We start from the raw sequence: 124,329 nt of genomic DNA, 5'->3' as shown, positions 1-124,329 counted from the left end.
GGATAATATATGGTTGGATCTTGTTCATTCTGAAGGTCATAAAATGATTGAAACACTGTCATGATTGGAATTCATATGTACATAATCAAAATGGCATTTGTATGAATGCCATTAGTTTCTATAGGGGTATTCAGCTACACTTTTAAGTGGGACAGATTCAAGGACCAGGACAATTAAGCAGACAGAAATTTCCAGCAACATTCAAAAAAATCATTGCCACTTTTGCTAAAGGACAACTTCAAATAAAAGCAAACAAATAAATAAAATTAAGGCATTAAATGAATTGTAGCACATCAGTTTATATTTCAGTGTCAGATGGTGCATTTTTAATAGCAGATGCCACACTAACTTAAATTTTGCCATCACTACACTTGATCCACATCAGCCAGAACACACTCTCTGTCGTCTGTGAACGGCCACTTTGTCTCAAGTAAAACGGTAAAATGTGGTAGGAACTGCTGTCTTTCTGTTTAACTGTTTAGGATCCCACCAAGGACGTATGTCTCTGTCTGTAAGCATCAGACAAAACCTGTGCTCCAACCTCCCTGTCCTGTGATCCTCAGGGAAGCTGGTTGAGGAACACTGGGTTGTCTATAAAGTGATGGCTTCTGTTCGCTTTGGTATGGTCAACATTTTATAAATATAACAATACATGGTCCTAATGTTTCAAACACAACTACTGTTTTTATTAGTAGTGCATTGTGCAGACCCAAGCCCAAAGAGAAGAGAATCCCATTTATTTAGTCTTACTTTATATATTTGAACTTCATCTCCTAGCATAGCAACCTGCTCCCTATACATTTACCTTGACATCTTTTGGTACAGTACAAAAAGAAAGGGATATTTTTCTGGTGTGTGTCACTGTTAGCCTGCCAATGGTGATGTTCGCTGGGGGTAGAATTTACCAGTAAATTATTGTTTTATCTGAATAACGCTCTTATCATCAAGAAATCAGGGTTGTACTAGAAGCAGTTTGTCTCGAAAGGGCTTTTGGAGAGAAAATGCTGAAATGTCCTCCTGCGTGAAGACCTCAATTGCATTCAGCAAGGTCCACAATTTGTAGTTTCTGTGTACCATGGAACGCTCCCTGACAGAGCGCCAGCTAGGTGGCTGTCACGTTTGCTGAGACTTGTGCCACATACCTTTGCTAATCTCTTGTATTAGGTTCTTTTAAACCAAACTAGCATTTCATCAGCGATAGGAAGGCGGATGAGACTTTTTAAATGCACCTGGCAACCAGGGCAGTTTCTTTTGCATCTTAAGCATATTGTATAGGAGTATAATAAAAAATAAACAGCATTGATTTTTTCTTTTAACTTCTAATTGATGATATTTGAATTACTTTAAAGTTTTATTAGATATTGTCTCTTAGTGTATAGCTCTTCTGTTTCATGTTTTAAACTAATGCAGCACAGCAGCAACATAAAGATGAAAAACTTCAAGATTGAAATCTTTATAGACTTCAACAAAGTACTCTGTCCAAAGCTAAAGTTTAACAGAACACAACTCATATCCTTAATATAGATTTCAACGGAAGCCTCATTTATAATGAGGCAATCATAGATTGATGTTTTGGGCTGTCCTGCTTCCTACGTCTTGATGCACGACTGTGTCTGCTCCAGTGATGTGCACAGAGGGGGTGGTTGCCCCCTCTCGAGGCCCAGTTGTTGAAAAACGTGTGCTGAAGTGCCCTCTAGGGAGCCAAAATGTGTGTGTTAAAGTGCCCTCCTGGTTGGCAAAACACACTAAACTGTCCTTTTGGGAGAAAAAACCCATGAAACTGCCCCTTTGAGTGGTAAGACCATGATAAACTGCCCTCAGTGGGAAAAACGCACACTGTATGTGCCATACCCTTGAAAAAGTCTGTGCACACTTCAGGTCTGCTCATTTTAAAATAATCATTTACGGGACACCCAAGTGACACAACTCATGCTGTGAATGCTTTGTTACCACAACATGTGAGCCATATATGGGTGAGGCTTGGTCATGACAATCCAAAACTAAGAGTACAGCATGCAGCTTCAGAGCAGTTTGTTAAATTTCATACTGAATATAAGATATGTTATGGTCTATGAGTGGAAACCCTACTACAGATATGCTCACCACAGCGTTGCCTGTGAATGTGCTGCTGGTGCATCAAGTTTAGGTTGATAATTTCTGAGGAGAATAACATCCAGCTCATTTGTGAGTAAGTTAGTCTCTTCGTGAAGTTCTCATTAATGCCGAGTCCAGTTTGTTAAATAAATTAACTATGCTGCTGGTGTCTTTGAATTCATTAATACAGAGTCAGTCCTGGCTAGTTTTGCACCCTGGACAACCCCCCTGCCCTAATTTAAAAAAAAAAAAGAAAGAAAGAAAAAATTGAGAGTATCAAAGGATCAAGGTAGAAGTTCATTAGTAAATTCATTACTTTCAGTAGAAGTAAACACGTCTTTTATGTCTAGAAGTGATGTGGACCATCTGACGTTAGTGTTGTTGTATTGTAGTTATTATGCCAACTGATTCCTGGATCAGTTGGACATCCAGGTGAATTTTGGCATACTGTAGATTTTGCAAGTTTTTGCATACTACCTACTGCATACTGAATTTTTGGCCAACCAGCCTACTAGTGTAGTAGTAGGTTTGGACAACAGCCTACAACAAAAATCTGGTGTGTTTTTTTGTTTGTTTTGTTTTGAAGGGCATTTGTGCGCCCTCGTATACATTGCGCCCTTGGTGGTCACCCACATTGCCCATAGCAAAAAAACTGTCACTACATAAATCTGATGTAACCAAGGAGAAAATCTTTTTCACAGGGGTGTGGGGAGACTGGCGTGTTATACTTTGTATTCAGTGTACTCTGTGAAGTAATGAAGCCGCCTACCTTTTCAAGAGCCATCTTTTGTGGAAATTGCTGAACACAATAAAACTTCTCTCTCCCTTTTAATGATACACTGGTGTAATGGTTGCATCTGTCTGCGGGATGTGGCTCTTTTTTTGTTGACAAAAAACGAATGTTCAACGTGTACACCAAATTTTACAGTAGCTGTTAATCGTTGAATATAGGGCAGGCTACTATTCATAAGAATAGGCTACTATTCATAAGAATAGGAAGTTCCTCATCATGGCCCCATTCCTATTCACACTTTATACTGCAGACTTCAAATACAACTCTGAGTCCTGTCACATCCAAAAATACTCCGATGACACTGCTATTGTGGCGTGTATCCAAAATGGACAGGAATCTGAATACAGGGATCTGATAAAGGCTTTCTGTGACTGGAGTCATAGCAATTGTCTCCTACTGAACACCTCAAAAACAAAGGAAATGATTGTGGATTTCCGAAAGTCTGGGCTCTGCCATCAGCCAGTTAACATCCATGGGGTGGACGTGGAGGTGGTGCCATCCTACAAATATCTTGGTGTTCATCTAGACAACAAGTTGGACTGGTCCCTTAATACAGATGCACTCTTTAAGAAGGGGCAGAGCCGTCTCTTTTTCTTAAGGAAGCTCAGATCAATTGATGTCTGTGGAAAGCTGCTGCAGATGTTTTATCAGTCCGTGGTAGCCAGTGCTTTGTTTTATGGTGCAGTCTGCAGGGGAAATAGTTTAAAGCAGAAGGACAAGAGGCGACTGGAAAAACTGGTGAAGAGAGCTACTTCTGTGGTTGGATCCAGTTTGGACTCACTGGAGGCTGTGGTGGAAAGGTATACACAGAAGAAAGTGAAGGCCATCATTCGTCACACTAATCACCCACTCCACACCATCCTGGACCAGAGAAAAAGCAGCAGTGGACGACTCACGTCTGTGCGCTGTAGGACGCAGAGATATAGAAGATCATTCCTCCCTGCAGCCACCAGAGTCTTCAACTCTTTAATATTTGAAAGATGAGCTACAAACCAAATGAATTTCCCTTCTGGGATTAATAAAGTATTTTTTATCTTTATCTTTATCTTTATCTATAAAGGAGCTTTAATCAAGTTTACTGAGTCTCTTTATTTAAATGTTTTTTATGTTCCCGACTCCAACACACCTGATTCAAATGATCAGCTCGTCATCAAGCTCTGCTCGAGCCTGATGACGAGCGATTCATGAATCAGGTGTGCTGGAGTGGGGTAACGTCCAAAACATGCAGGGCAGGGGGTCCCCAGGACCAGGATTGAGAAACACTGATTTAAATGATTGTGTTTGGGGTTTAATAGAACACAGGAGTAAAAAAACAGTGAAAAGACTTGCAATTTTTCATCTTCTTGTCCGGTAAATGGCCTTAAAAAAACACACTTGCTGGTGCACCTAAGAGGAACACAGCTCATCATGAGTGTTATGTCTTTACACCTGTGTCTGAAAAGTGAAAATGTCTGCTGGGAACACTGTGAGCAGATTACTTTATCTTATTTTCTCAACCCTCTGCCTTCAAAGTGTAGTTTCCCAGCTGGATCCACTCAGACACTGTCCTGCATCACAGTGACAAGACATCCAGGTTTCTGCTGCTCTCCATCTCCCCACCCTCCTCCCATTGCTGCTCCTTTTCTCCTCTCACCGCTTTAATAAATCATCAGGACAATTTCTCTAGAGGTGCGTGTGTGTACATTTGCTGTGTGTGTATTTATGTGCAACAAAGAAGGTAGCACTATGTGACCTGTATGTGGATGTGTCCCTGTGAAATACATACTGTATATAGTATGGGCCTAAATATGTGTCCTTTGGGTGCACACTTCCCTGCCCTTTCTCCCTAACCAATCTGGCTGAGAGTAATTACAGCTCTGTGTGTCTCAGTGGAAGCACTCCTAGTCGTGCCATTAAACAGGGGGAAAGCAGTCACAATGGAGGTAGGAGCTAGCCATTAAACTGCAGAGGTGGACACTATACTTGTTGAGCACTAAGTAGCGCACCCCCATAGAGGCACAAGGTGGGATCTTACAGTCATTAGACACGTCGAGGGATTGCTGCAGCGACCTCTGCAATGGTGTTGCAGGGACAGCAGTGCTGCCATTTCTGCCCTGATGGATGAGCTGTTGAACTGAACCATGACACTGAGCAGCCAACCGTTAGCGTGTAGTTGGTGCAAACAATGCCGTAATTGCTTCTGCTGGTTGACATTTTTATAGCAAACACACATGATGACAAGGGAGGAGTAAATATAATTTATTTCCTTCTGCGATACAGACATCTGGGTGTAGTTTTCAGTCGACTGCACAGTTTCATTTTGCAGCTTTTGATTAAAAGGAAGTGCCCATATCTGGAATCTGGTCACCACATCGATCAATGGCAAGTATATCTTTTTGATTTGACAAATCATTACATTTGGAATCTCACAACCTTCTCTTTTCTATAAAATGCTTAATCTCCCCTCTCATACAGAAAATATGTTCTGTTTGCTCGAGAGCCCAGGGGCTGCTGAATTACTTGTGTTGTCTTTAAGTACTTTGCATGAAGCTTTACTTAATAAATCCCTGCTTTTGTTTTCCCTTTCCTTTCAATTCATCATCCCAGCCTGAAGAATAATAACAAGAGTTGGATTGGGACATGTTTCTGCCTCTGGACCACTGAAACACAGCAAAACACAACAAGGGCATTATTTGTATTCCTCGCTCATAAATCACCTGCATGATTTCAAAGAGAGGACAAAGGACATGGCTAGCACAGCAAGCTTCTATCCTACCTCATCTTTATCTCATGGGAATCCACTGAAGAACTCTTAAAACTGCCAAAGACATTGAACTATAAAGCGTACTTTTGTGCAGCTGCAGCCAGTGAATGTAGCACTCATTATTCACCAGAAGAACCAACAATTCCCATGTTATGAGCAATTGGTGATTGTCTCCAGCGGCCAGAAGTGAGAAGCATGGAGTGCTGCTCTGGGACTCACATTGTCTCATATACGCTGCACATAGGGGGCGTAATGGTGCTGCTTAAACAAACATCCCTGTGACTGTAAAGCAGAGCTGTGAGTCCCCACATTCAGAGAGGGAGTAGTAATCTATGTGCAACAATGCTTTTAGGACAGCTTTAGAGCTGGGTGCACTGCAGGTAGCAGGTCTGAGAGAGGGAGGAAAAGAGGGAGGAGAGTCCTCCAGCAAGGCCATCTGTTCATGTGTAATTACAGCTCTGGGCCTCAGTTGGCTCAGTCTGAATCTGGGGCCCCCTGACCAACCTATAGCCTGGCTGAGAGGTAAATGCCGGCTCTGCCTCCTGCATGGCAGCTTACGTGGCTTTAAGTAGGAAGTGATCTGTTAAATACCTTTCTAGCTGACTGGGATTTGAGCATGAGGGACATCTGAAAGGGGAAAAAAAGCAGGGAAACATAATGTCTGTACAAGTTGCCCTGCAGGCTGTTTTTCCAGACAATTTGTGACAAATAGCTCATTTATTGCTATCTCCACCCACAGACTGAAATGTCCTCCGTTATCTTCTGGTGGCTTGATGGACAAAATCACTCCGATGATTTTTATGCCACGAGAAGTTTTGTGCAGCATCACAGCCTCCAACAAGTTGAATGGAAAAAGCATGTTGAGATGCTTGGATATAAAAAAATCACCTGCAAAGAGATGTGGAGTGGAACATAATCTTATATGTAGGCACTCAGCCATAGCTCTTGCACAGTGACAGTCATCCTATTAATCATGTTCACTAGAATAGAAGCACCTTCCACACTTCACTCCCACTTTACAAGTTGACAGTTTGCTGAATGACACATAACATTTTATTGTATTTGTATATTTCTGTACAGGGCTGAGAGCACTTTCTACAAGCGGTATATGTGTGAGTGCATGTGTGTTTGGCCTGACTTTTAAGGTTTTGTCATGTTGTCAGGTTGGATATACCAGCAGGGAGAGCTCAAGATGAACAACTTGCTTGTGACAACATCTCCCACTCCGACCACCAGCAGGCAGGCAGAGATGTAGTACTCAGTAGGAAAACAGTAATGTCTCAGTTTTAACATTAGGTCACCACTGAGTGCCCCTGTTTCTGTCCAGACTGCAGAGAACAGAGGAAGGCCCGGTGGCAGATGGTCGGAGAATAGGGTCCCATTACTACTACCATCACCACACTCTTTGAGTTTCTGTGGATCTCTACATGGATGAGTGAAGGGCATTCAATCTTTTTGTCAGAACACAAATTGTCTTTATATTTCAGATATGTCAAATACACATACACATATTTCTAGGGATTGGCACTGCATTAGGTTCGGACCGAATTATGTCTGCAGTACCAAGTATCGATTCCTGTAAAATCCAATGGTACCATGATTCGGTACCTAAACAAATCCTTGTGACTGTGAAGAAGTGGAAGAAAAGGCAATTTTCCATGCTGGACATGAACACAAGATTGAAAGTTTATATAATAAATTTATATATAAAGTTATCTTTTTGGGCTTTTATGCCTTTAATCACATAATAGAGAGGACAGTACAGAGCAGGAAACAGGGCAAAAGTGGAGAGTTACATTCAAGAAAGAGGCCACAGGCTGGATTCAAACCTGGGCACCTGTGTGAGGGTGAACCTCATGGAGTGCAACCTTATAGGCTAAATTGAAAAAGTTTGAGATTTTATTGTTAAAGAAATATCATTCATTTCCACATAAACACACATCAAAGTAGCAAAAATTGGTACAGCTGAGTACCGATACTGATTGCCAGGTACCAGGCATCCTTACCATATCATTTTAAATGTGAAAGGTATTCATTCCTAGTTACTTTATATTATGCTGACTTTGGCTGCATCGACCTGATGGGTTTTTTTGACATTTCACTGTTCAGCTAAGACTGTGTTTGGTTAGCAGAAGAGATGTGACATTAGCTCTGTTTCTCCACTGCACTCTTACACTGCTTCTGGGCGTGCCCTGGCTTCACACACAACATGTCAGCTTTTCACATCTCACCACTGACACAAATGAAGGTGTGTTGTCCATTCCATTTACAACCAATGGTTAACACAAGCCAAAACATGTAAACTGTGATAAAATTTTTGGGCCAAACATTTCTAAGAACTTCTTGAAGAGCAACTATGCATAACAAAAAACATGATTCTGTCTTTCTCTAGTATTCCTTAATTCTGTGTTTCCATGTTAAGTCTTTTGACAATTTTCTGTTTTATTTTGTAGCTCTTGCTTCCTGTGTGTAGTTTAGTTTTACCCCATGTCCTTGTGTGTCCCTCCTAATCAAACTCATTAGTTTTACATGTGACACCTAATATCTATGTTGATGCGTCCTCTGTCCACATACTCACTGGCTGTTTTCCCAAACCACCTACTATTCCAGCAGTTCCTACTGATTTGGCAAAAATGCGGTTTTTATTAGGTAATATGTGGCAAAAAGCAAAATCTGCATTATGCCAAAGATACCCAGATGTCCTATTCATTATGGAAGAACTTGCAGTATTTCCCACAATGCAACATGCTAATGCTTTCATCTGCTTTTTCTATTTATTGCAGATGACACTTTCGGGCAGTTATTTCCAGCTACCAGGATGAGTTAGCATTACAAAAAACATCCAACACTAATGTATTGTGGTCAATTAGATAACTTGTGAAGTGATTTCAAGAAATGACTATTACCTCTGCCACTTCTAGTCCTAAAAGAGGCGATACTCATCTCATAGGCGATAAAGTCCATATGTGACCATATGTGAATTCTAGGTGTTTCTCTGTTGGCTTTACTTCTGTTTTACGAAACTGAAAACCAACAAAGCCAGCAACAATACAGACCAAATATAATGTATTTTTCTGTCTTATTACGGCATTCTCCAGGACTCTGTCTTGGGCCCCCTCCTCTTCATTATCTACCTCCAACCTCTCAGTCATATTTTCTGAAAATTTCACTTTCATTGCTACACAGATGACACCCAGCTTTATCTCACTTCCAAGCCTAGCTCTGTCCTGCTTCCCTCATCCTTCTCCTACTGCCTCGCTGAAGTTAAATCCTGTTTTTTTCACAACTTTCTTGAGCTCGATAGCAATAATCCTTGTTGGCTCCAAATCAACTCTGGCAAAGTCTCCCAACCTCTCTATATCCATCGACAACCCCACAGTCCATCCATCCCCCAAAGTAAAGAGTCTGGGTGTTATTCTCGACAGTACTCAGTCCTCCAGAGCTCACATCAATAATATTACTTGGTCAGCACATTTCTACCCATGCAACATTGACTGTCTCCACCTGTCTCTCACACCCAACAGCACAACCATCCTGGTCAATACCCTGGTCACCTCCCGTTTAGACTTTGCAGTTCCCTCTTTTCTAGTCTACTACTCGAGCTTCTCAATAAACTCCAAATGGTCCAGACCTCAGCTGCCCGGATCATCACCAGAACCTTTCCTGCAAATCACATCACGCCTGTTCTTCATCAACTGCACTGGCTGCCAGTCAAATACCATACCATTTGGTCTGGTATTTGCTTGTCAAGTATCCCAATGATACTTGAATCTTGTTTGTGATCCACTAGAAGAGACTAAAGCCAGAAACAATGTAAACATTGCCATCGCTGTTTGAAATGCAACACGTTCTTTTTTTTTTTTTTTTTTATGAATGCATTAAAATCATTGACAAACACTGCAGCACAAACACTCACATGACAGAATTTGTCCTGAAGTGTTTAACTTCCATGTATTTGCAAATGTTTGCATGATACCTTATAGCGATATAAACAATATTAATTAAAAAAAACTAACTGAAAAAAGATCAGCTGAGCAACATCATGTTAACAGTCCATGTCTAAACAAAGTTAAATTGCACATAAATGAAAACAGCATGACCTCAAAAAAGATATGCTAACAGAGCATCTATATTATTTGAACACATTGAGATCCTTCACAACTACTGAGAACTCTAAACTGTACAATCTATCTATATCTATATAAGGAACAGTTGCTGCAAAATACCATTTTGATATACGGTAATACATTTTTTTTTGTTTACACTGTACAGGCTTAAACTGTCCACACAATAAAATGCAAGGCACATGCCCAAAAGGCCACAAAAGTGCATGTTATCAGGTGAGTTGGAAGCCACTGGAAGACAAGAGCACAAGGAGAGTGGGAATGAATGCTGTTCCACGCTCAGGACCACAGCTACTTCACCAAAAATGGTACCAATACCATTTTGAGTTTGGTAAGATTCTCCTCCTCGCCTTCAAAGCTCTTTGTAACCTCACAGCTCTTTACTTTTTGGATCTCCTTCATACGTACAAAACCTCTAGGACTCTCCAATCTTCTTCCTCCATGCTGTTCTCCACACCTTCTGTCCAACTATCTTCAATGGGACCCGAGCTTTTAGCCATGCTACTTTCACAAAGTCCCTAGCCTGCTAACAGACTACCCACATCTGAACCAGGAGCTAAAAAGGTCCCTCTCATTGGGGTTTTAGGAACTACAATATCTAGCTCCTGTCATGCAAGATCAGAAAAAAAAAAAAATAGTAATGGGGATAATGAGAACATCAGGTGTAACTGTATTTGGGATAAGGATAAGGTGAACAATGTAATCCAGTGTGTTGTTATTTTGTGAAAACATAACTTAACTGTCATCTTGTTATATAGATACATATATGCCCAAGCTTGTGTATGTATAATGTATAATGTGTGTGTGTGTTTATATACAGTGCATATATACCTGACTTTGCGTCTTACCTTGTAAATGTTGTTTTATTTTTACATTAAGATGCACTGTCAGTGTACACTCTATTGTCTCCAGGCGATCTGATCCAGGTGTATAGAAGCATAAATTCAAACTGAGTAGCGTAATTTGGGTGCTCAAAACCATTTTCCACTTTTCTGATGATTCATTTCCTCAGACACTCTGTGTGGTTGCCAATAAGGCTGACAAGAGTAACAGCATGAATGATCACCATGAGGAGAATTTAGCTGCAAATACTCAGACAATGCAAATCAAATGTAAAAAAGAGAAGCGCACTGTGCTCTGCATGCACAAGCAGTTAATAGAATAGAATAGAATAGAATAGAAAATACTTTATTTATCCCCGAGGGGAAATTCAGGAGTCACAGGCAGCATTTAAGAAAACAAAAGTAAGAAAGAGCACAGAAAGTGCAAAAATGTCCGCAAGAAACTAGATGACGACATCCCGTCCACCACTCCCATGAATAAATGCAGACTTTCTGCCATGCGAGGTATTCACACAAGTTTTGGTTAGTGATAAGTTGTTTCTATATGCAAAATACACTCACTATCCAACCGCTAGTCAACGCAAATTTCTAGAAGGTTGGAAGATTGGAAAAACGTTGCCTGGTCTGATGAGTCTGGATTTCTGTTACCACATTTGGATGGTAGGGTCAGAATTTGTCGTCAACAACATGAAAGCATGGATCCATCCTGCCTTGGATCAACGGTTCAGGCTGCTGGTGGTGTAATGGTGTGGGGGATATTTTCTTGGCTCACTTTGGGCCCCTTAGTACCGATTGAGCATCATTTAAACACCACAGCCTACCTGCGTATTGTTGCTGACCATGTCCATCCCTTTATGACCACAGTGTACCCATCTTCTGATGGCTTCTTCCAGCAGAATAACACACTGTGTCATAAAGCTGGAATCATCTCAGACTGGTTTCTTGAACATGACAATGAGTTCACTGTACTCAAATGGCCTCCACAGTCGCCAGATCTCAATCCAATAAAGCTCCTTTGAGATGTGGTGGAACGGGAGATTCTCATCATGGATGTTCAGCCGACAAATCTGCAGCAACTGTGTGATGCTATCATGTCAATATGGACCAAACTCTCTGGGGAATGTTTCCAGTACCTTGTTGAATCTATGCCACGAAGGATTAAGGCAATTCTGAAGGCAAAATGGGGTCCAACCCAGTACTAGCAAGGTGTACCTCATTAAGTGGCTGGTGAGTATAGATGTGATGTCCAAAATAAAATTAAACTCTTCTATTTTGGGGGTTCAGTGAAGATGCGTTTAATTGACCCAGAGGACACAAGGTTTACACAGAATTTGAGGACAACAATAAGATTAACAACAATCTTTAACTGTGAGAGTGAGTACATCTGTGACATGAACACATGGGATGTCCAAGACATGGAGGGAGAGGTAAGACGGATGTCAGGTACCATTTCCCCCACATATTCTGATACCTGTGCAAGTTTTTGGTGGCTGCTGCCCCACAGTGCTTTTAAAAAACAAAATCCACAGAGCAGTTCAGTGCAACTTTCTACAACAATGGACTTCAGTTAGCTGCGCAGCAAATTCATCTTCCAAGTTTCATAAGCTATACAGTGAGCGCTCACTCCAGGAATGTCACAGCAGTCCCAAAGAACCACAACTCAAATCTACCAAGACGAGGAAAAAGTGATGCCTGACATCTCTCTTACTCCCCTCCCTGCTGCGTGTTTGACGGTCCAGGTCAGACTATTTAGCTTGCTATTCAGCGTAACTTGCTACTATTACATGTGTTGTCAGGAGCTTGCAGTGATGATCTGATGTTTGCTGCATGTTAGGTATTAAATTTCTCATTATTTCTAACAGTGACTGGTGCAGTAGATCACACCCAGGTTCCCAGTCACCACTGCTTTGGGGAGCCTGCGGCCAAAGTGTGTCCCAGATAAAGTGTTGGTCCTCATGTGATGACTATTTCAGGTTATTTCAATTATGAGAAGTACCTCTTCTATGCCTCTGGGTGGATGGGAAAAAAACATGTTTACAAAACATTCTCCCTCCAGTAATCCCTCAAGGACTTGAGCCTGACACTATTAGCGTTGACTGTCAGTAATGTTTGGATGGCTGCTATATGGGATTATTCTTGAGAGAAAGGCAAACACATTAACCCGCTTTCCTCAAACGCCATTTTAAACTGAAATGGCATCAGTCACCTTTATTTCTTAAATGTTTCCAACCTAAAGCATTCAGTTTTGATTACCAAATTTAAAAAAAACTTTGGTCTTACCTTAAGCCTCAAGTAGGTGATGTGTTTGTGTCAGGATCTCTGTGACGGTAACCTCATTGGTTAATTTAGAGCAGGGGTCACCAAAGTTGTGCCCGAGGGCACCTAGGGACCTTCAACAACCACTCAAGGTGCTTGGGAGACATGTTCCAAAAACAGTGCTGGTCCCGATGGAGGTCCTTCCAAAAATTGTATATATATTCTAAACATACATATATATGTTTCCTACCATCAGTTTTGTTTAAATAATTATTAATAATTGCGGGAATAATCCATATCGACATTTTAGCAGTCTCTTTACATAGAATTACTGCTGCTACTATTATTATTTTTTAGAAGAAAGTGATCCATGCAATTTTGTTCAGAAAGATTTTATCTGACAAGAAGCCCTTTGTTCCAGTCATTTCTTTTGAGGCAGACCTCAGTCTCAAAAGGTTGGTGACCCCAGATCTAGAGACTGTAATAAGTCTTTATTCACTTTCTATGTACTTCCTTGCGTTTGATTTTTATGGTTCTTCTGAAAATTAATCTGACCTCTTCATCAAAAAAAGAAAAATGTCTTTCTGATGACCCTTCTATATCTGTGCTTTACACAAAAGAATTTGTCCTCATAACTGATGTGACTTAAAGTATGACTGTGAATGTTGCTCATAAAATATCACATGGGCTCTCATTAGGCTCAGTTGTTCGTGTGTAACTAAAAACCTGTACTTATTTAGAGCTTGTGGTTCTCTAAAATAAGGCTAAGATATTTTAAGCATTATATTTTAAGTAGTGGTGTATGAAAAAAAAATCACATTATGTTGTTTAAAACACTTCAAAATGACCTCAAATGCTGAGAAAAGTTGGAAAATTGAGGCAACAAAATCATTTCCCTGCACTGCATTCAGTGTATACACAAATATTGGAGCGTTCCAGTCTGACAGCTCTGTGATTTAAAGGTCACAGCTCACTGAGCTGATCCACACTGCATTGTCTAGGGATGAGGATTGGTTGCCTTTACCTGCATTGTAAGACTTGATGATTTGTAGCATGCCATGGTTCAGGAGCGTCCATAGGATTAAATGGATGTCTGGGTCATTAATCTCCATAAGGAGAGGAGATGGCTTTGGTATACAGGCCATGTTAAGGAGCTCTTCTCCTTAGATGATACATCACCACCAGCAACCTCTTTCTGTGCACACTCATCTTTGTTTCCACATCAGAAAGAATCCCCTAACACCTACAGAGCCTCTGAAAGGCCTAAACAGTTGTTAGATGACACTAAAGTCACTCTTTGGCTGACTGACTCTTGTGAATACAGATGGTAAATGCCACGATCATAACTTTTTACTGCATATAGATTGAGAAATATATCCAGGGGAAGGCTTGTCTGCAGCTGGGTTTTGGGATTGTTTTGAAAGCTGACACCATAACATAGAAAGATGACAGGAAAGTCTACTTTAAAAACTTGAAGTATAGAACCTCAACTCGCTAGATGGAGTCAGGATAATTTCAGGACAACCAAACAAGCTGTTTCTCTGCACTCACAGTCCCTGACTTTTTGGTTAAGAGTCAAACTTTTTCTGTCACACTTTCTAGAGCCCAGCCATCCCAAGGAAGTCCATAAACAATGCAAACTACCTTCATTTAGGAAAGACTGGTGCAGTCATAGCAGTTTTTGCTAAAGAAATGATTGTGTTGAGGAAATTTAATAAAATACCATAAAGTATATTAAGAGATATGGCACAATACAAAGCATCAATGCTGAAGGAGGAAATGTTATTTTGGCTGATTTGGGCATAAAACCAGCCACGACTCCTTCTTTTGAAATGTAGCCTGTAAAGACTTATGACTTCAATGATATTCAGTGACTCAACAAATAGGATTACCTTCAATTTCTGAACCAGTGAAAAGGAGGCCTTTGAAGTCTGGGTCTTAATTATTCCTGGGTTAAAAAGGCATGAGGGAGATAGAGCAGACAAGAAGAGCTAGGATTAATTTACTGTTTTTAGAAGGCAGAGAGGGAAGAGTGATGGTGGCATCCAGTGGAGACGAGGAGACATTCAGGGTCAGAGATGAGTTGGAAAGAAGTAAGGTTACACTGACTTTCAGAAACAAGTCTACATTTCTATCCGTCTAAATCAAACTCACAAAGGGCGCGGTCACAAAGGCCAGCAGTACTGTGTCCAAGCATTGCTCAACCCTAAAGTCCAGTTTGTTTGGCCAGTGTGACCATTGTGAGAACTCTCTGATGAGACCACATTTGGGTAAACAGACGCTTCACAATGACGTAGGCAGGCCATGTGTGTGCCTTAAGTCTGGTTCATATTGGATTAGAATAGTGTGACAGTGGACCACATGGCCAGGGGGAAAGGCGCTAAGGCAATCATGCTTGAGTAAAGCACAGTCGGATGGAACATTAGTCAAGTGTCCTTATAGTCACAGCAAACAGCATGACTACTGAGGCAAGGTAATGAAGGACTGTAGGTGTTATAACAAGACAAACTATAAAACTTGCATTTGATTGCAGCAAATTAGTTTAAGTGCTGAGGCTAAAGGCAGAAAATGAGATAATGTGAAACAATACTGAAAAAGCTGACATTATGGTACATGTTAATTTAAAGAGAAGATGGAAAAAGTTGAAGCAGAAAAAGTAGCAGTAGCAGGAGTAGTGGAAGAAGTAGTAGTAGTAAAAGTAGAACGAGAAGTATTAGAAGTAGATGATGTAGTAGGAATTGTGGAAAAAGTGGTAGAAGTAATAGAAGAAGTGATAGAAGTAAAAGTAAAAGTGGTAGAAGTAGAAGTAGTTGAATTAGAGATAGTTGAAGTAGTAGCAGTAGTAGTAGAAGAGCAGTCCCCTCAGGCTGAGCCTCTCAGGCCATAATTGAGCCCAGCCCGCAGCAGACCCCATGGGACTGCAGAAAGATTCACTCTCACTCTCCAAAATTCACCCAGTTGAAATTTTATAAATCCAGTGTTTGTGTCGATATTTCACAGCGCTCCCTAGGTGAAAAAAACAAAGCACCTCTTGCTAATTTCAGCTTCAGGTCTCAAAATTTTTGGTCATTACTATCATGCCAAGACCCTCAGAAAAGTCTTTTTTTTGACACCGTGAAATCCAAACAGGTAGTTCCCAATTTTGAGTAAAATGTCAGATTGTTAAATGTGTCCATGGCACTGTTATAAACTCTTACGTCTCACCATGAACCAGAGGTTATTCTAGCACCTTCATACAATCTGCTTCAAATTTCACAAACATCATCAAGGTTCACCTCCTAACACATAGAGATGCTCAATTATGTGCTACTGCAGTAGCCCCACCCTCTGGAAATACATGGTAGTATATTTTCACATACATTGTCTGATCTTTACTACAATTAACACACATGGCCACAGTCCAACTCTGGGCTCATAAACACATACATTTAGGTAATAGGAATAACGTCAATTATTGGACACAAGTGATATTTACACCTTTTTGTAACCTTCAAACTTACTTTAAGTCATTCACATTCTTTAACACTCTCTCTGCCACATTACTGAAGATGGTAAGTATATCAAAGTCACAGCCAAACCAAGTGGCTCAAAGCAGTATTGCATCATACCCTATGTTTAAAAGAACCCATGTTTGATGTAGGGGCCAGACCTCACTTATACACCTAGCCTTTTGCTGATGCTTGATGATGACAAGCCTGGACAAGTACACAGAGACAAAGGCCCATTTATTGCAGTTTGCAGGTTTAATTTCTTGTTCTTTCCTTTCCAAGCATTTGCATAACTGCTCACTGTTTGTGTGTGCTGTACTGGTGGTTATACAACTAGAGCCATTGAGTTAAGTGTTCTGTGTTACTAGTTTTTTCTACAGGAAATACACAAAGCACACCACTCTCTGGGTTCTTAAGAAATGTGTATTTTACTGATAGAAAAATTGCTCATTTGTTTATGATGAAACAAACATGGACATAGCAAAACTAGAGTACACTGCAGAGAAGATCTGTGCACTGATTGCTTGTGAGAACATGAGAGTTTCTTTGTTTTTATTTGGAAAGCAATGGCACATTAAAATATCATTAGAGATATCGGTTGTTTTCTTCCAGGACTGCTGCTGTTACACAACAATAAAACACATTTGACGGAGACCATGATGAGCTGACAAAGCAAGTTTCTCTGTGGGAGGACAGTTGTAATATCTCACACTTCTACTGTTGGAGCTTTCACAAGAGCTGCTGTCAACATAGATCTCACCAATGACTCTTTAGCTATTGATTACCTATCATGTGTATTGGAAATAAATTGATCAGGTGATTTACAGAATAATAAGAAGAGAAGGACATGTTGCTGGTAATGTATCCTTTCTGAGCTCCGTTCTCATATATTTCTCTTAGGGGTCCCAAGGTAGGAGGCTATTAAAGGTGTGGAGAAGAAATGTGGCCCAAACTCTGAACAAATCAGCAAACAGGGAAGGCTTGTCTCTAAACAATTATGCTCCAGTTTCACCACTGTATGACTCAGTCGAGGTGCATTTATTCAGTTTTTATACATTCTAAAAAGGAACTCACAAAAATGCAAAGAATTAAAACAAGACAGACATTTACTCCCCATAATATTATTTAGTTTAGCTCCAAATTAATATAAACTATTGATCCACTGTAGAAAACTGAATAAATATGTACAGTGTTCACTCCTTATGAAGCTGCCAAACAGAAGTTTGAGTTTACAGCCTTCTTTCTTGCTAACTAAAGCAATATACCTTGTGATTTGAAATATATTTATGGTGCATAAAAGGACAATTTTAACCCCAAAATGCTCACTCAGCAGTAATACTGACCATTGGCTCTATAATAGTAATATTAATATAATTTAATATCTGGAGGTGGTACCTATGATGTCATCCATCTGTTTCTAGTAGGGCATTTGAAGCATGATGTTAGCAGACTCCATATTGACTTTTGAGGTGTATTTAGCTCTATAAACAACCAGAATTTCCAGCCTTTTAATGGGGCTGAAAGGCTGAAGCTATTTTGTAAAAGTCTCTAGACATGTTTATTTTTGCTTTAAAAATCTCTGTTAATTTTTTTTTTGTGTGTGTGGTTTGGTGAGTATGTGGTTTCCAGGACTTCAAGAGCCAGCCTCAAGTGGACACTTGAACTGTGGCTTTAAGCAGTTCCACGTTGTCTTAATTTCTCACTGTTGGTTGCCTCTTGATACTGACTGATCATTTCTTGAAAGCTCAAGGCAGTTTCAATTTCATATGACTATTGTTCTTCTAGATAAGATAATAAGATGTTCACTAATAGGTTATTGATTTACCATTCCCCTAAAGTGTTAGTTCAACAAGTGCACAGGTGTGATTGCATGTTAGCTTCACGAAATAGTTCAGGACAGGGCGCAGAGGCTGTTCAGATAGAGATTCATTGCTCTTTAGCATCTGGTCATTTGTCTTCTAAATGAAGATTCCTTAAATGAACAACTGAGAATACCTCATGGGGATCTCTCCTAAGCTAACAGATATTAGAACCGGCTGACTAGCAAAGAGCTGAAGCGCCAACAAACACATACACGTTACAGAAAATGACTTAATATGACACAGCCTGGGTGGATCAGTGAGAAGAAGAAGAGAGAGTTGGTCCACCATTGATTTCCTGCCCTCCCCAGAGGCCATGCACAGAGTCCTTTGGCAAGAGCAAGTCAGGTTCTAGCAGGGGACCACATAGATTGGCTGATAACGGCTGAGCTGTGAAAAAGCCAAGCTCAGCCTGGGATTAGAAACTTGTTTAAGGGAAAGTGAAAGTGTTGGTCCTGTGTTGAATTCTGCTGAACAGATGTGTAGAAATGATCCCAAACCCTTTCTAAGGATTAGATCCACAATGCAGGAGATGAAAACACATCTGCCCGCAACCTCATCACGTGTGGATGTGGAGTGTGGAGCACCTCTAATAACCTTTATGTTGGTGTGTGGGGTCCAGCTAGCTGCCTGCTTAATCATCTCAGCTCAGGCAGAGTGCTGAAGCCATAAATCAGCGGAGAACTCTCAGCCTGAGCTAACGGCCTTGTGGCACAAGTCATCCATTTGGCAGGGAGTGTCACAAAACCTCCTTTCTGGGGAAACCATACTCAGTAAATTTACCTACAGGAGAAAGCAGACCAGGAATTGCTCACCTGTGAAATTAAACCTTTTTTAGTATGTCACTGTGTTCTTCTTGTGCTAGCTGAACTCAAAGTTAGAAGTGACGTTTTAAACCCACTAAGTAGGCAGAACTTGCAGCTTCAGGGCAGTGACAAGTTTAACTGTTATTAAACTTTAAAATCAATTACAACTTTCTAACTCCTTCTCTAACTGGTGCTATGACATTTCTAGATATGTTTGCTTTGGTTTGCATGTTTCGTCTCAATAGTGTGCAATGTTTGGCAGAAACCTTCTAAAAGATGTTTACTCTCGTTTTGTTTTTTTAGAGGGTGACATCACAGGGACAGCACTGACAAAAAGCAGTTGTAATGTGCAATCAATGGTACTTTTGATGGTCATTCAAACAAATCAAACTTTAATTTACACTTTTAAATATTCCCTTATTATACTTTGAATAGACATATTACTTTGCATTTGGTAGAGCAGCAACCATTTAGAGGAAAGTTTTAATGCTCTGCCTTTTTTTCTTTGAGCCTGTAATAAAAAGAAAACTTTTCTCCCCCGAGCAGCAGAAATTGCTCTCATCTGAATATTCCCATAGCAGAGCATGCCAAATATCTGTGGCTTTTTAGATTGTAACCTGGAATAGACAACCACTAGATGTCTGCAGCTGCCTGCCTGCCGGGTGATTTGTTGATAACAAGGTGCAGGGTATTTCTCCAGGGTGCTGGGCCGGACCCAAACCTTGGCTTCACAATATAAACAGAAAATGAGGGTCAAGCCCCGGCCATCCCTGCACCAGGCCTCTGTTCGACTGTCAGCAGATGAAATCTGATGAGTAGAATACCACTGCCAAAAACTATAATTCAAATCACTCTGCCCCTGTGTAATTTGCTTCACTGGTATTATTTGCTGTGCAGATAGTTTCAAGTTAGCCAGTGTGTGAACAGCTTCAAGCTTTTGTGAATCAGAAGTGAAACCGTGAAGGAAAGACGCCTCCGAAGTCTTTGCCTTGCAGACTCTTCCGACTGTCTCTAAGAATTTTTTAAACATGAACTCCAATGGAGCATTGCACAATGACACAGAAACAACATTGAATCTTAAACACGTACTACTTTAAAGTTAAGAGTCTTCATTTGGTCTCTGGTTGACATGGCTTTACTTATTAAGAAAATCTTTCATGAGACACAACAGCATTTATTGTTGTTAGTAACAAGCAGTAACTCACGTACTATTTGTAACTGCTTAAATAATGATACAGTTTTACCAACAACTTAAAACACTGACTGTATTCCACAGTTATGAGTTTGAAGCCCATTATTTCCTGCATTTTATGAAATGACTTACAGTAAAAGAATGCATATATGTACAGTAGACCAAAAGATGTTTATTAAAATAATTCTTTTTTTTGCCATTATCAAGAAAGATGGAAAGAGAGAAAGAAAATGACTATAAGTGATCATTCAGATTATTGCTTTAAATTTCTTAATGGCATGTCTTAGAGACTCTTTTTTTGTGGTTGCAAAGAATATTAACCTGTTTTACACCCTTTAATAATCAGTTACTAATAACCTATAATATCTTTACATTTTGGTCATGTTCATCTGAGAAACATCAAACTTTTGAACCTCAAGCGCACATGCAAAGATACTATTTTACTATTCAACTGTTTTCAAAGTGCATGCACGACCACTAATGATTTTTTACTATCCCTGAAGAGACGGTGAGAAAGAGTATCATGACACTTGCGTTGAAAGCCTCTGGATTAAAATTCACTGGGTACAAGCTACACATGAACCATTAGGAATGCATGTTCAGTTGACATTCATCATTCTGCAGTCGATAGTTTGCACTACAAGTGTACACAAGATTAGATATGCACACAGTATATCACACTCTGGAGATGATTTTACAGCAGCACTGCATGTCATACATCAAAACAGGCGACCGGTGCTTTTTTCGTCTTCTCTGCCAGTCATGTGTGCCATTAACCCTAATGACTGGTCCAACACTAGGGTTGCTAAGTAACACGACTCGCCCCTGCCATCATTCTGAATGCTGTCCCCGTGTTTAGCCCTATTTGTGAATGATACTGCTATAATAATAATGGGGCAGATAACACAGCGATTCTATAACACATTTCACAGGCACGTGGCCCTAAAAGCACCTCACAGGCATCCAGTGTAAATACACTCTTCAATAAGCCAGCCATGCACAAATTGCTCAGCCCTTGAGCAGTTTTCTTGGCTGCTTTGTAGGATATCTTTGGGTCACTGCTGGCTCAGTGCAGCAGTGAAGAAGTCGAACAAAACAAAGTTTAATGTACAGTGTATTCGATTTGGACAAGATAGTGCGAGTGTGTGACCTAGCTTTGCAAAGGTGATTCAAGGACAACATTTCATCTCTGTATCTCTCTACATCCAGAGAGTGCCTGCGGTCCCAGGAATAAAGAAGCAGAAAATTTAAAAAAAAAAGAAAAAAGAAAAAAAGGAAACGTGTTTTGGCATGCTTGGGTCTGATTAGAAAAAAACCCACAATGCGGGCTGCGTGTGAGACTTTCAACCCCATTAAAAGGCTGAACATATCTGTTGTTTACACCTCAAAACTTTTACTGTTTGAGCTTAATTCTTCCTTCGTCATACTGTTTTTACTTACCTCAGACTCTGGGGGACACAAGGGTTGATGAATTCTAATAAACCTTGTGTAAACTGCTATCCTATCTATCCTTGCATTTGCAATTGAATGTGTGCAGTGCTTTCAATTTTTTCACCTATCATCATCTTTCACTGCTGGTACACAGTTGTACCTGTTTTTTTTTTCCCCCATGGAACCTTTGGCTTTGGCTTCTCTATTAAAAAGTTAAGCTTGCTCTTCATTTTCTCCCGTTTTTGTGTTTGGATACATGGTTAAGTGCTAATGGTCGTCCATGTGATTCCTGTTTCTTTGGTCCATCACTCATTTCTGGCATTGTTGCACAAGTTTTTGTTTTTTTCCTTGCACCACTTCCATGTTTATTTTTGAGTAAGTTTTGGGTTTAGCTGTGAGATCCTCACTTTGAACAACAGATAGCTGAGGGCACACTTCATTGAATCTGTTGGTTGAGTAGTTTGGGTGGCAGAACAAGTTGAGGTCAGTGTGTGGAGGCTCAGCAATGTTGATGGTTTTTTAAAGGTTTGGTGGGCTGACTGATTGTCCTGGATGTAGTCCCTAAACATACTGCAGGTGTTGAAACTTTTCAATTTGTTGGCTGTATGATGTGCCAGGGTTTTTCTGTCACTAACTTCAGAACGTCAGTGGTTTCTGTTTTATATTTCTTATACTGTCAGTAGTCCTGTCTTGAGATTTAGAGGGAAGACTACCCTGGGCATATTGAAAAAATATTTTGATTGAAGTGACTATGGAGTTAGGTTTGTCAGTTATTGTCTGTAATTTTTGTCTCAGTCTTGGAGGGCAAGGTGGCAGCTCTGAATTTTGAATCCGGGGCAGTTACTGGCACTTTTTTCTTCTGTTTTACTCACATTAGCCCTCATTTATCACGTGTACATACAACTAAAAAAATGGTGAGCTCATATCGACACACAGATTAACATTTATCAATCTGGATGTTGGCGGAGGGTACACTCATATCCTACGCCAGTTCTAAATCTGTGAATGCAGATTTCAAGTCAGAGGGGTGGTGCAGCAGGAAAAATCAGTCTGTGCTGGAGAATTTTTGGATCATATGAGTGTAGTGCATTTTCAGACCAAGGTTCTCAGATTTATTCGTGGATAGTTGAATTACATGAATTACATATGAATTACATATGACTGTAACATTTCACTTTTCTTCTTTCAATCTCTGTTGGATACACCAATTATGAAAGAGCAACACAAACCGATTTCTTCTTATAACCAATATGTGTTTCCTTTATCAATTTACTTTTAGAAAATTAGAGCAGCCTTCTAAAAGTGGTTTTCAACACTTCCATGTCCACAGTAAAGTCACTGCGAAGAATATTTAGAGGATCAAAACTTTTATAGGTGGGTTTTTTAAGGACACCGTCAAAAAGAGATTCATTTACATGATATCACAACCAATTAGCTGGCTCTGGGTATAAATAACCATGAAACACTGGTCTACCTATATGTAATTTGCATAAGCAGCGCACTTCTTGTCAAGGATACAAAACGTCCGTCGATAAAGTTAACTGAAATCAACTTGCAGGTTAACTAGTTTGCGGTCCTGCATATTGAAAATATTTTATAAGCTGTTTTGCAAATGATGCAGGTTTGTCTGTTCCTCTGTCACTTCTGCCTGAAACTGACCAAGACCCATGAAAAGCTCCACTCGCTCCTCAGTCTGTCACTGGTTCAGGCTTGAGTCTGACTGCAGCTTCTTTCAGAGCTGTCACAGATGTTTTAATTGTGATCTTTTCATGTTTTTGGACCTGAACAGAAATACTTAAATGATAATATGATTTTTCTAAAAGTTAGATATCACAGGTTAATTAATTGATTAAAGTATAAACGAAGGACGTTTAAACTACTAGCAACTACATGCTGTTATTTGGTTTTTCACATCCACGCTGCCAAAGGATACAGCAGTTTCCTTGCAGACATGCTCAGCTTAATTTCCCTCTACCATGGTTGCTATGGTGTTAATGATCCCAAGCACAGAAAAGTCTTCTGTTTTCCGTGAGCCCCTGCACGTTGTCAATTCTGTGAGTTTAGACCAGCTGAAACTTGAATATGATTGTTGTCAGACACCAGATATATCAATTGAGTCCAGGGATGGGCACCGAATTAGGTACTTTTTTAGGTACCAACTGAATTACAAATTGATATTTTTTACAACATAAACACAAAAAAGTATGGAAAATTGGTACCGTTGAGTACTGGTACCGATTGCCAGGTACCAGGCATTGGTATCATATTGTTTCAAATGAGAAAGGTACCCTTCCTTAATTGAGTCCATCTTTGAATCATAGAAGTGGTGCAACTTTCACGCTTTTGGAATTTAAAACAATAATTCATCTTGTATTTCAACTGGCCCAAATCTCAGCCCATACATTTAAAATAAAGTCTCATGAAAATATTTAGATTGTCTATAACTGTATCATCTGTGTTTGAGGTTTGTGAGGAGTTTCTAAGTGATCTTGCAAGAGTCTCCCTTCTAGATATATGCCTGATAGTAATCCACACTTTAGAATGTGATTATTAGCATCAGTATTACAGGTTATAGGTTATTACAAAATGCTATGTCTTAGCTTCTATAACAACAACACGCCGACTGAGGAAGTTAAGGAGTGAGAAGAGTGTTTTTCTCTTATAAAAAATGATTTATGTGATTAATTTGTATTCATGGTGGACACAGAAGTCTGAATGCCAGACAGAAAAGGACAGAAGAGCAGACAAAGGCTAACAGTAGTACTGTAAAACTCCCTCTACAGATCAAGTCTACAACACAGATACAGTGTCTTCATTAGGGCTGTGATGGTTTACTTAAAATGAAAGCCTGTCTAAGATATACAGCAAATTATCTTAAATGATGCTCTTGTCGCTCCATGGGATACCATGCTAATGGCTGATATGTGAGTGAATGTACATAATGGCCATGCTGTGTGATTTGCAGCGCACAATGCTTACATATACTTGGAGAGCTGAAAAGTGGGTCACCCATCCCACTGAGATTCAGCCTGTACCATTCACTGATGTGGAAATAAGTCTCCTGCATCAGGCCCAGCTAGCAGGCTGTGCTACCAAACACAGCCAGTCTACATCCAGCCATGAGTCATTCTCAGCAATTATCCATTGCCACACTTTTATAATTTCATGTAAAAATATAGAAATAGATGAATTAATTAACATTATCTGATATCTTTCAGTGTTTAAGGGACAAAGATGTGCACTAGAAATGTATTACTTTGCATTAGGGTAATCATTACTAGACAGAAGACATACCCACCAATGCCATTTTTCTTCCAAGGAAGGCTTTATGATGTTTGGTTATTGCCATTCATAACAAAACAACCCAAGGTTTTTCACTTGTATTTTCTCTGCCTTTGTGATGGGGAGAGAGACAAATTGAAAGCATGGTCCTGTACAGCCAACTCATAGACTGTACCGCAAGCCATGTATTTCAGACAGATTGAGCTATATAAACTTTTACAACACAGTAGAAATGAATAGCTCTGTATTGCTTGCCAGTATTGTGAGCTTAGAAAGCCAGTGTGTGTTCTCATGACTCTGCCAGACCTGTTGTAGTGTACGCAGACATTTGAGCTCCTGCCGTTTTGACATCAGGTCACTCTTGGGTATAATGTAGGGACAAGTAAAACCCTTGTCTGATGAGTGATGGCCAGGAGCCAGCACTTCACTCAGAGTGAGCCCTCACTGCCAGGCAAGATGCAGGCCTTCATCCACATACACTGCCCAAAGCTTTTTCCTTGACCTGGTTGGCTCTTAGATATAGCCGCATCAACTCACTGTTAGTTTGATATGAAGCCAGGTGTGCTGTGATGTCCATCAAGAGATACAAAACACATTCAAAAATAGATTCAAACCTAACAAGTTTAGTTTCAAAGTTAGAAGAATGAAAATAAAGGTGCTCTTTTACTTAGAGAGGCCTCTGGCACAGCACAAACAAGTCACCAATTTGCCAATATTCAAAGCCTCCATTGAGAATGTGACTAGCTTGCTAAGACATAATCATTGAAGCCCAGCTTGGTGTATAGGCTTGATGAACATTGACCATTGTGTTGCTAAAGATTATGGAGAAACAATGACATAACCCAGCTGAAAAGAAACAGTTGTGTTGCAGGAAAAATGTGGCAAAATAATAAACTGACAGTACATCATCGAATTATTCAGGAAACTATGCGTTACAACAATCAAGCTTTTAAAGAAGCAAGAAAAAGTAATTTCTTTAAATTGATACAAGACAACCGCAACAACACAAAAATCTTATAGCACACCGCTAATCAAGTTTTTTCTATTTAATTAATTCATTCATCCAACCATTAGTATGAACAGTTTGTTTTCCTTGCTAATGGCTGGACATGCCTACTGGCCTTGGTTGTTAGGATTAACTAAGTTATTAGTTAATTTGTATTTATTACAGAATATACAAACTTGTGCATAAGCAATAAGGAACGCGCAAGAAAGCACAGGAGAAGAAACTCCCCCTTCACACCTCAAATACACCAGATACATCTGCAGTCAAGACCCTTTCCCTTGTCCCTTTCATTCAGTTAATGGCTCTTATTTTGCAGCTTCCTATAATTTTTAGGGTGGAGTGTTTTTGTTTTTTATGTTACTCAGTGCATGATTTCGCTTTGTTAATCAATCAAGACACATTAAAGGCCAAAATGACACATGATCATTGTGGTTACTTTTATTGTCTTTCCTGAACTACAGACACTTAAGTCAAAATCAGATCTTGAAGCACCCAAAAGTCTTTATGAATTTCAGTCAGTTTATTCAAACGGCTGACAGAGTGTTGTTCCTTTGGGCTCCAGCAGCACTTCACGTCTAGACATGATTGTCAGATAGGGGAGACAGGGAAACAAATCAAAAGACCACTTAATTGTTTTCTAAATCTCCTACGATCAAGGATCAACTGGGAATCAGTCTGCAGTCAATCACTATTGACCGGTGAGGTACCACTGGTCTGTGGTAACACCACCGCACTTGTCAAAGTCACTTCTTCATCACCAGCCAAGGGTAGAACAGGGAAGTGAAAACTGCCACAAAACTACTTTTGTAAACTTACAGAAAGCATAGCACTCCAAAATTTGGACACAACCAGTCCAGAAGACTAGAAGCATGCCCTCATCTAACACCCCACTCCTATATTTATAAGTACACAAGAACACTCCTCCATCTTTAACTTGTCCAGACAAAGGAGTCGATGATGCATCAATTTTAAAATCACTGCTTGTGGGAGTGGTGTCACTTCAGCTGTAGTCACAGTGTAGAAAATTGGTTTACACTGAGCTTTAAGGCTGCCCCTTCACTTGGGTCCTGCTGTGGCCAACTGACGGTAAGCAGCAAGCTGTACACAGGACCCAGGAGAGAGCACAAGCTGGCTGTTACAGTCCACAGTCACAACTCCCCCCTTTTCTCTGTGTCAGCCATGCCCCTGTGAGCTCACCTTTTGCAGTTACTTTATGGGCAATGTTAAGGCTCATTGTAAAGCACACAGGATTTAATATAATACCAGAGATATGTTCAAAAAAAGCACATGACTTCTTCCACGTCTATTCTCTACTTAAATCCCTCCACTCCCTGACTCCATTCATTCATTATCTCCAGCCTCACTTCTCTCTCTTCCTCCACAGGCTCTTTGTGGAGTTCGAGGCATATTTGACTGACAGGTAATAACCACAGTTTGGCTGACATTGAGAAAGTGTTTTATCTGTAAAAAGTATTACTTCTAATGCTAATTTCAAAGACAAGTCAAACAAATGCAAATACTTTGCGTGGGTACAAATGTAGATCTACAGTAAAACTTCGAGTTTAATCTATAATAATGTGAAAGAAATGGCTCGAGTATAAAACTTATCTTAGAGAGAAATTATGGTTGGAATTTATGTGAATATGTATGTAAATCTGATATATTTATCTTAAGAATTCTTAAAAAAAAAAATCAGCAACAAGTCCATTCCAACCTCATGCACTAGACCTCTGCTTAGATGTCATCATAAAGTCATTACAAATTCGCTTACTTGGAAATCTAAAGCTTTCGAGGAAGTTAAAGCAAAGGAAGCTGTTGAAGGAGAATGAGCCAGTATCCAAAGTCCCGTTCCCACCAAGCGGTTCAGTTCGGTTTTACAGAATTTCCACTGAATGATCCCAGGCCTGACCCCCAAATAACCGAAAGGAGCCGTGCCACTTTTTGGGACCCTTCCATAGGGGTGCTAGACCAAGGGGCCGTTTATACGACAACGGTTTTAGGGTGAAACGCAAAAGTTTTGTTGCGTTTTAGCCTCACGTTTACACTGAAACAGCGTTTCAGCTGACCTAAAACGCAAACTTTTGAAAACGGCCTCCAGAGTGGGATTTTTCTGAAACACTGCTGACACCATTGCCGTGTAAACAGTAAGCCAGTGTAAATGATGACGTCACACTCCGCTTTGCGCCTCATGCATACAACAGGACAACAGTACCGTTGTTACGATTGACACGAACTACCAGGTTGTGCTTGTGCTGCTCAATCTTTTGTATCTGCTGACTGTTGTTCAATAAAACGTCCATCTGTTGCTTCACTCTTGAACTTAGTATTCCCCAATTCACCAGATGATAGGCTCAGCTTTACTTCGGTGGAGATCTCCCAAAAGCGGCTTCTGGACAAGACAGTTATAGCACCACCTACAGACCTGGTATGCCTAGTACAGCATTTTCAGTCCGTCAGCGTTTCTGTGTAAACGCAGATTTTTTTTTCACTGTGTTTTAGCGTTTACAGATGAAACGTTGTCAGAGTGTGGAGCTACAACACTACAGACTGTTGATTGGTTGAAGGAATCGTTACCTACCGTGCTACCGCGGCTGCATTTCTCCTGGCGGCGCACAGTCTTCTCTGAAACAAAGCCTGATTGCACTTTGTGTCAAAGAGCTACATGCCAATCACAGAGACGACGAAATGCTGCATGTCTTCTATCTATGTTCTTTGTTTGCTGTGTCGCGTTTTTCTTATTCCTTGTATTTATAAGCGGGGTACACTGTTTCGCACTGCTATGGCGTCACGCTATTATTTAACAGATGCAGCTTTTGGCATCCAGCTTACACCCCCCCTACCACAGTTTGCTGTGTAAATGCAATCGGGATCAGGCTGAATTGTACCAAACTGTGCCAAACCGTTTTGAACCGAACCGGACTGCTTTGCTCAAGATGAATAGACAGTAGTGTTTTAAACTTCCCAAACATAAAATCATGTTATGGTTAACCTGCACTGAAGACATGATGCTTTTTAATGTAAAGATGTGCAGATCAGTCAAACGATTTTTAGACTCACCTGGACAGTAATTGCATTAAATGGTCTGACAAGGTTAGAAATACGCAAGATATCATTAGCATTAATTATTAAAGGGTCACTACGACTCAAGTATCAGGTTATATTTTTCCTGTGAATCAGTAATGCATCTGGTTGTCTCGTGCTACTGAAGGGATTTCTGAAGTCTGTTATTATTAAACCTAAAAAAACGATGAGTAAATACTTGCAGCCACACTAGTAAACCCATCAAGTGTTCCATCATGCACTTATACAGTCAATGCTGTGGTGCAGACTGGTCGTACACCATTCGTAGTGTAGTAGCAGGAGCAGGGTGCGCCAGAATGAATGGGCTGATTCAAGATCTTTGCAGGTTTCCTTTATTTTTTTTTTCCTTCAGGCACTGAGCTCTGCCTCATGGGTCTAGCCCTCACCTGACTGTGTACTCCACTTGCCTGCCTCTACAATGAAATATGAGACATGCTGAAGTAGCCCAGGGACCACTCTGCTGCCTGAAGACAAAAACACAATGTACACACTAACAATGCACAGTCTGACAGGTGCTGCCGTGAGTGCAGTTAATACAATAAACATATTCATTCATTCATTCCTTCCTTCATTCAGTCATTCATTCATTTTCCATACTGCTTTTCCTGTGCAGGGTCGGGTCTTAGGGTGAGAGGCGGGTTACACAGACAACCTTTCACGCACACACTCACACCTATGGACGATTTAGAGTGACCAATTTACCTGATGAGCATGTTTTTGGACTGTGGGAGGAAGCCGGAGTACCCGGAGAAACCCATGCATGCACTACAGTGAGCTCATGCATGCTGATTTTTTGTGCATCGCTGTGTGATATTGTGTGTTCGTGTCAGTGTTTTTAACATATGTGACCCATCGCTCTGCAAAGGATCCTTGTCTTCTGATGAACAGTGATGAGGGGCTGAGGATACAAATTCGACCTTCTTGTCGCTCAGTGAGAGCTTTTATCTATCCCTGCAGGGGATTCTGTCATGTGACATGGCCTCTGAGCTGCGGTCTTAAATCAGTGCCCTCATATCACCCTACTATCTCATCTGCCTCCTTCTTTTGTCAGTCTTACCATCATCCTTCTTTCACGCAATTACACACTATCTTCCTTCCTATGCATATGCATACACATGTGCTAGCAGATAAAGCCCACACACATATAAATACACATTTCTCTTAACCTTTACTTTTGATGATATAAGGATAGAGTGTTTCCAGGGGGAATCAAGAGGAAATCAATCCATATATGATTACAGAACTACGTATGAATTTATGCATTCATACAACTACACAGCGAGGTAAATATGAGGTCAGAGTGGCACCTTAAGTCCAGCACCTTAGCAGCTTTTGCTCTTAATGGGAGTGGCACTAACTTAGGATGTCCTTAGAAAGGCTCACACTGCCCCCCAGTGGTTGATATTAGAGTAACTATTTTAAACTTACAGAGGCCATGCTACTGTGAAAAGGACTGGTCACAAAGCAAATGAGGACATGTTTTCTAAGGATCTGTTTCCAAAGAGAAGCTACTGATCTTACTGAAACCCTTATTGGTGCTCATTATGTAGAAGTATATGGTCATCTGGTCAAAAAATGGGAAAACTTCAAGAAATCAAATTCTTGGACTGAGACAGACTTTAATGTCATTCTGTAGGCAGCAGGTTTTGTTTGCAAAGGCTACGGTTTACAGAATACAGATACAGGATTAAGTAAAAGAATATCCCAAACTGTTGCGAGCCTGTGCAGCCGCAACCAAACAGGATGCATCCTGGTGAGGGCCATTCTCTGTTTCTCCTATGGTATTTTTTCCATGTACAACCACACTTTCCTATTCTTTGTTGCACCAAAGACCATTTTTTGAAGACAGTGTTGTAAGTCAAAAGTATTTTCATGTTTCCATCTGAAACATATAGCTTATAAGAGGAAAGATTGTGCTTTGTTTTCATAGGTGAGCTCTACAATACATAATACTTTAAAAAAATTGAGGATACAAAATTCTGAGCTTATAATATTGACCACAAAAACCATGTGGGTAAGTCAAGCAGACCTTAAGTTCACAAAACAGCATTTATTTGCACCAGCCTTAAACAAACCAGTGCTAACCAGCTCTTTCAGGGCACAAACACCTGCAGTGACCGCTGCTCATAGTGGTCTCTCTTTGAGAACAACTCAACTTCTGAACACTGTTGCGCTCATTGGTCTCTTCAATGTCTAATTTCTGTTCATTATCACTACCTCTATAACTTTGGTATATAAAGTGTTTGTATAATATAATTAAAGGTCCCATATTATGCGAAATTCACTTTAGACTGGTTTTGTAACAGTAATATGCGTCCCCAGCCTGTCAACAAACACCCCCAATATGAGAAAATTCAATTGTCTCCGTCTCTTGCTTGCTCCAGACAAAGATTGCTGTCAGAACATGTGTGCTCAAACACGCGGATCTGAGCTCTGCCCTGCATGACGTCATGCAGGGCAGAAGTATAAAAAAGTAACTCTCCTGGCCCGCCCCTTGTACTGCCCCTTCTGTGCAGCGCGTTTTTCACTTTGGCTGCTGGGCTGCTTCGGTAAAATAAACATGGCGAAGGTAGGAGCAAAGCCTGGCGGTTGCTTTGATGTTGGCTGCACCAAAGAGCACAGAAGTATTTTTTAACTCCATCATCTGAGGTTTTGAAGATGCAGGATTCACTGTCACTGTCCGTGACCCAGCTACATACGTGGGAGCTGTAAGTTTTACTAATTAATGTTGCTTTACTATATGCTCTCCGTAGCGCGATAGCTTGATGAATGTGGTTTTAGCATGGCAGCTAACGTAAGTTACGGTTCGTAACTTAGTTTCCTTACACTAGGTTAACACACATGAGTAAATAATATAAGGGGTAATTAAAGAGAAGGTATATGGGCATATATTTCATGTGAAGCTAGCTTTGTATACATGTTGTTATCTTTTGTTTGGACGGATGTGACCACTTGTCGCGGAAGCCCTCGGCGGAGCTAATGTTGTGCTACAGGGTAGCAAACACACTCATCTGTTATTATGGACGCTGAGACCACAGTCACCACTAATGTGTGTGTTACTACTGCAGTTTAGTTTGCTTGATAGATGATCCACATGGTACTGACTAGAAAAACTAACAGTCCAGGCTGCACACAGTTCTTTCTGCTCGGTGTGGTCATATAACTCTGGTTAGCACCAAGCTGCTAATGTTAGCTTTATTTACCTGATGGTAACTGCAGCAGCATATCAATACATGTAACACTTGTTACTAACCACTCAGAAACGTCCTGCTGCAGCCGTAGAGTTTGGATTTCTTCAGGCGCCTCTCCTTCTGGGTCAGACTCTGGATCATACTGTTATGACTGAACCACTGCGCTTATATGAGCCATTTCTTCGCACTCTGTGAAAACACAGCAGCATGGTCGAGCAAAAGCCACACCCTCGTCCAAAGAAGTTGTGAAGGAGGCGTGGACAGGGCAGCTCTTTATCATTTAAAGCTACACTCACAGAAACAGCTTGCTCCAGGAGCGCTCGGGAGAGGGGATTTACAGAGTGGCTAAAGTCCAGGAAATAACTGGAGTTAGAGGCAAAAACTTTAAATTGACTGTCCTGGGACCTCTGAGACCTATTTGAATTTGTTGAAAAGTAGCATAATATGGGACCTTTGAGCTAACATTTGGCAGTTGGGAGCTGTGTGTGTTTGTGTGTGTGCGCACACTAGAAAACTACTTAAGCACAAACTTTATTTTTGGCTTAATCAAATTATTTCTTGCATTATCAAACACTAATTTACCACATAGCTCTTTTGCAATTTCCTCCCCACATTTTATAATGGATATTAATTCTGGTCTATGGAAGTCAATCAGTTTGATTCAATTCATCATTCCCTGAGATATAACATAAAGGTCAAACTGATTAAAATGGGACAAGAAATAACCCAACAAGCACAGCTCCCTGGTGTCTTGAATGTCATTTCTAGGAAGGTAAATGCCAGGAGAAGTTGTCACACAGTGGAGATAAATGAAGTGATAAATATTTAGACATAATCTGAGAGAAAAGTTAGGGAATAAAAAAAAAGGCTGAATAGTGCATGATTTCATTAAGTCTAGAAAATCACACACCATTACAATTTGATCTTTCTTTGATGTTTATTTACAGAAGAGTCATTTCCACAGACATCTTGAGAGTTGCTGTGAGTTTTGACATGTTTACATATGGTATAACAGTGGAAATATTTCTATCAACCACGAGTACTACCTATCCTGTGATGATTCCTCTGAACAAGCGATGCTTCTATCACAAATCATGGCTGTCATGACTAACACTGAGTAATCCATCTGTCCATTCACCAAGTGAGAAAAATTGCACTTCTAGAAATGTGAAGATGACAATCCAAAGTTGCTCACAGTCCAAGAAGAAATGCTTATCTTTAAGTGTTCCTACGATTTGCTTCTACAGTAGAGTCTTTTGTCACGAATGAGGTCTTGTTTGGCACAAAATTACAAAGGTGTCTGAGTAGTCGCTGCGTGCCGCCGATGGCACATGACCACAGAGTCTGAAGCTGTGCTTACACATTCGGAGAAGCACAACTTGAGCTGGTACACACAAAACCAGAGAAGAAGACGTACAAAAAATGCACAACAGTATGACATCACTGGACAGAGCAGAACACCACAAAGCACTGGAAGAGAGACAGAAACACATTGATTGTACAAAACCAAATATCACCTATGCATAAGAGTTTCCTCAATTTACTGTCCGAAAAGGTAAAAATGAGGCTCGCTTTGACAACAGATAACATGTATATGAGTTGAATATGCTGGCATGATCCTCCACAATTGAATGCAAAGATGGGGCACCTGAGTAGAGAAGACACATTTATTTTGAAATGGCTGTCTGCACTGAGAGGTATGACCTGCCTGGGGAGGGTGTCCCTTTAGCCCTTCTCCCTGCTTAGTACTTCAGTCACCTGGTTAGTGTTCAAGTGGTATTCCACCAAAAAAAAGTCTTTTACGCTGTTAATTAGCAGGAGCAGAGACATTATCTTCTGAAACATATTTTTTTTGTACCCCTAACCACAAGACTGGACCATCCAGGTCACTGAAATGAGTGAAAACTGTCACTGAGGTAAAATAAAACTGTCAATCCTGTCCTCTGTGAAAGACAGGATGTGTGTGAACAACTTGCAAAGTGTGCAGTTTCAACAAAATGATCAGAATTAAACCAACAAGTTACCACCATGAGGTATTCTGTTGAATAAAACCCTTTAAGAGGAGAATCAAATAAACAATACAAGTAATGATAATGATAATCTCCATGTGGTGTTTTTTTTTTATCCCAAAATATATCTGATTGTTACAGTTTATCAGAAACAAAGACAAACAAGAGGACAAAATATGTGTTAAAGAAAGCAGACTAACGAGTTAAAAGCACTGTAAAGAGAGCGTAAAGGACTACATGCAGTTTCCTCCATTAAGATCCTCTGTTTTGGTGCCACACGCCATAATAATCCACTACTGCATTAAGACTTTCAACAGGCAAAACACTAAGCTGAACTATTTTAGAAGAAGTAGAGTGAAATGAGGATTTTAATTTCTGTATGTAATTAAACTGAAAAGGATGTGTTATTTCAAAATAGTCATGATGAAAGAGAGACACCCTTGTAAACGTCATACTCCAAAGATTTCCATGATCACAACAACACTGTTTGACATATTTATATCTTTTTGTCTCACCGACAAAAAGCTCACATGACACATTCTCTCAGTAGTCCAAATTCAGTGACCTCTATCCACTTTGTTGTAGTCCAAAGATTATCTGAAAAGTGAACAGAAGACCTGGACCCAGGTCCAGGTGAAACCTTCAAAGCAGTAGAAGCACATTCTGGGTTGAAGCACATCTCTTCTTAAGGTACTAATCATGGCTGACCTGGATTGAGTGAGGTATGTTTGAGATATCAAACTGGAATGCTTCTGAAAACACAATTTAAGAACTTGGCACACATGTGGATGTGTCCCATGTCTACTTTCGAGGATGATGTGAAACAGTATTAAGAAAAAACAGCATCAGTAAAGGAACCTGGATCAAACAAAGACACAGACTTACAGTGGTTTGCTTTAGCTCACAGCGGATAAAAAGATGCAACTGCTTTGCTTTCTGTAAATTCAAATCAGCACCCCAATCTGTGACTACACAGGAAGCTGTTCACTCAACTGATGAAAAGCTGCCCTGACATCACCGATTGGAGCGTGGCCAACAGTAAGGTTCAACATACTTGGCACTTTCCATTGATCAGATCATTGCTGCAGCGGCAGTTTCCTGCCACAGGCAAAACGACTGTTGAATTGCTTTTATAAACCAATTTAAGTTTAGTTTGCAAATTATGTCACAACAAGTGTCATACATTTAATAAATCTAAAGAGATTGTACTTAATATTTATTTGTGCAATTTGCAATGAACAAAATTTAAATTTTCCCAATTCTGCAAACCTTGCTCACATTCTAGCAATCGTTTGACCCAAGTTTGCTGAGAACACATTCACTTCTGTCCCTATGTACTGCTACTGCAGTAAAAACATGCTGAATTATTGAGATGTTGAGTGCATACACAGAGTGGCTAAAAAATAAGTCTCTCTGCAGAACCAAGTATAATGGAGCCCCTGGGTGACAGGTCAAGAAAGATAAGGAGCGATGAGCAAATCTCTGTGTATAGAATGGTTCAGGGTATATTTGTTATTTGTTCTTGCAAATAACTGACCTGTGGTCACAGATTTACAGATTTACCTGTATACATGGATTTCCATACTGTCTGCACATATTCCAAATCTACTTCAGATAGCCAGTCTGCCTGCATGGATTACAAATCAACACGGATCACAACATGTGCTTAAGTATCTGCAAACCATGTAAATTGGCACACGGCTCCTTGATTTTTCTATGAGGGGCATCCAGGGGGCTCTTTAACTATGCATTTGGTTCAGAAAATTGTAAAACAGCAATGATGTTGACAAACATGTTCAGGGTGATTCATAATCTCATAAGAAAATGTACATAAGTCTATTTACTGATGAGCTGAGCGAGTGAGACTTGACACATAAATGGACATAAAGAGAGAAGGGGATCGTCTCCTCCCCTTCACTGCTGGATGACTAGAACTAAGTCACCTGAGAGAAGATGAGACATCATGCACAACAGAGCTGAATTCAATCCTCTGCCTCATTCTGTCACTCTTCAACATGGATAAAATTATTGTTAACTGATCCTAACCTTGGCTGACTTGCCATAATCTCAGACTCACAAAGTTGTCATCTTGTCATCCACAGTTTGGCACTCATACAAAGCAACCTTAGGCCTATGTAACTAGCCTAAGTAGCATCTGGAAAGTATCATTTTGATGTGAAGCACTAAGCAGAATCAGCTCAATACTAACTCATAAACACTTTTTCATTGAGTTAAGACATGCTAGGTATCGCCCCCTGCAGGCAAAGAATGTGAGGTTGCTGTAATCTTGCCACCTCTGCCATCTCAAGGTAACGTGGGATGAGTGGTGGCCTGACCACAAAGTGATTCAGTCAGCCATGCCAAAAAGCTGTGATCAGAAACCTTAGATGCTTTTAACCTCACACTTAAAGGCTCTGCGAGGACTATTTGTTTAGCATCGAATGTAGTGACACCTTTGGTCAGGATCCATAGTGTTTCTCAGAATAAAGCCTCTGCTACCCATTAACACCATCATCGGCAATGGTAAGGACGTGATTCTTGCAAAGGCTTACATTTTTCTTGAAAGCAAATGAAAGAAGTTTGGATCTTCTTTTAACACTACTTTTTCTCTGTTTAAAACAACTTTTTGCAGGATCGAAACCAATGAGGCAATGTATTTATTTATAGTTTCGTAGAGGAACCAGACTGTAAGGGTTATGCACATGTGACGTCAGGGGGATCCTGGTTATGTCCCACCAGTGCTCATCTACCAACTCCAACCTCAGCAAGCAGAGCTAACGAAACTTCACTCTTCACACTCTTTAATATATATAGACTCTTGAGTTTGAACAGACCACTGCAGTATAACTTGATAAGTGGGGCCCCTTGCCTGGGTGATGTTTGAAATGAGAACTGGTTCTCAAACATTGTAACCCGGTAAAATAAAAGTTGAAAAACAAACAAAGAAAACCCTGCTGTATGTAGGTTGTTCCAGTGTCTAACATTACTACAAAATTAAGTCAAGATTTTTGAATTATTTTTCCTGAAAATGGGTTAACTCACCTCTCATACCAAAACTTTTCTGGTGGGATTATTGTCATCATAGGGTCTTCCGGTCTACGCACGTTTGATGGATTCATGTTCTCTCGGTGTATTCAACCCGACCGCTGATATTTAGAAGTAGCATTTAGAAATAGCTGATTTTGGCGCCAATAATGTTATTTTAAATTGTGGATTAAAAGCTAGCATGTTTTATTTCAAGAAGATACAACGCATTTGATAATCTCAGCTACCGTAAGATAAACAAAAGTGATTTAATGTTAGCTAGGTCAATTCTAAACTATGTTCAAATGTTACTACAGTATGTAAGCCTTTCCTATAGTATAACACACTGAACCAATGGTATTACCTATTCATCATCCCCGGCTCATAATACGATTAACTGGTAAATTATTAAAAAATACTGAAGGCTGTTGTCTTCCCTATCGATATTGTGCTACTTTAACTCAAAATGTGGTCAGATTTCAAGCTTTAACACTCTTTGCCTACAGGTGGCACAAATGGAAAGTTACATGAATTTTAACTTTCCTTTTCCTGCAGTTGGCACAATTATGAGAGGATCAGAAATCGATTAGCTCAAACTTCTTTCCGATGCTTCAAAGACACTGCATGTACAAGTTAACTGTAGTTTAGAGTTGAAAGGAAACACAAAACTAAGTGACACATATTTCAGAAATCTGACAGGAAGCTGAGACACTAAAGCGACATAAATCCCTTTGACATAATACAAAAACTTACAGTCAGAGTCGGATGATTAATTCTGCAAATACCAAAGGCTGTTAAACATGAAATTTAAGAGAGAGACTTTAAATAGGTGCTAGTTACTTGAAGCTAATAAAACCACACTGGAAATAGTCCTGAAAAGAAATGAGGTAGTGTTGTTGATACGGAGTAGGGATGCACCATTTCCCTTTCACAATGTTAAAACTCACTCAGCTTGGTCACAAATGGAAAGAAATCGGATTACCAACCGAATACTTGCAACAATTTAAGGTCAATGTAGAAAATTAAATGATTTCTGGTACTGAAACAAAAAGGAACGCTTTCTGTTACAGCAGAAACTAGATAAAACTGAAAATGAATTTTGATTTCTATCAAAGCAACATGTGAAGTATTTTTCTTTTTTTTTCAAGCAAAGGAAAATCAGTTAACGACACAGTATCACATTGGTGCATCCCTAAGTATGAGCAGAACTAGAAGAGTGGTCTACAGAGGGCTGCTGTAACATCTCCCCTAGTTCTACAACAGAGTTAAACTGATCCCAACAAGAACATGTAAATACTTTGATTCCAAAAAGGGTTAACCACCATCTGAAATACTGCAAAACCACTTCTGAACCACCTGGTTTTCAGAATGAAACCTCCTGAAAACATGGCATTTTGGAAAGAGAACTTAAAAGTGTATCCATCTTCTCATATTTTTTCTGTTATACTGATGTGTTTTGTGTTTGTACTCAATAAAATCTATAGAAATATACAGAGGTTATCAATGCACCTACAGTAATCAGGCACCTGAGACGCCCACACGTTTGTAAGGAAATGTGTGTGTAAATGTGTGTTTAAGGATGACCATGATATACCATAAAGTCAGCTGTATATTAGCTTTTTGTGTATGTTAGTGTTTGTGTGTATGGACCCTGAGAAAGCAAGAGGCTGGAGAGACACAGATGTGCTGCACTCTCTCAGAGTATGCAGGTACTCATTAAGGCGTATCCCACTGTGCTCCTTGGTAACATAGCATCCACACATCATAGCCCAGGGAAACGCTTGTATTTCAGATTACTCTCAACCAAGATGGCAGCCTGTCTCTTTCACTAGCAAAACATCCCAGTTCTTCTCATTCATAAGCTGAACAGAGCCATGTGCGACACAGTGGGAATAGCCCTCTTCAATCCTCTTCCATCTGCTTGGTTTAGTTAAATCTTTTGTTTCTTCCCTATTGACAGGAAAGTAACCCAGAGGAAAATGTGGTTGCAATGCTAGAGAATGCATACCCACATACAGTACTCTACTTCTAAAAATAGACTGTATATGCTGTTTATACACACATATGAAACAGTGGATTCAAAGTACCTGTATAAAATCTTTGCAAGTAAGAGAAAGGAATCCAATAATGAGGTGCATAAAAATAATTTGAGGGGATTCTTCCGGGGTATGTAGACGGAAGAATATAAGTTTGACGTCTGTATGTGTCAGGGTCCTTGCCCTACATGCAGAGGCTACGGGCACAAATAGCTGTGTGCTGCTGAGGTAGAGTGGACAAGGCCGGAGCTGACAAAGGGAGCAGGGGACAGCCCTGTCGATATGGCCTTCCCTGGTGCTGATGGGCAGTGTCTTGAGTCCCCATTCCCGAGATGCTCTGACCTCAGCACACAGCGCACTGTCTTTGGGGAGTGGAAGCCATTGGTTAGCCCCACGTCCTGCTGTGGCTCTCTGTCTCCCGTGCCTTCTAGCTCCCCATTATGATTCGCCATTAACTTCATAGAGGGAAGACTCAAAGGGCTTTGGGCCACTGATGGTTTTTCTACCATGTCCTCCTCTCCTGGTGGACTTGGAGGACTTAAAGGGGAATACATGTCCTCTGATAATGAGTTTCCTCCTGTTGTATCAGAATCCTTCTCCCTGCATTCCTCCTCTTTCTCTCTCTCAGGGTCTGACAGCTCTGAGTGGACAATGACTTCTGCCTCCACCTGGTTACTGCACAGGGATGTGCACAGACGATCTCCACAGTCCTGTAACAAAAAACAATGTTTATTCTACAAATAGTTAAACTTCCTTTGTAATTGCAGATTTAATGTATATTACAGCATATCCTAAGTCTAATTTGACTTAATAATGAACATTTATAGCACAGCATCACCAATATGATGAGCTTATTTGAAAACTGTGAGAAATGATTGAACTTTATCAATTGTAATGTTTGATTATTAGCTAACCAGTGCCGCTTTCTAAGGCGTAGGTGCTGTTCACCAGTTTTAAAGCCTTCATTTAGCTGCACTGACCTCACTTTTGCATCATTTTAAACTCAGGATGAATCATGTCAGAAACAGAATAGAAAACTTTACAGGTGAGGAAACCATACAAAAACCGTAAACTACACACAACCATTTAACGTAGTGTTAAAAAAGCTGCATTTTCTCGGTAGAAGTTGATATCTGAAGCAGATTATTCTTTGAAATTAGTTCATTCATTACCGCGCTGTTATCTGTAATTAGCTTGTTGAGGGCTCCATTAATGAGCGTTGGAGAGTCTTCTGTTATGGTGTCTCTGTATCTTGTGATTCTGTTGGCCCAGTTATGGCTCACAGAGCCATTCCAAGCAGCCTGCAAAAAGAACAACACAGTTGATCCAAAATAACAACAATTATTCCTCCATCCTACACATGAAAAAGTATCACACTATCCAAGACCCATCTGGGAAAGAGCTCCCCCTTTGACCCCAGGTTCAGCTGCAAGGCCATCCTCCCCCTCCCCTGGATTAGCACTTGCCATAAGGCTCTGATCCTCTGGGGCCTCTTCTAGTGGCTGACCAGACTCTTGGCTGCCCGGGGGCATCAGTGTCTCCAGCTCATGGCTATCGCTGCACTCGGGCATGATGGAGGGTGCGGGGCTGCCTCCTCTCCTGTACTGGGGGGTCACAGCTGTGGAGTCCAGGCCCCCTGATACCTCCCTATGTAGAGCAGAGATGAAAGGGATAGTAAAGTAGATGGGCACTATGGAAGACTCAACATTGTTACAGAAGTCAGCAGAGTTTTTATTTTACTCAGCTTTCTGTTTAATTAAAAGCAGTTATTAAAATCACAACAACAGATGTGTTTGTTGGTAGAGAACAGGAACTAAAACTCTGGGCTACCTTACCTAGATTTGGTGTTACGGAAGCTGAAACACATGCAGAGGAGAATGCATATCAACCCAAGGCACACACCAACTATGATGCCTGTCACTGCATGGATGTCCAGCTCTATAAAAATAACAGATCACACACAAAAAAAGAGTAAAAAATGAAAGCAACATCCAGGACAACAAAGTGTTTACTTTAACAGTCACAAAGATATTTGCCATGAGGGTTTTCATATGTGGTCATTTACCAGTTTCATCATCAAAAAATCTGATGTGAACTCTCAGACAGCATGAACTGATTTCTTCATCTAAGACAAAGTAATAGTATTAGAAAGAAATGAGGCAACATTTGACTCAGGAGAGCAGAGCTTCATTATTATTAATTTATTCTGGTATCTTTGGCAGCCTGGACATAGAGAGGAGAAGAAACAGATGGCCAAGCTTTTATCCACCCACCAAACGCCTCAGTCCCATTCACACTGTACACAGGCAACACTATCACAGCCTATGTGAACAAAATAAACCTGTTACTCTGTTTTTTTAATCAAAAATCAAGCAAAAAATACAAACAACTCAAAATGCATTCTTAACACATCATAAAGCTTTTCACATCAGGTAATTTGAATGCTCTAATCGTTTTAGCTTTTATGATAAAAATACTCCAGAAATCTCAGTACTATACACGCCAAGTACACAACATTATTCCTTTCAGCACAAGTCAGACAGCAATAGGATGCTTTTTTCCTTAACTTCAATGTTTAGAAAATTTATGGAGGTTGTTTGAAAATGAGAGTAACAGTTGATGGACCAGTTAATGGCACTGTATCTATGACTCCCTCAAGACAAAAATGGCATTTAATAATTAGAGGTAAAGCTCAAATGCTGACTGATTGGAATAAAAAAAGTGCGTAATTGTAAGGCTTTTCAATTGCAAAGCAAAAAAGGAGCAAAGGAAACGCTTTTCACAGCGATTCTGCCTGCTGCAGAGTAATTTAAAGCCCTCCCCTGGGGGTCGCTGATGAGGCCGCCTCTTTGATATTCACACTTAACATTATCCTCGAAACGCTCCAGAATATGAGAGGCAAAATTACAGTGTCCTACTGAGCAACACTTTCCCTGCTGGCAGGCACAAATTACCTACTTTACAGGGAAAGACTGTGTGTTAATGTGTATGTGCATGAACATAGATGTGAAGCTGTCGGTGAGCATGTGCAGATGTTATGAGAGCATTCTGGTTTGAACTGTGTCTGATTATGAAAACATTTGTGATTGTGGCAGAAAATGAATACCTTTTTCTAACGTTCAGCTAAATTGAATACTTAGTGTTGGAATTACAATACAGTAGATTATTTTGCTTAGGTATAACATGTTATAATACATGTGGTTTTAATTTCCACTGTATTTTTTTTTCAATCATTGTTTAGGACTTTTTGTCTTCATTTAGTAGGACAGCTTGACAGAGTTGGAAGATATAAAGAGAGAAGGGGAAGACATACACCAAATACTGCCAGGGTTACTGGACAGAGAAGAGAACCTTTGACCAGAGCAACCAGGACTGTAGCCGTCTCTACAAGGGGGACCTGCACTATGAAATGAGTTAATCCACCGTCTTTCTTCAGAATTTCTATCAAGTTACAAAAAGCTCAATTTAAAGGTAACATTTGGATTTTTTTTCTTTGCATATCCAGTTATTAAAGTCAAGAATCTTGTTTTTTTTTTTTAAACACTGCATTTTAGTTGCTAACATGCAGTGCCTCACTTCTGATCTTAAAACAAAACATTAGTGAAGTTTGGCGTCTGTCTTTAAATGTGTTAAATGCTTTAAACTTTTACTCCAATCTTTGCTATCTTCAGATCCTAAGAAACACTTTTTTAAATTTTTGGTTGACAAAACAGTACCTTTTTTTGTCTACTGATTTTCTCCTGTACATTGTTTTGTTTACCCAAATCATATCTTGCTGTCCTTGACAGTGAAAGGTATGGCTCACTGTGAATCTCTGAAATTGAGAAAGTGAAAAAAAAAAAAACCTAACGGGCTTACTTTTCAGACACCAACCAGATTCAAGCAGTTATATGCTTTAAAATAACTATTATGACAGAGCCACTGTTGTCACTGATGGGCTTCTGCTTCTGTAGCTTAATCCCAATTTTGGAGTTTTCTTCATTACAAGCGAAAAACTTTTCTCAGCAGAAAATGAGGCAAATTAGGTCATTTTTTTACTGCCACAGCCAAAAATGTTATCCATTGATCAAACTTTACCAAGGTATCACTACTGTTTCTCATAAACTTAGAATTACTTTTATATTTGCTTCATTAAACATACCATATTGCTGATGGGGGGTGAGAACATCCTTTACTGGTGAATAAGGCCCAGGCCCCACCTCTGTAGATGCCCCCAGCTTGAAAAAGTATTGGGTGTCACTAGACAAACCCTGAACCTCTACACTGGTCATAGTTCCTGTGAAAAAGAGAGCCACAAAGAGAAATGTAGCCAGAGCTCATTGTTAAATCACACCATTTCCTTTCACTACTAAAATGAAAATGAAAGCATGGCTATGATGGCGAACACTCACCATCCTGAGAGAGGTTTTCCCACATGTGCTCTGGCTGACTCAGATTGCCACTGTACAAGATTTTATAGCTGACGATGATGCCATTTGGCTCCAGTGGAGGGCGCCATCTCACCAGCACAGAGGAGGAGTCGAGAGCACTCAGCTGCAGCTCCTCTGGAGGTGTTGAGGGCCCTGAAGGAGAGAGGACGACTGGGTCAGTAATTAGAGCCCAGCAATGAGGCATCACAGCTGCAGTGTGTATATTGCCCTGGTGGGCGATTTGACATGTTGTGTGACAACCATCTGCGCCCTCATGTCCAGGCCACCTGGGTACAGCAGAGAGGGGACAAGCGGGGCAATGAGGGAAATGAGAAGGGGCTCGAGTGATGATACATGGCAGTGGCGAGCATGAAGGGGTGACTGGTGGTAATAATGTCATTAAAAGAAGCCCACCTTGCACTCAGCACCCTTCCTTGGCTCAGTGACAGAACTACTGGCCAACACAAGAGCAGCTACTACACCTGGGTATTTCATTACAGCCAGTTATCAGCCATCAATGCCAGCCACTTATTTCCATGTCCACTGGCTACAGGCCAGCAAACACACTGATCCAAGCAAACGAGCACACAACTTGCATGCACCCGTGTACTCAAGCACAACCTTGCATGCATACACCATCTGTAGACCAAAATTTAACACCTTAATCAGCTGCAAAACTAGGTCTAAATATTGTGTTAAATCTGGTGAAAACATTCTTTCAAGTGGAGCTAATCAGAAAAAAATGAATGTATGAGAAACAAGACAGACATGAGCAAGTTTGTTCATGAAACATATCATATGACCAAAAGAAATCCAACGTAACAGGCTAAAGCTATTTTCTAATACTATGATCCGAAACCTCTACCATCTGTTTCCAATACCTGTTTTTTTTTGTCTAATACTTGTTTTGAATTCAACCTAGTAAATTGCTTTCCTCAAATTTAAGCCCTGTATTACCAAAATCTTCATTTTCAAACAGTAAAAAAACTTATGAACATAATAAGACTTCTGTATTTTAGTGCTGTCAATAAACTTTAAAAATTAAAATGCTGTGTTCACAGAACAATAAAACAAAACTAAGTTCATTAATTGCTAGTTGAGTTACGTTACAATAGTTGAGCAACTATTGCTCAGTTAAGCAACTTTACAAAGGCTCAAGATACAGCAAGAATCTTTGTGAACTTTTTTCCCGTGTCAAAAAACTGAATCAGAGCACAACTTTACAGACTGCACTGATAGGAGCACAGCAGAGACTCACGATCAGACAGAGTAGACTCCTCCACTGTACTGCTGAAGGGTCCCACCACATCCATCCCATTTGACTGCACTGCCAGCTCATAGCGGGTGAAGGGCTTCAACGCCCCAAGCAGTATCTCCTGAGCAGAGCTGCAACACATAAACCAGAGAGAGTAATTTGTGTGTGCTGAGTGATGTATAATCAGCTATGCAAAGAAGATACATGTATTTACTCAACAAACCACATATCCATGCTGTAAATGCGTTTCTGCTATTTCACTATTATAACAAACTGCTCCATGTCTGAAATCTATTTAAATCTTATTCCCAGGCTTTGGTTAGATTTTCACATTTTATATCTGAATCAAACAGCTTATTAATCAAACAGCAGTGTTCAGATCTTATTTCTGATTGGTCACCATGAAGCAGCATTTCCCACCAATGGTTTGTCTTTCCATGGAGTTACTGGTGCTATTTAAAAAAAATTATTTTAAGTGCGTTGTTTGCATCGGTAAATCCAAGAAAAGAGGCAGAAGAAAAAGAAAGGAGGATACAAAAACTATAAGTTATGATAGAGAACTCTGCTAAATTGAAGGCAGCACATAAAGTGATACCTCATGGAAATGTTTGGGAGGGGTTAAGCCTGATCGTGTTGTCGATTCCACAGCCAACTATGCCCCCTCGTGGTAGGCGGCGTGTAAGCCGGATGCCGATAGCCACGAGGGGGCATAAAAGTGTGCCCAACACATTAAAAACAAAGAGCATTGGTGAAAGATTTCCAAAATTTGTGGCTCTTTGTTACAAAGCACAATCAAGCTTTGTTTCAGAGAAGGCTGGGTGCCGTGAGGAGGAATACGGCTGCTGTCGCAGGACGTGTTGGTTTGGTCTGGCACCTCAATGGCAGGGTTCCAAATAGTAGGATAGTTCATCTCGATTATTTGGGAATTAGTCAGTGGAAACCCGACAAAATGTGTGCCATACCAAGATGAAACAAAATGAACTCCTGGTAGAAACAGGGCTTACATCTCACAGACTGAGAGATAAAAATAACTCAATCAGGCGTGGCACTGATTCCTACTGATTTAGCTTGATTTACCTTCTCATTATCAGAGTTGTTCAGTTTTGGGTGAGTAACAGCAACTATGTTAGTCCACATATGGATGCAGCTCAATTAGTATGTGTTGCTTTGTGTGAGTGGACTCATGTTTTGACTTGTTTTGGCTCATGCCGCACGAGCATTTTAAAATAAAATACATTTCTGAAAAAAATGATTAGTTAATTCTGTGTATGTTAGGATCCAAATCTTTCTATGAAAAGAAACGTGAAATATATTTTACAACTCTGACCTGAAAGGGCCTTTCTTACAAATGAAATAGGAATCAAAACATGTTCATCTACTTAAAGACAGTGAACATCTCTTTTTTCTTGTATCATCGATCTCCTATCTCGGCTTGTAGATGCCTTTTATAAATGGACTAAATTCATTTAATATAACGTGCTTTACTGAGCATTTACACACTTGTGCATATGAACTAGGGTCAACCTGGGTTAGCAATGACTGCACTGTTTCTGACCTGGTGTGGTAGGAGACCAGGGAGGCGTTGGTGGTCCCTGCTGGGCTGCAGCGCACTGTGTAGTTGATGATGCGTACGTTGCTGAAGCGAGGCTTCTCCCAGCGTAGCCAGATGGAGGTGGAGCTGTTAGCTATGGCTTTGATGCTGCTTGGGGGCAGTGGAGGGGGGCGCATGGGTAGTGCTGATGCTTTAACACGCACACAAACACACACAAATACAAACGTTTGACATGAATCTCAGGAGAAAGTTTACACAATTCATCATTGTAAGCTTGCCCAGAGAATGATGATGGAGGCCAGCAGGTGTCACTCATTCGCTCATTCATTCACTTATGTACACATGTGGAAGAGATAAATCTTACGTCCAGGGGCTTTTTCTGTCCTTCCCTTCCACACAGCAGCTGCCCCCTCTATCTGCTTGTTGGATGCCCACACCTTCACCTCATACTGACGGTCAGGGACTGACATCCACAGCCACAGAGGTAGTAGGAGAGATAAAAGGACAGCACAGATATTCTTACACGACAGCTGTACATGCTGTTAAAATATGTTCACAGTACCCAAAGTCAACATCTTACAAAAAAAGACCCTGTCCATATTGGGATGTAATTTAATAGCTGTTTTTCATGTTCATTACAATAAACTGTTTTTTAAAAGCACAAACAGAAACTGCATGCATATATCTTTACTCATTACCCTTGAATAAATAGCCAAGTTATTAATCACAACACTAGAAAGTGGTCTATCAATTTAGCTTCTCACTTATTAAAAGCACTCCTTGAATGAAATTTAACACCCAGCCTCTCAAGGACATAGTTTTTTTTAAACAGCATTCTTTTGATCAGCTTTGAAAAAAAAACTGTCTTAAGGCATGGATTTTCCATGTAAAGTGGGGGCATAGCATGAAGTAACATTTTTGGAAGGTTAAAGGAAAGAAAATTAAGTTCTGCTATGTACTCAGGAAATGGCTTGTTTTAGAAAAACTGAAGTATGATACGGTTAAAAGCATATTGTATTTAAAGAGACCTCTGTCACAAACTCACCCAGCCCTGTGAGGAGGTGATACTTGGCCTTTTTTCGGAGCCTGATGGGGTGGGTTTGTGTTGCCCTCTCTCCATTGGTTGAGTCTTCAGCCTCCAACTCTCGACAGGACAGCTTGTACCCAGAGACCAGTGTGTGATTGGGTGAGGGATGCCAGGTCACATTCAGTGTGTTCACTCTGGCCCTGACTTTCAGCTCAGTGGGGGCAAAGATCACTAAAAGAGTTTGAGAAGGGGAAAAGTCAGAAAATGTATCATGATAACACTGATAGTATGCACCAGGCTTGATAAGCTACAGTGTGTTTTGACTGGTTGCTTTTGAAAAAGTCCAAGCCCATATCCTAGAATATGACTCTAGTCAAAAGTGAGCTTTTGTGTCAGTTGCAGATCTAGCTGGAATCAAGCTGCTAAAAACCCAAAGAACAAATGAAACAAAGAAAGTAAAGGAAAATACCATAAATAAGAATTATTAAAAAAAAAAGCTAAGACAGCTGTAATGCCATAACAGTGTAAGGTATTTCTCTGTGGAAAAAAAATGTGATATAACAGTGACAGACGTCCAGTCTGTGTGCACTGCTAATAGTAGCTAATAGTCATATAGTGATTGAGGTTGTATGATCTCCTGATATAATGTTCTATCAGTTCTGTTTACCCTGGCTCCTCTTTTGCTGTTAGAAGGTATTTTACCAATCACTCTCCATTATGAATAATTGTTCTTCTTTAAGTTAAATGTCCAGTAAGTGTCTGTTACTTTCTAACGAGAATAAATGAACAAGTCATGGTTTTAGAATAGTATGCTCGAGGTGCTCCAAGCCAAAAGTCAAGGATGATACATTAATGAAATGATAACCCTAAAGTAATAACATATTAAGCAAACAAAATACACTTGAAGAGACTGACCCATACTACTTACCCATACTATGGTTGCTGTGGTTGTAGTGGGCCAATGTTTGGTGCTGAGCCCACTCAGAGGGCTCTCCAAACCCAACGACTGTTCCTGCTGCGATCCTCACTCTGTAGACCTGGTTTGGCTGCAGCTCTCTGAGCGTGAATTGAGTCTCATTACCACCAACTTCTACGGAAAACAACGTGTCTGCAGCAGGAAAAACAAATTCACACATACTTATAAATATTAAATTCTGACATTTGAAAACTACGTTCACTTAATGAGAAATTTTGAATGACCAACATGTTTGGACTGGGCAGCAACCTGTGTTTAAATATGAAGCTTATATGGAAGTGCTTATTATTCTGAGTGAGGCTGGCTGCAGAAACACTAAAAACCACAGACACACTGGGCTGAAAAGCCCATTTTTATACAAAATATAGATTTTCAGAGCCTGGTTCAAAAATGGCTTTTGTCTTAAGATATCTTTCTACTGGCACACACTGTGTAGGGTACATTTTTTACAACTCCTTACTTCTAAAGTTGTTGATCCAAATTTTACCTATGTAAGAGGTCACAGGAGGGCACCCTAGCTGTATGGAAAGAAGATAAAGCTACACCTATGTTCCTCATCCAAACTCTTATGGAGCTCTAATGTTGGGTTTCAGTACAACCCAGTCAACGCTGAGCTTCAAAAATCTGCGTTGGAAAAAAAATGTGCCACGTGAAAAATGCTAAGTCCATACCTAATGGTGTATGGTTTGAACATTTGGATCTTTTTGGATATATTGAAGCCTCAGGGCAATTATCACTGCATGATCAAAATTGAGCTGATGTAAAGGTCTTTAAATAATATGAAGGTGGTAAACTAAGAGAAATAGAAAATCATTCTGCACTTATTTAGTTTGCTCTGATTCTTCTTAGATTTTATTCTTAGCAAGTAAAAATCCCTAAGAGAAAAAATGAACTAATTATAACATCCTCTTTAAAACAGCTTAAGTGGCTTTTAAGAACAAGACTATTCCTAGAAACAGTTGTTGATTGGGCCAAATATCCTTTTAAAAGATACCCTTTACATTCAGTCCATTTTAAAAGCAGATGGTTAGCAGTTTTCCTCAAGCAATCTCTATTTATACAGAGGTGATTGTTTGATCTAATATGTTTGATCTATCTATTGCAATTTAGTCAGGTCTCAACACAGTGAAGCAACTAATCCCAAACCAGAACATTCCCATTGCTGTATTTCATGTTTATCTTCATAAAGTGCTCAGTTTGGTTTGTGCAAAAATGTCTCCTGTTTTTGTTGCCAAACAACTCTATTTTTGACTCGTCTGTGTAGTTGCTGAAGTTGTCCTTGGTTTGCTTGGGTATTTACTGGCAAAACAAAATCTTGCTTTGAAATCTGCTCTTTACTGGCAGCATAGGCTCTCTTCTGGCACACCTCCCATGCAGGGTGAATGAGTTCAGTCTCTTTCTGACTGAAGATGCTTGCACTTTGTTACCAGCTCTCTTAAGAGTCACTTGGATTCGCAGTGATGGAAATTTGTAGAGGGTTATGCATGCAGTGTGAAATTTCCCTCACATGTAGATGATCACTGCAGAGGAGTGATGGAGTGTTTCATACTCCTGAACTCCAATCTTAGATCTTTTTACTGAAAGGCAGTGAGTGCTCATCTGGTATAGGCAGGATGAGATCACAGGAATAAAAAAGTGCAATCCATGGTCATTAAATTCTGCTATGAATTTCTCATCAAACCTTCAGGACACTTTCTCTGCCAACGTTTGTGCTTGGCTTTTGGGCCCCCGCCCTATCACTCCTCACAGTTTTGTTTTCACATGTAAAAATTGAGGAGTGACACTATGATATCTTAAACCCCTGGTCAGAGCCTGCAGCTAGAAGCTGAGGTGGTGATGAGACTGAAAGGTAAAGCACAACACTTGAGAATGGCAGTGGTGGTAAGGTCAGGGCAGAGACGCGAACTGTAAATTTGTCAGCTTAAAAGACCATCAATTAGGAGGAGTGTCCTGAAATTGTGAGAATAACTGTGAAAGTGATGTATGATGTACTTCAAGTGTGAAATCATTGCAGCTTTAGTTGCCTGACTGAACCAAAGCATTGGTCCATCAATATACTAACTTTTTCCATGAAAAAAAATAAAGTTTTTTTTTTTTTTTAACAGTCTCAAAGGGCATTTTCTTGTCAATGTACAAAGTTCAAGACCTGTGGCCAAAAGCCATGCATCTACTTGAACAAATACATTTGTGTCCAAAAGAAATATGTATTACACTCTTTACTGTGTTTTCTGCATTACATTAGCAGTTTTGCCGTCTGTCAAGGTCTGTTATGAGGGCTGCTTTGTTCAGAATGAGCTCTTTCTCCCTGCAGAGAGCTTTATATCCAGAATAAATTATCCTTCCTCTGCCAATGTACCACTGTAGACATTCTCAAGTCATATAAATGTCTTAATACCAAGAACAGAAACATTTTCAAAAAAACTTTCAGAACAAAGATTTCTATCAAATTCTATTTTCTTTGAGCAATGTTTTTCTATCTGATCAACTAGTTTAAAACCAAAGAGTGGCAAATTTTCAGAATATACACAGTGTCACTAAAATGTGCTGTTGCTAATAAAGTGAGCATTTTGACCAGCAGAGGTTACTCACCCTTATCCAGAGTGCTGTACTCAATGCGGTAACGGGTGACAGCGCCTCGACTGTACTGCGGGGACAATGGGTGCCACATGAGCCTGATGTCTGTGGGGGAGGTGCTGGCTATGGACAGTTGTGGAGGTGCGCTCGGCACTGCAGGAGGGAATAAAGGGAACTGTAAGCTGTCAGTTGTTGCACAAAGCAGAACTTTGGTTTTCATCAAGAAATCCAAGACCAGAAATCTGAAACAGCGTGCACAGAATGATTTTTTAATATTATGCAGTATATTAATAGTCTAGCAGTATATTTTGTCATAGAATTAAACTTTTACCAGTAGAAATGAAAATAGGTCATCAGAAATTGATTATATCTGAGACCTGTTCAAGAGTTGGAGTATTTCAGGTAAACCAGTGTCAGAAGTTTTTAATTCTCCTTTCTAGGACACATCCTTCAGCAGAGCTGAAAATAAAGCTCTAACAAGAGTGTTTAAAAATGACAAGGATCCAACAACCACCACAAAACCATTAATTAAAACAAAAAAGTGCTTTCTCAGTTAAATTTCAGGAGCTACCTTGAACGCCTTCCAAACAAGCACCATAATAAGATTCCTATTAAAGTCATAAGAATAAAGGTACAAATTAACTAATGCCAAAATTTGCTTTTGCAGCTAAGCTCTGCCTTACATTTGGCTAATACTCCAGTTAACCACCCATCCATCCAGGTATTGTGCTTATCAATACAATCTGAATTACCTTTCTACATTTTTTTTGTTCAGAAGCCTCTCAACCCCTTAAGAGCTAAGACTACTACTTTTAAGGAAAACACAAAAACGAACGCTTTTCAAACCGATGATAGTGGTGATAGTGATGATTCATGGGCTCTTCAAATTCTGAAGGAGTTGCAAGGCTGGCAAACTGTTAATGACCGTTGTGTGAGCCAGTGAACCAGCCAAGGCTGACTGCATTTTACCTGTGTTGCCTTATTTTACCAGCATTGCCTTACTTTACCCGTGTATCACTGTGAATACTAACCGTCTTCCAGCATCTCCACCATGACTGACTGGGATGGTCGGCTCGCTCCCATGGGAGAGTAAGCCACCACAAAGAATGTGTAGGCAGTGTGAGGAAGAAGCTCTTTGACGTGATACTCTGTGGTGTCATTGTTCATCGCAAACTGGTATTCGACATTATCTGAGCCTGGAAAGAGGAAAATCAATTTCAAAACAAATGGTTTTGATCCGAAAATGTGTTACTTGTGGTAGGACAAAACTATAAAAACATGCAGACCTGTGGCAAGTTGGCAGTGAACAGAGTAGCCAATGATTTGGTCTGAGTTATACTCGGGTTTCTCCCAGGTGAGCAGGGCAGTGGTGCTGGAGAAGGGTGTGGCTGACAGATGCTGAGGAGGGCTGGGCAGACCCTCCCTCACAATCACGGTCAGCTTGGCAGTGGCACAGGCTGTGCCTAATCCGTTGTCTGCTATGCACTGGTAGTACCCAGCATCCTCCAGTGCCAGCTGGTTGATAAGCAGGACTCCGGGGCTTTGGATCTTGACCCTTCTGAAGGGCTTAATGGGCTGACCATCCTTTAGCCAGTGCAGGACTGGAGGAGGCTCCCCAGAGCTGTTGCACACAAACCTTGCTGTGTTTCCCCTCGAGAGAGATGCCGCCTCTGGGGGCTGGAGAATCACTGGAGGGGCTGTTAAGGGTAAAGAAGAGACTGTAACTAAAGCAGGACACTAAATACACATGGAGTGGTGTATGTCAGAATTTAATTTTGTGATTATACTCTTGTGCAACAGAGGCCCTTAGACCTGGCCCTAATTGTAATACAACAATCCTTTTAGACCCCTTATTTCTTTGTGTAATGATTTAATGAAACAACTCTAACAAATTAAATTCTTGTTACATTAAGTTCAAGAAGTGACCTCACCAGGCACATGGAGCTCAGCAGCAGCAATAACAAACTCTCTGGTCCTAGGTTTGTTGGCTCGGCAGACATAGACGCCAGCATGGTGACGCCTCGTGTCTCTTATCACCAGGTTTGTAGCAAGGACAACCACATCAGTGGAAATGGGCTTCCCATCTGTTCAAAGCACAAAACAATGAACATCATGACAGTTTCAATTAGACTGAAAAGATGACAAGAAAAACAGAAACGTGGCCTTGAAGAAAGAAGAGATTATTTCTGAAACTTTTAGTTGCCTGAGGAACAGAACAAAGGAAAAAAGAAGCATCTTAACATGTGACCTGCAATCCCACAATTCAACCAACAGGTGGCTCTGTGACTTTTTGGTCAGAGGGTCATTGAGTTTTCTGCAGTGACGAGCTCCTAAGCTGTGATCAATCTCTACTGACTATAGACCTATTTAAAATGGTATCTTGACAGAAAAAGTCCTCACTGTGCAGTGAAATATCTCACAAGGCTCTGTGACAATGGCATTCTCTACAAGCACCACCAGCCACTTGTAATTGTATGTTACCTGAACAATGAAGAGCTGGTTGGAAAAACCTGCACAATGTATAGTATCACGTAAGCAGTTAACAAAGGTGGGGGCCCAAGTGCAGATTATGGAAATTTATGAAACAGAAGAACAAAATGAAAAGGGTGAAACACAAACTTACTTAAAAATCCATACAACAAAATCCATTACTTCCAAACGCACCAACACTAGAGATAAGAGGAAATTGGCCATAGAGGCTGAAGTAAAAATCTCAGAAACAGCACAAAGTCTCAGAAATTATTAGATATCACATCAGAAAAAATAACTTAAAAGCTTACAAGACATCAGATCCACCAAGACTATAAGCTTGTGTGTTTGCTTATAACTGTCTGGGTAATTTAACCAATCAGACTGTTCAGACAGAACAACAGAAATGAGGTTTCTATTTGCAGTAAACCAAATGACATTAAAGCCATGACCCTGACATGTCGATGTTTGTTTTAAGCGTGCCAGTTAGATGGTGATATACAGTATTCAATAAATGGCATCAGAAGCAGAAAGAATAAAGAATATTCAAATGTTACCTTGTCTACTCCAAGACACCAGGGGCTTTGGCTGACCTTGTGCCATGCACTCCATCACAGCAGGGCGGCCAAGCACGACTGAAGCATTCTGAGGTGGTGCAACAATCGTTACTCTGTTGAGGGCTTCAGATGAACCTAAAAAGAAAAAATGTGTTGCTTTTTTTTTTAATTACGGGACACTCTGAAAGTTTGTGATGCTTGCTGGAGGAGTTCTTTATTGCAAAATAATACAGTCAAGAAAAAGTCTTCAATTATGTTTGAAAAAAAGAAAATTATAACAAAGGTTAAAAAAAAAAAAAAAAGACTGTCTCAAAACTACACTGCTTTACCACCACTAACTACTGGCAACTTTTCTTTGACAAACCAGTCTGCCAACACTACAGTGAGAGTGGGCTCAAAACCTCTGATGCCCTCCTGAACTGCCTTAAACTACTATTGTGATGAGTTATTGCTTTTAAAAATCATTGAAGAATGGTGGTCAGCCGTACAGCCCAATACTGCTGCCCAAGCGTCATTTATTTCACTGAGTTTGCATAACAGCTCTACGATATTCAGAGACCAGGGATTGTAAAGTGTTGCATACCTTTGAAGCCCCATGTGGTGGGGGCTGCTTTGCATATTTTTGTGTAAGATTAGACATTTTGATGACACTGCTAAGTTTAATTTTTCAACAATGGGCAAATGAGAAATGGTGGTTGCTCTTAAATACAATAAACAGTACTTTAGGCATACAAGCATTAGGATATTTGTTACTTTTTTTTCCATCACAGTGGTTGTTGCTCACTACTGGATGTGATTTAGTTGTACTGTTTTGCATTTGCAGCACACTCATCCTTTATGGAGATTATTTGGGCTGTTGCAGGTTGTTAGTCCTTGTCAGCCTACTAATGAGGGCACCTTTGGAAAATATCTGAATACAAGATAGGAATCAGAATGGTGTTGAGTACTTGCAGGAAAAATGGATGAAAGCCCTTCTGGCACATACAATTATTCAAAGGTATCCGTACACATCAACAGGGTCCTTCATATATAGACTGTACACAACACTCTGCCTCAATGGCTGTGAGAGCAACAGTGAGGAAAAAGAAAGAACCTCTGCAAGAAAGGGTTAACTTTTGAGTTGAATGATAGAACCACCAATCTCTTCTCCTCAGTGACTAAGGATGTTATTCAAAGCTTATTATTTGTGGGATGAAGGGACCAGACACTTATTTTTAAGTGTGTATCAGTCCCCAAGGTACAGCTGGTGAAAGAGTGCCTTACTTCTCAGCAGTTTTACTCAGCTCAGGGTGCCTTGGTAGCACATAATGCTAATAATCTACAGAAAGATACCCAGGATTCTGTAGATATTAATCATTAAGATTGCATACAGCAGCCCTTGGTTATGCTCAAAGCTTTAAATGGGTCAGTCTGCCTATGTAAGACCTGTAGAGTGTGAGGGTTATATGCAGGTAAGAAGTATTAGGTGCAAAGTAACAAGACAAGAAACTTGAAAGTCTCTTTTTTTTTCTTTATCCTCTCAAGATAAGTGGGTGAACTCAATGACCTCATCATCAAACTGTCAAAGCCTGGCCTTAAGTGTTGAGGTGATCTTATCATAGGACTCAGAGGTGCAACAAGAGATGTGATGGCATTAGACCTGACATCTGTTACATGTAATTGCCTTAAATAGCACCTCAAGCAGTTTTCTTTGTGGGCGACACAACAGCAGCAACATCATTTATCAGGAGCTGGCCAGAAACATTACAAAACAGGAAGATGAATAAAGAATGTTTTTTGAGATGCTAGTGCCTGGCTGTGCTAAAAACTTAATCCTGGACAAACCCCCAAAACAAAAGTTTTTAACATTCAGCAGTAAGAGCACCGACAGAAACAACCTGATCAAACAATAGGGATGGGAATCTAAAACTGGTTCCTGTTGAGAATTGATAAGAAATGTTTCAATCCATCAATATCGATAGCCTTTGTGCTTAACGATTCCCTTATCAATTCTTTACATTGTGCCGGAGCCGCCGGGCCTTATGTCGACTAGTCTGCTGCAGCTACCTTAGCTTAGCAGTTAGATAACGTTTCCCAAGAAAACTCTGATTCAGGATTTTCAGCTTGAAATTTTACTGAAAAACTGACTTCATAAAGAAATGTACATTACTCTCTCTCAGGAGATTCATATTCAGTACATTCAAAACAGTGGCAACTGCTCTAAGACTGCAAGGGACGCTCAGCTTCCCCTAAAACGTCCCCCAAAAAAGTGGTGACATGTACTGCTGTGTGTACATTTCATTGACAAAATATGCACTAGATTTCCTTCAACTTTTGTTCAAAATCAGCTTCCTATCACAGATAACTGGCTCGACCTCCTTCTCAGTCATCCCTGCAGCGACTCAGCCTTTTAACACAGTCGGATGCTGAGCATCTTCTGACTAGCAGGGAAGCGTACAGTGGGTTGTTCCACTGTGAAAACTGGACAGTCATTGGATAAATGCTGGGCTTTGTCCCGCCCATCAGTCGCTCAGCTTCTTTGGGGGTCTGTGAGGCAGTGGGCTGGCCGTGGACGCTGGGCTTCTGCATGATGATTGGATGATCTGTCTTGAGTCTGAATCCCTTTTTGACTGAGCGATCTTGAGGTATAACCCTCCACCGGAGCATCTCCTGAGTTTTATAGTTAGTTGTTTTGGACTGATCCGGAGGCCTTATCAATCCCCAGCGAGTTTACCTTTCTAAAATATGACGAGCGTTTTGTATACAGATTCTCTCTCATTGCACCAACAAGCAGCTACAGCTACAGCTGTGGAGCTTCTCCCCCTGTCACTCATACTTACAGCCTGTCGTAGTCTCACGTAGCAGCTCCAGCTGCTAACAAGTAGACACGGACGGTAGAAATTACGTTTAAATAAATAAATTCCCCTCTTTGACTGCCCAGCAGCCGCCACTGATTCAAAATGGTACAAATCACCTTATTTACCAATATAACAAAATAGCGCAAGCTTGATGCTAACGTATATGGGAAACTGCATTGATATGCTAGCAGTTAGCATTCATCAGTATAACTTCAGCCTCAGAATAGAATTTCAACTTTCATCACAAAAACATATCACATCAACTCTTTGTAAAAAATACTGAGAATTCGAAATGTCAAAAGCTAACAGGCGATTGAAAGGCTCATGGCTGACTTCATAACTACCGAAAGCTTCCAAACAACTTAAACCATTGCTATAACCACTCTGAGACACTAGATGGCCTACTTGAATTATAAATATATTACAACACAGTACATCAACATCACATTGTGTGCGATTTTTACTTGTTTCTGTATAACTATGCCCAGAAATATCCAGACACAGGGACCAATTACATTTTATACACTTACAGTATAAACTTAATTAAATGTTGACACAGAAAACCTTTAAAGCTACTTTTGTACCAAAAAATTCACAACAGGAATTGATAAGGGAATCGATAAAGAATCAGATCAATAAGCAGAATCAATAAGGGAATTGGTAATGACAAAATACTATCAATTCCCATCCCTATCAAACAAGATTGATGAATTCATGGAAAGGAGACCAACTCATTTCACCACTGTTGTTTACACTGGCTGGTAGAGTCAGGATATAGCTGGTTGAGATGTAAGGGCAGCATGAGGAGCTACGAGGCCATTACCATCAATCTAGATCTGGTGAATGTATGCCTAAGTTACTGATCATGGTAGAGTAACTTAAACTGAAAGCAGGCGTAACAACAGTGTAACAAGTTTCAAACTTTTCACAGGGTTGACATTGTATCGTTCATGCTAAACCCTGGAGAAAGATCATACTTAACAAGACTGGAACTAAAAAACAAACAAAAAAAATTATTTTTTTGTTCACTGGATGCATTAACTTTTAAAATGTGTCATACTGTATCTGACTAACAGCAACTTTTAATGTCTAGCTCTTTCTTTATCTCTTTTCTCAAACGAGAGAAAAGAGCTGTGCCTCAAAACGGACTCAATGACCGCAGAGCAGCCAATTACTGTTTGACTGATCTCTTGCTCACCAGCCACACAGGCGGTGAAAACAACATGGCTTTAATGTTGGATGCCTAATGGTGAGATCACACCTAACTGTCCTATTGAATGATTCTCTGCCGAATGTAGCCCACTAATTCATGTCCTTGTAGGGTGAAGTCAACGCAGAACGCTTTCTGTTGTCACAATGGGCAAACTCTGTATATTCTCAGTACTGGCAGAAAATGTCTTTATTCTTTACAAAGCATAACTCATGTGATTCAACAGCTAGCCCTGAGTTTTACTGAATGAGGCATGCTTGTATAATCATTCAACAGTCTTCCTTTGTGGTGTGATTGTTTAGACAAATGTACATGACATCTGGAGGACTGGATTTCATTTTGCCTGAGCTTTAAGATACTTTTAAACTTAATTTAGAAGTTAGGTTGATCAAGAAAACATACATCTTTCCCATCTTATGCAAAGACATCACTATATATGGCTGTACAGGTGCATTATTTGAAAATATTCCGAGATGTTTTCTTCATGTACCAGCTCCAACTGAGTTTTGACTTTGAGTTAGTTTCTCAGATTGAAAATCCTGAAATGATTCAGACTTTTACTGAAACACATGGAAATCTACACTTCTTCTCTTGGCATATTAACCGTTCCAGACGTTTATAGAAAGCTAAATTGAAAGTTTAAAACCAAAGACATTAAGCATATAGAAGGGGACAATACTGTCTGTCAACACTCGGAGCATAAAAGTATCTTTATACCTCTATGTGTTAAAGCTTACTGAAGGACAAGCGTGATAATTATCAAGCACTTGCATTTATTTCACAACAGGGACTGAGAGTGCTTTTCATAATGATTTGTATAAGAAGATGATGGATGTATAGAATTTCTCTAACACATAAGTCACTGAATTTTAAGTAGGCTGAATGTCATTTGGTTGAGATGAGTTTTCAACACAAGATGTGCATGCTTCACTTTGATTCATCTTAACTAAAGGAATAAGGAGAAGGATTACCTTGATAACACTGTTCAGACACTAAATTTACATCAACCCACTAAACCTCTGCATTAATGTATTAGAGCTGGTTGTCGGTCCAGGTCAACATTTTTTTTATCAACCATCAATGAAAAGAGTAAAAATAAACTTTTGAGCTCTGTTGCACTGTTACATCCACGGTATGTTGTATCCTAAAATGATGACAGCTCTTATCAATGTTCTCAAAAGACTGGCTCTATGAATGCTTCTTTCATCATATCATATGTGTTCAATCTCCCAAAAATCTAAGTTGAGCATCACTCACCCCATCATTTATGATTGTAATGCGACCGAATGTAAGGGTACTAATGTGACTGAAAAGAGCTACACTCTGGAGCAAAACAAGTTTTTGGTGTACAACAGAATCACTGCTAATTTGTTCATCAGATAATTCAAAAACTAGGTTAAAAAACAATGAGCCATGACTCGTGCCACCAAAACTCGATATTTGACATTGTCTTGGCAGCTCCCAGCAGGGCCTGGCTGCTTATTCAAACATTATAGCACAACAACAGAGCTCACCTGTGGTGACTGTGAGCCCGGCTTCATGACTGATGTCCTTCCTGGCAGAGTTGGACGCGACGCAGCGGTAGGCACCCTCATCCTCCTTGGTCACCTCCAGAATCTGAAGCACCCCGTTAGGAAGGGAAATGTACCTGTGACAGTCAATGTAAAACAGAGAGAGGGAGAAACAACTGAGTAAAGGTTTTAGTGCCCTGCAGCATTAAGTATCCAGCAGACCAACTAGGATGGGTTCCTGCTGGGCCCTTACAGATGTCAATCCTCTTTATTCTGAAGACATGCTGTTGTGTAAAACCTTTACAAAAAGAGGGTGCAGTCAGTTTTCATGCTATTCAATAAGTGTTACATGCAATTAGTATTTCCTTCCTCAATCTCCCAGTTGTCCTTGTTGATTTTCAATCAAACTTCTGGTGTGCATCCTCTTAAAACAACAGCACTTTTCTAATGCTACCCCCCTTTCAATGAGTGACATTCTCATGTATCTATTTTTATATCAATATTTGATTTAATCAGCAAATTTGTGACATCTCTCTACTCCTCTATCAATCCTGTCTGATATTGGTGTGCACACAGCACTGCAGTCTCATAATGTTAGATGGTCGTGATATAAGCATATACTAATGGGGAATATAGAGCACAAGTGTCGCACTTTCGTTCCCTTAAAACAATGAAGAAAAATCTCAAGGAAATGTTGTTGAATTAGGCCCATTGTTCCTAACCAAATATGAGCTTTCATTTTCAGTAAGATGAGACCAAAGCAGAATTCAAAAAGTGGATAGCTCTAGGTTAATTTCATTTTTGGTACATCAATTCCTGCCTTTGAAATTTACTGTTCCTTATATATCCTATATGTCTTTGTTCTTTTTCTTTTCTTAAGGTCAGATTCCCGACATATTACACCTACACCCCACGGACCAGGCAGTGAAGAGCCATCCAATTGCCTTTATCAAACACCATTAATCCAACCAAAATGTGACCAGCGGTAGCTGAGTGAAACAGGGAGAGAGAAAGGAAACGCTGAAGAGGTGAGACAAAAGAGAGAGGCTGCCATGAATGAAGAAAAGACAGGAATAGGGGTGTGTCAGAAATAGAGATGGAAATTGGTGTGAAAGACAAAGAGTAAAAGATGTCAGAGAGGCCAACAGGCAAACACACATTAGAGCAAGGAAGAGCAGAAGGAGAAAAATATGGCGATGTATCAGCCGTCTCTCAGCTCATCTTTGTGAGAGGCCATTAACAGCGCCTGAGGTGGGAGAACCACATCCCTGCAATAAGACCTTATAAGCAGCAGGCTGTTTGCGGGTCATAAAGGGCTGCAGCAGCCATTAGCACTCAGTCCTGTGCAATACGGCTGGGAACAAATTCCAAGGCATCAGGACCAGCAGAGGCACGCGCAAATGTCAATATCATTAAGAGGCTCAGTAATTGAGACTATCTGAGAAACAGCTGACAGAGAGAGTCCTGTAGATGATGTGGCAGCGAAGAAAATGACATGAAAATGTTTTTCTTAACCACCACAGGTGGTTCGTTGAATGAGATTTGTTTGACACTGAAGGTAAATCTCCTGTACTTTTCTTTTTTGGTCAAATTGAAGTGTTTATCTTTTAAATCAGTTTTGCATTATGTCTTATTGCTCCACCCCCTCCTTAATAAAGTGAATATTTGTAAGAATGACTTGTTTATTTTTTCTTTTCTTCTTCAAATACAACCTGCATTGTATTAGTAAGGTTAACCATGCAGACATAATGACAACATTGTGTTCTATTGTAAATTCAACCAAACATTTCATAATCACTCAAGTCAAGTCACAGGTTCTGATACAGAGAGAATGGGGTCGTTTCATACACCCTTTTAAGTCAAGTCCAACTGTATATTTTCCTCGTAATCATGAAAGAGCTTTTTTTCAGATAACATCAACTGTTTTTAATTCTTAGATATACCTTAAAAACTTCTGATTTAAATGCTTATTTGTGACATATTTGTTAAGTTTCCAGTAAGAAATAATACCCAGCACTTAATGAATGATAGGGATCATTTATATCTATCATTATTAATATTAAGAGTGTATTATGATCTGAGTCTTTATTGAGTTCACAACTGATACAGTTTGATTATTAACTGATATCTAACGCCGGCACAACTAAAAGGCTATACACTGCAACTTTCTAAACTAATAAATCAATAAAATTAGGTGGGAAGACAAGACCCTTGTTTACAGATTTTTTGTAGTTTAATAATTTATTTTTCTTTATTTTCTTTTCTTGTATGCACTGTAAAAACAAAAATAGTATACTGAAATGTGAAAGAAAGGAAAGACAAGATTCATTTTATCAGTGATTTGGAAATAATCTATTTAAGTTTGAATACTTTGAAAATCTTGGTATCCACAGTTTTAAGCAGTATTTTAAGCTTATAAGAGATCATGTCAGAAATTGAAACTTGTCATAATTTCAAAGAATTAAATATTGTTTAGAAAACAAACATCTCCTCTGCCTAGCTGTGTCATTAAGGTTTCTTACCAAAACATGTTTCTTTTTATTTCAATGTTACATTTGTACACATCATGAGTGAGTCACTTTACTGAACAGACTTTACAGACACCAAACTTTCTTCCATGTCATTTAATTTGCTAATTAGCTTTTATCCTGACATTTTTTACCAGCATTTTAACATCAGAAAACTATTTTCAAACTAATCAGATGATCACAAGAAGAAGACAAGATTTATAAATCCACATTTTTTTCAATTTGATTGCAACAGTTTACTGTGTCTATAGGCCTCAATTACGTGTTTCAGCATGGAGAGGTGGGGACCCTGTCAATCAAAATCATGCTCCCAAACTATTGTGGGTGAGAGCCGTGCACTCTTTGGATGAGAGATCAGCATGGATATGAGGAGAAGATGTGAGATGACAGAGTCCTAGCGAGACTGTAAGTCAGTAAAGCTCAGGCAGCTCACACTCCTCACACTGAGGATGTGTCGCGGTAGTTCAGAGAGAAAGAGCGGCACAATTGTGAGAAAAGACAATGAAGATCAAGGAGAGGATCAAAGGATGAAGTGCCTGAGATGAACGCGATAAATAAAAAGTTCACTGTGTCCATTTTTTGGATCAAAAGCAGGAAGAGAGACATGAAAAAGGAAAGTCTACTCTTCTTAGGTAGTTTTAGTGTTTAAATAGTCATAGAGGCGATATTATTTGGGTCCTACAAGATTGTTCAGGATATACTGGCAGCCAATGAATTAATCACATTAAATTTTATTATATTAATTTGCAGTGTAATTAATTAATCTAATTAATGTGTTAAAGTGACAGTTAAAACCCCTGGTTTTCATACCAGGGATTTGGCTTTAAAAAGGGACTCAACTTACAGCAAATGAGCTAGCTGGGAAATCGAGAGACATAAAAAAAGCAGCAGAGAAAAGTCTGGAGAGGTTGAACACACACAAAAAAAATGTGTCTGACAGAGAAAACCACAAAATGTAAATATAACATATATTGTATGATTAACTGAACACAGTATGGCATAAGGCAGTGTTTAAGGATTAATAAATGTCAAAGAAAATGTCATCCAACAGGGAAAATTCAGAGAAACCCAATCAGGTGCTGAGCTGATTCCTGTGATCCTGTTCACCTTGTTTTACCTTCACATCTGTGCAATTTTTCAGTTCACGAGAGAAATTAGTCATCATTGTACAAAAGTGTAACACATTTCTGACTCATATTTTTTTCTTTTTGTTACTGAATGGCTCATCCTTGTGTCACATGCGTCCAATTGATCGCACCTGTTTTTATTGTCTTTCTTAACAATGTCGTTTTGCTTATTGAATTTCCTTTCTTAATTTCCACGAATGAAGTCATAGAAAGCCCATTGTTTTTCATTTTTAATAAATCTCAGCCTGATGAGTTTCCTCTGTGTCTTAAACTCAACACTTTTTTGTTATCAAAAGCATTGGGATTAATTTTGCTTTCATGGTAGATAATTAAACTTTGGAAATCATCTGTTGTATTAATTTTAATGTTTAATGTTTTTGTTTTAATGTTTGACTTGGAGCCATTATTTAATGGGCTGCATCATGATATCAATAATGTATCACTAAAATCAAAACAAACAACATGCAGTCAAAAAATTGGGTTGAAATGCATCACTTATTCATGGATATAAAATAAGAAAGTTTTGGGTAAACAAAAAGACATTAAGTTGTCACCTTGAGTCCACAGGGATCGCCTCCTTGTCCTTTTCCCAGGTAATAACAGGCGTAGGTACTCCCTCAATCTGACACTCAAAGCGAGCAGCTCCACCAGCAGGCACTGTTTGTGGTGACGGCTCCTGATGGAAGTTAGACAGACCTGAGGGCAGAGCAGTGATACAGGTCAGAGGGTATTTATCAAACATGAAAATGATCCTGATGAATGGACAAGAAAATCTCTACATTAAATCAAGAAAAAATAATCTTAACAATCCAAAATCTTGTGCATCATGTACCACATGTAATTATGAAAAAATGTCTGGTTTGTGTTTTTATAAATATCAAAATGACTTGATCTTTTTTCTCCTCTTTTTGAAAATCTGATCAATGGCACAAGAAAACTCTCAATTTCACAGTTTTTCTTCTGTATAAAAACCATTTTGAGGATCTCGAGGTAGCAAGGTTAAATAGAGTAATTGAATTTAATTGAACTTGTGGAAACCATTGCAAAATCTTTGAATGTCCTGATTAGCAAAGATTTCTGGATCTAATCAGGCTTGGCTGGATCATTTCTCTCACAGATCAAGTTTTGGCACCCGACCAGTTTTTACAGCTTCAACACATTCTCACACTCGAAAGATTCCCTACTATGAATGATACTCAGCACCAGGGGGCAGCACTGAGCACTGTCTGAGGGGCCCCCTGACCTCTGACCCCTACAGGGTGCAGGAGAAAAGAACAAAACTGGCTGGCTGTTCTTGCAACTTTGCCCACAGCTCTGACTCAGGAGCAGAGACCAGGGGGAGGATCAAATCAAAGCAGAGAAAGGCGAGTGAAAGACAAATCAAAGCAAAGAAAAGAGGGGGCATATATATCCTTTAATACACAACTGAGCTCCATAAAGCACAGTTGTAATAGTTATGGAGTAGAAACCGAATTCCTACAAATTAAACACAAAAAGAAGATCAGTCAGATCATATCTGTGCTCGTTTTTATGAGGTGAAACATCTTAATGAATCATTTCATGTCTAGACTTTGAATCACGTTCAGCAACACATTTTCTCCAAGTTAGATTAATTACAGAAGCAATTCAGTCCAGATTTGAACAGTATGAAAACATGACATAATTATCCTGCCGTGTATTCACAGATTTACTTTCCAGGAATAATAAATTTGATTCAGGGATTCAAAAGGGCAGCAGAGACAGTTTATTAAATGAATGATGGAGTGTGAACAAATTATTTCACTTGTCTTTTTTATTTCCTCACTTAAGATGAAATCTTAACAGAAGATAAGATAGAAACACAACAGTGTCTGGGAGGGATGAATGTGTGAATGCAAACAGCAAAATCAGTTTCCCTAACTTTATTCTAGACTTTTCCTTACCAGCTAAGAGAAAGAAGTCTGTGTGAGATCGGGGTGAGCACGTGTGTTGGACAATAGTAAAGCCCGTGGTCAGGACTACACATCTCAATTGCTTCTATACTGTCCATAACCAATGTATTAGCATCACAGAAACATCCTCATGTTTAGTGATTAAACACATTTAACCATTTAAAAAAAAACCTCTTTCCCTCTTGAGAAGGCTCTCTGTAACCAAACCAAGTTTTTTAAGATGTGAGAACTGCAGCTCTGGTTGTTCATACAGATATTGGCCCTCATTTCTCAATCTTGTATGGGAATTGGCAAAGATATGAATGTAGAGATGAGCATATGGCAATATTCACGTGGGATTTATGAAACATGCATACCTGGGCCGATCATAGTGTACACCTGATAAGGTATTGATTTACATTTGGTCGTTCTGAATCCTGGCCAAGAAGTGCATCCCTTGGGCACGATTACTACAATTGGATTGCCTGTGATCTCATGCAAATGAATGCCTTTAGCTCTTAAATTGTTTACATGCACAGTTCAAATTTATATGATACTATTTTAGGAGGGAAACTGTCGTCTTTATGGTAAATCCTGTAATCAATATGTCTTGTTTAAAAAAAAGTTTGCTGTGGACATGGGAGTGTTTTTACTCTTTCAAAATGGCCTTTTAGTTTTTAAAGTATAGGCACAGCCCTGTTGGTTGTGGCTGCCTGTTGTAGCAGCTCTCTCTTTTTTGTCAGTTTCTTGTAATTTTTTCATCTCTTTGTCATAATCTTTGTATTTGGAGTGGATCATTACTTTGTATGGCTCATTTGTTGGTCATGGGCACCAAACTGGTTTTGTCTTCAGTGATATTTTTACTATTTTTGCTCCTGTGTTAGTCTGGAGATCCATTGTTTACATGTGAAATCAGCTGTTAGCAGCCTGTAGCATGTCAATGCTAACTCGCGCAAGGCCTGATGTTTTCCCACAAGGTGAGGAGAAGGAAGTGAGGCGCTGGTTCTCAGGTGTGAGATAAGAAGTGAAGACATTAACCCGTCCTTCCATCCATCGTTATTGGGGACGTAAGATGTATAACTAATAAGATGGACAAGCTAGCCATGCTAACCCAGCAACAGAGGGAATACCAGAGGGCAGAGAAGCATCATGCTATTCACAGACATGGCTAACGGAGCTAACACAGACACCAACGCAACATTCGAAGAGCTTCACCTGCTGTGAGCAGACAGGATACAGGAGACAGAGATGGAGCATGACTGAGGAAGCTCAGTCCTGGACCCTGTGGAGGTGGAGGCTGGCTGAACTGGAAAATGATGGACAAGCTGTCATAATCTATTTTCTCACAGACCTTTTTGCACTTTCTATACACTTTCTTACTTTTGTTTTCTTGATTGCTGCTGTGACTACTGAATTTCCTCTCGGGTATAAAAGTATGGTCTATTCTATTCTATTCTATTCTATTCTATTCTATTCTATTCTATTCTATTCTATTTTAAATGTATTTTACAGAGACTGGTAGAAAAAAAAAGTGAAATGGTAGTCATTATTAGCATTTTATCTAACTTTTTCAATTATTAATCTGTGAACCTCTGTCTGTCTATCTAAAAATGCTCTCCACTCATATGATCCAATTATTCTCAGCCACAGATGAGTTTTCTTCACTGCACCGCGCTCCCCTCAAACATGAAACTGGCTCAAATGGACTGAGACCTGGTGTGTGATTTGAGGGTACCCTCCACTCATATTCAGATTGATAAATGCCAACCTGTGTGTGGATATGAGCGTACACCCATTTTTCAGTCGTACGCAGGTTTGAAAAATAAGGGGTCATTGTGAAGAAATATAATGAAGAACTTATATTTATTACATTAACACCAGCAGCTTAAGTTTTTAGCAGTTCTGCACAGGGTCAGGAGTCAACTTTTTCAATAAAACTACAAATTAGATGGGAGATCCTGAAGCTTATTTTACTTTAACATAAAACTAATAGCAATCATGACAAGAGTTACATACTTGAGTGATCCCAATATTTTGGACAAGACTTCCTCAAAGTCACTGTGTGCTTAAGGAGACAGAGAGGCGATCCAAGATCATTCCAACCCCTTTCACACCAACTGTTCATCATGGCAACAGAAAGACCATCTGTGTTTTTCCCACTGTGCTGGAGAAACAACGTTTCTGAATGAGAGGAGAGGCTGACACGCTCAGTAGTAGTGGGAGAAATTGAGTAATTTCAGAAAAAGTTGCAATGACTGTGTGATCCCAAGCTTTTTTCAGAAGGAGTCAATGATTAACCCCTGCCACTCACAGCCATTACACAGCATGACGCTGCCCTCATGTAAACACAGCACCTGAAACACAGCCAGAGAGCAGCTGAGTGTGTGCTGAGCTATTTGTACCACAGTGTTTGCTCGAGTGTGTTCCTTGAATCCTGTACATGGACTGATTGTGACAACACTGGATTGCAGTGTGTGCAGGGGTTTTGTGTTTGTGTGTGAGTGCTGAACAACAGCTGATCAGCGAGAGTGCACATTAGCGGACGTTAATGCATGGAGGATGGGAGGGGGCTGAGTTTGGGGAAGATAGTCTGCCCATGCTTTTATGGAACAATGGTGGCTGACTGAGCTTCCACCTCTGCTCTGTCGAAGCATAATGACATTTGTCTTTTCCCAGGATTCCTTGAGGGTTTGCAAGCCTGAGATCAAATTCCATGGCAGGTCAGGCCAGCACCATGACAAACATCTGCTTAGATGTTGCAAAGTGGACCTGTGGTTGAGTCAACACATGGGGCGACTTTTCAAAATCCCAGCAAAAAATGACCAGGTAAGTCAAGGAGTCAAAAACACTTCTCAACACACCCCATTTTTCTATCTTCCCTCCTTGCCATGTTTTTCTTCTGCCCCTTACTTTCTCTTTCTCTCCCTCCTGCCCTTGACTTTACCCAGACTTAACTTTCTCTTTGTCCGTCCCTCTATCTTTGCCCCACTCTTTGGCCCCAGAGCTATCAGATTGCAGCGTTTTTCCCCTCCCCTTGTGTAAGCAGATAATTCCACCCCTGACCTCATTGCTACCCAGCTTTCTGGCTGACTAACTGAGGGGAAACCCTTCAGTGATGCCCCTGGCCTCTTGATGCTTGTTTTGCCACAGTGAAGGATAATGTTTTACTTTTTATTATCAACACAATTTGCTTTACAAATTCATACATTTACTTCAAGATTTTTTTTGTACTTCAAATGGGTGTGGATGGAAACTTCAGGAGAGAAAAAAAATCAACCCAGGCCACAGAAAGGTTCAGATAATGTTAAAAACTCAGCCATTGGCAGTACAGGTTCCTGGCACAATAAATACAGGGGCCTGCCTTAAAGTAGACTAAGCAACACTAAAATAAAGCTATATACTCTAGGGGCACAATAAGTTTGACTGTACATGTTTTCATTGTGTTTGAAGCAAAAGCAACCAGGAAACAAGTAAACAAAGAAGCAACATGACAGCAATCATCATATTGCAAAATTCCTTTACTTGGGGAGCATTTGTCTAAAAACTGCAAAGAAAAGAGTTACCTGCCAGATCAGCTGGAGTTTTCTTTTTATGAGGGAATATATATGATGTCTGAGTTTTTAGATTTTTTTGGGGTCTGCTGCTTAAAATTCTTTCTCCCAATAACATTTCGTGTGACTCTCTATTCTTCTCTTTTTCTTCCACTTCTTCAAAAAACAAGGGAGAAAAATCTTACCACACAGAATTTTAGAGACATGTTAAAAGATCTTGTTCTGTTTAACAGACTAAGTAGCCATATGTTATTCATTTTATTTATATGATGAGATGTCATTTCTGTCTCTACATTGTTGCACGTTCACAAGTCTCCTCTGCTCTGGCACCAAAGAGTTCCTCACAGAAGAGACAAGCACACTCCCTTGAGCAGACAGAGACCACTACATGAAATGTAGAAATTAAAACTGTTTTAAGCACTCTCAGGGCCATCTCTGTAAAGATGGCAAAACTTGCATCCTGGAAGTAGCACATCACCAAAATTGTTTTTCTATTTTGAGATAAAAAACATCTCAAGCACTTCTTGAAGTCTCAAGATTCTTACGGTCATTAAAAGAAACGAAAACACCATGAACCTGAGAGTGTTTGTGTCGCCTGCTTGATTACATGTAGGAAGAAGAACATAGTCTTCCTGGATATGACATTGGCTTTTTGATGGAAATATTGACATTCACTTCAGCAGCCTCACAGTGAGAAAGGTTAATTGGTCTAATTAACATTAAAACCAAATTTGTTTTGCAGCATCGTGATTAACCTGTTGATGTTTTGGGGAAATGTTATTTGCACACTGTATGCCGCCTCTGGTATTTAGGTAGGAGAAAAGTGAGAAAGAGCCTGGAGCACCAAGCCTTTTTACATTTTTATCTGCATTTAAAATAAGAGCAGGTCTTTTTCACTGTTGCTCTTCCTCCCAGACACATTCACATGCTCCCAGACAAGGCCACATGCATCAAACTCTGCAACTGGGGAAAGTGGAGCAGGTGGCTTTCGTAATGTGTTTTCACAGATGTGATCTCTGCTGTGTTTTCTCTTCAGACTCATTTCTGCTGCTCAAGTCACAGTAGGAAATGAGAATGTCCGCTCAATGTCAACGTGGAGGCAGTTCGGCTTTGACCTCCAGAGCGCTGGTCACATCTATCTCATAGCTCTCTGCCGCTGATTTAATTCAAAAACCACTCACACATACATGTTCATGTACACACCCGCAAACTGAAGGTCATTCTTAATGGTCTGAGAGTCTTTTCCTTTTCTCTATCACTGCAAACTCTCAACAGCCTTTTCTGCCTTCCCACCATTCATCCAGCATACCCTCTTTCTCCCTCCCCTCACTCCTTATTGTCCCTCAAACAAGAGATCCTCATAAATAGGCATGTGACAGCTGACAAAAGCAGGGTCATCCACAAAGGATACTGTCTCATTTTACACAAAGCTAATGACTAAATAAAGACTGCCACTTAACGGTGCAAGAGAAAGAGGCCTCCTTGGAGGCCGATTTAAAAGCTGCAGCCTGTCCTCTTGTCCCTCACTCACATCTCTATGTTCATTTCTTTTATTTTCGCCCACTCCTCCTCGTTCACTCGGTGCCTTTTAACAGAGCGTTGTTTTAGAGTGTACCTGTTCCCAGGACACTTGTTAGCGCTCTGCTGGAGGAGAAGTCTCCCCTTTGAGGCAGAGGAGAATCAAGTTCATCGCCATCCATGCATGGAAAGTCCCTTGACAAATCTGACAAATCACATCGCTCTGTGTGTATATGCAAGCATGCCCTGCTGCAAGCTACTGATGGATGAAGGAATGAAACAAATGTATCTCTCATATGATGATGTTGCAACTTGCATTTTCCTGCTGTTGAAAGTACTCCGACAGCTCCAAAATAAAAAGTGCATATTCATACCACTAGTGAACTGGCAAAGAAAGAAGCAGCATGTTTAGATGCTTTTAACTTTTATAGAAAGCCTCTCCATAAAAATGAGGTATGTCAGATGCCTTTTTTCTCACTTTTTTAAAAATAAAGTTCAACTAAATACCTGAAATACTTCAACAGGTTAATGTTGGTTGTCCAACATAAAAAGGTGACGACAGTGATTCATTCATTCATCTGAAATGGTACGGATTAGTTCCTGGCTCTCATCTCATCCATTAATTACTTGTTGCAATTCTGCTCCACATATTAATTAATTTGGTCTCCAAAGCAGCATTCCCTTAAGATGCACAAGGGAAATGGCACAGTAAACTCCAGACAAATCAGCAGTCTATCAGGGCAGAACGGGAGGACTGAAAGAACCACTCAAAATTCAACCTATACTCAATTTAGCTTCCAGGTAACCTGGGGCCATACATTTGCAGCATGAAAGCCTTCATTTGCATACACTTTTGCATTTAAATAACCAAATATACTTGGAATCATACATGAGAGATGCAAGAGCTGTGAAACACTTGCAAATGCTGGACACCTACTTGCTGGGAGAACATTAATAGTCCTGCTGGTCAGAGCGCCAAGGGCACTGGCGCTCACACAGCTATAACTCCCCTCCACGCTCTGGGTGGGCTGACCATCTTCAGACACTGGCAGCAGGAGGAGGGATCCGTTTGCCAAATACTGCAGAAAGTCACTCCCCTCCAGAGGCAGAGGCTGGCCATCCTGAAGCCAGGTGACATTGAAGGGTGGGTCACTGGCCCCGAGGTTGCAGTCCAGCACGAGGGACGAACCTGGCTCCAACACTACATGGCTGGGACCGGCCCCGCAGCTCAGCTCCACTGAATAAGGCGTTTCTGTGTGGAAAAACAACAAATATTAGCGACACATGCTCTGTATCTGAAACAATCTGGGTTTTCTCCTTACTTTCATCCTTTAAGTGTTTCACCAGTAGGCATACAGAACCTTACTGCTGACTTTATCGCTCTGTTAGCTAAATTATCTACTGAAGAAGCTACTTTATTCATTGATTTAATTATCTACACATTGGGTTCATTCCTCATTTTTGTCACCTATTTTTGGTACTCTGTTTCAGTTTCAGAATTTATCATTTTATCGCGAAGCTTCAATAGAATCAGTAGAGATGGTGGTGTAGCAGGATGGGGTAGCACATTCCAGAGGCCGGGTGTTTTGGGGACAGAGGAGAGGCCGGAGAAAAGGAGACAGGGGAGGGGGAGGCAGAGGAGCTCTTAAAGTACAATGAGCTCAGCAGCATGAAGAGATTTGTATGTCAACAGCAGCACATTAAAGTCATTCAGAGAGTTGCAGAGAGAGGCTGGAGTGAGAGGTTGATAAGCAGGTGTGAGGTGAGCTGCAGAGAGGTGGACAACCCAAAACAAAGGAGAAGGTGTTCATAAACCACAGTCATCACTAAAACATTCCTAACTTTTAATCATTTGATCATTGTCTTGAAGTGATAAGATTTTATCCATCCATTCATCCATCATCCACACAGCTTAGGGTTTCTGGTCGCCAGAATTGATCTCATCCATCACTGGGTGAGAGGTTGAGGTAGATTATTAAATTCAGTGTTTTTAATTATTGTTTTCTACATGCTGCACAGTACATCCTGCTGTTTCAGTGCACTCTGCAATTAATCATCTCACACCATCTTATTACTGTATTGTACACCATATAAACAGTTGTTAACCTCACTCTGTTTCACAATGGTATGTTTACAGCAGTGTGTGCTGCAAATCACACTTTTAATTCTGTTCTTATATAGAATAAGAAATGAAGTATTAAAAAAAACTGAAGAGTCCTTCAGATGAAGGCAAAAAAAGGAGGCATTTAATTATCTGTCATCAAAGTGCATATTTCTTCATTCACTGAGCACCATAATCTGTTTTTATATTGTAACATGCAAGGCAATAATAATTCTAAGTTGACAAAAACATAGCACACTTCTCCTCTTAGTCCTTTTTGCAGTGTTTGGTCTTGTGATGCGCGTGTGCTGCATTCCTTCTATGTCACAGTTTTGCTCAGTCGGGCAGCAGGAAACATCCCACTGGAACCATTTCTGAGGTGCAGCTCAGTGTAACACAGCTCTGAGCAACATGGCTCGCAAGACCATAATTTTATGTGGAATAAACGTGAACATGTGGTAGTGACACATTCATGAGATAGCAACAAGTTGTCCAAGACAACAAACTGTAGATTACTATGGTTGCCTTATGGATAAGTTATTTTACGATTTTTGTGTCTGCCCTTGTGGTTTTTGTGCAATCACATTTTTAGACTCTACTTTGTTGTGAAAAAGTTCACAGTTAAAAGTCCAGTTGTGGTGGACATAGAGCTTTCATGGCTGTGTTTTTGGCCCAGTGAGCTAGGAGCATCATCTCTGGGGTCAGCATACACTCTTGAGTAGTACAATCCAGTGCGTGACCTCAGTGCTCCTACGTGTGAGTACATCTTTCTTCCTTTATCAGGATGTGAATTAGCACAAGAATTGTCTCTTCCTACACCTTTGGTAGATTTAATATTTTCTCCATTGCACGTCTCGGACCCCACTGTTTGCCATTATCTTGGAGGAAAACAAGAAGCGGTCATTTACATTTAAAATGAAAATAAATTCACATCAAAGAACAACTATAAATAAATGCTCTACCATGTACTCTATTTCCTCTATGTCCCTTATCTCTGCTGGGTGTCACTTCTCTCTGTTTGACACTGCATGGAGTGACTTTTAGTCTTGACGTATGCTTGTTTTGTTCAGTCTTCACAGTCTGTCTGTGGAGTGTTGACATTTGGACTAGCTAATCGAAACCAGCAGGAATTACTTAGTTTAAATTCATCACTCCATGGTATATTGCAATCTTTTGTCTTAATTTAATGATAATTCAAATAAATTTACAGTGAGCATTTCAACCCCAAATTGTAAAGAAATTTTATTCCAGCCCAGAAGCCTTTGAGAGGTATGAAGAGAGTGTCACCCATGCTCTGGTGGACCAATCAGGTCAGACATGCTCCTGATTGGTCAAAAAAGGAAATCACTGACGTCGGCAAATCACGGATATTCCAAACAGCTTGTTTTAGGTCAGGATTTTTCATTCACAAGCACTACTAAGTACAGGTTTGGTCCTTAAATGTCACACATTGTGGGCTGGGAGGAAAGCCAAAGACCCACAAATTTAACTAAAAGACTTAATAAAGTGATTTTTGCATAATATGGGACCTTTTACTTTTTGATGCAGCAGCTGTTAAAAGCACAGCATGAGGAGATTTAGAAACATCTCTCAGTCTCTGACAATTAGGGCGAATTTTGATTAAAAAGTTACAGTTTTCTTGCGTATGACTTGTTCAATACATGGAAATCTATTTAATGAATGCATTTTCACCTAAGAAATGACTTAACGCTCTTGGACAGATTTCCTGACAGTACAACTGAAAACCTTTGCACACATGAAATGTCTTTTTCATAAAGTCATTACTGTACCTGTACAAGTAACATCATTAAAACCCCCTTTCTTTACTTAATTTGACAAGCCTCTTTGTGAATTCAGCTTAGAAAGGCTATTTTCTGGCATAAGTACTGACACACACACACACACACACACACACACACACACACACACACACACACACACACACACACAAACACACACATACACACACTTCTTTCTGCTTCTCTTTCTCTGGCGTTGGATTAATTAAGTTAATGGGAGATGGAATTTTTTCCTTGATTAAATGAGGCCTGACCCCCCACCATCACTTTCTGATGAAGGGGCTGGCTAATGCTGAGAAAAGCTGCACCGTGCTGTGCCACAAACACACACCTGCTATGGAAAAAAACATAAACATGCACGCACATACACGCACCATAAAAACAGACTTGTGTAAGAAGAACATGTGAATATAAAGACATTAAAATAGACTTAACATCTTGTAAGAACTGAAATACTTGCACATGCTGTCACACATCACCTCTACAGCTCCTCTCTTACTCTCTCCCATTTCAACTAATTAGGTCTCATTAAGTCATTAAAACGTTAGCAGCCATTTCCCAGCCCACTGCCAATGGTTTCACTTGGCAAGATGAGAGAATCATTCTGCTTTGGGTATGGGAACCATTAAACCTCAAACAAACTTGAGTAAAAGTGTGATGAGGAGGAAAACACTGGAAAAAAACTCTGATATCCTCGACGTCTTGACCTTTTCAAAAATAATTAAGTCGTGATATGAAATTAAAAATACTGGACATATAAAATCCAGAAGAGTTATTCTTATATCTTCTAGGACGAAGGACTGCAGGCGCCCACACATCCACACGGTAACTGCTAGTGTCTCATGAGCACACAATACGGTGAAGAGGGGGGGCTCTGTGAAGTGGCCATTTTAACCATTTTGCTGTTGAAATGGGAGCTGCGGGAAGAACAGGGTGCACTCTCGTATATAGTCGTGGCTGAGCGATCTCACTGAGCTGTGGTGAATGGATTGTAATGGCACTGTGCCAAGCAGCTCAAAGCTGACTAGAAGCAGAGAGAGGGCAGAGGTTTACACAAAGGACAGAGGATGACATAAAGTCCAGCTGACAACAGGAGACAATTCAATACATACAAGCAAACATACTAACACACACAAAGAAAAGCTCTCGCATAACACATTTTTAATAAAGTCATTTCTTGGTCAGTTTCGAACATGTTTGATAACTAATCTGGGTTTTTGATTGCTTTGTAATTGTGCTGATAATAGTAATTTAGATAAAGTAATAACACTGTAGTGGTATGATCCCATAGATTTCCTGAAACCAAACCCCATGTTAGGTCATTTTTCCTAATCAATCCCATAACTGTTGAAAAAGGAAGGCTGAGGACAAATGCAAAGTTATTTTTTTAAAAGAAAGAGAGGAAAGAGAAGTAAAAACCAACCCAGGCAAAGAGACAGACTGCCCCTGATCTTCACCAAGACAGAAAAAGAGAGAAAGCCAGGGGAAATGGAGATACCATCAACACTAGTCCATTTCTGTTAATGGATCACCTATTCACAAAATGTTTGGGAGAAAAGGAGAAATAGGAGGAGCAGGAGGCTGAGGAGAATGACCCAACACAGCGAATATTTCACCCAGCTCAGCTCGCTGTCAACAGAGACTGGACACCCCGTGACCCGGAGGCCACAGCTCAGGTTTCTACAGCCTCTAAAGTGGAGCTATACAATACCTCAGGCCTTTCAGGGACTGCAGCTTATCTGTGAGGCTGGGCTTAAAGAGTCTAAAAAACTAGGGCTTCTTGGGATGAAGTGAATCTTCCTTTTATCTGCTGCTGATACTGGAGTAAAATGCATGCTGCTGTTGGTTGTGTTTTAATGGAACTTTGCTACATTGCTGCTGCAACCCCAACACTAGTTTGCCTACACCTCATAAGTGGTGCAGGCAACTTCATATATCACTCTTACTTTTTGCAACTAGATGTATACTGTCCAGTGTTATGAGTAGGTTTTTTTGTATTTTTTTTTGTTTCTATTATCTATTTGCCCTGAACTGCATCTTGTCCCAACATATATTTCATAAAAAATGGTTCAGATAGCTGTGAGGAACTTTGTGCTGATCTTAGTAACATGTGAATAAAGTGGTCCAACCCCCTCTGATAAGTACAAAAAAACGCTCACTGCCTTTAAGGCTCAAGGCTCAAGGCTCTTTATTGTCATTACATGTTCCCACATGGAACTAGAGTTGTCCTCAGGAGTGGCAGTGTACACACAGTAAATAAATCATATAATAACTAATACTACTAACACAATAACTTCATAAATAACTATACATAAGCAATATTTCAATTCAAATAGATTTTAATTGATTAAAGAGTCAGCCATGGTGAGATCCAAAATGTTACAAGCATACAGTAATATCCCTGTGCTAACACTGAGACTGTGGCAACAGCAACAGGTGGGTATGTACTTTTAGAGCTGATAAAAAATCATATAATTTAAGTTAATTTAAGTGGTTTCCTAAACAGCTAAAATCTTCTCTGAAGCTTTAATCAATGGTCTACAGCAGGGGTGGCCAACCTGCGGCTCGGGAGCTGCATGTGGCTCTTTGCCTTTAAGCGTGCGGCACTAGATAGATAGATAGATAGATAGATAGATAGATAGATAGATAGATAGATAGATAGATAGATGCGTTTGTCAGGTCACGTGTGGAATGTGGCCCTTTGTTGTATCATGGTAATTTTTGTGGCTCTTGGTCTCGGACTGGTTTGCCACCCCTGGTCTACAGAGATGCTAGCTTCTGCTCTCTCTTAGGCTAAATGCTACACAGTAGGACCTACTGAGTTTATGTTGTTGTTGGGTCTATAAAAATACTAATATTAGCAAAACTATCACCAAATAGAGCTATACACAACTTGACAAAGTTATCTGGGTACCAGTTTTGTCCCCTCACCCATAGCCACCAGCTACCAGGAGCTGCAACTGTAGCTACAGCTAAAAAACTGTAGTACTCGACAGTCTGAATGTAAACGGGCACAGATGAGAGATGTCTTCTCATTGCACAGAACAGTTTCTTCCTATGTTCATGAAAAAAATTAAGAGAAGTTGCATATTGGCTGTGTGTGGTTAAACTGACATGAGACCACACATCCGGAGCGATGGATAACCAGCACAGGCATGTGGACATTGCCCTACTTAAACACCACCTCACTTGGTACAGTGATCCGCTCTCATGGCCATGTTTGGCTGATATCTCCACATGGATGAAGGAAAGCCACCTTCAGCTAAATCTGTCAAAAAAAACTGAGCTCATTGTCCTTCCAGCATGTCTCTCGGTTCAACCACAGATTAATGTCCTGCTTGATTCCAATCAACACCTGATTCAAACAACCACAAACTCTGCCAGAAATGTGGGTGTCATGACTGATGACCAGCTGACCTTTAGGGTTCATGTGGCCTCAATTGCTCGATCTTGTCAATATGCCCTCTATAAGGTCAGGAGGTTTAGACCTTACCTGACACAACTGGCCACACAGCTTCTGGTACAGGCCCTTCTTATTTCACACATTAGCCACGTACACATGGACCCAAATATTCCGCTTGCATTCGGTTTATTTGCTCAAACGGAAAGAATTTAACCTTTGCATGCACCTCATTCTGAAAGAAAAGTGCCAATCGGAATGGACATTTATTGGTTTCACAGGGGTGGAATATTCCTTTCCCCAAACCGATTGAGGTATCATGTATCCACTCAAACAGAAAGTTGTCAGGGTGCGTTTTTTCAGCGCATTCTCAGATATGACGTAAGACGCAACTAGAGACGTTCCTCAACTTTAAAAATGGCGGTGAGTCGTCAGCACTGGACTGCTGCGGAAAGTTTTTTTTTTATCCAAACTTTGAAAGAAATTAACATAATTTCAAGACTGGACGGACGAAAAACTTGCAATACTGAGTATTGCAACACTGTGATAAACAAACTGTCGTCCTCCAGCTTTGATAAATCTCGTGATGTTTACGTTTTTCTGCGCATGCCCCATTGACTATTCTGTTTGATTATAGCAGCGCATGTAGACCAGAGATTGGAATATTCCTTTCCATGTATACTATTATTTTTGGAAAAGTCATTCGGAAAGATTCCATTTGGATAGACGAAAAACTCCTTATGTAACCGTGGCTATTGATTACTGCAGCTCCCTTTTAGCAGGAACTCTCTGCATGTACATTTAAACTTCTGCAGATGATCCAGAACACAGCAACACGTCTGGTCTTTAACCAGCCCAAAACAGAACATGGCTTCTGGTGGCAGCTCAAATCAAATTCAAAGCTCTTCTTCTGGCTTACAAAACATTGACAAGAATGGCTCTTGCCCGCCTGGGGTCCCTCATCCTAGTTAACACGCCTCCTTGCTCACTACGCTCTGCTTGAGAAAGACACATGTTGCTCTAGCCCAGTGCAGCTCTAAATCACTAGCCAGACTCTTCTTCTCTGTTGTTCACAAGCAGTGGAATGAATTACCTAACTCTACACTATCAGCAGAGTCCCTTTCTACTTTTAGGAGTAGTTGTCTGAAAACTCATCTGTTCAGGGAACACTAAAGCACTTAAGCTGACCCTTCTCCTCTTTGTCTTCAGGGGTAGGATGAGTCAGTAAGTCTAAGACCCAGCTCTTAGTGAATTCTCAGTACTAATTACTGAATGTTGTTGATGGTTGAGGTATATTGTTGTAGCAATTAATTGTGGTTGAGGTATATTGTTGTAGCAATTAATTGTGGTTAGTTGGCTACATTATTCTACATAAAAAAAAGTAAAATAAAAATTCTTCTTGCACTTTATGGCAGCATCTATGGCCAAAAAACTTGTAGCACTTTGTTGCACTAACTAGGTTTTTCCTTCTGTCTCAATTCTTGCTCATGTTGTACGTCTCTTTAGACAAAAGCATCTGCTAAATGAAATTGTAGAACTGTAAGGGAAACAGAAAGCTGGTGGATCTAAGTTCTGCTAATGTTAGCCATACTTGCTTAATCAATTAGATGTTGTTTTCCCAGACTGTTTGATCCAGTGTCAAATACACTGTGCCTTATTATGATGATTTCTTGAGTGTTTCCTTACCTTAAGACCAGTTGTTAAATCTGAATTTTTAATTACCCATTAAATAACCAGGAAATTGGTATACCAAAACAAACTAAATAATAATAAAAAAATCTAACAGAAGCATATGATGACAAGATCAACTCATTGCTTACAACTGCCCTGGAGAACATGAAAGCGTGTCCTCAGAGCAATCCCCCTGATTGTTTGTTGTTGTCTGGACAAAGACATAGAGGAACCAAAAAGCAGCAGGCTTCCTCTCTTCCTCAAGTTATTGAGGAGTGAGGCAATTCACTCAGTCTAACAAGAAATATTTCTGTATCAGCATGGAAGACAGACCAAAAGACTGACGAGGCCAGGCACAGAATCAATCTGTTAGACCAGCTGACAACAGGCCCAAGTACTTAGGTCTCATATAAATGAGAAAGCTAAGAGAGGTCACAGAGTTAAAAAAGGTAGAGAATCTAAGATAGTAAATGGAAAGAGAGAAAATGAGACAAAGAAAGAGAGCCAGAATTACTGAATGAAATAGAGGACTGAACAGTGCAGATAAGATTAGAGCAGCCTTGAGACTTGACTAAAAGAGAGCAGCGAAATGTGATTACAGGCGCTTTTGTGAAGAGGGACCACTAAAGCACTCAAAAAGCAGTGATAACCAGATTGCCTCATACCTCCTGCTAAATTGACACAGCGGTGGAAGATAATTGCTACCAGTCCTGAATGATATTACCAGTGTATTTTATCGCAAATGTAGGTACTACTTGTTTCAGAAAAACAGGCTTGTAAGACATCAGTATCCACTGAAACCTAAGTACAGGCAGGAACAGATGGTCTGATAGATTGCACTGGTCGGTTTATAATGGGAAAAATCCTCCCTCTCTCTGTGGTGTCAAGAAGCCACAAACTGGGGGGCCAGTTACACGACAACGGTTGTAGGATAAAACGCAAAAGTAATGTGGTGTTATGGCCTTTCAACACAGAAATGGCCTTTAAGCCAACGTAAAACTAACGACGTACAGCTGCTACCGATGTGTAAACAGTAAGCCAGTGTTTTTAGTGGAAACACTTCATGCACGTTCCACTTAATGCATGTGCATAGACGGTACAGCAGTACTGTTACGATCTTTGCATACTATCATGTTGTGCTTGTGCTGCTCAATCCGCTGAATCTGCTGACTTTCCTTCAACATAATGTGCATCTGTTGCACCACTTTTACGCTTAGCATGTGCCAATAAACCAGATGATCAACCCAACTGGAGATCAACCAATAGGAATTTCTGGTCAGACAGTTAAAGTGCCAGCTACAGGCCTGGCATGCTAAATACAGCGTTTCCAGTCCCTCAGCGTTTCCGTGTATTTTTTTTCCATGCGTTTTTGAGGTGGTGTAAACATGGTGTAAACTGGGTCTGGATCTTGCATCATGCTACACAAGCACTTGTTTTTAGCCTCTGTACGTGGAAGTGGAAATTTCTGTTTAATCATTGGGAACAGTAAATCTCACTTACAGGCGCACCTCGCTGACAAAATATTTGGGCTTTTCTCACATGTCATAGCTCACTTCCTGTTCCCAGTTTTCCATCTTCGTCTACCAATTTCTCCAAACAAAGGCACAAAGTAGAAAAAATATATGTTATAGCATTTATCTTAAAAAGTAAAAGATGTATGGTTTAGTCTTTTTTGTTTTTGTTTTATACTGTTGCTGCAATAAATATTTATTTCTTTAAAAGACATTTTATGACACTTCTGCTGCTTCAAAAGTCAAAAACTCATTTTATCTGTCTTTATTTTATAGCTGTCACATTGGGATTGGGTTCGTCTTTCTGTAAATGTGAAAAACAACAGCAGTCTAAGCATGCCATATTTACACCTCACTATATAATCTTGAATTCCATTGATAGTAAATTAAAAGTCTCTGCTCAATCTTTGCTGTGAACAGGGGGCTTAGCATTTCTCTGTTTACAGAGTGAGGCTGTGAGTCACTCAACAATGTGAACAGCTGCTGTGTCAGGTGTTAACCGATCCAGCTGTGTTTCCTCCCATGACCGTACAGCAGGGTTCGTCTCATAGCCCATCATCTTAACCACAGAAAAACATTTGCTCTCACTCACTGTCAGAAAGCTGATACAATGAATGAAAGACTTGAGTCAGACCTTGTGTATGGGTCCTAAGAGGTTTGCTTTTATTAAAGTAAAGTGAAGTGCTTCATTGATGTAAACTGTTTTAAAAGTTGTCTGTTTACTCCAGAACCTGGCATCCAGATTTAGTCACATATTGTTAGTCTTTACGCTGCCCTCAAAGCAATCTGGTAATCCTTACAATGCTGTGATGATAATCTTATTTAACAAAGTATTATTTCAAACAAGGTACATGGTGTTTGTCATGATCTTTTGAGCCCGGTCTTGACAAATGATTATTAAAAACACCTTAAAGAAATTATTTTCTGAACAGTCAATTTTTAATAGTCATTAGTTGAATATTTTTTTATCAACCAACCTGTTTCACCAACCACAGCACCTACGCTGGCATGATGAGACCTTCAGTGTATTCTAAATCTGCTTTTACAGCCTCTGTCCAAACATGAATAACCAAAAGTTTTGATATTTTGCTGCACTAATAAATCACAAACTTCAACTTTCCACAAAGATAGAAAAGGTGAATTGACTGTTTCATTAAGTAATGATCACCAACAAATGGCATAAAAGTCCAAAGTAAATAATCGAGAAAAGGGTTGTGGTGGGACAAACGTGGTCTCCGTTTCCCACTGTAGTGTGTGTGTGTTTGTGTGTGTGTGTGTGTGTGTAAGAGCAAGAGAGAGGAAGGGAGGGGAGATGGGAACAAGGGATAGAGAATGAGAGAGGGAAAGAGGGGGCGTACCAGAGCAGTCCCTCATGCCTCCTGCTCTATGTACAGTGCTCATTCATCCCAGTTTGGGTTCCTCCAATCACAGAGCTACAGTCCTGCATGCAGGGCCTCCCAGCAGCATGGGGCCTCCACATGGCCATGTCAAGTGCCAGGCTCTCTTGCATGAGTCAACAAGGCAAGCATTAAAACCTACATAGGAGTAACAATGGGAGATCCAAATCAGAGGCTGTTGAGTCACAAAGTTGAACACTGAATGTAGAGGAATCTATGTGGTACCAGCATTTAGTAATCTAAAGGGCCTTATATGAAGAGCCAACATTTAGAGCCTGAACAGTCTAAAAATAACCCCGTCTCTGCTGTTTGAAGTAAAGCATATGTGCATTATAATGCTGGCATGCAAAGATCAGGGTTGAGCATTACGTACAAGGTCAGTATGATGAATGAGATTGTTATGTGACACGAGCTGTACATGCAGAGAGAGGACACACTGCAAAGAGCAGGCCTCAAATATTACACTCACAACAAGGCTCTCAACAAAGACATTTCCCATTAGTGATGTGAGAGAGACACCCTGTGATCTTTCAGTAATACACTGCTTTTGAATGAGAAAAAAATGAGTATGCACTCAGCTTGAATGCACACATGATTGTTCAGAAGATTCATAAGTGTGTGTATGTGTGTGTGTGTTGTTCACGTGACATGAGTATTGAGTGAAGGGTAAAGAAATAAGCCCCCAGATACTTCATCTTCTTTATTCATGTAAACTTTTTTAACTTTTTGACTCTGGCATATTCTCATAAGCTTTCTTTAAAATAACTTTAAAGCCCACCCTACAGCTCTGACATGGTGTAGTAATATTTTTCTCCATGTTTCAGCACCTCAAAACTTTCAGGAACCCCATCAGCGTAACTAGTTTGCCCTCATGTGACTTGACTGAGCAGACAAGGAAGAATGGAAGGAATGTGAATGCGAGTTAGCTGATCAAGTGAGCGTATCCTCCTTCCCTGTTTCACACATATCCATTGATTAAGTATGCGAAAGAACAAAAGCATCACATTGGAGAAGTTGTACCAGGTTTACAGGACTGATTAATGTGATATGTTACCCATTCAAGTCATGCAATTATTAGAAATATACAGGAGACAGAACAGCCACTATCATGAGGAACAGGTTGACTGCCTCAGTACGCTACAAAGAGGAAAATATTGCTCTATCTTCAATTATCACTTTTGAGATTTTTACATGAAGTTGTTTATCAAGGCAACGAGTTTAACTGCGACCAAATCAAGTGATGGGATGGGAATTAGGTAATGTTTAGGCCTAGGAAATGCAGAGTAGGAATTTGAGCTTGCTTACAATAAACTGTTCAGTGATGTCAGTGCAGCTTTAGCCTGTTTCTGAGCATCAGTAGAAATTACATCAAAAAAAGTTTTCAATTACATAATGTGACAAACGTCAGGGTGACATGCACAATCTATTTAAGGTGCTAATTTCAAAAGTAATATCTATTAGTGCTGCGGGATCAAAGGATTAACAGATAGCAGCTTCACCTAACAGCAACTTCATCACTATGTGCCAATGAGGTGCATCGCAGTGCAAAATTTGCTAAAACAGAATATTATCAAAGGCCCCAAGGGCATATTCTGTGATATGAATATTCTGTCAATTTTATGTGTGGGAATCAACTGTAGAGCAATCATTTTATCCAGACAAGACTCACTGTGATAAGACTGAAGGGTAATTCACCAATAATCTATCTCAGGGTCTAATTCTGATTATATTCAAGCGCAGGAACGCTGACAAAGTTCTGCAGGTCTGTGCATTTTGCTCCAGTTCTGCACCTGGTTGTGACTGACTGAGATGAGCTGCTACATCTCCATCCTCTGCTACATGAAAGCTGCACCGTGTCTCATCCTGACAGTACCAAATTGTCTTCATTAACTGTATATGATGAGCTGAATGGAGAGAGTAAGTCTTTACAGTTTTAATAGGAGCTGATTCATGAAAGATGTGACCAGGGATGGGTACTTTTCACATTTCAAACAATATAGTGCTCAACACTACCAATTTTTGGTACTTTTGTGTGTTTTTGTCTGGAATTATATAAACATTAGTTTAATAATTATATCAATTATTTCTCAATATATAAACTTGTAATGCCGTGTTCATGTCCAGCATGGAAAATCACCTTCTCTTCACAGTCACAAGGATGTGTCTTGGCACCCAAAAACGGTACCATTTGATTTTACGTGAATCGGTTCTTGGTATTACAGACGTAATTAGGTGGTACCCATAAAACTATTTTATTCCCATTGTGACCAGAGTGAAAAGTGTGATGGGGGATGGTCTCACTCACTGATTGCAGATTAATACCTTATACATACAAAAAAAGAAAATCTTAAAACGGTTGCCTTTATACCCAAGGGGTTTAATGATAAACCTGAGTAGACTGCCTAGCTAACGTCCTTGTGTGTGTCAAACACTGCAAAATGAGACGCATATGTTTACGGCAAAGAATATTTTTTCTAAGGACGCGGTCACACTGGCAAACCCTACCGTGCTTAAGCACGATTCCCTTCTCTGCTTTGACACGCTTCAGAGCCACGGCTTATGATTGCTGCAACCGCTCCGCTCAATGATCATTTTAACAGTAGAGGGAGTGTTAGAGGGGTGTGTCTGACCAGAACAACTTAACATAAGTCAAAGTCTCTAAAGTTGTAGCAGTGTTCACTCTGTCTTATTGCAAGGGGGAAATCGTGCTTGAGTACGGCACAGTTTGAATGAGACAGCATCCTGAGATGCTTGGCCTTGTCCAGGATCAACTCAAACCAAAAGTTTCTCACAATCGCTTTAACCTACAAGTTGGGTTGACAGTTTTTAGATTGAATCTAAACCACCCAACCATGGCACGATACATGACACGCATCCACAATTGAACACCTATTGGGTTTCACTTGACTTTAGGAGGCTGTGCTGTTTGTGACTGGAAAAGAACTTGCAAAATATATTCAACACAATACTTTGAACATCCCAAGAGAGCAAATCATTTGAATTCAAAGCAAACAAATCTATCTGAAGACTTCCCCTCCTGCAAACACTTCTCCGCTTATTTGCCTCCCTCCCTGGCAGCATGAATAGGCGCACACAGGGCACCATAAAAAAAAAAAAAAATCAACACATTCACTGCACAAATATACCCAGCTGAAACTCAGCCCAGGGCATCTTTAAATAATATGCATCCTAATTTAGCATGGACTCTCTGGGGAGGGGATCAAGATGCACTCACAAATTGCAGCTGACACACCCACGCTCACATACAAACAGGCAGACAGGCAAACGGGGTGATTGTAACTCAGAAAACACACACACACACACACACACACACACACACACACACACACACACACACACACACACACACACACACACACACACACACACACGCACACATGCAGATGCTTAATTTACAGCTAATGTGTAATGAGCCATTCTCCAAGGGCTCAACTGTCAAGACAAGATCTGGTGTCAAGTCTCAAGAGATCTGAGTTTGTTTACAGAATAACAGAGAGTGTGATAAGTATAAGTCCAACAGTTGATCAAAACAAACAGTTGTTATATACTGATGTATATATATTAACATAAACACTTTATGTATCAGTGCAATTACAGGGTGAATCACATGAGGTTATTAATGCGTTTTATGCATCAACAGGAGAGGATCTCTTAATCTGCTCCACACAACAATAGATTTACAGGTAACAGTTCAATTACTCATCACACTGGAACCTTAGGCAGATATTATTCTATGATCTCAGCAGTCAAGCAATGATATTATACACTAGAGCAGCCACAGTAAAGGCCAATGCACAATTTCCTACACAGCATACATCCCTCGACAAATTCAGTGTTTAATATTCTGTAGCTGTCCCTATATGGGAGGCTGAGCAGCTGGCTCTCAGGTGTAGACACAACAAACTGGAGCTGAACACACACTCTGAACATTACAGATGACAGGAGAGCTCAGGAGGAGCTGTGGATGAAGACTTTAAGTGGACCTAAGGTGGAGTCAACCAGTGACTGCAGAAGCTACAGGGTTTTAGCTTGCCAGCAATGAGAGTGGTACATTCGGGTTTTTGGGGGCACTTTTGTGTCTTTTTTCTCCTTTTTAATGTTCATTCAGAGTCACAAGGAACTCTTTTATGGAGGAACTTGTTACTTGGCTTGAAACTTTACATTTTGATACCAGTTGTGCAATTGTAGATGAAGTACAGGGTCCAAAAACAACACAAGATCACAGGGTTACTGATGCCTAATAAACTGGTGCAACAAAGATCATTGGACAAAAGCTCTCAGTAGAAGGAAAACTAGTAAAAGAAAGCAAAAACTATAGAATTTACAGCTGCTTTCAGCATTTTCCCTCTAAGCACCAATATACAGGTACCTTATCCACTTCTGTTCTTTTCTTGCCAAGTATGACATTCATTGTATGAGTAAAGGAATTGAAAACAAAGAGCTGTACAAAAGATGTAGGAATTTTTCTTGATATGTGGACGATGATCTGAATATGAAATGGGTTTTCATTTCCTTGTGACACATCTGGAAAAGGTTGAATTGTGTTATATCCAGGCTTCAGTAATAACATGTCAAGACTGTGGACGGAGCCATCTATCTGTAAAGCGAGTGGGTGTACACCTCGTGACTTGAACCAGGTGTCGCTCACTGCCATGGTGCCACAATGATAAAAGAGAAAAAGATATTGTGACTTGAGAAAAGTAGAGCAATTGAGTTATGATGCTTTTTCAAGTAATTTTTGTCAACCCAAACAGCCAAGGAGAAGAATTTAACCAAGAAAATTTTGAGCCTAAGGTTGTAATGTCTGAAGATGATGTAAAATCTTTCTTAAAATGAGGTTTGGTAAGCTACAGAAAGGTTTAAAGGCTTGTCTGTTATTAAACCAGCCGACCACCAGGTAGACTGCTGGTAATCTTCTTCTATAAGTCAAGCCTTGACAGGGCGTCATATATTCTGGTCACTACAGTTAAAATGAGGAAGATGGATGAGAAAGTTAGACTTTAAAAGTGAAATGAAATGGAATGCAAACAAACTAAAATGCCCGTGTTGCTTTTTTATGTAATGTTTACTCAGTTGCAAACCCAGCTCAAAACTAAATCAAGACTTTTGTTGAACTTACAATTCAGTTCTCCAGTCAAGGCCTAACACTTTTAGCCTGCATTCAGTTCCATATCTGGGCCACCAAAGATCTCAAGTCTGACAGCCTGTATTGGCTATTAAAGGAAATAAAAAAGAGTCCTTATCAATGAATTTGATAGAGTCCCCCCATTCATCTTACCAGGCCAAATGCAGTCAGTGCTCAAATGGAGGTCCATTTGTGGGCTGCGTTTATTTTTCTTTACTGAAATTCCTCTGTAGTTTTAAACTTTATGCTTTGGGGCAACAACTTGAAAAACAGAACAGCAAAGACATTTCAGATTTGAGGGAAAAAAAAAATCATTTTTTTTTTTTTTTTTTACAATATAACCTGATGTTTGTAACCCAATGCTCTCACTAGATCACAAATATCTTCCTCTGACATTGTGTGAGGCACAAAATGTAACCTCTTGTGCAACTATACATTTCCATGACATTTAAGCTAGAGGGTGGACTTTGCCCGAGAGGACCCTGGTGCAGTTTGTTGAATAAATGGTTTACTTAAAAAAAAGAGAGAGAGAGAGAAAGAAAACATTTCCCTCCCACCGCCATGCACAACATCGCACAGGGTCATTGCAGAAGCAGAGTTTCTGCACACAAAGTCTCCCAGGGTGTTAAGAAGAAATATTAACTAAGCATGAACCAAGAAGCTGATATGACCCTGTCTGACCAGAGAATATTGGAATATAGGAATAATGAATAATAATGAATACAGGAATAACTATGTTTCTATTTTTAGATTGAGCTTTAACTCTAATGACATGAGGAGTTGTAGAGTTGTTCATCAGTATCACAATAAATCATTCAGCTTCAACAGAAAGAGGAGGTGGTTTATCTCAAAGTAAGTTTAAATCAAGACTTGTAAATTTGGGGGAATCTTAAATGCAATTGACTCAAAGCTTTCAAAGGCAAGAGCAAAAAAAGTAAATAACCAAAGGCTGTGGACATGGAGACCTTCAAACTGAATGAAAGTAACAGTGGAATTTTTCTATTCAAACTGGGGAACAGTACAACCTTAAACACAATGTCACTTGTGTTTTTCATGTACTTTCAGTCAGATGGACACAAAGCCAGAGAAACAACGCACAAGCTGCTCCCTACAATCTTTATACTCTTTTTCTGTGTATGTACAAATAAACGTTATTAGTTTATTACTTTAACATTAGATCTAACGGGAAACATCCATACACATTTGAAAAGTAAAACGTTTTTAACTGATGTGAAGTTCAGACACTCAGGAACGTGATGCATCCCCTTCAGCAACACAGTGAAACTGTAAAACTGAAATTTAAAGGCGAGGTATGTGTGTACAAATGGGAAAAATGCTCCCATGCATCATGCATCATCCATCATGCCTGTAAGGCAAAGAAGTCTTTGTTGACCGAGATGCTTGTGTGATACATGATGTGAATAATCCACCATTTTTTCTATATAACTTATACTGTTGGGCTTTTGCAGCTCTTTTAAAAAAGGACAGGGCAGAGTACAGATTAGGAAACCCGTGGAGAGTTGGGGCATTTGTGTAGGTTTAAATTGAACCTGGGCAGCCAGCTCTGGGATGGGGTGTGACTTGACCTCTGAGCCAAAGTTGCACCCCTATCAGTACAATTTGGTTGGTGCTGACAAATCTGCACAAGCGCACTCTGAATAACTGTTATTCTTAAACAGTTTGCACTAAAAAAAACTCAAATGGTTAGTGAAAGCTGAGATGTTGCTCATTCAGCTAATATATGGTTACTACAGTAATTTTTTTCCACTTAGGCATTAAAGGAAGCCTGCAAATACACACAGAGTGCAGAGCAGATGGGTAAAAGGAAAGCACTGAAAATGGAGCTGAGTTTGTCCAAAAATGCCTCTAAGAAGATTATTCCAGGTTATAAAACCTCCACTGAGGTTTCCGCATGACTTTGAGATCAAAGGAGCATTGGATGGAGCTTTATGCGAACAATGGTAATCAGCTGGATTTTGGGATGAATGAAGCTCTCTCTATCTGTTTTTACTTGTATTTGTACAGTGATGTCTATATTGTGTGGTGACTTTTTTTGGAACAGTGTACCAAGTTTTATTTGTACAGTATGTTCATTATTTGATGTTCATAATATGCAGTGACCTTTATACTGTAAAGTACCATGCTGCTACTGCACTTTGTGTGTAAATGTGTGTCACGTACCACGTAACATGACGCATGTATGTTTTGTGCTATTTTAGAGCAGTGTACCAATACTTTTTTGTACTGTGGGTGCATGATTTGAGGCTTGCATTGTGTACTTACCTTTGTAGAGCAATATACCATGCCTTGTTTGTACTTAACAGTGTGTGCAACCAGCTGCATATTTTTTCTCCACTACTTTCAGTTTGTCTAATGATGAGGAGGAGCCATCCTCAACTTGCTTGTGTGCTAGGAGAGGAAGAAGGGGAGGCTGTGGGGATGTTGAAGGTTTTGGTGATGCTGTCAGACCCTTTTGAAAAAATAAATAAATAAATAAAAAAGAGACAAAAAAGACACAAAAGTTGTGTGTTTTATACTGTTCAAATTCTAAGTCTATCCTGCGAAATATGTTCAATTTAAGCATTTTCTCCTTCCCCAAACATCTGAGATCAAATTCCTGAATTGTTTTTCTTCATCTCAAACTGATTAACTCTTACATAACAACCATTAAACTGTAAATAACTTCCAGATATTGAAAGTTTTCAGAAAAACTGGCAAGAGCACTTACTCACGGAACATTCTCTGATCTTTATATAGTCAAAATGAGCAAAAAAGTCCAGGCAGACATTGTGAGGTTCCTGTTGTGTACTTTTTTTTATGTCCTATAGATGAGGGCTTCCTACCATTAGATGTGTCCAAAATTTAGAGAACTACATTCAGACACTAATTCTGAAGTCCGAAAGTGCCTAATTCCTTAAAAGTGAGGAAAGTTTCTGCACCTTTTTATATTTGCCGCAATGATTTGATAGTAATGGCAAGTGGATGCCAGATAAAACAACACAACCTTTAATTTAAAGTCTCTGTAGCAGTGTTGAAAAGCTCCAAAATCAATTTATTTTAGGTTTGTAAAAAAACTGGATCTTTAACAGAACCAGGTTAACCCGCATCCTTTTACTACTCCATTACGAGTTGATGTAACCTGTTAAGAACATTCATTCAAACTAGTTTAATACCAAACAGGACAAACTCTGGAAGGATGATTGTCTGTGACACACTCAGGCAGTGAAGTGCCAGAGCTCCCTCATGAAACTGTTGCTATGTTTACAGTTTTCATGTGCATATTAAAAGGCCAGAGGCTTCACAATAATCACATTCATTTGCCCATAAAGTCTTGCAGAAGAGCAAATGTTTGTTTCCATTATGTCCTTTAATAACCGCGCAGACTGTGAACACACAGACACTCAGGCACTTTGGTTACATCCATTTGCTTGTGATGTGTGAAGTGGAGCTGACATATTTTCATTTGATCTTTAGAATGGACAAAACAAGCTCTTTGTTTGTGGATGTAGCCATGGCCCTTGCCCTCAAATTCGCCCCAACCAGCGCCCGCCAATTCATCCCTGTCCCAGAATCACCCCCAGCCCCCACCCACCAGCCTCAGTTCCCACAACTAGGAAAACACCCACGACATTCACGCTTCACTTTCTAAACCCAACACAACGCACACTCATGGAAGCATCCACACACTGAGTCACCCTCAATCACTGTGTTATTAATGATCCCTGGGGTCATGTAGTAATAACACATGATATATACTAATCTGTTCTTCTGATCATAAAGCAAAAACGGTTCTGTGAGAGATTGTGAATATAAATGTAGCCTCTGCTCTGAAACACTTTATCTCTTCTATTTAAATAGATTTTTGTCTCTGATTTACTCAATGTTCTCTTAGCCATTTTATGAATGTGATATTTCATCAATTCAAAAGCTTTTTAGACAGCCACCAAATGTCAAAACTGTTTGCAACCAACTTCCGAGGATAAATCTCACACTGGAAAGAAATCAATTTCCTCCTCACTCTTATCGCAGACAACCTCCATCACAATGGCCATTTACCTGTGAGAGATTTCATCATGTGGATGTGATCGCCCCCAGTGTGGCACTCTCACTCCTGTCAGGAGGATCTCAAGGGGAGTAATTCCTTATTCTGTCTTTGCTGGAGTCCGCAGGGCACGGTAATCTTATTCTATATAAATTGTATCCTCTGACCTTCTCCCACTATATCAGATTGAAGTCGAGAAGGCATACCTCTCGTGCCTTCTTTCTAAGGCTCTTCTATGCATAATTGAACAGTGAATAATGGAACTTATATGATAAAATTATAGTATATCTCAAATGAAAGGTTGTGGTCTACCTGGATGTGCTGAAGTACTTCAGAGTTTCTGATATATTCATTCCCTCACACTTGACTTTTCTCTTCACAATCCTTTTGCACGATATTGCTTTTTTTTCCGCAACATGTATGTCATACCTGAGCTGGAGCAGCAGCAATGCAACTATGTGCCAACAATATCCAGATAGAAGAGAGAGATGCAATACTGATGAGTGACACAAATGGCAGCAGTATGTCTTACTTGTGCTAAAGTTAGTGTACGCAGAAAGACGACACTCACAAGCATAATAATAGGACAACACTTCACTTAGCTCTGTGAAGACTTTTCAAAGAACATGGTTCAAGCATTACTGTTATATTCTTTAAATTATTAAATTATATCATATTATTTTTTTGTTTGTTTTTGTTGTTGTTTTTTGGGGGCCAGGTCAAGTTAATTTTAAGGTATCACCATCCCAATTAGGTATGACACCACAGAAAAGGACAAGAAACATGCAAAGTAGAAAGAGGAGGATGGCATGCTGCAAAGGGATGTGGTCAGGAGTTGAACCAGGGACCAATGAGACAGACCACAGCCTATGTCTACTTAAAAACACACATACAGCGCAGTATTCCAAACAATGCACACAAGTGTCTCTTTTGAAGGCCCACTGTTAATACACTGTTTTTTTAAATTATTGATCTAATAACAATTAAATATCATTCCAAATGATTGCTCAATAACTTTTAGAAGAATTCATGACTCAACCTGTGGCACAGTGTAGACATTAATCAGTTTAAAACGTTAACGTTTTAATGTAATTGTCAGTATGAACATTAAAACCACCTTTTGTAGATCTTCTTCACCTCCCAAACAAAAACATACACACTGAATCCAGTATTTGATGAAAGACTGAGAAATCTTAACCTGCAAGCGATGCACAATCAAACTTTTTTTTTTTTTTTAGGTACAGGCACCTTTCAAAAATGCCTATTTTTCGTCTGAAACAGGAAAGATTTTTGTGCTTAATGTCCATACAAAGGCTTTTGAAACAACTGCATTTTTTTACATCTTAACTGCAATTCCCTCCTTACAATTTGCTCTGGACTTCTATCTTTTCTTGGGAAAATGAAAATGAATAGGCAATCTTGTTAAGGGTCTTTAATTAAAAAAAAAATAGAGAAGTTTTGAGGACAGAAATGCTTGGCATGTCGTCATTGTTTTCCAGGCTCTGGAGACCATTTGACTGTATTACCTTTAGTATTCTGTACCGGTCTTTGTAATGTTAATCCTGTGGCCACTCTCTCACCCACTCATCGCTGCTGGTGTGGGCAGGCAGACTTCCCTCTCCAGCCAGCACGATTGCACTCTAAGGAGCCACCACAGTGTCTGCGGAAATACAACTATTTATGTTCATCTCTCACGATCAGCTTTGTCTCACACTCAACTGAACTTTTTGACGTGATTACACAGAAAGAGTACCCTTCAAATCACTCTCTGCTCAAAATCCTCCCGCTGAACTTCAGGAGAAAGTGACTGAATGCAGCGTCTGATGCAGCACATTATTCAAGAGGGAGAAAAGTTTTGATTATTTTAGTGGCAAAGCTTTCCAGATATTAAACTCCAAGGTCCCCTTTCAACACCGGGGCCAAGCCCACATGTCTGCATAATGAGCCCCTTCCTCTGTTCGATCCCTGCTCTGTTCAAAGCCCTGTGGCTGCTCTGGGGCTGCTCTGTGGCACCGCAGCTGCTCCTTGGGCAATGAGCTACAACTTCACCACGAGAAAAGCCTTCCAGCGCGTCCCAGGAGAGACACCCATGAAGTAACAATACACCCAACCTCATACGCACCGGGGAGGCCACATGAGGTGAGCACTAAATCCGGTGGGGACACTGCCCGAACCATGCAAGGTGCACATTCACTCAGCAGCTTCCCCTTGTCTTTTATCAAAGCCCACTTATATTCTGAGTAACTGCACTTCAGTGTAGCACGAGAAACCCGCGTCCTCACACATGAACACAACTAAAACACATGCAGGTGATTAAAGTGAGCGCGTTACCTTGCTTGGATGGACCACAAACCAGCAAAAGAAGACAGAACAGCCAAATTGTACTCTCCACCGCCATGTACAGCCTTTGATATCCAACAGTGGGGTAGCAGCGTTCGTCTATACAACCAGCTATATCGTTATAGCGACATGCATACGTTGGAATCCGCTATTGTCTCCGCCGGTGCGTAAAGGAGTCTTCGTGAATGTTTCAGGTCTCTTTGGTGAACAGTCACATTTGATATCCCTAACGAGAAGGTTGCATTAGTCGGGGGAGAGCCGTCGTGTCTCTCGGCGCTTCAACGCCATGTTGCGAACGAATGTTAAGTGTGTGTTGGCTGCTGGTCCACACCACACAGACACACACACATGCTAGCGCGCGCACGTTCACCAGACATTGGCTGGCTGGTTGGCTGCTCGTCGCTGGAGTCCTAAAAAGCTGTCGGTGCTTCCAACACACCCCTTCTTCCTCCTTTTTGTCCAACTCCACGCTTTCAAAAAATAGTTGGAGGATTCATTCAGGGCGGCTGCGCCGTTAAAACACTTGCAATATCAGATTTGTCCAAAAATGTTTAACCCCAGGCGCCCCTTTCTCTCTCTTTCCCCCTGTCTGTCTGGAATGATGAATTCGTTAGGGTAATGCTTCATTCTCCGCTAGATTAAAGCGAAGTATGCAGAATGGTCACGCTGGGCGGTTATCTGTAATGACTGCAAATGTGTTGCCCCGAATGAACCCAGTGTTGCAGACAGTGGTTATTTTTATGAGCTTAGATATTCTCTGTGCAGACATGACCATCCTGTCAACATACGGAACCCTAACACACTCATTCATAGACTTTCACGAGGACATCTTTGGCGTGTCGTTTGTGTGTGTGTGTGTGTGTGTGTGTGTGTGTGTGTGTGTGTGTGTGTGTGTGTGTGTGTGTGTGTGTGTGTGTGTGTGTGTGTAAGAAAGCATGCACCTTTGTTTTTGCACATGCACGAATATGCATGTAAGGCTGAAGAATGCCCGTGTCTAATAAAGCAGGTCTTGCTGGGAAAAAAAATGGAGAGTAGGAGAGGCACATGTGCTCCCTGTGCAAGAGCAGGCAGGGGAGGAGGAGGAGGAGGTGGTGGTGGTGGTAGAGACGAGGGGGTGGGTGGGGGTGTTGGTGGTGTGCATCCCAATCAATCAGCCGGCTCGCCTCCTGCACTGAGTGCTGAGGGACCCACTGACTTTTGCACATAGGCAGAGCCAGCTGGAGCCCAGCCTTCCTCGCGCAGACAAAGACTCGCCTCGTGCAGCACTCTCAGCATCACTGATATACCAGCAGCATCCCAGCTTTCACTAGCAAATACAGAGAGAGCGGTAGAGGCAAACACACAAAGGCTGTAACAAGTCAGATACAGATATACAGCAGTCTATATATACATCAAATCTGTGACCTGTTACACCGTAAAAACAGGATTTTTCTTTGAAGTTTCTAAATGGGATGCACACCATTTGATGTGGCATCCACTTAGACAAAAAAAGCCTTTTGGATGAAAAGAAAATACGGATCATTATAGTCATTTTGAACCTTATTATGAAAGGAACAATTGTACTTTTGAATACAGCTATCTTTGTAAATCTAAGCAACACGTCTAAGGATACCATAGGATATGTTCCCTTTAACACGTGAAAGAACATCATTAAACGATGATGGAGTTTCACTTACAATATAATATTTCTCCCAGCTTGATTTCTTATCGTGGTGCATTCATTTAATCCTGATCCATGATGGATCTGAGCTGATGAAATGAAATGGGATGGATGCATTTCCCAGGTGTCTGATTAAAGTGAATGTCTGGGCCATCAGCAAATGTGATTGCATTGGAAAACTAATAGCATTGCTGTGTCCTCTGTGATTGTGGTCAAGCTGTAATTTCCATGATACTCCCTTTTCCCCCTCCCGCTCCAGTGGAATAATGAACACAAACTACCAGCTGCTCGCAAATTGCTCTACAAAAGCATCATGATCTGAACACACAAGCCATCTGAAAGAATTAGCTACAGATGAATTTTGTCACATAATGTTGAATCTTCACTTTTTGCTGGAGTTTTCCGCCAATCAAACAATCAGCTTCCATTTATAGAGCAACAAAGCCTAAAAAGTAAGAAAAATAGGGAGCTATCTTCTTAAAAATCAAAAGAAGTGGTAAAATAATCTGAGAGAAAGAGACCCACAAGAGTTATCCTGCAGAGGGTATGACTCTGAGCACTGTACACTCTGAACTATGAAATCTAGATTACGAGTAACCCTTTGCCCTTTAAATGAAACCTATCTGACCATGCAGCAGCGGATGAAACCCTGTGAGCAATGTGTAGTAAGATTTGTTGCTCTTTCACTGAAGATCATATTCTCTCATCACTATGTTTTAAACAGCTTAGTACAAAACTATTGCTATGTGCTCTAACAAAAATGACATTTCTTTTCACTGTTAAAGTATGGAAGTTATGTAAGCCAAATATAAAGACAGAAGATTGCTGATGATAATATTTACACATTTGATGCTCTGCTGCAGTACCATTGTTGAATTTAAGCTGAACAGTAAGAGGTTTTTGTTCTAGTTTCTTGGTAGTGAAATAAGTCAGAGTTGCTGTTTTCTTTGATGATCATATTCAATTACATTTTTATCCAACAGACAATACCAGAATTGATTAATGAGGAGTTAAGCAACTTCTCTGTAGCCAAAAATGTCATACAATCTTAACTGTTGTATGAACTTAAGGTAACTGCATGAAAGAAGTTTCAACTCAATTCATCCACTTATAAGCTTTTTGAATATATTCTTAAATCAGCTAATCAAAATGTTTGCATGCGTATTGTAATAATACTTTAAATGATATAGAAATAAATTTACAAATTTATCTAATAAAATCTTCAGGGATACTCTGTGAGACTCTTTTGCCATCACATACTCAAGCCCCCACTCTGTGTCCTTGCGGCTTGATCGCTATGGCTCTTCTTTTCTTGAGCCACAGCCCCATAATGCATTTTATACTGTGACAGTGTTTGTTTGTCACAGATTTGATCAGATGACAAAGATCTTGATAAGAAGCTTTTGCAAAGGGAAGCACGGCTCCAACTTCTTTTCCTGGTTGGTTTCCTTTAGGAGGTTTCTGTCATAAAGTCTCTACAGGGTCCAGTTGTTCGTAAGGTTCTAATCTGGATAAGAATAACCCTTGTTTAGTACCAAAAATCAGGCAATTCAGAAAAATTTTACCTGAGTTTTTGGAGAGATACTTGATGGTAAATTGTTAAAAACAGTCTCTTGATGTAAGCTACCCTGTAAAAAGTGTTGCTTTGTGAGACGGATTTTATCTGACATTGTGTTCCTCTAAAGTAGCCTGAATCCTCTTCTGTATCTTCTTCTTTGCTGGGGTCTGAATATTTTTTTTTTCAGATTTTTTCCAATCAACTTTTGAACAACAAAGTAGATGATTAATCCAGATCAGAGCTAAACCTAGATTCTCTGATTTGACATAAATACTTTTGAACAACCAGATTTTAAGTATCTTATAGTTTAAGTCCTCCGAGGTGAATTTTTCTCCGAAGCACCTTAGATATACAGACAGCATCCTAACCTAATGTGGCCTAAGATTCAGCATAGGATGACGTGTTGGTACAGACACGCTTCCGCTGCTTACACCAACTCTGCAAATCAATGAAGGCAAGGGAAATCAGATGCAGCCCTCAGGGTGCTGCTGAACAAGGATCTTTTCGTTTTTTTTATGTCACAATGGGCTTATGCTCAGTAGGAAGGCCTCTACTTTGCTATTCTTTGCCACAATAGCTTGAAACTCATTCTGGTCCTCCTTCACTCCGTCAATCTGAGCAGTTTTCGCCTACAGTCTTAAACCAACTCTCTTGCGACAGATTATCTGCAAAGGCCATGATGGGAGGTTGGTGCTTAGTGGATTTCATCTTGGGCCTCTGCACTTGGGCTCAGAGCAGATTTTACGAGCATGCTCATGGCCAAGGAAAACAAATTTACTGAGATGATGCCCCCTGTGATTATCCCCACTCCAGTCTTGGCCTGCATGATGTTATTGCTAATAATGTAGTTATTATTCATTACCACCACCCTAAAAGAACACTTGCTGTATGCTTTTTGGTGCATATGTTATGTTAATATTCAATAAATAATTATTCCTTAAAGAATAAAAGCAAAGTTTTATGGCCTGTAGTTACTTTATGATTAAAAACATGTTAATTTCTCCAAGGAATAGTCTAATATCAATGCAAATCAATCATTTCAATATGAGTTTCATCATAAGCTTTTTAGTTACTTAAGAATTGCAGAATTCATGTGACAAAATGATGCATGTAGAGTTAGGAGGGAGCATTTCTGTTTAATATATATAACTGAAGGATAATTGTTACATGTTTTAATTAGATTCCTTTTGTTGTTGCTGTTTTCCATCTTACTTAAAGTTTGTCTATAATTAGGTGTTCTTTTTATGTAGCTTAGGAGATGGGAAAAAGCATGTTAGTGATAAAAAACAAACCCATCTGTTGCTGTCTACACTGCAGAGGTTGATCCTGCAGCTTGAGATTCAGGACTGAGTAATTAAGACATTAATGTGACTGTCAATCACTGGTACATAAGTTACAAAAAATGTTTATACTGATGCAGAACTTTTGAGGTAACTTCTTCAAATTCATGATAATTCAACGAACTAAGAAAGGCACACCTGATTTCTCACACATGGGGCTGTTATTTCTTTGTTTACAGTCCATGTGCAGTTTTAAAAGTGTATTTTTCTGGCAGTCGTCCAAGCAGTGACAGTAGTCGTAATGTGTTTTAAAATTTAAAAAGAAAAGTAATTTTTCATCCTGCCTTTTTTCTTCTGCGTGTGTTTTTCTCTTGTCTTCAAGTGTCACAGTCTTGAGTTTGTGTGGTTTGTGTGTTTGAATGCAGAGTACAGTAGGGTGGCTGTCTCTCATCTCTCTCAAGGTCAGAGACACAGAGCTACATCTGACAGCAGAGCATCTCCTGAATAGAAAAAGAAGTAACACACTTGGGCTAGTAGACAGATAGAGCAGCGCCCCCAGCTGGACTTTCTAGGAAGTGAGCAGACACAAGCATGCATCATTCATGTCAGTGCTCACAAAGGCAGCAGCGCTGATCTGAATGCTGAAAAATACCAGAGTACAAAGAAAGATGTTTTCTGCACACCTAGAGTAGAGTTAGGATTTTATGTATATTCCTGTCCCCTGTTTTCTTTATCCTACCTTTGTCTATATTATTTGAGAATCACCAAAACAGATATGATAATCTTATACCGGTGCCCTGTTTCCAGAGGGGTTCAGTCACCAACTGTGAACTGTTTAGTGAACAAACACTGTACGCTACGGTCCATGGTTCATGTTTGGATATGTAAATGAGGTTGGTATATGATTGCCTCGCCACAATGTTATTCCACCTCCTTCCGCTGGAGGGTCACCCTCCAAATGCTTGGTCTGGAGGAAAGCGTCTCCATAGAAACCACAACAACGGTGGCACATGAGCTCAGGGTTTGACTGGGCAAATGGAGGACAATGGCACAAGGGGTGCACTGGCACTGGGCCATGATGGAGAGCATCAAGCAGGGATATTGAGTGTTGAACAACAGACACTTACTTTTACCTCATTTAGAGCTCATTTAGACACCCAGAAATGGAGAGAAATAAATGTGCTTATGTATTCAGAAACAAGTGGGCTGGTGTGAGTATAAGAGTTGTGTGTGTGTGTGTGTGTGTGTGTGTGTGTGTGTGTGTGTGTGTGTGTGTGTGTGTGTGTGTGTGTGTGTGTGTGTGTGTGTGTGTGTTCCGGGTAATGATTTTAGACTCTGTATCAGATAATAATTTTACTGAAAAGATGCAATGTGAGTCATTTATGCTTTATTTGGACTTATATAGAGCAAAGACGGCTGTTTTTTTTTTTATCTAATGCAGACTTTCCCTCAGAAAAACATACACATATAGTCTGCCTGTGCTGTGCTGTGTAATGAATGTTGATGCAAAGATGTCAGCCCCATCCCTCATCCTTCATTTCCTCTCGTCTTCTCTCTGCTTTAGTTCTCCCAACAACACATTCTCATTATCTCACTATCTTACCCGATACTTAATATCCTGCCTTCTATCTGTTTCCCATCTAGGTCGATGACAAAGCACACAGCAAAGAAGACCCAGAAAAGACTCATTGTGTTGCATCAGTGCTGTCTCGGGAAAGCTTGTGGGAAAATCTGACTCTCTTATTCTAATCTTTGCAGAGTGTAACACTGTCAGTGAGCTGGAGAAGGAGGGAGAAGGTGGGCTGTGTTAATGCAGAGGAGGACCATTATGCATTGACAGAAGCAGCTCATGCCCTGATTACCTTTAAAAGTAGTTTCTGAATGAGATTATCACTTAAGATTGCAAGATGTGGGTAAAAGAAACTCATCTCAATGGCTTCCTTGTTTGACATAGAGAGGAGATAGGCACAAAAAAGATGGAGAGAGAAGACAGACAAAGAAGCAAGATTGCGAGACCACTTATCACCAACTCAGTCTATGCCACCATGGCTAAGAACAACCTGTCAGAAACATGTCTAGACTAAAACCCCTAATGAATATTAATGGAAAAAGGAGAGGGGAAGTTGATACACCCAGGAGTGACAGTGAGAGAAGTGAACGCAAACTCCTTATGCAATAATGTTATACTGTGGCCATTTCACACAGTTACAAAATCAGGAACCAAGTGTGTCTGCATTGAGACCTGTTGGCTTATACGTTATGATTGGACTTTTCCTCATGTATTGTAGTCCAGAATATAGAGTGTGTGAATCCCTTATGTTGAGGTATAACAACAGCTTCATTCTCTAAAATGCAGTACTGCTCAGCACCAAGAAATTATGTTCTATCTTGTAAATTGGATTGACAAAAATGCTTTACAGAATCAATGTCTGCAGTAAAACAGCTCCCTCTGCTGGAATACTGGAGTATCTGGAGCAGGAACAAGATTCCCGTTATAAGTGCTGGGCAATGGATTAAATATACAACATGCAAAATAAAATAAATAAATCCAATTATCTAAAAGCACAAAAACATAATAATAATAATAATAATAATAATAATAATAATAATAATAATAATAATAATAATAATAATAATAATAATCTAAAGAAGAAGAAGAAGAAGAAGAAGAAAAGATGGTGATTGTTAATGTCCAGAAAATAAGATAATAATTTGATATCTTTTTTTTTTCTTAATATTCCAGAGGATCCTGACCAGTGTAGCTGCAGCTGGTTTAAAAGTTAACAGAAAGACTTGGAAGTTTTACTCATTTTAACACTAAATTCAATTACTGACTTTTGATTTTTTTTATGTAATGATCACAATAATCCTGATAGTAGTTTGATACCACGCTGTGTACCTACTGCAAGTCAGTGTGTCAGGTTTCAGCACCATGGACAGAGAGCTAAACAGTGATTGGATCAACAATTCAACGTCAAGGATTAAAGTAATCTGCTGATTGGTCAGAGTGTAAGCGACAGCAGATTCAAGCACGCTGATTGGCCGGAGGTAAGGCTCTTTGGGATTTAGCGTGTGGCCATACTGGGCAGAAGTAAGTGATATATTAGTTCAAAAGTGTGTCTTATAAACATCGTCTGATTGATAACCCTCGATATCTGACACCACTTGAGGTTTACAAAGAAGGCGGCGGACTTTTATGGGAGAGGAGGCTGCTCTCTGAGGAGGTAAGCAGATTATGTCTTCCATGAAATCCGTAATACCAACGATGATTGCTAGTCCTCTGTCAAGATATCCCATTGACATCGCTGATAAACTGTATTGTTGACACGTGTTATTGTTTGTGTAGCTTGAGCACGTTTTCTGTAGTTTATGTGTGTCGAGTGTTACAAAAGTCGTCCGAGGCGATTTTCTGGTTGGATTGAGTGAAACCGGAAGATTTCAGTCTTAAAATTAGAGGCTGAGACTGGAGGGCTCACATTAAATCCCCCGACAGGACGTGTTAGCTTAGCTTGTAGCACTCATCGTTAAGAGGACATTAATGCTATGAAGCGTGTTATCTACACACCTGTGAAATGCTTAATATAAATCTTCATAGGCTTTGACAAGAAGTCAGCACAACTAACTCTTTGTTTTCCCTCCGTGTCAGGCTGAAGAGACTGAAGAAGGAAAGAAACAACTAGCTCTACACTGTCTCCACATGGCAGGTCAGTAATTATAGAGTCATTAACTGTGGGATAAGGTAGCCGGATGTGTCTAACTTTGATAAAATTATTTGTCATAGAGCCAAACTTCCCCCCGTTGCCTGGCTTCATTCCTCTGAAGCCCTGCTTCTACCAGGACTTTGAGGAGATCCCCGAACAGCACCGCAGCATGTGCAAGAAAATGTACCACCTTTGGATATGTGAGTGAAGTCATGTTGTTCAGTTGTGACAGCATGTTATCATTGCATCAAACTACTCTGTAATCTGTATCCTATGTTTTGCCCATGAAATAGACTGTTAATGCAGAGGCTACCTGACTTCTGTTTCAGAAAAAAAAGAACGTTCAGATTGGTTTGGCTGGTCCCATAAACTTTCTTCATCCCTCTGTAATTTACAACAGGAAGTGCACTGTAACAGAAGGGCAATGGTTTACAAGGGTCCCTTTGGTCCACAAAGATTTGGATTTTTTTTATTGGCTGTTATCCTGACTGGTTTATTTGCTAATGAGTCATAGCACTGACCAGATGGCCTTGGTTTGAGCGGAGCCGTTAACATTGAAATTGTGTTTAACAATTTTTGCCAGAAGCACTTTAATCAAAGTTTATTACTCCATAAACAAGCAGCACAATGATGCTTGTGATATTGCTCTGGTTGGAAGCTCCCTGCTCATCCATGAAGAGGAAAGGAACAAGAAACACCCCTATCTGCTGCGACATTTATACAGGTGCAATGGCCCTAACCTGGCAGTTAGAGAACAGCAATAAGCCAAATAACAGTTCGAAAACAAATCACACCAGGTTGCATTTGATTTTGGCCAAAAAGCAACTCCAGAAATGCCTTTGAAATCACGACCTCATTATATTTTTGCTTGCACAAGATGTTTCCATTTAAAAGTATTTGTTCTTAAAAAAAAAAAAACATGCTGTTTCCTCTCAGTTTATGATTGTGACAAGGGTTTTTTTCTACAGGTGTCTCCGTTTTACATAAACAATTACTATAAGCAGGTATTTGAATATTATTCAAACATATCTTTTTTCCTCTTGCAATTTCCTGCCGTTTGCTTGCCTTATAATTTGACATTTCCCTTCTACAGAGCTGTTTAATTTGTAATTATGTCTTTTCTATATATATTTTTTTTCATTTATGACAATCATTTGAAATAAAATTGTTATTTTTTTCTGTGTTTAAAACAGCTAACTGCGTTCCTCCGTGGCAGTCTTGTTTCAGCTTTGTTTGACCTTGTAATTTTTTTGAAGCACTTTGCACTTTTTTCTGTGGCATAAAGTTTGAAGCTGATTTCTTGGAGTTATTAGTAGAAGACCCGAGCAAAAACGTCTCTTGAACACAAAAGTGTTTAGGTCACTGCTTTTACATATTTCTGGTTAATTTAATGCTTGCTGCACTCATATCAACTTTTATTTAAACTCTACTGTGCATGTGCATGTGCATGTTTGCATTTATGTGTAGTAAAAAACAAACAGACATTTGTATCTGTTCATCTAAAATGCTTTTTTTTTGTGGTCTTAAGTGAACAGTGCTACCCTGGCTGTGAATCTCATCGGCTGCTTTGCGTGGATGTTTGGTGGAGGTGGTGTGACAAACTTTGGGCTGGCTATCATCTGGCTGCTCATGTTCACTCCCTGCTCCTATGTCTGTTGGTTCAGAGCCATCTACAAGGCCTTTAAGTAAGTCAAACGTGATATTCAAAATGACATTAAAGTGTGTTTTTGCTGGTGCACCACACCAACTGCTTTAACATTTACAAAAAGTATTAAATTAATGCAACATTTTGTATATATTGAGGACTTTAAAAGCAACTTTGGTTCATTTTCTCTGAACAGTTTTGGCTGAGCCTTAAATTACAAAAGTTAATAGATCACTGTTTAAATTAATAGACTTTAGAATTAGAATCAGATTAATGACTGACTGATACTGTTACTATGTGTAGTTCAAAGCAAATTTGGTTTCTTTTTTTAACTGATTGCATTTTTATAATATTTTGTGTATTAGACGGCTTTACCTGTGATTGCTCTCCATGGTACTGACTAAGAGTAGGGCTCTGACAGCCACAGCTTCCCATTTATTAAATAAAGGACAGAAAATCTGCCATTTTTTGCCAAATCATCCTCCAGTCCCATCCATATAACATGAGGCTAAGTGTTTCATAACTCTGTTTAACTTTTTTGAGTCGATTTTTATTCCAACAGACTAAAAAAAATAGCCAAACTCGGCTCATTTTGACAGGGCATCTTCCATTAACAAAAAAGTGACAAAATTTCACAATGATCCTTTCAGACCGATTTAAAAAAAACGTCCTTTGTTTTCAAAGATAAGTTTAGGGTGTTAAAAAAGTGGATGGGCATGGGGCATTTGGGCCCACCTATAACGCCCTTCCTTGCACTGAATTCCACACTCTGAACAGGTTATGTGAAAAGAAAAGCCAAAGAAAGAAACCCCAAAAACTTGCATTGGAGAACTTATTGGGTCATAATGTTTGCTAGTAGTCAAGTGTGCATGGTGGCTTTCAGCTAATACTACCACTGTTCTCTGAAAGTGTTAGACACTGAAAGCAGCTGCAGGAATAAATATTCTTGCTGGTCCCTTTAGAAGAAAGAGCACTCTAGACATCTTCTCCTTCAGCAAAAAGGCAAGGTATTTTTGAAATCTTGTGTCTTCAGTAAGTTTTTATAAGGAAAGAAGAAGGCCAATATTAATATACTTCCAAACTATTTGTTTATCCTCTTTGCTAGTAGTTACTGTATGATTCACCTGTCTTGCCAACGTATCAAAGCAGGGCAAGAGGTTAACAGCTCAAAATATTTCTTTGATAAGACCATTTATAGTTGAGTTGTCATCGGTACAGGAAGGCACATGTGAGGTGAGGTTAGTGTCACAGTTAATGGAATCATGTGATTGAGCAGATCCCTATAATTGGTTGTGTAAATGCCAAGACATTTTGATGCGTGGACTCCTAAACACCAGTACTGTATCCTTTAAAGCTAAACAAAGTTCTTGACTTGTTGGACTGTGTTGGCTGAAGTGCTTTAGATTTACAACTGAATCTGAAGCATTTAACCTTTTTTTTCTTTATAGGACCGACAGCTCCTTCAATTTCATGCAGTTCTTTTTTGTATTCATGGCTCAAGTCGGCATCAGCATCATTCAAAGCATCGGTATCCCTGGATGGGGTGTGTGGTAAGTCAGTATATTTCTTTAATTTGTTATTTGATAACATGAATATGACTAAAATGTACTAAATAAAAACAAAAACGAGTAGGGAATAGTCTTTTAAATTAAAATCTTGCAATTTTGCAAACCCTGATTTAGGGGATTCCTTTGTTGTTGAGATCCCGAAGGGTATAAAATATTTTATAAGGATTTGATTAAACTTTTACAAAAACAGCTTTAATGTTTATCATGTTTGAGGTAAAACCTGTTCTAATGTTCAATATATTCAAAAAGAAATTCCTGAAGTAAGTTAAAAAAAAAACGCAAGTGCCACCGCATTTAAATCGAGAGCTTTTGTGCAACCCAGTCACAGTCACTGCAAAAGTTCCCATTTTTAAGAGATACAGGTCGTTTGTTTAAATTTGCTCTGCAAAAGAAAAGCCACCAGCAAGAATCAGAAGTTGTTTTGTTAAGATGTCTTTGAATTAAACGCTTTGAGCTCAAGCACTGTCTGGTCAGAAAGTATTTTTTAAACACCTTGCTCTCTGCTTTCATTAACATGACAGTGATGGAACATCTGAAATTGCCCTCATATAACTTTAATGATCGCCCTGTTATTAGATTTTGAGAGGCCGTTAAAGAGACCCTCAAAATGTCACCAGTCTCAGGCTGATGATCAGGAATTAATATTATGACAGCCTCCATAAAGTTTATAAATGTCACCATGTGCAGCTGTATATCATCATGTATGAGCTGTAAAACTTTTAAACTTTAAAGAGCAGTGCTTCAGGATCAAACAGTATCACTAGTATTTACACTCCAGATGTTCAGTAGTAGTATCAATAATATGATGTGTTCAGCGTTTTAAATTTATATTTGACATGTTAAATTTAATTTCTTTGGTATTTTCAGTGGCTGGTTAGCAACCATCTCCTTCTTCAGCTACAACATTCTGATCGCTCTCATTATGCTGATCCCCACCATCATGTTTACTGCTGTGGCCTCACTGTCCTTCATCGCTCTCACCAGGGTAAGATTTTAGCTTCTATATTTCCAGAAAAAGCAATGAAGACAGAGAGGAAATCTGTGTATATACATTTTCATCGTTACCTATGAAAGATGCTGTGCCAACCCTCTGTGTTTAGAGAAACTTTCAGATTAACTAAGATAGTGTTACAGGTGTATGACTTTTTTCAATTAAATTCGATAAGAAAGAGACAATGTACCAAACTAATACAGTGCACTCATATAGCTCTAAGTCTGGACCTACAGTCTCTTTAACTTAACCCTGCTCAGGTGTCATAGAAAAATAATACAAAAATAAGATGCTGCTAAAGCCCAAAGTTCACCCTTTTCAGTAATAATTTAAGATGCCATCTTACCTGCAGATCCATAATTACTATCGTGGCAGTGGGGCCAGTATGTCCAAAGCTCAGGAAGAGTGGGCCACTGGAGCCTGGAAGAACCCGCACGTCCAGGCAGCGGCCCAGCAGGCGGCCATGGGCGCAGCTTCAGGGGCTATGCAGGAGCAGTACGCCAGCCCGCAATACAACGAAAACCAGATGTAGCCTCGACAACACGGAGGTGTCAGAGAAATGATGGGACAGCTATGCCAAAGTCAGAGAAACAGAGTCAGGAAGTTGTGACTTTTTCCCACAAAAAGTTTATGTTTAAGCTAAATTATTTAGTTTTTGAAAATGATCACTCAGCATTTTGGTTTTACATTTTAGTACAAGTCACAGATTTAGACAGTTAGTGTGATTTCAAGCAGTTTCATCATCAACTTAAAGCTGTGAACATCTGTGGGAAGCAGATTTTTGCCTTCCTCTGTTAAAGGGCATGAGATGTTTTCAAAGTATTTTATATCACTTAATGTGTTTGTCTGATTGAAAGGTTAAAATTAAACTAGTTCTGAATGTGTTTTTTCTGTAGTTGCTCAATGAGAGCCATGTATGTATTGTTTGTGTCTTCCTGTTAGTTTAAAGATTTGTAAAACTACAAATGACCTTTTTCATAACGTAGCATATATAAAAGCTGATACACAGATATATAATGTATTTATTAATTTTTACTAAAGCAGGTTACCAAAGATTGAATGTTAGAAATATATTTTGAATGATTAAACCAAATATGACCTCTTACATGTCTATGCAATAAAACATTAAATACTCTGTTAACAGAACACTGTTGTAATGTAGACAGGATGGCTGTATCGCAATGAGAAACAGTATTGTTACTAAAATTGGGCTAAGTTTGAAAAAAAAAATGGAAATGTTAATGTATTTGGAGTTATTAATGTGACAAACCCACTTGACCTCATGGAAGAATTAAATCTGTATTTTTTTCTTTGTAAATTCTGAAAAACAAGTAAATTATCTGACTTTTATGCTACATTCACCTCAATATTATAATGTGACCATTTTTGTACTGAATGTAAATTTAGTTTGTGCCCATTTAGAGGTCGAGTGTTGTGTGGGTATTTGACCACCAGGGGGTGCTGGCGGTTTTAGTTTGAAATAAAGGAGGTCCAACATGAACAGATTACCTTCATTCATCCTTCACAGATCATGCTCTGCACTTATGTCAGTCCCTTCTCTTTCCACCTTATCTGTCTTTTTTATTCTGTCCCTTTTTCTAAGTGTCACCCCTCCCCTCCCACCTTTTCACTCTCACTCCTCCCCAGAAAAACGCTCTGACTGAGAGCCACAGAGATCGAGGTAATCGCTACACACACACTCAAGATTGGGCTATTTTGTTTTTGTTCTCCTTCAGCAGTAACCTGTACTCACTGACACAGTTACGCACAGTCATTTTGAGTGGTTTCCTGTTATGCGGACCTGTTGGTTGTTGGGTTAAAAAGCCTGCACAAACACACTTCAAGGGCAGTCAAATGGCAAATTATTGCTCACTCTCTCCTCCAACCAAGGTGGAGTTTTAAAATAGTCATCAGAATTGCTCTTTGACCTGAAGTAACTGTACGGCTGGGAGGTGGAAATTTTGAAACATGGCATGAAATCACCTCTGCTTTAAGGGTTATCAGATAATTAATCAGCTTTTTATATAGAGGGTGCCAAAACTGGCAGATGATCACTTCATTCTCATATTTATTTGACTTCTGTCTGTGGATATCAAAGGTCTTGGATAATTTTAGCCACTTGGCAGATTCGCAGGTTTCATATCTGTACAAGAGTCAACAATTCACACCCCTCCCTGGCAAAATGAAACTTTGACACAGGCTGTCGAGTCTAATGTCCGTAGATTGCATAACCTTCACAATATCAATCTCATGAAGTTACTGAGTGGGATTACTTTGTATAAAGAGCCTCTTTGTTTGAATATTTTGTTATATTTGCTCCATTTGGTAAAGACGTTGCACTCAATCATTAAAATGTGTTTTTAAATTGTTTCCAAGACATTACACTCAGCAAATGGCACTGCAGCAACATTTAAACACTGCTAAAATGAGAAATTAAAAATAGAAGGCACAATCTTCGCCTTCAGGTGGTAGTATTGGTTCTCTGTGGCTGTAAAACAGTCACACAAACTGTCCACTGGGGGCACTACATAACTATTATTTTTTTCTCCCTAGGGGGACATTAATAAAGTCTGTACAAGTGCACTGCATATATGAGATAGTTAGGATGGTTAAAACTACTTTTCTGGGTAGGAACTGAATCTTTTTAAACTTGCAGGAGAGCCACAACCTTATTTTTCATCCTGGAGTCCTGTGAGTAGGTGACCATCATAGATTCCGATACAAAATAATGGATTTCTTTGTCCCCGCACAGTCTGCCTCTCCCCTATGTTGTGAGAGTGATGGAATTACTCTGTGGATAGGGCGATGAAATTATACAGTGATACAGATACCCAGAGGACCCACCAGCAGCTGCCAACAAACACTGTAATTGCCGTGCACATGGAAATCTCTTGTGACATGTGTTGACAGCAAAGACTTGTGCCTTCAGGTAAACAGGACAGGGTTGTCAGCCACAGAATACAGTCATTGATTCATAACAATTCAGGATCGCTTTCCCGGTGCTTTCCCCAGTAAAATTATATTCTGTCCACTTTAAAAGATGAGTGAAAAATATATTTAAATGCAACATTTTCAATCAGGTTAGAACAGCAAAATCACATCTGACCAAAACGTCGGCTGTGTCCTTACATGAGTTTACAGATGGCTGATGGCAGCTGCAGCCACTTTAAAACAACAGGGCCAAATTTTCACCTAGCCTGCTTTTCCCAAATAAGCTAAGACACACCAGAGTAACAACATTTATAGCTCATAGCTGTGTCCAGAGTGCTGCAGTGGCTTGTTTGTGACTCTCATTCTGGTAAAGGAAAAGGTGGAAAGCATTTTGAGGTAAAGGAAGAAAAACCTGTGAACTCTGTCTCGTTAGTAGAAAGCATTTTAGATAAAGGGTTTCTTAGTTTTGGGTAGTTTTTTGGCAAACATAGCAATTATTATCTAGTTAGCATCCAACAGCTGTTATGAGTCTTTCACAAAGACAAAGAAATATTAGTTTCAGCACACACAATCTGTAAACACAGCACTGTTGAGAAAAATAATTGCATATTCATACTGTATTTTCAGCAGATATGGAGCAAGATAAGCATTATTCTGTAGTTGTGTGTAAGGCCACCTGATGGATCTTACTCCACTGTCTCCTCTCCCATTTTTTCTCTTGGTGCAAAGTGCTTCAACATGTTTAATGGTTAGTAGCTAAATCGTCTTATCTGCTGTTTTGGTGCTTTAAGAGCCTTTCCAATGAAAACAGCTGTTTGATGTTTGTTAGTATGTTTGTAAAGTTGTCGGCTGTACAACTAAAACAATGGGCTTAATGATCTTATTTGTATATTATCACAAGATAGTAACCTAAATTTGGCATCTTCTGTGCATTTTGAGTACAACAATTGATGAGAGAAGCTTTAAAAAGAAAGTTACGTTAAGGTTGTATGAGGTGCTTGATAGTAAATATGTTACCCACAGGTGGTGTGAGTCAGCTTAACCTTTTAGAGAACAGATTCAGAAGCTAGGCTATCAGCTGCTGCATTCAGCTCTACCATGTGATTAAACCAATATTAAGGGAGTCCAACTCAAGCATTATTGTATGTGTAAGTGTACCCTCAATTACGAAAATTTTCCGTACTTTCACTTGCTTTCAGGAAGCCACTTTGTTTGACGTTGTCCTATAGATGCATTCCTAACTGATGAGCTGCTCTGGAATTTTGCCTCATGTATCATTATACTTTAAAATCTGATGACAGTCTGAGCTCGAGTGATAAATACTAATGCCAAGATACTTTTTGAAATGTACACATACTATGTGCACCATGGGTTTTGTCATGCAATATCAAAAACACTGACAGCCAGTACTGTTGGCCTAGCAGTCTAAACCTGCATTCTGCGTACAGAGTGTAAAGCCCTTTTCATAGTAGTTAAACTTTCACCATGACCATTCGCTACATTTCTTCCCCCACTCTTTATTCCCCGTATTTTCTGTGTCTCTCTGGCTGTCCTCTTTAACAAAGGAGGAAATGTCCCCCAAAAAATATTCCCAATGAAAAAATAGAAATATTTTAAGACTTTAGACAAATACTGAACAGTGGCGTTCAGTATGACAGGAAACTCAAGATGGGGAGTGATGTAGATTGTGGCTGTTATGTGAGAACCTCTGATTCAGATATGTCCTGGAATACTGCTTTGAATATAGTACATTACAGGGACTGTGAGGAGTGATCTTGAAAAAAAATGATCTTCCAGATACATGCCTGACTGTAAACCACACTTTAAAATAACATTATCAGCACCAATATAGGTGAAATGCTACTTCATAGCTTCCCAATCTGGTGGGACACAGGAGCCTAACTGTCAGACAGAAAAAGGCCAGAAGAGCAGAAGAAAGCTTAACAGGAGAGTGATACAGCATGATCTACAAGCTAAAACAAGAGCTAAGCTGTTTGTGATAATGTTTAATTTAAATAATGTTTATTCAAACCCACAAGCAGCAGTTTCTGTATGCTGCAGTGGTATGTACAAACTTGACAGTCTATCAATAAAATGAAGAGTGAGGTTAGGTTAGCTCTGCTTGGTAGATTAGCACTGGCAAGACATGACCAAGATTAACTAACATTACACATAACTGACACGTCTCCCAGCACTAGGCTGGCAGTGGCGCTACATATGGATGATTACTAAATTACTGTAAAAACTGCCCGTTTGCTTATTGTCACGTTAGCTTACAGATGCGCTGTAGCACTGGGCTGCAAGTGCAACATATAGATAGCTAATGATATACGGTACAAACTTACATTTGCTTGTTGTCACGTTTCAAACAACAGCACTACGTAACTGTACTGATTAATAACTTACTTGGTCGCATTGTATCTGAAAGTTGTCTTGAACGAAGCAAAATTGTTCCAAAACAAACACACGCCTGGTTCAAAGTCACGTCTTGACGACAGTGTGCATGAGACTCCGGGCCAGAAGGTGGTGAGGCAGTCCAGCTAAAACAGATCCTCCTCATAGCATCTTTAAAAGCACAGAAATATTCCTAAATGTAGCAAGCACATAGACCAACATTAGTGTCTGTGCACAGCATTAAAATGAGCTAGATTACTTAGTAAAGTCAACCCCATCTGTCACTCAACAAACCGGCCTCCAGGACCAGGATCCCCAATGGGTATCATTATTAACAAGTACCTCATACAAGCCTACCTCAAAAAGCCCTCAACAATCTATCCCTTTGAGACACCAATCTAAGACCTTAAAGTTAAAATTTTGTTTTTTTTTGCTTTCACCGTAAAGATGTACTGTAATTCAGGAACTGGATTATTGAAGGGCTCAATAGTGATACTAACCAAAATCTGCATAAATGAAGGAGAAAAGCAATTTATTTCCTGCGGGAATTAGAAGAAATTGAAAATCAAGGATATTTATGACTTGTCTTTATGCAACATCAAATGGAATTCTGTAATACGTATCTGTACCTCATCAGTCATACTAACAGGAGCGAACAGGAGGGTTGTGCAGAGAGAGGAGGTGAGGGTCATATAAAGGACACAGTGTGACCTAAAGTTTACAGAGCACAGAGGGCCTTTTTTCAGGAGAGATGGAGATAGAGTGTCTTTTCAGGCTGTCAAACACACACACACACACACACACACACACACACACACACACACACACACACACACACACACACACACACACACACACACACACACACACACACACACACACAATCATTTGGATAGAGGTGTAAAGTAATGCACTCACATACTCACACAGGCATGCTTTTATACTCTGTAACACATGATACACATGTGCACAAGTCTTAAACAAGTCTCTTTAAAACTGCTCAAAGGTAACAGGCTCACACACATATCCTGTGAGTACAATAAAACACATATCAGACCCAGGGGAGAGCTTGGGCAGAAGCACACTCTCCTGAACAAACACAAGCTTGGATATACAGCAGACTCATTTTCCTTTTCTCTATAAACTTACTTTTAGGACTTTTCACTTTCTGGTCAACAAAAAGCAGCGCTGACCTGGACTGACAATAAGTTTGTAACAAGAAAACACAGGAGTGAAGATGAGTTTACCAAATGACCACAAGAAGCAGACTGAAATCAATGTCTGGGAGTGAGTCATGGCCCTCTGGCTCCGTGAGAGGGAGTCTGAAGGATGAGGTTTGGCAAACTGAGCCCTTCATGATCAGAGGTTAAAACAGTATAAAACAAAATGAGAAACGGGGTAAAGGGAAAATGTAATTGTTTATGGTTACAAAGCTGTTTGGTAGGGGTTCTTTTTGACCCTTGTAGTGCATAACTGTCCTCAAATCTCGAGAAATGTGCAAATGACTGATCACACTGCAAGATATCATCAACAATGGAACAGCAAAACAAAACATTTCACTGAGAACATCCAAAGTTTGCTGTGACTTCAAAGAGATATCTGAGTGCTGAAATGTTTAAACTCAGTGCCTAATGGTACGTGCCGAATGACAATCCTTGAGCTATGCCATCTAAATGGTTTAACTGTAGCTTTTAATTTTTCAATGTTTGGAAAGGAAAAATATTTCATTCAGAACATATCCTTTAAATCTACATGATTTAAACCTGTAACCCTGAAAAACTTTACCTACAGGTTCCTATAAGTACAGCACAAACAGAGAAGGATACTGACACAGCTTAGTTGCAGATGGACTTCGTGGTATCATGGCTAAGGATCGTTGATGCTGTCTGGATTTTCTACTGTGTTCTAGACATTGGAGGTCGAGATTTTTCAACTTTCAACTTGTAAAATTGCACTGGAACGGCCTCTGAAGTCAGAGCTCAGACTCGGTAACTCTGAGAAAAAAACAACAACAAAAAAAACCCATCACAACAGTTTGGTTCATTTGACATCACACAACAATGGCAGCCGGGACAAAAACCGTAAAATCTTTTTTTTTTTCTTTTCTTTTTTCTTCTTTTACATTTCGTAGTTTCCATTCAGTTATACAGAAAACCTGATTTTTATCTAGGTAGAGTTCATAAATATAGTTTATTTGATTCGCTAATATGTACCTAATTTAACTCTGCAGCAATTCATGCAAACAAGATCTAAAATTAAATCCGTCACAAGAAGCTCACAGGATCTGCTTCATTTAAATATGCCTAAAGGCTGAAGTTTCCATAATTATTTTCCTTGCCACTTGCTACAACAACATTACCTTGTCAATGAAAGCCATTGTTTTTTTTTTCAATGTCTGACACCATACGTCTGGAATGCTCTGAAATCAGAGTTTGGAGCTCAACTCAGAAAATCCCAACCTCTGATTTGTCAAACCAGCCATGTTTGTAGTTTTTTTCATAGCTCCAGACTCTAAGCTAAGCTAACCAGCTACATGCTGTAGTTTCGCATGTACAAATACCAGCTGTAAATGTGATATTGATCTCCTAATCTATCTCCAAGAAGAAAGTCAAAAATGTGAAACATTCTTCGACAAAAACATTTTGACTTTATTTCGTAAGGCTCTCGATGTCATACAGGGCTGCAGCTGTGACTGCACCCTCATTGGATTTCTCAAGACTTTGATGTTTGTATTGTGTTGTGCAAACTCAATAAACTTCACAAATCACCAGCTCCCAAAAGTCATCGGCGTCACGCAACAAAAATCCTCACCTTGCATCATCTTTGTATGTGCATGATCACAGGGATCAGAGCATTAATCCAGCCAGTTACTAAGGAGGGGTCACTCAGCTGTCTGGACCGGGGCCATGCTAGTCAGCTTCAGTGAAGGATCCTGCTGCCAGCGGCCTGTGAAATCACAGGTCTGATGACGGGACTCGTCCCCCTGACAGCACAGGAAACGGTGACTCTGGAGGTTGGAGAATGAGCGTGGTGAAATATGGGCTTGTCAGAGGGGAGAGATGCTGAGCATGGTGGCACAGGGCCGTCGCTCCCCATGGCTGACTTCATCATTGACACTCCCTGTGGAGCAAGTGGGTAAGTGGGAGGGGTTTACCCGGGACCTGATTAAGGTTTGGAGCCTATTGTCTCTCTTGAAGATCTCCTCATTTGTTCCAATTGCATGTGACTATAAATACTGGTATCCCAACAATTTCTGCTTTCAGGGAAGGAAGGCCTTAATGAGGATTTATCGCTCTGTTGTTGTAACCGCGTGGACTCTGTGGGATGCTGGAGCAATTGTCCATTTGCATGCTCTTTAAAATTGATGAGCGAGGAAACTGAGGGAACTAAGATGTAAGAAAAAGCTTCTTCTTTTTTTTCCTTTTTTTTTTTTTGCAGCGACACCAAATAGAAGCCAGATGTTTCAGTGATGAGGCAGGCGGTATTTAAACTGTCAGCAGTGCACTCAAGTGTGTCTTTCCTCTATGACACAAGCTGCTTCTTTGTCTCGTGTAACGCCCATCGCTTTCGATGTGGAGTGTTAACACAAGAAGTGAGATGTTTGTTAACTCAGATATATATATGGTGGAGTCAGCTCTGCATAAAGTATGTGCACGATGAGCTATTATCAAAACAAATGAGCCAGCAACTGCAGCTGCATGTAAATCAGAGCACTGTTTTTTCCCTTCACTATTCAAATGTCCTCAGCCATTCAGTTTCTCCAAGCCAGTGGTTTTTCATCTGCCTCTATTCTTCCTTTACAAAGCCAGCTTTTCCTCTTACCTTTCCCATGCAGCAATGTGTTTATCCCTACGGAAATGAAGATTTCTTCACATCTTTATTCATTTAATTAGGTCGCAAAGCAGAGCTGGAGCCAGAAGATGAATTACCTGTGGCCTTGATACGGTGCCACAGAATCTCTACACAGTAGGCTCTGCAGAAATTATACCCTAAGTCTGGAGGTGGGCTTTTGGCAATGTCGACTCACAGACTAGTCCCTATTCTCTGTTTCCACTAAATTCAATTATCCTCACATAAACCTGCTAAATGAAAGAAGAATCGAGGTCTCTCATCATGTCTAAAGGCCATGTTGTATTGTCAGGTAGCTTGTAAGATCAGGATGGACTGAGTAAATAACTGCTATGTGAAGATGTCAAGGAAATATACATGAAAACTTTGCAACTCCACTTTACAGAGGAGGCATTAGCAGGCTAAGCTAATCACTCAGCTCTGTCTTTTTAAAATTAAAAATATTAATCTTTCAAATTATCACAAAAAATGTACAAAATGAATATGTGATAGTCCAAGCAACTGGATGTAGATGTATGCATTCAGTTGGACTTTAATTAAACTTTTGCACATGCTTCAAGCAGATTATTAAAGCTGGACCAAAAGACTGATTAAAACCAAACAATAATTATTATTTGAGTACAAACACTCCCTCATGATGTGACCTCATCATGAACTAACAAACACACTGAGGCTAAAATTATAAATGGGACAGAGCTGAGAGAAACCCACTGAGTCCAAATGCTGTCACCTCATCATTAGTGTCACCAAGAACTTATGATTGAGTGCTACATAAGTGTAAAAACAAGATCTACCAAACTATCTAGTGCATGTTTGCCTTTTAGTAAAATTTATAGATGCTTAGACCCACATTAAAATGTATTTTATGCAACTACATTTGTTCTGGTCACCACCTTCATATCCTGTTCAATGTGTGTTTGATCGTCCTGAAGCAGATGTGATGTTGGCTGTTTGTGAGGGGTTCCACATTTCCAGTAAATAATAATAGTTCACAGGCACAACAGCCCTGTGAATCATCCTGTAACCATCACAGATGCCTGGGCGTTAGTGCTCTTTTGGCTTCACCACTGTACAGCCATCTAATAACCCACTGTCATTCTGCTTTTCTTGTAATGCACAAGATTAAAGCCAAAGGCCACCCACATAATCCACCCCAGCCATGAATGACAATCCCAGACCTTGAAAAAGATGTTCCCTCGTATTTTGCATTCCAAGCATCATCATCACACTACACTCATAGCTCCTCTTCCTGCAGGGTTTTTTTGTGTAGTCGGTGCCATCTTGCCTCTGAAGATGCTGGAAGATCTAATAAGTCGTGCTTCAATTCACTCGATCTGTTTCTTCAATTAGGTTGCCAGCTTTTACCAGTGGAAGCCTTGTTGCTTTACATAGGTCTGCTGGTTAAGTAAAACGCCTGTTCTAAAGAAAAACATTTTCCCAGGGGACTCTATATCTCTCACAAGAGATCACCTGCTCATCAGCCATAACATATAATATTTTGCCACAGGAAGCATTACATTTACAAACGTTATGGGTTTGCTGTTATTATGCTACAACCTCATCTGTGTGAAGTTTCCCCCCTTTTCTCAGGACACCGCTTCTCTGTTTTGCCATATGGTTTTATGATCAGACACCATTAGACATTTCACACTAACTGTGAACTGCAACATGTCTCCAGAGAAGTCAGAAGAAGTTTGATTAAGAGGGTAGTTTTAAGATCTTTCACTTGAATCCCTCCTTGTGAGAAATATTCTCCCTCTTGGATCAGGAAGAGCATGACGCTCCACATCCTGTCAGCTGATCAGTATCATCTGACCACATAATCTGACAAGCTGTTCTGACCATTTACACAAGCACTTCTTCCTGCTGCACACTGCAAGCTGTGTTAATTCTTCCCCTCAGTCTCTTCCTGTTCTTGTTTCTTACTTCCATGCTTGCGTTGGCATCTTTGGCATTGTGCACTACATATTATCTCAGCCATACAGTATGTGTCTGCTGGATTTTGTTCTGCACACCCCTCGGGATATTTTTATGTGCTCTGCTCAGAATCTCACACTGTTTAGATTCACTCGGGAAACCCCCTCTAGCACATTCCTGATAAATACAATTGCATATTCATTTGTTGCAAGAAAACAGGGCTAAATCATTTACCAGACTCAAATGCTTTCACGGTCATTGCAGACGCTGCTGTTGGGAAAATGCTGCTGTTTGTCCTTTTCATTACAAGAAGCCAGCAGTGTAACACAGGCTCACGGTGGACATTGTGTATTACAGCCAATACCCCACAGTGAAATGAAAACAAGGCTGTGTTTAAGCTACTTAACCAGCCGCTGCATGAGAAAACATAGGAGCAAAACCAGGGGTGTGCAAATGAAAACTATAACCTTGAGACTTCAGTCTGGCTTCATTTGAGGATAAACTTCCAGAAAAAGTCCATTTGGTCATGTGTGTTCTTTTGAGGATGTATCTCTCTGTCTGTGTCCTACATATGCTCTTACACACACAAACATAAACCCATAACCCATTTGGTCAAAGTTGAGTAAATGTCAGCATGTCCTACAGCCCCTCACAAAACAACACAATGTGGCAGAGAGAGCGGGACGGGGTTGGTTCGTGTGAGCGGCCTGAACAAACAGCCCACACAGAGGAGGAAGTCCCATCACGGGGGTTTGGGTTTTGTTAGGGCAAACCAAATATGAGAGAGAGACCAGTGTATGAAAACAACCACATAATGGATTCTCATACTTCAAGGGAGCAGGAAATACTAACATGAAGAATGTTGTGTTTCCTGAAACATGTTTCTTACACCTGGAAGTAATTACTGTGCTTACTGGACTTTACTGTACAATTAATACAACTTAAAATGAAGCAAAACTATATCTAGTTTTGTAAAGCTTTTTAGGTTGCAGTCAAAACACCTACAGTAAAACACCTGCAAGTGCTGTGTTCTGGTGTACTTTCATCACAATTACACGATCATAATCTGTGGGAAAGTTTGCCAAGTTTTCAGGGCAGATGAACATAACGAGGACCTGTCAATACTGAGATGAAAAAGTGACGTCTTTTTTTCTTGTTCCCCCCTTTTTTTTCCAAGTTATATACTTTTAGCTCTGTTGAAAAGGGCACCTGGGGCATGCTGAATACATTGTGAATAGGGATGTTTGGCACCACTTTTTATGAAGACCGAGTACTCCCTCTTGAGTACTCACCAATACCTAGTACCTATACCACTAGTACTTTTTATACATAAAATTGCAATTAACAGTCACAGTTCATTTTGATCAAAGACAGCACAGTCACTCTGACATTAAGTCCAAACAAAACACAAACAATCCTCTCTGAGTTTAGATTTTTTTGTGATAAACATAAAAAAAAATTAAATGAATAAATTATATATATATATATATATATATATATATATATATATATATATATATATATATATATATATATATATATATATATATATACATATATATATATATCTTAAAAGTGCACAATAAAACTAACAACTGTCAGAGTTTGAGTATTTTTTCGCGTAAACTAAAGTGCAAAATAAAACAGTTGAACAGATAACTCTCCCTGGTTCATTCATGTTGTCTGAACAGGACCTGGTGCACATTTGCCGTGGTGTTAAACCGCAGCAATTAGCAGCAACTAGTTGCGAGGGGGACTTGCTCAACGTAAGATTTTCTTGCCTAGAGTATCTGCTGATAGTATCTGCAGCCTTAATGTGTACCGATACCTTGAAAAAAAGCTAGTATTCGCCTGATACCGATACCTGGTATTGGTACTCGCCCATCCCTTATTGTAAACAAGCCTAGCAACAGCTTTTCTCTCTCATTAGGTTACATTCATGCATATGAGGAAAACAGTGGTATACTTTTAAGGAAATAAATCCAATAACATGCCTGTTTGACTGAAAATAAGCCCCAATTTAAAGACAGAAACTGACCTGTGGAGTGGAGTGACTGAAGTCTTGTCAAATTGGTCATGGTGACTGGGTCAGTCTGTACCTCACCCTAGAAACAAAACAAAACAAAACAAACAAACAAAAACAACAGCAAAACACATATAAACAAACAAACAAAAACCCAACAGTGTGTTACATATACCTTATAATGTCATAACTTTTTCCCAGTCATTCTTCATACTCTATTATTAAGTGTTTGCATACATTTTTAGGAATGAATACCAACTAGAGGGTGAATGGTGACTTCACAAATATAGAAAGAATGATTTAATTCTTATCATTAGAAGTTGCGGTAAAACTTACATGTTGGAACGTGGTGTTTTCAGTCTTTCTGTGATGGTTCAAATGGAGCTGAGTGGATGCTTCTTGGTGACAGTTTGTGACAATGATGAAAATATGACCCAATCACTTTTTTAGGCTGTCTACAAAGATACCAAGGTGTCAGATTGCTGAGCCCAACATGGAAACAAGTGTGACTGATGTATTTATGCATAGCAGTAGCACACAGATGTTTCATCCTCTGTTTGGTGTTTGCAGGCATCTTTTTTCAGTGTTTTCTCCATTTGTAAAGGTCAAATTTCCATGCTTGCCTGATTCATGCATAACAAAGTAACATATAGTACCAAGGAAAATATCTCAATGCATTAAAAACATCACACCTAATCTTCTATGAAGGCGATGAATCCAGTAACTTGTCACACCTGTCACACAGCATTTCCATTGAATCTGCTGATCTGTATTCTGTGTAAACCTGCAGATTGGGCTCATGTGAAGCACAGCCATCGACTCTGGTGGTGCAGAGCATGCATATTCCATTCTGAGCACACGGCAGAGGTGTAAATGTATTTATTGTATATGACATTTCTGACAGGTGTTCACTGTTAGAAAACACAAATTTCACACGTCAAAGATGCTGTATAACTGTCACCTGCTCTGGTGCTGCTTTTTTGCTGAGCGTCAAAATCACGTTTCTTTTGGAAAAGGCACAGTATGATCATAAGCAACCTAAGCAAAAATAAAATACTCATCAATTCAAAGAACAGTACAGTGATATATGAGACCCTCAAATGATGGACAAAGAATAGGCCTTTTGTGTTACAAGTAGTATGTAGAAAATGAATCTATTGCAGAGATACAAAAATAAATTTTACAGTAAAAAAAAAAAGAATGCTCTGATATTGTTTGAATAATACAAAGAAACCAGATTGTTGTACAGTAACACAGTTCAACTTCAAAAATCGCATCAAACAAAGACCCTCAGGTACATAACTCCAAAATTTGATTTTCTGTAAATTGTTATTTATTTATTTGAAATAGCTTAACAGCAAACTATAACCTCTACATACACCAGCTTTGTTTGCAAAGGGCCCAGCCAGTCCTCCAAAAACAAGTGGCTCCACATGCAGAAGTATGCACGCGATTCATGGAAACTCATTATAATCTCCTCTGACTATAATTAACGCCATAAAAGGTAGGTTAACTTATCTTTAAGCAAAATATTCTCTACTGTTGCTGCTTCATGAAGGAGCTGGGAAAATATGGGGCAGCTGTTGAGCGACTACATCAACTATCTTGCTGTATCTTTTTGGCGCCTAGTTTAGTTACTCAATCCGGGGATTAATTTACAAGGATGTCCATGAAAATAACACCATGGCTGCTTCACTTATCATATTAGTTTTCAGTATTGCAGAAATGAATATAACAATGATGTCCAGACACAGTGAGCTGCATGATGAGCTCCAGGCTACATAACTTCTCCGCACTTTGACCATCTGTGGTTACTGTGGCCTCCTCTTGTATGAGGAAGTTCTTGCTACTTTTGCAGCATTTGAACTTAAGTCGATTTAATTGGAAGTAGACTAATTATTGGTCTTTTCAATCTACATATGTTTTGTTTAGCTCTTCTTTAAAAATATTCAAGTTGATCTTTGACTTTCCACTGGTAAAGTGCCTTCTCCATGTTTGAAATACGAAGTGCCAGACACAGAAGTAGGACTGGCAACAATAGGTGACAGCAAATCTCAAGGATTTAATCATTTCAAAATTGCCCCAAGTCATTATTTTCATCCTGAGCACATTTTTCTTTTACTTATTTAATAGAAATGTGGGTTTTAGCTGTGTGCTATTACAGAGTCCATGATGAACATGGTGAAACTAAACAGCTAACAGGAAATTACAGCTTGTTGGAGAGGTAGGTAAAGACTGCTTTCTTAAACTCTTAAACTCTGCATTTTAGTTCTTCATTATTTTTCCTCTCTCTACGCACTCTATTTTGAATTCAGATCAATGTTTAATTTCAAGTAAATAAATGCTTTATCTATTTCTATGTTCATTGAGCTTCACAGATTACAGTAACAGTCAAACTGGATTAAAAAAAATACAATCAGTGAAAACAAAATAATCATCTTTAAAATCATGCATCAGTGGAATATTTGTATATACATTCTTCAAATAGGTTTGGATGTACCATGTGACCAGTGTTGTGTCAAAAAAAAAAAAAAAAACAGGAAATAAAAGATAAAAAAATAAAATAAAGGCTTGGGAATAATGTAAACATATGGCTTTGTGTGATTTTCATACCAGGAAAGTGCCCTCACAGGTAGTTTTCTTCCGGTGTCAGATTTGCCAAAAAACAAAAGGGGACAAAAAGAGAAATAACACAAACATAGCAGGGTTTAGAGAAGTGCCTCACCCTAACCTGTTGTTGCGTTGATAATTTGTTGACAAATGCAAATGTGACCAGTTGTCTTCTTTTGCATTTAACACAACAATAAACAAGATGTGCCTAGAGAACCAGCCTGACCCGCTAAGGCACTGAGGAAAAAATAAACTAAAAGTAACACATTTTGGTTCTTCTGAGTCACTGCACATTTTTGTGTGCTGCATGAATGAACGCACCTGGGAAGACTTTGTCCCCTGGTTTTAGTGGGTGGATTTCATCTGTACCCTGACTTTTCTGAAACGACTCATTTGAGCAAAACGCTAAAATCTAAGGCATTATTTATGATTAAAGCTGTGTGTGTGTGTCTGTGTGTGTGTGTGTGTGTGTGTGTGTGTGTGTGTGTGTGTGTGTGTGTGTGTGTGTGTTTTGGGGGGGGTTAAACGCTTTGTAACCTTAACAGACAGGTGGAGTTACAACAATAGAAGTGTAGTTGACAAGACAATGTAAACGAAGATTGCAGGGGTCAGATAGCACGGTTGGAATACAAATGTGCAACATGTAATATGTGTGTGTGTGTGTGTGTGTGTGTGTGTGTGTGTGTGTGTGTGTGTGTGTGTGTGTGTGTGTGTGTGTGTGTGTGTGTGTGTGTGTGTGTGTGTGTGTGTGTGTAAGTGTGTGTGTGTAAGTGTGTGCTTTAAACCCCACTTCCTCTTCAGTGCCAGTGGAACCCTTATTTTGCCATGGGCCCAGCATACTGTGACAGCACAAAATAGTAGAAACAAAACATCGACAATGAGCTAACAACAAACGGATTCCATTCACATTTCAATGGAATAGCACTCAGGGTCACTGTTGCATGGCAGCCTCCTAGTGCCTGATCAAGACCTGCAAAATTAGCAGACAACCAAAGTCATTTAATAAGATTAGACTTCATCGCAATGAAAAGTTGTAATGTACAAAAATTGGGATGTATTTTATGGCTGATTATCATGGTGCAAATAATATTTTAGCATTGATATAGACAAGCACAAGTCTGTAATTAAAACTTCTCAGTTATGGCTTCTTGATTGTTTAATGTTAAACAAACAACACACTGAAAAATAACCCTTTAGGAAACCTTTTCCGTCAACCAAGAAGTTATCTGCACAGATTTGTTTACATGGATTGTTCTGACCATAAGTGACTGTTTGACCAGACACCGTTATAGTTTAACAAAGGCTGACAACTGTATCAGATTTACTATTTTAAGTGACTCCTAAAGCAAAAGGACCATGACTTTAGTCAGAAGTCATAGCAGACCAAAAGGACCTCACAATGTCTTAATGTTGAAAGTCATCGCTGGCAGTTGTTTTCTGCTTTGTTTGTGTTTATGAATTTATTTTCAATAGTTAAAGTAGATCAACTTTAAATAAAGGACCAAGGATCAAGAATGCACAGATTACATAAAAAAGTCTATCTGAATCATCAAAAATAATGTTAATTTTTTTCTGTTTGATGACAAATTTCTTAAAATTCAGCCCAAGTACCATAATGGGGGGACTATCTGTTAAATATGACCATATTTGGTAATTATGGGCATAGTCAAATGCATTAGCATGATGTTAGTCGATTGAGGTTCAGCATATCACACATTTGGGATAGTAATAGGACTTATAACATTTGCTACTTATATTTTTCACTGGCACTGGTAAACACTGAATCCATGTGGAAGTGTTTTGTCAGATATATTTCTGGCGTGTGGTTCTCTGTACCACTGAAAGTAGAAGAGACCAGCCAGAGCACTTGAGCCTAATGATGCTTTGCCCGTGTATATTCACTCACTATATAAAGTCCTTTTAAGAGGATATAATGGAAGTTCCAAATGCAATGATATACTTCCTAATAGAGCTATTTAAAAGTTCAACACCCTGAAATCTTCCTTTGAGGGAAAATATCAAAGTTTCAGAGGCTATTAATCTTAACGGGAGAATGAATATCTCATTTATTATATCATCAAATATTTGAGCCAGGAACCCATTAAGTCCTCTAAGTAATTCAAAACACAGTGCGGCTCTTCATAAAACCACACTAAGCTGCCATCGCGTCTTGTGGTTAAGGGTATCTCAGTAAGAAATGGTTTACAATTAGCTTATAATTTTCTATGTTATGAACAGGAAAGGTGAAGAATTAAATCTGTATCATACATACACATTTAACACATTTGAGTATTCAGTCTTACTTACTGTGCTATTTTGCAGTTAGTTGTTGTAACAAACCGTCCTGTGTAGTGAATGTTACACCTGACCACGTTGTTGGTGAAGTCTGATTCCAGTACCAAGAACTTTGGATTCACTTGGAGCTGAAAGAGAAGATACAAAGAGCAGTTCATCACAATCATAAAATCTTAATAAACAGGGACCAGGACAAATAACTCCAAATTGAAACTTCACATGGATGCAGAGT

At 39.7% G+C, this 124,329-nt stretch overlaps 3 protein-coding genes across 3 annotated transcripts in view; 1 reads left to right on the top strand and 2 right to left on the bottom strand.

Moving 5' to 3' along the window:
* Positions 1 to 33,122: 33,122 nt before the first annotated feature.
* On the bottom strand, positions 33,123 to 94,241 carry igdcc4 (immunoglobulin superfamily, DCC subclass, member 4). Its single transcript, XM_074666446.1, has 20 exons — positions 93,667 to 94,241; positions 71,206 to 71,520; positions 63,844 to 63,985; positions 59,638 to 59,771; positions 54,077 to 54,211; positions 52,982 to 53,134; positions 52,337 to 52,747; positions 52,082 to 52,246; positions 51,066 to 51,203; positions 48,429 to 48,608; positions 47,519 to 47,731; positions 46,838 to 46,936; positions 46,477 to 46,663; positions 44,925 to 45,052; positions 43,649 to 43,819; positions 43,399 to 43,533; positions 41,093 to 41,195; positions 40,724 to 40,904; positions 40,430 to 40,558; positions 33,123 to 39,967 (listed from the first exon to the last, which is right to left on the bottom strand). The coding sequence occupies exons 1-20, from the start codon at positions 93,731 to 93,733 to the stop codon at positions 39,455 to 39,457; spliced, it is 3,699 nt and encodes a 1,232-aa protein (XP_074522547.1). The 5' UTR covers positions 93,734 to 94,241; the 3' UTR covers positions 33,123 to 39,454.
* A 6,990-nt stretch (positions 94,242 to 101,231) lies between these two features.
* scamp5b (secretory carrier membrane protein 5b) lies at positions 101,232 to 107,565 on the top strand. Its single transcript, XM_074665682.1, has 7 exons — positions 101,232 to 101,397; positions 101,820 to 101,877; positions 101,955 to 102,074; positions 103,403 to 103,559; positions 104,968 to 105,069; positions 105,955 to 106,072; positions 106,431 to 107,565. Exons 2-7 carry the CDS (start codon positions 101,871 to 101,873, stop codon positions 106,608 to 106,610), a joined length of 684 nt encoding a protein of 227 aa, XP_074521783.1. The 5' UTR covers positions 101,232 to 101,397; positions 101,820 to 101,870; the 3' UTR covers positions 106,611 to 107,565.
* A 12,504-nt stretch (positions 107,566 to 120,069) lies between these two features.
* Positions 120,070 to 124,329, bottom strand: part of loxl1 (lysyl oxidase-like 1) — an 18,558-nt gene continuing 14,298 nt past the window's right edge. The window contains exons 6-7 of the mRNA XM_074665887.1: positions 124,110 to 124,225; positions 120,070 to 122,772 (exon numbers count right to left, since the gene is read on the bottom strand). Coding sequence (XP_074521988.1) covers positions 122,766 to 122,772; positions 124,110 to 124,225 — 123 coding nt within the window. The 3' untranslated portion in view covers positions 120,070 to 122,765. The remainder of the gene's footprint in view (positions 122,773 to 124,109; positions 124,226 to 124,329) is intronic.

The sequence above is a fragment of the Halichoeres trimaculatus genome, unplaced genomic scaffold, assembly GCF_033239565.1.
Source record: "Halichoeres trimaculatus isolate MK-OKI-2021-1 unplaced genomic scaffold, fHalTri1.1 fHalTri1_scaffold_3, whole genome shotgun sequence".
In the NCBI taxonomy this organism is placed as follows: domain Eukaryota; kingdom Metazoa; phylum Chordata; class Actinopteri; order Labriformes; family Labridae; genus Halichoeres; species Halichoeres trimaculatus.
This window is presented reverse-complemented; position numbering and strand designations above follow the sequence as displayed.

Bases quoted from the DNA above. Each gene is read 5' to 3' on its own strand.
- igdcc4 (XM_074666446.1), bottom strand. From the start codon at position 93,733: ATGGCGGTGGAGAGTACAATTTGGCTGTTCTGTCTTCTTTTGCTGGTT. The intron at 47,732-48,428 runs GTAAGTAGTATG...AAACTCTTTTAG, and splicing joins CCACAGCAACCATAGTATGG to TGATCTTTGCCCCCACTGAG. The intron at 43,820-44,924 runs GTGAGTCTCTGC...TCTCTCCTTCAG, and splicing joins GGAGTCTACTCTGTCTGATC to GGCCCTCAACACCTCCAGAG.
- scamp5b (XM_074665682.1), top strand. The intron at 105,070-105,954 runs GTAAGTCAGTAT...TGGTATTTTCAG, and splicing joins ATCCCTGGATGGGGTGTGTG to TGGCTGGTTAGCAACCATCT. The intron at 106,073-106,430 runs GTAAGATTTTAG...TCTTACCTGCAG, and splicing joins CCTTCATCGCTCTCACCAGG to ATCCATAATTACTATCGTGG.